Source organism: Callospermophilus lateralis, chromosome X (genome assembly GCF_048772815.1).
Source record: "Callospermophilus lateralis isolate mCalLat2 chromosome X, mCalLat2.hap1, whole genome shotgun sequence".
In the NCBI taxonomy this organism is placed as follows: Eukaryota; Metazoa; Chordata; class Mammalia; order Rodentia; family Sciuridae; genus Callospermophilus; species Callospermophilus lateralis.
In genome coordinates, this window is record NC_135325.1 from 18,292,125 (window position 1) to 18,436,303 (window position 144,179).

Consider the following 144,179-nt stretch of genomic DNA (forward strand, 5'->3'; position numbering starts at 1 on the left):
ATCAATAGTGTTCACAATGCTATGACTTATTAACTGCAGAACCATATTGAGTATTAATGTGTTGTTTCCTGGAGTTTCTAAGATGGAACACTTCCGCTCCATAGACTTCTGTCCACAGGATGCAATCTGAATTGATTGCTTTTGCACAGCTGTCACCCAGAGGTGGCTTTTCACTGCTCACCTAAGATGCACCATCTGTTTCCTAGTGACCATTTCTCTTCCTCCTCCTCTTCCTCCTTTTTGCCTTCCTTTTGCCAGAGCCTATCCCCCAGAAATTTCTCCAAAAGGGTGTAGAAATGGGAATCTGCTGAATCTTTGCTTTGGGTGTTGCTTTGTCTAAGCATGTCTTTATTCTGAACTCATACTTGACTGAAATGTCCTTAAGTATATAATTTCAGTTTGAAAATCACTTTTCCTTAAAAATTAGGATGAAAATTCAATGTTAATGTTGAAAATTTAGATACCAGGCCAATTGTCCTTCCTTTTTAGATGATGAGTTTTATTCTTTCTGGATGCTCTGAGTCTTTTATGAAAATTCCATGGGAGGTGTGTGGGTCTTTTGTTATTTATCTTGAATGCCACTTAGTAAGATATTATGTGTTTCTTAAACTTTTAGGAATTTTGTTTTCTCCTTTTTGATAAGTTTCTCCCACTGTTTTCTATTTAGATCTGTCAGTATTTGGAGATTAAATATCCAAGGTTGAAATTTATATATTTGGTTTTCCCCTATTTTTCCTGTCCTTGTGTTGCTATACATTTGGGAAATTCAATTTCCACCAAGGAAGTAGATATTTAGTATTTTAGTAATTGTATTGTTCTGTTTTTTCTGTACTCCAGTTATTAGTGTTATGTTTTAGTTTAATGAATGTGATTTCTCCCCATTCTTTTCTCTTGTAGAAATAGATTTCATAGACATATCTAGTCCCCGAACTTTTTTTTTTTTTTCTGAAGTTATTTCTGTTTCACTTGGTCAATTAATTTTAAGTTGCAAGCTTTACTTAAATTCCTGGTGATCCTTGATTATCAGTTGGATTAAAAAGCTGATAAACAGGGCTTACCTCTTAGCAGAATGTATTGGCAAAATCGGCCAATATTCCCAGTTTTTACCTTTTCTTTAGAGGAAATTGCCTGTTTTGTTGCTCTGTTTTGCCGGATGAGTAAACACTCTGTTTTGAGCTTGAGTCAGAAGCAGTATAAGGATTTTATGGTTTTTCCAATTCTACTTCTCTCTTTTGTCCTCCACAGAACCTACAGATTCTGAACCTAAGAACTCATCAGGACTTTCTATTAATGCTGGCTGCCACTCAGTTGTGAGATCTTCCATGCATGCCTAAACTCTGAGTTCCTCCATCTACTTTCATCATACCACTATTACTCCCACCAGAAATCTGTTCTGATCTTTTGTCTCTCAATGTTCCCCATTATCCTCTATGCAAAGTTGTGGGTTTGTATCTTTTAAAATCCTTTATTATTTTAATAAGCTCTTCATAGGGAGAAGAAAAATATGTGCTTATTTCAAGACTTGGAACACAAATTCTGGAGGATTTGGGGGGGATAACTTCTATATGGATAAAACTTCAAACTTTCAAGATGATTTCATCAAAGACTGTAGATCTGATTCACAGATGATTCACATTACTTTTGGCACCTTTAGCATCTACTGCTCCTTCTAAAACTGGATATGGCATGTAACAGGAAAAGAACCAGATAGACAAGGGACAGGAAGAGAACGATCAATTTGCATTCTATGCTTTTGTATAACATTCGGATGATGAGCATTTTGGTCACATTACCGTTACAACTATCAATTGGAAAAGAGTTTTCCTAATCATTCTGAAAAGTAGTTAATTTTTTCTTTACCAGTTAAATTGGACAAGAAATTCATAATTCATAATTATCATAACTTTATCAATATTTTTTCTAAGTACAACTATTTAAGTTTTTGTCTTTAATTTTTTTCATTGAGCTCTTTCAGACAAGTGTAGATTTACATGCAGTTGTAAGAAATAATAGAGATCCCGAGAAACCTTTATCCAATTTCTTCCAAATGATACCATTTTGAAAAACTATAGTATAATATACAATTATATTTCAGTTATCAAGAATACAAGCAACAATAAGTGTTGGTGAGGCTGTGGGGGAAAAGACACACTGTTTATATTGCTGGTGGAACTGAAAATTGGTGTAACCGATCTGGAAAGTATTATGGAGATTCCTTAGAAAACTTGGAATGGAACCAACATTTGACCCAGCTATCCTTGGTCTATATCCAAAGGTCTTAAAAACATTGATGCAGCCACATCAATGTTTATAGAAGCACAATTCACAATAGACAAACTGTGGAACCAATTGAGATGCCCTCCTATAGATTAATGGATAAAGAAACTGGTATGTATACATGATGGAATATTACTCAGTATTAAAAGATTTTTTAAAAATATATTTTTTAGTTGTAGATGGACACAATACCTTTATTTTTATGAGGATTGAACCCAGTGCCTCACACATGCTAGGTAAGCACTCTACCACTGAGCCACAACCACAGCCCAAAAGAAAAGAAAACTATGGCATTTGCAGGTAAACGTATGGAGTTGAAGAATATCATGCTAAGTGAAGTAAGCCAATCCCCCCAAACCAAAGGCTGAATGTTTTTCTCTGATAAATGGATGCTAATCTATAATGGGGGGCAAGAAACAAGTGAAGGAACTTGAGACTGGGCACAGGGTGGGTGGAGAGGGGGAATGGGGGTAGGAAAGAAGGTAGAATGATATGGACATCATTACCCTAGGTATATATATGATTGCACGAATGGTGTGACCCTACTTTGGATACAACCAGAGAAGTGAAAAATTGTGCTCCATTTGTGTACAATGAATCAAAGAGCATTCTGCTGTTATACATAACTGATTAAAACAAATAAAAATAAATTTAAAAACATACATACAATTATATAAAACATATATATACAATTATCACATTGATACAGTCAAGACACAGAGTACTTCTATCACCACAGGATCCTCCAAGTTGCCCTTTTATAACCTTACCTGCTTTACTCCCATCTTCACTTCTCCTTAATGTTTGGGAGCATGACTATTTAAGATGTGTTGAGCATGTTGCAGTGGTGTGTGGTTGTAAACCCAGAGGCTGGGGAGGCTGAGGCTCACAAATTCAAAGCCAATCTCGGCAACTTAGTGAGACCCTGTCTCAAAAAATAAAAGGTAGGGGGTGACTGGGGACATAGCTCAGTGGTTAAGTGCCCCCTGGGTTCAATCCTTGGTACAAAAAAATTTGTGTTGATTGTGTATATATTTAATAAAGTTATTTTTAGATATGAACTCCTATGATATAAAAAGGAGCATAAGGTATTGTCTTCTTTTCCTCTGCCTTTATTAGTAAAGTAGCTTAGAAAGACGAATTCTGCCTACTAAGGTTATGTAAATGGAAAATATTCATGATCTTTTCTATCAAAGGCTAGTGGAACTTACTGCTTTATTTTGGGGAACCAGGGATTAAACTAGGGCACTCAATCACTGAGCCACATCCCCAGCCCTATTTTGTATTTAGAGACAGGGTCTCACTGACTTTCTTAGCACTTCGCTTTTGCTGAGGCTGGCTTTGAACTCGTGATCCTCCTGCCTCAGCCTCCTGAGTGGCTGGTTTTACAGGCGTACACCACTGCGCCCAGCTACTACTTATTTTTTTAATAAACATTATTCTAGAATAACTTTAGACTTATAGAATAGTTGTAAAGATAGTACCATCTATGAATGATTTATCAAAGTGCGTAAATGCGGTCTACTGTCATGTATAACTAATTAAAACAAATAAAAATATTAAAAAGTACAGAGTTCCTATGTACCCTTTACCCAACTTCTTTTATCAGGTCACTTTATTCAGCACTGTAATTGAACCTAGGGCAGGAGGTATGCTAATACTTGCTTTATATAAGAATTTGTCCATGCTGGGGAGTGATATTGGCCAAATTATGTTACATATTTGTTACATATACACAACATAACAAATCCCATCAAGATGTACAACTATAATGCACCAATAAGAGTAAGGGGAAATTTTGTCTAGTACTTCTTAAAGAACAAAAAATTGAACAATTCTATTTTTCATCTAAAATAGTTGTATGTTAAGATGTTACCCATAATATTGGTTTAATATTATGTTAGTTTGGTCACAGTGAGAGAAACTGACTACCTGACAAGAGCAACTTAGGGGAAAAAAGGTTTTTTTTGGCTTGGTTTCAAAGGTTTATTCCATGGTGAGCTGACTCCATAGCCTTAGTACCAAGGTGAGGTATGATCACAGTGGAAGGATGTGATACAAGAAAACTTCTCAGTTCATGGTGACCAGGAAGTGAGTGGGGTGGTGGTATAGCAGAGGGAAGATGCACCCTTCAATGGCATACCCCAGGGACCCAACTCCTTTAGCCATGATCCCTCCCACACTGTTACCACCCAGTCCATTCAAACAAGGATGGGGAGAAAAAAAAAGGATGGAGTAACTAGGTTATAGCTCTCACAATCTGATCATCTGAACATTCCTGCATTAACACAGGAGCTTTTGGTGGACACCTCATATCCAAACCATAATAAACATTTTTCCTGGAATATCTGCCCTAGTACCAAGAGGGAGAAAAAAGTGAACCAATAAACTGATGGGTTATTAGGTACTTCCAAACTGCTTAGGGGATTGTGCTCATTGTTCTAGGATTATTTGCTTGAGAGACAATTGGAACTAGGATTTTTTTTTAAGAAAAGTTGAAGGTTCACAAAACAACTGCTATTATCGTTCAGCTTGTTTTTGCTTTCTGGGTATTAGAAATATGATAAATATTAAATTTAAAGATTTTAAAAATATTTCTGATTCAACATTTTTTCAGCAGATATTTGTTGAATACCTACAACATACCAAGCACTGTTTTAAACCAGTGGATCATCAATGCTGAGTTGATAGTCTGATTGTAGGGGAGGACATTCATTCAACCAAGTCTTTATTAGCACCTATTTGCCAGGCAACCTGTACAGCTATGTGAGTGAATAGCAAACTTCACTGGGCATATGAGAATGAGCTTTAATTTGTTCTAAATTGTTCCTCAGCAGTGTACATAGCAATGACTAGAATAGGTGATAGAAAAAATGTTGCTTAAATCTGCAAGAAGATTCAAGTTCTAGCCACAAGTTGGCAAAAATGCTCAGCAGCTACTTTTTCTTTTTTCTTTTTCTTCCCCCTCTCTGCCCTCAGAACTGGGAATTGAACTCATGGGTGTGCTACCACTGGGGTGTATCCCCAACCCTTCTTATTTTGAGACAGGGTCTTCCTAAGTTGTTGAGACTGGCCCAGAACTTGTGATCCTCTTTCCGTAGTCTCCTGAGTTGCTGGAATTACCAACATATGCCATTGTGCATGGCTCTGCTACTTTTTCTGAGAATGTTCCAAGTGGACAGCCTGTCCATTACCTAAAGTAAAGTGTTTATACCAGTCCCAATAACTAGTTATAAAACAAGCCAGAATTTTAAAGTTCAAGTAAATCTGTGTATGCGTGTGTGTTGTGTGCATGTGTAGAGATCTTTTCACATTTCTTATGCCAGAAACATAAAAGCATCCACACAAAATTTGTCATAATTGAAAGAGAATTAATGATGTAAGGGTACTTCAAGCCAAATATATTTTGAAGATCATGTGACTCAACCAAATCTATGGCTCACTTTCAATGCAGATACACTTAAAAATCTGAGGGGGAACAGCCCCACTCCTATGGAATTGGCAAAGTCAAGTTGTTAAGACGGTTGCTTTATCCCTACAGTATCTCAGGTGTTTCAGTGAAATAAGTGGTGTGTCTACATGTTAAAGTAAAACAGCTACTGTAGTCCAATGGTTCTAATCCCTGGCTGGAGATTAGAATTATCTAGGGAGCATTTTAAAATATAGTGATTCCTGGGTCTCAGTCTATAAATTGATTCAGGTGGACCAGAGTAAGGACAGAGCAAGGTCTAGTCCTATAGATCTCTCTGTGCCTTATAAGATTGGAGAACAAATATCTGCCATGCACATTGGTTTTAAGAGACAATGAAGGAAATAAAAGAGCTGGGCACTGTGGCACATACCTGCAATCTCAGTGATTCTGGAAACTGAAGCAGGAAGATGTGAAGTTCAAGGCCAGTCTCAGCAACTTAGCTAGATTTTCTTTAAAAGGGATGGGGATGTATCCCAGTGGTAGAGTGCCCCTAGATTCAATCCCCAATAAGGGAGGGGTGGCCTTAAAAGGAAATTAAAAAAAATTCATCTGTCAACTGAAACTCCATAACTCCAGCAATCTCAGGGGACCCAATCATCAAGTATCATGCTGCAGATAAATATCCTTAAAGGCCAAGTATTTTACTCAATTTTTTTTTAACCACTGTGACCAAAAGACTTAAGAACAATTTTGCAGGAGGAAAAGTTTATTTAGGGCTCATGGTTTCAGAGGTTTCAGTCCATACGCAATTGACTACATTGCCTTGAGACTGCGGTGAGGCAGAATATCATGGCAGAAAGGTGTGGAGGAAGAAGGCAGCTCAGGATATGAAACCAGGAAGCAGAGCGAGACTGCTCCCCTCATCATGGACAAAATATAAATAAATCCCAATGATCCAGCTCCTCCAGCCACAGCCTACCTGCCTACAGTTAGTTACCACTCAGTTAATCCCTAACAGTAGATTAATACATTGATTAGGTTAATGTCTCATAACCCAATCATTTCACTTCTGTACTTTCTTGCACTGTCTCACACATGAGCTTTAGGGGGACATCTAATACCATAATAACAAGCTAAGGATAAAAGCCATTGGCTCAAAGCTGTGGTAGAAAACTTAATCTCAAGTTGCTGCAGCAGAGATAGCCAAGTTCCATTCCATTGCAAAAGATGAGACATGAGGTAACTTCAGAGGATACTTTGAAACCAGAAATCAAATCAGCAGGTTCTTCAGCAGGTTCTTTTGTTAAAATATTCTTTGTAAGACTAACATTGACCTTGGGAGCATTAAAGAGTGGTCCTTAGGAGTTCTGTTTTCATATAGTTGTGATATTCATCTGCTGCCAAAGCCTAGCCAACCATCCTTTTTGTAAATAATCATTTTAGCTTGGTTTTTAAATCGTGGACTTTACCCCTTGTTTAGAATTGTAAGCCGTTTTTTGTTATTGTTTTTTTTTTAAGAGAATTTTTATTTATTTTTTAGTTTTTCGGCAGACACAACATCTTTGTATGTGGTGCTGAGGATCGAACCCGGGCCGCACGCATGCCAGGCGAGCGCGCTACCGCTTGAGCCACATCCCCAGCCCATTGTTGTTTTTTTTTTTTTTTAATTAATTTTTATTGTAGGTTGTTCAAAACATTACATAGTTCTTGATATATCATATTTCACACTTTGATTCAAGTGGGATATGAACTCCCATTTTTACCCCATATACAGATTGCAGAATCACATTGTTGTTTGTTTTTGAAACAATTCTAAGATCCTAAAATTTGAAGACATTTTAGTTAATGATATCATTTGGTATGTTTTATTTCTATAATACACATTGCTTCATTTATTTCATTTTAGCTACCTGTGATAGGGTATGTGGGATAATTAATCTCCAATTGGGGAAGTGAAGCATGGTCTATAAGAAGTTTTATATGGGCACACATAATAATTCTGAGGAATGGAGTTAATCTCTGTTATGTTCTCTATTTTTCTATGAGTGGGCAAAGATTCACAGCCCCACAGCACAAACGTATGCAAATTTTATACCATGATTTTAAAAAATGCTTATGACTCTGAAGGAAGTAATGAAATAGTTATTTTGGTAGAAATTAGATTACGACTCCATTGTATTAACAATGAGGTTCACTTAGGTCTAATTAGATAATTGAAAGTCAGCATTATTGAGTACTCTTATAAAATGATGGTTTGTAGCAACATTGTGAAAATTTCAAGGCCTAGACTGGATTCAACATTCAACAAACCACTTCTGAGAACAGAGATGATTTATGTTTAAGATAATTTGATGTTTTTACAAACCTTTGGTGTCATTTTTGAAATTTTTATTTTGAAATAATAATCACACAGGAAGTAACAAAAACAATACATAGAATTTGATGAACCCTTCACCCAGCTTCCCCTAATGGTGAAATCTTATGTAAATGTAGAATATTGTCAAGATAGCATTTGTTGTTAATGTCTTAAGTTCCTTCAATGTTTGCAGCAGAGGAAGCAAAATAATTGGCTAAATTTCACCTCAGATGTAACCACTGAGAATATTGCATAGAAAAGAATGGTGGGTTTGCCCTTCTAGGAAAAATAACTCTTAAGAGGTGTTCATTTGTATATACAAGATAAATATTCTTTAGTTAGAACCTGGTCTAAGATTCATCTGCTTTAAATTTAACATAGTGTGTAATGGTTATCTGATTAACCTCACTTCTCTACAAATTCATGTAACTCTGAAATTTTAGTTAAAAGTCTTCTATATTCACTTGCCTATAATTAATGTGACAATTCTTAAGTCACATCATAACATTCAATTCTTTAGAATTAATTAGGCTTTGGTAAAAGATGATATGGCAGTTTAAAATCTGATACTCCCACACATTAATATTCCAATGTAAATAATCATTATAATCACTATTTGATATCTGCTTAACTGAAGTATATATAAATATTTTGGCAAAGCAACTCATCCATGTGAATGGATGAAGAGAGCTAAGATTTCCAGTATCTTTATTTTTTAAATCATTTTATTGAAGTGCATTAACATATAAAAACTATATATATTTAATCTTGGTAAGTTTGGGGATAAGTAGATACTTGTGAAACCATCATTACCATTAAGATCATCCACATATATGTCACCTCTAAAAGTTTCCTTTATTTTTTTCCTTTTGCGTGTGTATAGTCAGAGTTCTTAAAATTTGCTGAGAAGGGCAAATCTTATGTTAAGTGTGCGATAAAGCATTGTTAGCTACAGGTACTATGCTGTACAGCAGATCTCCAGAACTTACCTTTCAAAGCTAAAATTTTGTACTCTTGAATGATCACTTCCCTATTTTCTCATTCCCCCAGCCATGGCAACCATTCTACTTTCCATTTCCATGAATTTGACTATTGTTTGTTTTTTGCAGTGCTGGGAATGAAACCCTGGTAAGTGCTCTACCACTAAACTATGTCCCTGTCCTCTGATATTGACTACTTTAGATTTCACATATAGGAGACATCATATATTTGATTTTCTTTGTTTGACCTATTTTACTTGACATACTGCCCTCCAGATCTGTGTATGTTGTAGCAAAGGCAGGATTTCCTTCCATACTAATATTGAATAATGTGGGCTGGGGTTGTGGCTCAGTGGTAGATTGCTCGCCTGGCATGCATGAGGAACTGAGTTTGATCCTCAGCATCACATAAAAATGAATAAATAAAATAAAGATATTGTGTCCATCTTCAACTAAAACAATTTTAAATTGGTAAAATCATAAAAAAATTGAATGTTTCTGTGTGTGTGGACGTGCACATACATGTACAAACACGTGTCTTACAACTTTATCCATCTATAAATGAACATTAAGTTCCCATATCTTTTAGTGGGAATAATGTGTCAATGAACATACATGTAACTAATAGATATACAGTCAAGATTACAATTTCAATTCATTAGAATAATAAACTTAGAACTGGAATTGTCAAATCATAGGGTAATTCAATTTTTAATGTTTTGAGGGAGCTCCATACTGTATTCCATGATGGCTGCAGTAATTTGTATTCCCAACAATGTACAACGATTCCCTTTCCTTTACATTCTTGATGACATTTGTTTAAATAATAGGCATCCTAGGCATACTAGCAGATGTGAAATATCATCTCATTGTGGTTTTGATTTGCATTTCCCTGACAATTCGTGTTGAGTATTTTTTTTTCATGTACATGTTAGCCATTTGTAAATATTCCTTAGAGAAATGTCTATTTAGGTCTGCTGCCCATTTTCAGTCACATTGTTGCTATTAAGTTGCTCGAGTTCCTTATGTAGTCTGGGTATTAACTCTCTATCAGATGAATACTTGGTTAAATGTTTTTGCACATTCTATAGGTTGTCTCTTCACTCTATTAATTGCTTCCTTTTCTGTGCATTAGTTTTCTAGTTTGAAGCAATCCCATTTGTCTATTTTTACTTTTGTCTCCTGTGTTTTGTGGTCTTGCTCAAAAACATTCTTATCCATTCTAATGTCCCAAAATATTTCCTCCATGTTTCCTTTGAGAAGTTTCATGGCTTTAGGTCTTATCAATAAGCCTTTAAAGGATTTTGAATTGATTTTTATATTTGGGGAGAGAAGGGGTCTATAGTTTCATTTTTCTGCAGGTAGATACCCATTTCCAATCATTTTTAAAACTTAAAGGTCCATTGACAACTAAATTTTTTTTATTTTATTCATTTATTTATATGTGGTGCTAAGAATTGAACCCAATGCCTCACACATGCTAGGCAAGTGCTCTACCACTGAGCCACTATTCCAGCCCCCCTAGCATCATTTTTTGAAAAGACTATGGTGTGTGCTCTATCATCTTGTCAAAGATCCACCAGCTATAGATCTGTGGATTTACTTTTAGGCTCTATTTCTATTCCAATGGTCTATTTGTCTGTTTTTATGCCAATATCATGCTGTATTGATTACTACAGTTTAGTGGTACATTTTAAAGTCATGTAGTGCAATGCTTCCTGCTTTGTTCTTTTTGCTCAAGATGGCTTTGGGTATTTGGGGATTTTTGTGGTTCCACATAAATTTTAGGATTTTTTAAGCTCTGTGAACAATGCCATCGGTGTCTTGATAAGGATTGTATTGAAACTATAAATTGTTTTGGGTAGGATGAACATTTTAACAATATTGATTCTTCCAACCCATGAACTCAGTATGTCTTTCTATTTATGTCCTCTTCAATTTCCTTCATTAGTATTTTCATTAAGATCTTTCACGTCTTGGATTTATTTCTGGGCTCTTCATTTGATTTTTTTTTGTAGCTATTATACATGAGATTGCTTTCTTGATTTCCTTTTCAGATAATTCACTATTGGCATATAATAGTGCTACTGATTTTAGCATATTTATTTCATATCCTGCAAATCTGCTGAATTCTTTTATTCTAATAGTTTTTTGGAATCTTTGGGTTTACACACACATGCGCGCACACTCAGGAAATCACATCATGTGCAAACAGTGACAATTTGACTTATTCTTTGCCAATTGGATGACTTTTCTTTCTCTTGCCTGGTTATTCTGCCTAGGACTTCTGGTACTATGATGAGTTAAAAGGGTGAAAGTGAGCATCCTTATTTCAAATCTTAGAGAAAGCCTTTAGCTTTTCTTTAATAAGTGTGATATTACCTGTTGGCTTGTCTTATATATAGCCTTTATTATGTTGAGATATATTCTTTCTATAACTAATTCAGTATTTTTATCATGAAGGGGTGCTGAATGCATTTTCTGAATCTTTTGAGGATTTTTATGCTTCATTCTGTTGATGTGGTGTATCATGTTTATTGATTTGCATCTATTGAACCATGTTTGCATCCCCGGGATGAATCCCACTTGATCATAGCAAATCATTTTTTAATGTGCACTTGGAGTCAGTTTGCTAGTATTTTGTTAAATATTTTTGTGTCTGTTCATTTGACTTGTAGTTTTCTTTCTTTTCCTTTTTTTATCATTTCTTTTTTTCACTTTTTTTTCATTTTTTCATTCACACGTATATATGTGTATCCTTGTCTAGGTTGAAAGAATTCCCTCCTCTTCAGTTTTTTCTTTCTTTTAGAATTGGTATGAGTTCTCCTTTAAATATTTGGTAGAACTTGGCATTCAGAAGCCATCTGATTTGAGGGACATTTGTTGATGGGAGACTTACTAATTTGTTTCCATCACTTGTTGATCTGTTCAGATTTTCTATTCAAGATTCAGCCTTGGTAAAGTGTATGTGTATAGGAATTTGTCTGTTTCTTCTAGTTTATCAAATTTGTTGGTGTATAATTATTCATAATAATCTCTAATGATCCCTTGTATTCATGTGGGGTCAGTTGTAATGTTTCCTTTTTCATATCTGATTATATTTGTGGCTTCTCTTTTTCCTAGCCTAGCTAAGGGTTTGCCATTTTTTCTTTTTCATAATAACCAGCTCTGTTTTGATGCCATTTCACATTTTTTATTTATTTCATTTACTTCTGCTCTGATATTTACTATTTTTTCTTCTACTAATCTGGGTTTGGTTTATTCTTGTTTTTCTGGTTCCCTGATCTATAGCAATAGGTTGTTTGAAATCTTTTTTTTTTTTTAAAGTAGGTGTCAATTCCTGTAAACTTCCCATCTAGCTGTGCTATTGTTGTATCCCATAGGTTTTGGAATGTTCCATGTTTATGTGTTTCAAGAAACTTAAATTTTATTGATTCATTCCTTGAACCATTGGTTGTTCAAAAATAAGTTGTTTAATTTCCATTCATTTGTATAGTTTCCAAAGTTTTTCTTATTGATCTCCAGTTTTACTGCATTGTGGTTGGAAAAGATACTTGATATGACTTCCATTTTTAAAAAATTGAGACTTGTATTGTGGACTACCAGGTCTATCCTGGAGAATGGCTTATGTGTTGTTGACAGAATGTGTACCCTGAAGCTTCTGGGTGGAATGTTCTGTAGATGTCTGTTAGGTGTTAGGTCCGTTTGGTCTAGGGTGCAATTTTACCTTTTTTTTGGTTTGGATGATTTGTCCATTGACAAGTAGGTGTTAAAGTTCCCTACTATTATTGTATTGAAGTCTCTCTCCTTATAGGTCTATTCATATTTGTTTTATATATTTGGGTGTTCCAATATTGGGTGCATATAATATTTATAGTTGTTATTGAATTGACCCCTTTATCATTATGTAATGACCTTTTATGTCTCTGTATTGCTTTTCATACAGAATTTATTTTATCTGATATAAGTATGGCTATTCTTGCTTTTTTATTTTTTTAGATTCTATTTACCTTTGTAATCTGGCCATCTTTGTGCCCATCCCAGAAATTCTAAAGAGTTGGCTTCTCTAAGCCTAAGGATGCTTCTGCTCTTTCAGCACTAGATGACACCCTAAATCCAGATTTGCCTCGAGTAGGCTCTTAGTGTATTGTTGCTGTTTTGGCACTAGAGGGCGCTCTAAGTCCAAGTTGTCCTAAATCTGCAGTTGGTGTATCATTCAGAATGAACTGGAGGAATACCTAAAACATATAGTCCATCTCTGTTGTCCTCCATTTGAGGTCAGGATAGACCCAGATGCTTTGTCCACAATCACTGGCCTCTATTCGGGTACCACAGGATTCTTCCTGGCTCTGGGCCTCGGCTTGACAAGACCAACCCCAGGTTTCTATACTGTGACTTGGCACCTACCTCCCTGTGCCCCCACCCCCAGTGGATAATTTCTCTCTCCATATTGTGCTACCTGGGGTTGGGAAAGTTGGAAAATCCCATGGCCACTAACACTGCAATGGTAGGTCACACCTGGAGTTCATGGCTTGCCAAGACCACTGCAGTGCTAGTATAGGATCAAGGCCCACACTGCTATGGACTGCTGTCTGTTAAGGTAGACTCATGGACCAAGATCACTGCGGCCGGATACAGGTAATACTGGTTGGATTAGAAGTCCAATTGACTAGGGCCACAGGTCTCTTCCTAGCATGAGGGCTGAGTCGGAGGCTCTATCTGCAGACACTGGCCCTGGAAATTAGGACTCTGAAGATCAGCCCACAATTAGGTTTCACTAGCCCTGCACTGAGTCTTGGAACTCACTTTTTGCCCTACATCCAGTGGGAGGAGCCTTGTTCGTCACTGTTCTGCCTGAGGGTGGTAGAAGCAGTCTCTAAGCTGATGCTAAGCTGAGTCACAGCTGAATCTCACAGCTGCAGAGACCTGCACAGTCTCAGGCAATGACGTGTCATGACTGGCAGTGATGCAGGCTGAAACATGAGTGCATTCCACTGAGACTCAAGTTTCTGCATGATGTAGAGGCAAGTCTAGAGTTTTAGTCCATGAGGACTGGCCTGGGGATGGGGGCCATGGGGCTCTTTCTGGTGCTGGGTCCCAATGCAGCAAGTCTTGTATAGAACTCCAAAGCAAAGTCTATTCTCACTTTCCTGCCTTACTTACAAGTAAGTAGTTGTGCTCCCCACTCTGTTGCCAGAGGTTGAGGGAGGGGTTGGTGGTGGCAGTCCCTTGGCCACCTTGGCTAAGGAAGATCCAGAGATCTTTGGGCATTGGCCTGGGGACAGGGGTCCTGGGTCTCTTCCTGGCACTGTTTCCCTGTGGTAGGCCCGGTATTGGGGTTCAAGTCTAAAGTCTGTATTTAATTGTTCTCCCTCTCCCAAGTGGGAGGGGTGTCTTTCCATGCTGCACGGCTTGAAGTTGGGGGGAGGAGTGAAACAGGCAACTCTATCCTTTCTGCCCTCCTCAATGCATCTTTTCTTAGGCTAAAACTAGGCCTGGTAGCCTCTCACCTGGTTTTCTTAGCTTTTGTGGTGGTAGTTTGATATGTGAGTAGCTGTTCAAATTGGTTTCTCTGTGGGGAGACAGTTGCTTGAACATTTTGGCCATTTTGCTCCCAATCCAAGGTAGTGTCCAAATATGGATACCTTTTAGTTCTGTAAGTGCTTTTATTTGAATTCTTTTTTGTAGTTGTCGATGGACATCATGCCTTTATTTTTAAAATTTGTTCATCTTTATGTGGTGCTAAGGACTGAACCCAGTGCCTCACATATGATAGGCAAACACTTTGTCACTGAGCTACCAGCCCCAGTCCTCTGTAAGTGCCTTTGCTGGAACTTCCAATACAATGTTGAATAGCAGTGGTGAAGGTAACCATCCTTACCAAGTATGATGTTAACTATATCACTGAGCTACATCCCCAGCCCAGCTTGATTTTTTTTTTTTTAATATATTTGCAGCTGTAAATTTTTCTCCAAGCACTGTCTCTGCTGTAAGTTTTGGTATGCTTTGTTTTCCTTTTCATTCATATCTATACATTTTTGCATATCCCTTGTGATTTCTTTTATCCATCAGTTGTTTAAGAGTATGTTGTTTAATTTCCACATATTTGTAAATTTTCTGCATTTCCTTTTAAAATATCATTCCATTGTAGTCAGAGATACTATATGATTTTACTTTTTTTAATATATCTATTGGGACTCTTATATGACCTAAGATTTTGTCTATCCTGGAAAATGTTCTATATGAACTGGAGAAGAATGTGCATTCTGCTATGGTTGAATGGTGTGTTCTATATGCATCTGTTAGATATAGTTAAGATTTATAGTTTTATTTCAATCCCCTATTTATTGATAGTCTACCTAGATGTATTATCTATTTAAAGTCTTGTATTGAAGCCTTCAAATATTCTCACTGAAGGATATGGAAAATCACTACCCCCAGAGACAAAAGGAAAAGAATGGGCTCTGGACTTTCACAATTTCCCATATCTTTACAACTGTTCCCCTGACTGCCCAACTGACACATCCCTGCTATGACTCAGCCCCAGTGAACTTTATAAAACTCAGATCCCAATTGTAACCAGTTGACATTTTCCTCTTGAAAAGTGCCCCTCTGTTGCTTTATTAAGCATCACTGATCTGTTGAGGTCTGTTCTTTTTCTTTCTTTTTTCATTTGCTTTCACTCACTATCTTGATTCTGTTTGCTTCTTATATTTGTAATAATAGTTTTAAATAGTAATCATAGCATGTGATAATAGCTAACATCGTTTCAACACTTAGCATATGCTAGGCATTTTTCTATGTGCTTTGAATACAATAACTCAGTTAATGTTCACAACCACTCAATGAAGTTGAGTTTTATTAACTGATACCACAGAAATACAAAGGATCATAAAACTTCTATGAACAATTATATATCAACAAATTGTATAACCCAGAAAAACAGGTTATTATGTGTCTAGGAATTTATCTATTAAGACTGATCATGAAGAGGAGATCAAAACAGACCAATAATGACTAAGGAGCTCAGATCAGTAATAAAAAATCTTCCATCAAAGAAAAACCAGAACCTGATGCTGAGTTTTACCAAGCATTTAAACAAGTATAACTAAAAAGAACAAATTAAAAATAAAAAAAGAACTAACCCCAAACCTTTCCAAAGTTTCCCAAAATTGAAGAAGAGGAAACACTTCCAAATTATTGTATGAAGCCAGTCTTACCCTAGTATCAATGCCAGTTAAGGACACAAGAAAAGAAAATTATAGGCCAATATCCTTGATGAAGATAGATGCCAAATCCTCAACAAAATACTAGCAAACTGAACTCAACAGCACATTTAAAAAAGCATATAACATAATCAAGTGGCATTTATTCCTGGGATGCAAGAATGTTTTCAACATAAACAAATCTATAAATGTGGCATTTAACAGAATCAAAGACAAAAAACGTGATTAACTCGTTGATGCAAAAAATGCATTTGAAAAAAGTCAATGTCCTTCTGTGATTAAAAACTCTCAAACATTAGGTGCAGAAGGAACTTTGCCTCAACATAATAAGTGACATATGACAAACCCACAGCTAACATACTCATCAGTGAAAGTTTTTTCTCTAAGATCAGGAACAAGACAAGTATACACACTGTTACTTCTATTTAACACAAAACTGAAGATCCTAGTCAGAGCAACTAGGCAAAAGAAAGAAATGAAAAGCATTCAAATTGGAAAGGAAGAAGTTAAATTTTCTCCAGAAGACATATATATATATATATATATATATATATATATATCAAGAACCATACAGACTCTAAACCAATCAACCAACCAACCACTGTTTAAAACTAATAAATGTATTCAGTAAAGTTGCAGGGTACAAAATCAACATCCAAAAATCAGTAGTGTTCCAATACACTAACAACAAACTATTGAAAAAAACAAATCAAAATCCCAATTCTTGGGAATAAATTTAATCGAGGAGGTGAAAGATTTGTACACAGAAAACCATAAAATGTTGATTAAAGAAATTAGACATAAATGGATTGGTATCATGTGTTCACAAACTGGAAAAATTAATATCTTTAAATACCACTCAAATTGATCTACAGATTCAATATACTTCCTATCAAAATTCTAATGATATTTTCACAGAAATAGGAACCCTAAATTTCACATAGAACTACAAAAAACCCCTCAAATATCCAAAACAAACTGAAACAAAAACAACTCTGGAGGCACTAAACCACCGAACTTCAAAATATACTACCAAATGATAGTAAAACAGCATGGCATTGGTATAAAAACACAGACCAATGGAATGGAATAGAGAGACCAGAAACAAATCCACAAATTTTGTTATTTTTATTTTTAACAAAAGTGCCAAATACCCAAAATGTGAAAAGGATAGTCTCTCCAATAAATGGTATTGGCAAAACTAGAAATTCACATACAAGAGAATGAAATTAGGCCTTTGTCACATCATATACATAAATCAACTCAAAATGGATTAAAGATTTACACATAAGATCTGAATTTGTAAAAATTACCAGAAGAAAACACAGGGGGAATCTCCATGACATTGGTCTTGGCGATGTTATTTTTAATATGGTCCCCAAAGCACAGGCAACATAACTAAAAGTAGGCCAATAGGATTATATCAAACTAAAAAGCTCTGCACAGCCAGGGAAACAACTGACAGAGTGAAGAGGCAGCCTACAGAATGGGAGAAAAATATTTGTAGATCCTGTATCTAATTAAAGATTAACATCTAAAACATATTAAAGGGGCTAGGGATGTAGCTTACTGGTAGAATGCTTACCTAGCATGTATAAGGCCCTGGGTTCCATCCCCAGCACTTACGTACACAAAAATTTTATTTATATATAACAGCAGAATTCATTGGCAAGAAAACAACTCAATTTCAATTAAAAAAATGAGCAAAAGCCTTCTTTGGTTAAACTGTCTCAAAAGACGGCCAACAGGTATATGAAAAATTAATCAATACCACTAATCAACAGGGGAATGGAATCTAAACCTGAAGGACATATTGCCTCACACCTGTTAGGATGACTACTTTCAAAAAGACTAAAGCTAACAAGTACTAGTGAGGATATGGAGAAAAGGGAATACTTGCACACTGTTGGAGGGAATGTAAAAAATACAACAATTATAGTAAATACTATGAAATTTCCTCAAAAAATTATAAATAGGCCTACTATATGATCCAGCAATCCCACTACTGGGAATAATTCCAAAGGAAATGATGTTAATATGTCAAAGACATATCTGCATTCCATGTTCATTACAGCATTATTTAGGATAGCCAAGAATGGAATCAACCAGAAAAAGAAAATGTGGTACATATGCACAATGAAATACCATTTAGCCATAAAGAATGAAGTTCTGTCACTTGGGACAACATGGATGGAACTGGAGATCACTTGCTAACTGAAATAATCCAGGTATAGAAAGACATACTGCATGCTCTCATATGTATAATCTAAAACAGCAAACTTGTAAAAACAGAGTACAATGGTAGTTAACCAAGGGCTGGTGCATGGGGTAAATATCTTTCCACCCAAGTGGCAGATGTAGTTTGACTCCTTTGTGAGTAGTTATGTGCCTTCTTAAAGCTGCTCACTTCTAAAAACACTTTCCCACATGTTATACCTCATCTTGGCCTTGGAATGATTTTGATTCAGCCCTTTCTTTTTTTAAAAATTTATATATAACAGCAGAATGCATTACAATTCTTAGTACATATATAGAGCACAATTTTTCATCTCTGGTTGTATACAAAGTATATTCACACCAATTCGTGTCTTCATACATGTACCTTGGATAATAGTGATCATCACATTCAACCATCATTAATTACCCCATGCCCTCTCCCTTCCCCTCCCACCACTCTGCCCTATTAACCCTTCCTCAGAGCTTTTTGGCTGGTAAAGATTCTTGACATGGCCATCTTAAGAGTGTTCTCTTAGCATACAGTTGTGATTTTCCCCCCCATTTTCCCATTTCACTGTTAAGAGTTGCCACAGAGACATCTTGAGCTGGAAATATTTCCCCAAGACACATCACTTTGAATTCTGAATTGTCATTTCATGTGACTTGTTCTGTTATAGGTGTGGATGACTTATTTCCATCTAGAAATAATTCAAAATTTGTAGCCTCTGAAATGTCACTAGGATATAGTATTCTTATTCCATTCTGTTGTTTGGGGAGTTGAAAGTCTTTTTAGTTTGAGATAATGTCTTTGCTAGAACGTCTTTTTGAGAATTTGCCTGAACTAATCTGTTTTATTCCACTTTTGAATCAAGAGTTTAGAAGAGCTTTTTAAGTTTTCAGATGGCTTGATTTATTTTAGTAACTTCTAGATTTAATACCTTATGGTCAAAAAAATATGGCCTGTATAATTGTTTTAGAAATTGGGATTTTCTTGATTTCTGTGTGTAAATGTTTGATGGATATTAGGAAAAAATAGTTTTTACAAAATATAAAGTTTAAATATATAGAGAATTAACCAAGTTAATCATAATACCATTTAGTCTATTTTGCACGTCAAAATAAGAGAATTGTGTCTTCTATACAAAGATTTAGGAAAATTCTGACATCACCTGGATTGTTTACCCTTGTAGGTAATATTTTCTCAACCCTCCTGCCCCCATGTCTCTATATAGTTATGTGTCTCCTAACAGGAGTATGATCTGAGAAATGTGTTGTTAAGTGCTTTTGTTATTGTGCAAAGATCATAGAATATACTTCCACAAACTTAGATGTCTTCTTAATGTAATTAAGATGTAGTGAATGAGTTGTATGGGGTTGCTGCTAACATATCATGGCACAATTTTCTTCTATATCCACTGTCTGTTCCATCTGGTATTCCTTATCACATTTCCTGGATATACATTAATTTTATTGGTTCTTTTTAGTTATACATGACAGTAGAGTCCATTTTTATATAATTATACAAACATGGAGTATACCCTATTCTAACTAGGAGTCCATTCTTGTGGATGTACATGATGGTGGGATTCACTGTGGTGTTTATATGTGCATAGGAAAATTATGTCAGATTCATTCCACTGTCTCTACTTTTCCTATACCCATGCCTTCTCTTCATTCCCCTTTGTTTAACCTACTGAATTTCTATTCTCCCCTTCTTCCCGCTTTTTGTGGGTTAAGTTCCACATATCAGCAAAACATTCAACCTTTATTTTGGGGGGACTGGCATGATATTCTCCAGCTCCAAGTGCCATTATTTCTTTGTGGCTGAGTAATATTCCAAAACATATACCATATTTTCTTTATCCATTCATCCATTGAGGAACCCTAGGTTATTTCTGTGACTTGACTATTGTGAATTGAGCTGTTATAAACATTGATGTGGCTGTATCATTATATATGCTGTTTTTAAGTTCTTTGGGTATGCACCAAGCAGAGGAATAAATGGGTCAAACGGTGGTTCTATTCCAAGTTTTCTAAGGAATCTCCATACTGCAGATTGGTTGCACCAATTCCCACCAACAATGTATGAGAGTACCTTTCTCCCACCTCCTTGCCAACATTTGTTACTTGTATTATTTATAATTGCTATTCTGACTGTAGTGAGATGGAATTTCAGTGTAGTTTTTTAAGAAAATATTTTTTAGTTGTAGATGGATACAATACCTTTATTTTTTTGTGGTGCTGAGGATCGAACCCTGTGCCTCTCACATGCCAGCCAGGCAGGTACTCTACCACTGAGCCACAACCCCAGGACTTCAGTGTAGTTTTAATTTGCATTTCTCTAATTGCTAGGGATGTTGAACATTTTTTCATGTATTTTTGACCATTCATATTTCTTCTTCTGTGAAGTGTTTGTTCAATTCCTTTGCCCATTTATTGACTGGGTTATTTTTCTGATGTTAGGTTTTTTGAGTTCTTTGTATATCCTGAAAATTAATGCCTTATCTGAGGTACTGGTGGTGAAAGTTTTCTCCCATTCTGTAGGCTCTCTGTTCACATTCTTGATTGTTTCCTTCACTGTGAAGCTTTTCAGTTTGATACCATCATATTAATATCCAACAAAACTGAAAACAAGTTTTCTACTTTTCTTTGGTAGTTTTATATAAAATCACTTGGTTGGAAATTACTTGATTACAAAATATTGGGAAGACTGGGAAGTTCAGTGCCTTTTAAGCATTTGTTTTTGGCCACTCAACAGTAGACAGCAGTGAGTACTGTTTTCAGTATTTACTGTGGGGTTGAAAACCTCTTCCTGGAATCCTCAGGGGACCAAACAAGATTTTCATCTGTGTTCATCGTGGCAGCCTGAAGTTACTTGTTGCCTTATGCCCCTTAACTAGTGGCCAAGTAACTCTCAGTAACTGTTTTCCTTATTTTAGTGAACTGTGGTGCCAAGTGAGTCAGGAAGCAAATGCAATCTACATGCTTTCTGTCTAGATTCTATTTGCTCACTGTTCAGAGCTTGGGGATCTTCATGGGTCCTATTGGGGACTCCCAAAGGCATGCTTTGCAGGTTGACCTTCACTCATGGCTAGAGTTGTGGCCTGGTTGACAGCAGTTGCTATTGCCCTCTATACATCCATCAACTTCCTGTCATTTCTGACCCCTTGAGAGTACCCTTCCCTGTTTTCCAATCCTTAAAAATATATTTTTTTAATGTTTCAGTGGAATTTGGGAAGAGAAACTAAAATTGCAATCTTGAAATCAGAGTCCCCTGCCACATGTGGCAATTTGAAAAATATATTCACCAATGTTCAAAAGGCAGGAAAAGTGAGATGATTTGATTGGTCATAATTTTGCAAAATAAAATCTCAACCACAGGTTGGAGATATAGCTCAGTGGTTGAGCATCTACTTAGCATGCTTGCCCCACTGGGTTCAACCCTCAGCAATAACCCTCCACATATTGTATATACTATCTTAAAAATTTCCATCATAAAACATTACCTGTTCTATGTTCTAGAAAAAGGCCAATAGGACAAAGTCAGGAAGTCCTTAGAGGAATACAGGTGGGATACAAACACTGGGCATCTCCCACACAACAGTCCCCCAAGTCTTCTGTATGAAAACTGAGCTGGTCAATTTCTAAATAAATCATTATATGGATACAGGAATTAAAGGTAAATAATGTAGTCCTCACAGATATCTCTACAAAACAGACACCACAGCAAACCACATCTGTGCTAACAGAACATTTGAAGTAACTAAAAATAATTCAACTGCTTAAGGCAACCTAGGATGTGGGAATTGATTTGGAGTTAAAAACACTTTACTACTTTTAAAGTTATCTTTGACATTTATTCTATGCATTAACTGTAAGATGTGGTAGAGTATAACTAAAGAGGTGATGAAGAAAAGTTTCCTTGAAGATATTCCAATTAATAAATGACTAGTTTCCTGGCAGGGAGAAAAGAAAACTCTGAGGATGTGCATGCATACACACATTGTGAGACATGACAAATTTCATGTACTCCATCTATATTATAATTTGAGAAACCTTATTTTTAAAAATGTGTGAGACTTGGGAAATTTAAAATACTGGATATTCAATATTTAAACAGCAGTAATTCTATAAGGTGTGATGAGTCCAATGTGCTTATGTTAAAATGTATTTCCAAATGAACTGATGTCTGGGATTTATTTCAAAATAATCCAGGGAAAAGTGAGAGGTGATAAGAATATAGATGAAATAAGGATGTCTACTTAATTTTGGAAGCTGGGTAATGAATAAATGGGGTATCATTATACAATTCTATACTTCTGTATGTATATAAAATGTAGAAATGATTTTAAAAAATTTTAGTTGTAGATGGACACACCATATCATTTTTTTATGTGGTGATGAGGATTGAACAAAGTGCCTCCTCACACATGCGAGGCAAGTGCTTTACCACTGAGCTACAGCCCCAGCCCTAGAAATAATTTTTTTAAAAGGACCTGGGATGTAGTTTCTTTTTTTTTTTAATATTTATTTTTTAGTTTTCGGTGGACACAACATCTTTGTTTTGTATGTGGTGCTGAGGATCGAACCCGGGCCACACGTATGCCAGACAAACGTGCAACCGCTTGAGCCACATCCCCAGCCCAGCCACATCCCCAGCCCTAGAAATGATTTTTAAATGTATTTAATCACAAAAGAGTTGTCTAATGGAATTCATCTGTGGTGACTTCTGTGCAAAAAGTTGGGAAGGTTTACTTCAGACCCTAGGCAAGGTAAGTGACAGAACCTCTGTTTGCCTTTGGAAAACTAATTACAAATGATATCAATAGCTAGATGCAGTGGCGGGGCCCTGTAACACCAGCTATTGGGGATTCTAAGATAGGAAATTGCCAAGTTTCAGGACAGCCTGAGCAACTTGGCAAGATGTAGACTCAAAATAAAAATAAAAAGGGCTGGGGGTGTGGCTCGGTGGTAGAGTGCCCCTAGATTCAATCCCCAGTACTACAAAAAAGAAAAACAAATATAAAGAAGAAAAATAGTTTGTTGGTAAATAACATTAAGAGGAATGAAAAAATGTTAAGTTTCTAACATGTTCCAACTTATAAAAACCTGCACACACACACACACACACACACACACTCACCCACAAATTTTCAAGTCAGAACAATGTGCACTTAATACTTACCCATGTCTAACATTACTAATGTTCTAAGAAGATGAAATGTGATGGTTAAGTTAGTGCATCCAGAAATGTTTAGAACTAGAACTAGCTTGATATTATGAATTATTTCTAACTATACAGAAAAGATGCAGAATGTAGTGTTTGCTTTTAGTTTATTAATTTATTTTTCAGGAAACTTTCGACTTTCTGAATATGTACTGTTTGGAAGTACGATGCATGCATAGCCTTTTTAAATGCCTTTGTACAATTTCATCTCAAAATAATTTCATTCACAGCATACACAGAAATCTAAGAGACATGGTATTTACAAGATTTAATAAGTTCTTGCTGCTTTAATGAAGAAACTGATCAATTCCTTTACAGTAGGGAAAGAAACATGGACATTGCGTGTTCTTATAAATAAGAATTCAGAATTGCTCAGTCTCAAAGCAACTTTTCATGGCTTTAGAAATTAAAATTGACTCATCATTCTATTAATCTCTGAATGCCCAAGCCATGCAAAATCTACTTGTATTAAATATTTGGGGATGCAAATAATACAGAAATAAATTTCTGGTGAATGTGAAAATGTCATCAGAATTAACTTTCACAATAGGAAAATACTGTTAATTCTTTCAAAAAGATACAGTAGTGGTGCAACACAGACAGTGCCCAATTTTGATTTCCAAGTAGCATTTCACTTGTCATTTTCCTTTCTCTACAGATATACATACACACACTGTAACATAGACTCATTCAAGGTCTAACAATGGTACAATATTAAAATAATTTTTAACTATAAAGGGACATCTTCACATTCCAGGATACATCATTGATAATTTTTAAAGGACAATTCTTCTATGTTTTATATTCTTGCTTTTTGTTTATACTGTCAGCAAGACATTACAATTACCTTTTAAAAGACTATATAAAATTGAGTTGCCACAGAAAGTTGGATATGAACCCTAGATAAATGTGACAAAGCAATGACAAAATTTAAGGAAACATCAATTTATAATTGAAAAGTACTAAAATTGAGACCAGCTCCTTAAAAATTAAACTGCTTATCACACTTCCCATTTCTTCCAGGGAAATAAACAAATTAGCAACACTTTCCCCACCATCATTAATCTGCTCTAAAACTACATTTTTACAATGCATTTCTTTTGTTTCTTTAAAATCTCCTGCCTCTACTCTCTCCCAAACTAGCTCAATATCAACATTTTACAATGCTTAGAAAGTTTCTGGCTCCTCTATTACCACTTTAAACTTTTAAGAACTCCAAAATTTAAGGGGCAATGTACTGTAGCAGAATGGCAAACGTGCTTTCTAAAAACCCAGTTACGAAACAGTGAAATAATGTAAAATGTATAGTCAGGTCTATATGTTACCAGATACATCAAACCAGTTATATTTTAAGAAAGAAAATCTCCTACAAGAAACAAGGAGTGCACCAACTCGACCAAAGGGCGTAGGTGCCTCAGTGGCTAGGCATCACCCAACTTAATTCCTACCAATTGTTTATGCATACCAATCTGACTAGGAGATCCTTTGGAAAAGATACCTTGAAAGCTGGGTGGATTCTTACTCAATCTGGTCATAGGCAAGAAGTAGTCTATGGGATACAGTTAAACATAGCAAATTTGTCAGTGTCAAACAATATGCTTATTTTAAAAAACTGAATACGGCCTAAGTTGGCAGATGAAACTTGTGCACAATCACAAATTGACATGTACAAAACTTCCTTAAAATCAATCTCTGATATCTCATACCCCACCTTCCACACCTAGCAAATGGACTGTTTTCTCATTTTTCCTGGCAGGAAAGCAATGATTGACTAGATATGTCATCAAAGGACTGAAACCATGCATCTACTGTATGATAACAGCTTATTAACCTGGATGTATTTTCATGCAATAGTTTTAAAGTCATCTACATGGTTTTAATAAAGCATCTGACTATTTTCAAACATGCTACTTTCATTTCAACTGACAACTGCCAAGTTAATTGCTACCACTTCAGCGTATCACTATGAATACTGGTAAACCTTTTAGCTAGAACACCAAGCAGTATATATAGGTTTGTCCCCCTAAATTGTTTATTAACACCAAGTGGGGTTGACCACCACTAACATGATACAAAACCACACAGAGGCAAAGGAATCTTACAGGATAGTAGGACTGCTGGACTGTTGTTGGAGACTGACAGATACCAGTGTTACAAAAGCCTGTTTAAAAAAAAAACTGTTTTCAAGTCCATGCTTTAAAGCCTGTCTGCTTTCTCACCATCTTTTTCACAGTTTTGCCACAATTGTTGTATGAGAAATGTTTTATCAGTGTAATTACATAACCATAGTTAACTTTGGGAGATGAGTGGACATATTTTGGGGAGTTTTCCACATATGAAAAAATGTTTTCAAAGCTGTAGGCAGAGTATGAAATTATGATTTGATGGAAAACTATGATGAGTTATGCCTTTGGTTTCATTATGCTATTAAGTGCAGCTTGTTTTTCCAGGCCTGCCAGAGATTACTGCTAAATTAGAATACAATGAGAACACAAAGGGTGTGTGTGTGTGTGTGTGTGTAGGGGGGCACCTGCTGGTATTCCTAAGGTTATAACCTCAGCCAAAATGCTTCAGAATGGGAAAATCTACCAACTTTATTGCTGTTTATACTCACCAAAATGAGGGGTTTGGATTTTAAAATTCAATTCTGAGCCAAGAAGGAAACTGAACAGTGGCAGAGACCTTATTCAGATGTGCTATTAAATTTCCAGTGATGCACCCTAAAGTCACATGATTTTATCTCTTCAGTTATCCAAACCTTTAAGTTCTGTTTCAAAGATTGCTGTGATGCCTGGACAAATTCAATATGATCTCTGAAAACACTTTTATTTAAAAAGTTGTTCATTTTAAACTCTTGTATTCATTTTTTTTCTTTTCGTGGTACTGGGGGTCAAACCTAGGGCCTTGTGCATGTTAAGCATATGCTCTACCACTGAGCTACACCCCCATCCAATATTTCCTAACCAGTTTTTTCTTGCTCCCCAAACAATGCAGTGTGCAACTTTGATATTGGCCAACTGTAATTTCCCTCACATTGGTTTATAACGTGTGTGTAAATAAATCTTTATTGAACAGCTAATATTGATTTTTTTTTTCTTCAGCTAAATTAGGATTATGGCACAAAGTATTATCTGTGCTGTAAACATCATGAATTCATCACAAAATTGGAAGGAGGCAAAAAAAAGCCCTATGAACTGCAAACATTTCTTAAGAACCACAGCTGAGCTCAAGATTTCCAAATAGATTTTGGAATGGACTTGCATTTGGCATACATTCACTGTGCTATTGGCAAAGCGCAGTTTTACAAGAATGTCATTTATAAAATCATACTTTGTAAGGATTTGTTATATTTTTAAAATGTCCTAATAAAAGCATACAGTAACTTAAAAATATATCTCTTATATGGCATAATTAGGTCTTAGTTACCAGTGTTGATATAGCTTGATGAAACCTTGTACAAGCCAAAGGGATCTTACCACCTCTGATTGTACTTTCCAATGATGGGCATAATATGCCTAATTCCTGACTGCTACAAATCACATTTTAAAACATATTGTTTGTGTTTGAAATTACCCCTGAAAAAAGCAGCAATTAAAAATATCTCTATTATTTTGCAAAAAAAAATCATATTCTGGGTGCTTTTTCCTGTCCTCTTCATAGGAAGCATGGGAAGAAGCACAGGGAGCCTTGGTTTTCCAGAGAGCTGTGGCCAGGTAAGCCTACTCTGGAATTCACAGTTTGTCTGCATAAACTGTTAACTTTTCATAATATCATTCAAGGTTTGACTTCAAAAAAAACATAAGGGCCACTCAGCAGTAACTTTAACAATTGGGATTCCACAGAAGAGCTCTTGACTTAGCTCTGTGTACATTCTTTCAGGAGTGAATCCTTCCCCAGTTTCAAGTATTCCTTTCTACCTCTAACTCTGCAATGAGTTAAGAAAGGAAAAAAGAAAGACCTCACCATATTCCTTTTGTGAGCACAGTGACCACAGTGCCATTCCTCCTCCTACCCCCCCTGCAATTGAAAATGAAAAGGCTGGGCAGATGAATAGACTCCTGAGGTTTCCTTTTCTCATGGTGCTCAAAAAGTTTCACTCTTAACCTGGTGCCAACTCTTCTGAATTCAAGTGTACCGTGGCATCTCACACTGCTCACAGCGATTTAGTGCTGGGTGGTTAAGAAAGGTGCAGCTGTCACAATTCCACGGAGCCCCTTCATAGTCTTCATCTCGGGGTTGTATCCGAGGACTGTGTGTGGAGCCAGTTAGATTCTCTGAGGGAAGTGAAGATTAAAGAGAGGGGGGTAAAGATAAAGGTTTTTTTCCCCAAGTATAATCCAAAAAGCAAGGAACGTAACTTTCTGCCTTATGTGTAAGGCACTTAGTAAGCACATCTACTAGAAAAGCATAACTGAGCAGAATGCAAAATATAGTTTGTTCTAAACAGTTCACTTTTTTTTTTTTTTTTTTTTGCTATAAGACATAAGCTGAGTGTGGTGTTGCTCACCTATATTCCGGCTGCTTGAGAGGCTGAGACAGGAGGATGACAATTTCATGACCAGCCTGGGCAATTTAGCAAGACCCTGCCTCAAAATTAAAAAGGGGGCTGGGGATGTAGCTAATATCTAGCATGCACAAGGCCCTAGGTTCAATCCCCAGCACTGCCAAAATGAAAAAAGATGATGGACAGAAGTCCAGAACAGATTATCTTCCTAAAAGATTACTCATAGATAGTGGATATTTATGCTTTATTCCAGCCAAATGAAAAAGAAATGGACATGGAAGAAAACATGTCTTCCCTGACAATCTCGGCCTACCTTGACTTTTTTTTCCTGTTACTATATACATAATATAGCAAAATCTGATATATGTGCCTTTTCCCATGAGATATTTAAACTCCGATACACATGTGCTTTCTACTAATGGTTCATAAATGGCAGGGGACAGTTCGTAAGAAAAATTTCCCCAGAATAGTGAAAAGATAAAGACTTCAGTTTTTCTGAAAGCCAAATTACATTCAATATAAAAGGCTATTATTCCCAGATTCGTTCTTACTTTTTGGCATTCAAATGTCCTTCATATGTTTTGAAAAAATGTCTATAATTGGCAAAATCAAATGCTGGCAAATTTAAGTTGGCCTCCAAGGTTTTATAAAAATTCGAAACTTGTATTCGTGTTAAATCTTCAATCTCCCTAATCATCACACTTAAAAAGGCTCTGCTTCTAGGGTCCATTTGTAAATCCTGCCTTTTAGGAACAGTCCCTATTAAGAGCAGGGTGAGTGAAGAGAAGGTTAAGGGTCTCCTGATGAAATCTTCCCTGGAATCTGGGGTAAGATCAAGAGGCTGGGAATGTCCACCTATAGGACACTGGAAACCCTCACTATGTTCTGGAAATACGATTAAGATCTAAGGTAAGCAATCTTTCCAAATAGTTAACAAAATAAACTGAGATATGGAAAAGCTCTGTCAGTTATGGTTCTGGGTTAGCAATTTGTCTTTCATGGCAAATGACTAGTGTGACCATTCCCTGAGAACTGAGGTTCAGATTCTGAACCTTACCCTATGATAAGGCTCAAGCCCTATTGGGAAGGTTGATCTTAGTTATACAATGACTAAAAATTGCTGGGTTCTTTACCCTATTCCTATGACTACATAAGAAAGATGGGCTCATTTCTCTTGTTTCAATTGCTGCATTAAGGAGAATTTAAGAACTAGCAAGTAGTACACTTGCACAAACACAAACATATACAATACTTTTAGAAATCTCATTTCAACTGAATGCCAGGATAAACCACTAGAAAATTTCAGTGAGAAGTTCATAATAATCCAGAACTTTCAAGTCATTTTGAAATTGTTTATTTGGCCTTGCTCTCTATATATGCTATTTCCTTGGAGCTTGATCCACCTAATATGGTGGCCACTGAGTGTTTCAAAGGTGATGAGTCTGATTTGAGATGTACTGTAAGTGGATAAAAATCACTAACTTTACCCTGATTTCATATTGAAATATTTTATATATATTGGATTAAATAAAATATATTAAAATCTTTTTTTACTATTTACAGTGATTACTAGAACATTTTGAATTATATACATGGCTTGCAATATATTTCAATTGGACAGCATAGCCTTAAAATTGAACTCTGTATAGAGGAAAAAAAAAAAATTTTCAGGGTAGAGGGGTGGTTTCTGGGAATTGAGCCCTGGGGCACTTTTGTCACTCAGCTATATCTCTAGGATCTTGCTAAGTTGTTAAGACTCAAACTTGGAATCTTCCTGTCTCAGCCTCCCAAGTAGTTGGAATTATAGGTGTGTGCCCCCTATTCCTGGCTTAGGGAATAATTTTTGAAAGCAAAAATTAAAGGTTTGGTTTTACTTTTATGGTAACTCTACATAAGTTAACATGTGTCTGTGGACATTCTGGACACACAAGTACAAACCATCTGCAGCTGCTGCCTGGGTGTCATGAACATCCGCCTGTACTTTGGAGGTCACACTAATTCTTCGAGCTTTTCTCTCAATTGTGCAGGGGTCTGAGGAGTCTGTTTATTTAAAAAAAAAAAGGGAAGAAAGAAAAAGGAAAAAAAGGAAGAAAAAAAGAAAAAAAAGGAAAAAAGCAAAGCCAGTAAGAAGAGATCAAGTGATTCTTTAGCAAGAGTAAAAAGGCTCACAAGGTTTACTCCTGCAACCCACACAGCTGAGTACATTTCCTATCACTTCATGCTACCTTTAGTTGTCCTATGAGGGCAAATACTACATTTAATTCTGCACTGGCTCTTACAACTTTTTCCATTCTCTGATTTCCCAGAACCAATGGCCTATTTTATCAGATTCCTACTTGTTAGTGGGTTAGGGGTACAAACAGTGACAGCAATGAAATGTCAATGTGGAAGTAAAATTAGGAAGATTACATTACAGTAATTCTCCAATTAAGCAATAATTAATAGGAAATTATAGGGTGAAAACAGACTATCCATACAAGGCTAACTATTACAATAATGATGATGAAATACAGATTTTATAGTTAAAGAGCAAGAATAATAGTACTTAAAGGAAAAATCGACTCAAAATAATACTATGTCCTGATAAACCTGCGCTCCCAAATTGTTTCATGAATTCTAATTACCCACATCTGCAGCAGACATTTTGCAACATAGGCAATAATTGTATGTATCCTGACTTTTTGCTAGAATGTTTCTATGAATTAATAGGTTATTAGTAAATAATCTTTGTATTAAGTAAAAATGAAAAATGGCAGACTTCATATTATTTTTGCATTTAAGAATCAAAGAAAAATATTGCATTTTCTAATTGGTTTGGAGCCCCTGTGCAATCCCCTAATGCAACTCACCTTTGGAGATCACTGTTCTAGAATTCTAAGCATGATGCTTAAACACTTCAACACTCCATTATCAGAATTAAACAAGAGCAGAGTCAATGTTTCCATAGACCCCAACAAACAAGGGTAAAGTTCTATTTCTTAGGTTTTGTAAAGCACTTTTACAGCATCACATGCCTACATGTCACTAACTCTTACAAAAACCTTGTAAAATATCCTGGTAAATATTTGAACAGATCAACTGTGGTGCAGATTAGAGCTGAACAAGGCCAAGTGGCTAAGATGACCAGAATCAGTACTTAGCATCTGGGAAGCCAAGGTCAGTGCTCTTGCCACTGTATGAGTTTCCAATGGGAAAGTGAAGAGAGTTGCTGAGTCACCTGAGGGGTAATACACACTGTATTGCTTAACTGCCAAGTCCAATTCAAAAAAGTTTGTCTTCCTATCTCTCTTCTCTACCTGTTTTTCTCTCTTTATCACATTTATGCACATAAACTTCTATATCCCATATGGATTTCTTGCATATAACTCCAAGACATTTATTCAAACCAATATGCCAGTTCTACCAGTTGTGAGCATTTTATTCATTTGGTTTGTTACTGAGTACTATTGCAATCATTCCGTGCTAAACTAGATGTACTTTTACGAAGGCCATCTTAGTTTAAAAAACAAAGTGGAAAATATGCAAGTGCCTAAAAGAAAACAAATTTGAATTCATAAAGAAAAATGAGTAGCTTTTGAGAAACCTGTTATGAAAAGGCTTCCAATGAAATTGGAGAATTTAATCAAGTTTTATTATAATTTTTAACAGAAAAAATGTGAAAGTTAGAAATTATGGTAAATAGTACATTTTTTAATTGACATTTATAATAGCTTATGCTAGTATATAATTAAAACAAATTTCTAAAATAAAATATTGTGAAATGTTTTAGGTATCTTTCTAGTCTTTTATATTAAAACTGTACATATAGAGTAGAAACTGCTTAGGGTAGGAGTCTTAGAATCAAGCATCTGTATAATTAATCTACATATGAGCATCTGATACATTTTTAAGAAATGGGTTGTAACTGGACCCATTACAGCTAACTTCATGGGGACTATCCAATATCGGCTTTAGCAAATTTTATTTGAATTAAACAAGCCACAAAAATAACCTTTTTAGTGTACAAGTACTTGTAGAGAGCTAGATGAAGGTTGATATTTATGAGACTACATCATGGAATATTAATGCAAGCCTTGCACAATTTCTAGCCAAGGAGGATACCAAACAGGAACCTCCTACCTCAATTACATGGTGTTGGTCCCAGAGACAGAATACAAAATGATATATTGACACTATCACTACCACTGCTAGAAAATCACCACTCAGACTCAACAGGCTCTTGGCAACAGATCTATCATGTCGCCTCAAGAAATTTCTTTGTATATGGTCTTTCATGTGTATTCCTTTGTGAAGGTCTGATTAAATGTTTTTGCTTTTTAAAGTCGGGTGTTTTTTGTCTCTTTACTATTGTCTTGTAGAAGTTCTTTAGGCTATGGATACCAATCTTTTATCAGACATACTTCACAAATATTTTCTCCTAGTCTGTGGCTTGCCTTTTCATTTTCTTAAGAGTCTCTCCAGCAGAAGTGTTGAATTTTAATGAAGGTTTGTTGATCAATTGTGTTTATTGCTTCTTGTGTCCTGTTTAAACTTTAAGTACACCCAAGTAGCAAAGATACTATGTTTGTTCTGGAAGCTTTATAAAGTTCAGTGTTTAAAAACACTTAGGTGTATGAACAACAAATTAAAATTTTTGTATTATGATGATGATGTGAGGCAGAGATCAAAATTTGTGTTTTCCCCACAAGGATATTCAGTTCTTCCAGTCCTGCTTGTTGAAGATTTTCCTTTCTCTGTTGGTTGCTTTGTTGCTTCTATCAAAATATCAACTGACAATTGAGTGGGGAATCTATATCCAGGTTTTCTGTTCTGTTCTAGTGTTCAATTTTTTTATTCTTATGCCAGCATCACACTGTAATTACCTTAGCTTTATAGTTAAGTCCTAAAGTTGGTTAGCTTAAGGTTTCTGGCTTTTGCTTTTTTTTCAAGATTGCTTTGCATTTCCATTTGAATTTTAGAATCAATTTTGTTAAATAAAAAGTTTAGTGGGTATAGTGGAACACAGCTGTTATCCCAGCTATTCAGGAGGCTGAGGCAAGAGGGTTGAAAGTTCATTGCCAGCCTCAGCAACTTTGGGAGACCCTGTCCCAAAATTTAAAAAAAAAAAAAGTGCTGGGTGGGGGTATAGCCTAGTGATTCAGTGCCCCAGGGTTCAATCACCAGTACTGCCCCCCCAAAAAAGTGGGGGTAAAAAGTCTTAGTGGGGTTAATTTGGTATTGTATCTGCATATCAGGCTTGAAAAATGGGTATCTAAACATTACTCAGTCGTGAAATTATTAATCAAAATTTCTTAGCACAGTTTATATGATTTAGATGGAATTTATATATGGCTTAATTAAAACAAATCTAAGATTTTAAAATGTTATCAAGTAATTTTTAAAAATATTCACTCTTCAGAATGTCTTTAATCAATAGTTTGAACTGCTTAAAACAAAAAGGACTAAAATATGAAATGTATACTTCAATTCAGTCTAGAACTATAATTATGAAGCAACTTGGGCTGTTTGTTATTAAATGTAGGTAACATTTCTATCCCATTATTAACGCAAATTAATTTGATTAAACTTAAGATACTATAATGCCGAGTAAACATTGATACATAAAAATAGAATTTTTTAAAAAAATTATTCTACTTAGTTGTACATGACAGCAGAATGCATTTCAAATAAAACAGATTTTGATGATATTAAACCATTTCTACATAAAAAAATCTGAAAATGTTTGTTATATAGAATTTATTTTGTCCTTGATAAGAAAACACCCCTCCCCTCCCTTAATTGTTATGCTCAACTTCTGAGTACACAAGGACTCCTGTTGTCTACAAAATAATCTCAGATCTATTACAAATCTAACTTTGTAGTTTAACATTAGACCTTTGAAATTCCTATTGTTTTGTATCATTAATTATATAATACAGTTTCAATAAAATTATATATTCCATTCAATTCTGTGCTTTTAAAAAATTAACATTTGGGGATGTATCATTATTGCCTTGCTATGGTGACATCAAGATGGTAACTTTGTTTATGCTGAACAAGCTAAAGAAGATCTCAAACGGAAATTTCTTCAGTTTCAAACAATTTTGTCATTTGTTTCTACAATGATTGTGGCATGTCCCTACTTACCTTTCTTGGATGGTTTTGGTGGTACAACTGGACCAGGTTCTATGTTGTCATAAAAATTATTCATGGCTTTTGGATCAAAGTTTCCTATAAATAAAATAAAATCAACCAGGCATTTAGGACTAGGCATTTAGGACTTTTTCTTCTGCTATTTGATTTTTTTTTTTAAAAAAAGAAAATATATAAAGACATAAAAAGGGAGAATGTTTTCCAGGGTTTCAAATCTCATTATACTAATCTGTCCTCCCACTGAAATTGTGTTTTCTTTAACACTGTGAAAAAAGAACTGAGAAAACCACATCAGTGTTTGTCTCCAATGTGTTACCTGAAGGAATATTTCTCTAAATGTAAAGCTAGTCTCCTCAGGCAGGATTAAGCATGTTGGGCATTTGAAGAGGTAAACGAAGAAATGAAAGGATGGCTGACCTGTATTCTGTTTTAATTTAATGAACAAACCATAAGAGAAGACAAATAGTGAAGGCTCACTTTCATGTCTTTCATAATTTACCTTAAAAATTTATCCATTATAAATTCACCTATGGAAGAGGCCAAAAAATTATATTTTGAGATAGCTAAGTGACCTGGATAACTGTGAAATAAATAGCAGCTCATGGATTCCTATTTTCAAAATTGGATAATCTTAACTTCAATATTAAATCATAAATGTAGCCCATATGATTTATCAATGATAAAAGACGATGTGGTGCCAATTTCAGTATAGAAAATTCCTTGAGAAATCTGTCTTGCCACAAAATTTTTCACTTCTCCTAAGATATTCATGCCCTGATACAGACACTGGTCTGCATTTCAACCATTTCTCCTAGTGTGAGTCCTACAAGGTTCATTTTGATATAGTGCCAGTTTTGAGTCCTAACTTCTCTCTGTACTCTGGCTGTTCTACACAATTCCAGCAAAAGTTTAACTGTTATGTTTATTTACAGAGGATGGAGTAGGATACCGACAATTTAATTATACTAAATAGTTAATTTTTGAGAAAAAAAAGTCTAGAAATCAGGACTTATTACCAAAACCAACAATGAAGTTACTTTTCATCAATGTATGCACTGATTTGTATCTAGTCTAAATGCCACCCACTATACCTCAAAAAGAAAGTTCAGACTGGAAACTTGGTCAACCTGGTATAAAAAGTTTTCTAGAGTGTATAAATGTAGAATTCAGTATAAATTAGCTAGGTTTGGACCCCTTACGTAAAGAGACTTGGAAATGCTTCAGTACCAAAAAGAGCTTATTGCAAGGTCATTGCCCAACAAAGCCCCAAAACACAGCTCTTTACTTACAAAACCTTAATAGTGGTTCCCCCTTTGCAGGTCCTATTACAAGTAGTTTATCCACTTGGATATGTTGTTTTATTTTGGGAGAATTTCCTGTAAACAATTCCTATGGTAGTTCATAAATACCATGATGCTATTTGATGTAGTAACTGGATTGTTTATGATAAAATGCTACATATGTATTTCTTTAATTCCTTAAGTCACAGCTAATATTCTAATTTCTAGATCCCATAAGGTTTACTATAAATACCCTAACCAAATTTTTGAGTTAAATGTTTCTTGTTTTGCTTCAAAGACCACTCAAGTAAAAAAAAAATAGATGTAAATTTCTATGATATAGTAGCAAGAGTCTTTATAACCTACATGTTATGCATAGTAAATCTTTCACTGCTTAAAGCTATCAGGCTACACAGTGACTAAGCTTCTGAAAATAACTTCAAGGATACCTGACTAGATTGCTCAACTTTCACAGTCCAATTTTTCTGTTTATTGTTCAGACAGTTACATTTTGTTTGTGTTCTCCTGCCTCTACTGTTCGGTCTTGCCTAGAAGTGGCAATGAGATATTATATTATATACTCTTAAAAGATCATAGAAGCTCTCTTAGCTGCCATAATTAAGAGAAATTGTGGGGGCTCAGGGAAAAGGCTGGTTAAAACATATTAAGGAAAAATCTGCATCAACTTTAATGTAAAAAAATGGATATAGCAGTAGTTTAATGTTTAGACAAAGACCTTTTCTTTATGGCTGAAGTTCCATATTATCTTATGTAAACCAAACCCTGGGTGACCAAAAGCAAAGGTCAGCACAGTTTTTCTGTCAAGGGTCTGATAATAGTTTAGACTTTGTGGACCTGTAATACAGTCTCTGTTGCATTTGTGCCACTGATGCACAAAGGCAACCATAGATAACATACAAACAAATGGGGATAGCTATCATTTCACTAAAATTTTATTTATAAATAAATAAAACAGCAGACCATAGTTTGCTAAACCCTGGATCTGTAAATTTTCTGTTTTGATTTCTTTAGAATGGAGCAAGAAAGATTCTAAGGACACTTCTATAAATCACTGAGAATCCTTTTAGATTTTTATGATTTTAGTTCCTATCATAGCCCTTATCTTTTCAGTGTTTTGTCTTTGAGGCTTAAAAAAAACATTTGCCTTTGGTTTTTAGACACAGGCTTTCTCTGGATTCATCTCAGTTTATGAAACATTAAATTACAGAAGTATGGTAACTGGCAGAAACAGTGTTGGGGATTGACTCATGGTAAGCAGACAATTTGACCAATGAAAGCAATGGTACATGGGCATATCACTCACATCACTTTATTTCCCAGAGGAAATGAATGAAGGCTGTCTCTAATCTAGTGAACTGGGTAAATGAAAGTTAAGAGAGCTTCTTCAGTAGTATACTAATGTAAGAAATCAAAACACTAAAACTCTTCATGTAATAAACAAAAAAATGGCATACAGTATTTAAAGCTGAAACATACGATAAACTGATTTGGGATTCCCCATTTTTTTCAGATATTTTAGATGACTGACTAAACTGTACTATAAAACCCATTGATTTATAAAACATTCACAGTAAGACTAAGAGGAATAAATGCAAAGATATGACATAAAACACTCTAGGTAAGAATAATGATGAAATCGCAAAAGTAAAACTGTTTTTTGATCCCCCAAATCTGATCCATGAGCAAGGGGAAGGGTGATCTCTTTTATAAGGATTATAATCTTATAATGGACAAAAACTGTCTCTTAAATCTACAAAATCAAAATTATTGCTATTTACGCAGCTTAAAAATACCACACTATTATGGTTTATCAAATAATCAAGTCTATACCTCTAGATTGAAGGAGGTCAACTTCTTTCAGTGTACAGTCAACATTTATCTGGAGTTGTCTGTTCATGCTTCTCAATCTTGTCATTTCCTCAGGCTAGTAAGAAAGGACCCAAAATAGCAATTGTGGGAAAGTCATTATCAAGCCCAACATTTAAGAACTGCGTTTCATGTTAATTGTTCTGATTGGGTATTACCAAGAATTCTGCCTTAGTCCATAAGAGGGCATGTTTAAGAAGTCCTAAATGTATATTTTTAAAGGAATAATCAGGTAAAATGGGGACACTGAAAAGGCCACATATAAACAAAAGCTGCAATGTAGTGGTAGGCTACAATATTGGACTGTTCTATCATACAATATACTACCGTTTTAATCACAGAATAGTATGCTTCTATATTTTCATGGCAAGGGAAACTAAGATAAACAACCTTCTAAACAAACAATGTCCATGATTTTGGTCTTGTCCAACCTGCTAAAAATTATAACAGTACTAATTTTACTAAGTGCTTAGTGTCAGGCATTGTGTTTACCAGGATTCTCTCATTTCTTCCTCTGAACAATTCCCTATTTACTGAATAGGAGATGGAGGCATAGGTCAATTTTCCTTTCTTCAACTGTTTCTTCTGCCTCAATCTTTCTAGCCCACCCAGTTCCTAGGCCTTTCAGGAGCACATATAAGGAGAGAGTTCTAATCTTCAGGTAAGACTTTTTGGAAGTCTTTATTTCTCTTGCCATTGTCAATTTCTTTACTATTTATATATGCATATATGCATGTGTGTGTGTGTGTGTGTGTGAGAACAGTAAAAAATAAGGTCAGTGTTTGGATTCTAGAGGCACAGGTACTGAAACTTTCAGCATAGTCCAGGTATTAACTCAATTACTAGGGTGGGTTCAACTATAAAAAGCAAAACAACAACAACAACAAAAAAAAAAAAACTATGTATCTGCTACTGTGGGAAAACAGAAAAAAATTCTGTTAATGTCTTTAACTTTTACCAAAATACATGTATTCAACAGTGAAGAAAAATGAGAATATCTTAATTCACAAAATTGTATGCTATTGGGAGGTATTATTAGAATAACTGGGAATGTCCATTAAATGAGAAAGGATCAAAAGTTTAAGAGATTTAAAAGGCTTAATAGAAGCTACTATCCCTAGAATGCTAGAAAAACAAAAAAAAATTCACTCAAAAATATTAGGTATTGTTTCTCTTTCCTCACTTCTATGGGAAACTATATAGCATTAACATGTCAAATGCTTATACCTTGCCTACCAGGCAACATAACAGTTTAAAAGGTATAATTGAGCATTTACATTAAAGATAAAGCAATTAATTAAGGTATCCAAAGAGTGATGCTATCTTCCTAGGACCATGGAATATAGTCTCTTGAAGGCACTGATCCTTCCTATGTATTTTTGCTGGTGCAAAGAGATTTTTCAGCTGTGTCCCTGCATGATAAAAGTTACTACACGTTTGCTTATAACAAAAACAAACAAAAAAAATCACTCTGGTCATTAGGCTCATTTTCAAACACACCAGAGCCACTGGAATCCACTAAACTCAGGGTTTATCTGTAAATATTCCTATGTCCCTTTCCTAACTTCTGACTGAGAGGGGAAAGCTGTTTCTGAATAGTTACTGCCCCTTGCCAAAAGTATGCTGGGTTTTCATGGAGGACAGGTTTTAGTTAGCATTATTTGTATCTAAAATTCTAAGTTTTTTTTTTTTTTTTTTTTAAAAAGGGTGGCAGAAATACCTAAGTCAACTGTTGTGGCACTTTAACTCTGTGGCAACCATTGTGCCACAGAGACCAACATCGAAGACCACTGTTGATGTTTGGTGACTTATCCACAGATATGCATCTGGAACTCAAAGCTGTGGGGTAGTCCAAAAATCAACCAGAATAAGATGAATAGTGAGAAATAGCTTGGTAGAAGGAAAACTGGCAGTTCTTTGCCTAAAATTTCCCTTCCTCCATGAAACTGACTCATCTTTGGATCCAATTAGCAAAAGGCTGTTTCTATCTCTGAACTCTGAAAGTACTTATGTCATTACCAATTAGCAGGCCAACACTTTTGATTTACTACCCTACATAACTTTTCTCTTTCTCACACACACAAATATAGATTTATAGTTAGATGCACATATCTAAACCATCTTCTGCATCATTTAATACCGTACTTTGTAAACAGCAGACTGAGGGAAAAATGACATGCCACATCTCAAAACTTCTATTCTCCTTAGGAAAAGATTATTTCACTTCTACACTAAGTTTCTGAAACACACATATGGCTGGTCACAAATGTGCCTTGCAACCTCATTAGGCAAGCCCTTCTTAACCAACTTTTTGTACACTGTTTGACTAGAAATTAATTTGTCTAAACTTGAAGGTAGCAATATGTGCAAAAACGTCAACACTCTATTGGCTATTCCTACAACAAAGTGGGACAATGATAGCCATTTGCTGAGCACCTACTTCATACCAGGCATATTACATACATGTCTCTTTCATGTTTACAACAGTATTGTATTTGTTATAATTTCCCTTTTATAGACAGGGCAAATCAAATAAGAACAGTTGGCTATAGCCAGTGAGTGCCAGAGCTATTCTGACTCCTAAGCCTAGACAGTTACCTTTTCCATTATCTTATGGTTCCTCAAATGAGCCTCAATGAGAATTTTGACTAAATGATTTATTTCTTGGTTAATTTCTTACACTAGGAACATACACAACATAATTCCTTAAGTTAAAGCAAAAGCAAAGTTTTGTAAATTGCTTCAGATTTGTATATTAACAGGTGTGTGTGTGTATCATATATAGTAAGCAAAATTCTAGTATTTTGCAACCAATGTTTTATAAGAACACTTACTGCTTATTGTATCTTATATAATTCTAAAGAAAATCCCATGGGAGGGGAACTCTTCCATACACATTTTATAGAGAAGAAAATAAGCATAGAGAATGTAATTTATCCAAAGATATGAGTGACACAAGTAGGGGAAATAGAATTCAAATTTATACCTGACTCAAAAGCACACTCACTGTCTTAACCACCACGTACAACAAACTGTTCCTCAGCCATGCACTCCTAAGTGTCTTCCATTTTACTATAGGTCTGACAGCAGAATTACAAGGCAATCAAAAACCTCTCATCTCTTGATTATCACCCATCTAACTATCAATTTCTGAAGCTTGAAGATGGTTCTACACAGGTTTCACTATACTCACTTTACCTCTGAAATCCTCTTTTTAAAAAGTTAAAAATATAGTCAGGGAAGTTTTATCAACTTAACTTTTTTGGTTTTTGAAACTGACTCATCAATAAAAGCTCCAATCTAAAATCTGGGTGCTTTTTTTGAAGAACGAACCCAGGTTACATTAGACAGTTTCAGAGGTTATCATGTAGCAAGTAGTTGATAAGCAAGGTTTATAAGATTAAAGAAAATGCTTAATTTGTTTATGCTGTACAGGTACCTAGAGAATTACAAAGTACACAACCATCATTAAGTAGATTCCCATATGGGTTTTATACTTCAATAGCTTTTATAACCAGAAGACTCAATTAAGATTTTCAAATAAAGAAAATGAGGCAGAAACTGAATTTACAGTAACATCACCTTTAGTTAAAAGATAGCATTGTAATTTTCCAAGTGCTTAATGAAAACTCTTCCTTCTAATGTTGACTAAACTGAGAAGAGTCAATATTAGAAAAAAATCTGATTAAATTATTGAATATGCCTAATTCTCAAAAACCTCTTCTTCACATACTTCTACTGGTTCCCTGTTACCAGCAGAATAAAATTCAAATGCCTTGATGCAGCTTTCAAGGTCTAAACCACATTATACCTCTATGCACATTCATCTTTGGAAACTCATCCGAAATCAGCTTAAGCCAGGGAACTCTATTTACTGCCTTGAGAAAATTAGTCCCTGTCTTGACTTCAAGCCGTCATTATCTTGTGTTCTTTACCTTTTAAAATGCCTTCTCCCTTTCCTCCCTGACTATAGCAATACTAGCAATTGTTTAGGGCAGTGGTTTCACACTCTTTTTTTCCTTTAATAATTTTATGAAAATCAGATGAAAGCTATTTTTCCACCTCCCATATGCACTTAATTTCAGGGATTTCACAGATCCCCTTTGAAGCCGGGAACCTCAAGTAAAATTTTCTCTATGAGAAAGGAGCTATAGCTATGCTGATGACAAGAGGCCTGATACATATATGCTTGTTTCTTTGAACCTATAAGCTGAGAGATAACCCTAAACTTAGTGAGGGAAGGGAAAGGAAAAGTGAGGAAAGGCTCCACAGAAAAAGTAGAGTTATGTGAGCCTTGAACTACAGGATTTATACATGCAGAATTTTAGAAGGGTCATTCCAGGAGAATAATGTGAGAGGAGAGAAGTGCATAGAATATACTGACAAACCAGATAATTTAGGTGTTCTCTTATTAACCCGGCACCATATATGGCACTTACCCCAATGTATTAATACAATTATCTATTTTTCCCATTGGCAGGTATGCACTAAGCACCTAGCATAGCACCACACTCCTAAGCTGTATGCAAAAACTGGAATCCATGAATGTTGAAAGGTGAAATGATAGGTTGCATCAAGAAAGCTTGTGGAGTCCCAAGATTTTAGGAGACGTGCTTTAGAATTTTGGGAGTTATTTGAGATCATTAGAACTCCTATACATTAACCAACATGTTAAAAATACCCAAATCTTTTCATCAGAGAAGTTCCCTGAAGGACCACTATCAATCAATACTGTCATCTCAGTTTCTACAATGACTTACATTTGGTGAAATTGCTTTGCCTTAAAATATCCTATAGTCAATACTGTCCCAAAATTCATATTTAACTATTTGAACAAATATATATCCTCTGCTTAGAAGAATAAATGAATACATGGAGAATAATTTATAAAACTTTTGATCAGGGTGCATATTTCTATTTTGACAGCAATTTGCAATAAATGAGATGCTATACCTTGATTATAACTGTCTTTGAAAATACTGATGAGCCTATGGAATTTGCACATGTGAAAAAAAAGATCAAATAATTCTGACAAGTCCTGCATCCATTGTTTAAAAAAAAAAAACCTGTCAGGAACAGAACTTAAAAGAAAAACAAATGGCCACTTTCCTATAAAGATCACTTACCGTGGGGATCGCAGTGGTGCAGCTGACTCTTCTGAGGCGTCTCTGCATCAGGTCATGCTCCATACCATTAACTTCAGCCTTCAACCGCTCTAGCTCCTCTTTCTCAACTTTCAATTGCTTTGCTAACCTCTCCATCCTTGCTCGCTGATGTAACAGCAAGGCTATAGCATTATAGATAAAGTCATTGCAGAGAATAACATTGAATAAGTGACTGGAAAATTTCTATACGCACTGCTAATGTATAAAGCACTCATCCAACTTGGGGGTTGGCATTTACTCTAATGCTTTATTTAGCTCTTAACTACCAAAATACATCACCTGCACATCCGTCTTGTTCATTCATCTTTTATTTCCCTAAGGATATCCCTCAGTTTCCACAAGATTCTCTTTAACTGGACTTGTGTTTTAAAAGACTTAATATCAGGCAAACTAACTTAGAATTATAATCACTCCCCATCCACTGCAAGATTACTAAAAAATACTAAATTCTCCTCTCTTAAAACTATCTGAACATGGGTCTGGGATTGTGGCTCAGTGGTAGAGTGCTCGCCTAGCACGTGGGAGGCCCTGGGTTCAATCCTCAGCACCATATAAAAATAAATAAATAAATAAAATAAAGATATTGTGTCCAGTTACAACCAAAAAATAAGTATTAAAAGTTAAGATTTTTAAAAAATCTCTATTTTTCTATAGGTCTAATATTAGCTACTCCAATAATATTCTTCATTACTAATTTCACTTCTTTTATATTACTTATCAGTACTGTTATGCTCTTCAGACTATCTTCAGAAAAGATTCACATTCTTTGAACTACAGTCCACCCTCCACCCTGTCTGAATCTCTTTTTCCTATTCTATAGTTGTGCCTATCCATGTCACTTATTATTTCACTGGTTGGTATTTTTTCCCAATGAATGTTCTCCCCCACAAAATGTTAATAAGTCACAATTTTCACGCCTATACATTCATATTTTAAAACAGTGTATAGATGACTCTGAAGCATTAATGTCACTGCCCAACATTTAATAAATACTAAACATTTAATTAAAACTAACCAGCTAATAGTGTTATTCAAATAGGAGACTGCCACTTTACCACAAAGATTAACTTTTATAAAAAGGGCTAAAATTTACCTTGTGTATAGGCATAGTCATCTGATCCAGAACTAGAACTCCTCTGATATTTATGGCTTCCCTTTTCTCCCCCAGAGCCTGGTATCACTGAAATGGGCTGAATAGGTTCTGGTGCTGCAGAGCGCTCTTCTTGGTCCACTAAATTTAAAAGATTTTCAGTTGTTGCTCGGCCTACAGTAATTTTAAAAACTGTAGTTGGGTTTGGTATCACCCGAGGAGATGGCGATGGAGCACATGAAGGTCCAGTTGGCTGTGTATATGTAATATACACAGGATTAACATTAAATGGAGGTTTTGGTTGACTAGACATCCCTCTTGAAGGAGAACTTGAAGGTGGCGTGGTGGCTGTGTACAGTGAATGCTGATTCCGAGGAGAGGGTTGATTACTGATGGGTGAAGGACTCCTAGTAATTGTTGTCCCAGGTCTTTGAGGAGGTTCAACTGTAATTTCTATCTTCTTCATGGAACCTTTGGGTAAGCTAGATGCTGTGTATGGGAGATAGGCTACTGAGTGGCTTCCCTGTTTCTGATAGCTAGGAGGTCCTTGTTGATATAGATGGGGTGGAGTAGTTGAAGGACTAGGTGGCATGAACACATGGGAGCTTGGGTGGCCCAACTGGGAAGGTTGTACTTGATGCTGTGGAGAGCTGAAGGGTGAAGGACACTGAGAAGGAGGAGGTGAATGGTAAGCAGACTGGGGAATCTGCTGCTGTTTGGGAGAATACTGAGAAGGTTGATAGTTCTGTTGGTGTGGATAAACAGGTAAAGGACGTTGGCTATAATGAGGCACTGGGCCCTGTGGTGAGGACTGCCATGGCGTACTCTGAGGAGTTTGTCTTCCTGATGAACTCTGAGATGTCTGTCTAATATAAATAGAACCAGGAGACCCATAGAGATTGCTTGGAATTTGTGGAAGAATCTGTAAAGCTCTTGGTACAGTCTGTCCAGAAGGGAGGTTTTGGGACACTGTAACAGTAATTGGATTTGTACTATACCGAGGTATGTGCATGTATGAAGGAGGTGGTGGCGGCGAAGGCCCTTGCATAGCAGATGGATTCATTCCTGTTTGCAGGGAAGATGGCTGTTGAGGTGGCTGTGAAGGAGGAGTAGCTGCACTTCTGTTCTGTTCATTCATAAAAAACGGATTGTAGTTGGGAGTAGCAGCCACAACAGCTGGAGCTGAGTGTGGTTCCTGAACTAAGCAAATCAACTGTTTACCTGCTGTATGCTGTGGATCAATGTGTCCATCACTTGAGCTATGTACCAGTGTTCGACCACCATTAAGTTGAGCTCCATCTCCTGGGTGGTAGCTACCAGGAGAATGTATACCCAGGTTAATATGCAAAAGGCGATTTCTATTCATTCTATTGTCATCTGGACTATGGTATTCCATATATAAGTATTTGCTACTCTCCTGGGAAAGGGCTCGGCAACAGGCTTCAAGATTGTTGTTATTCTAGGGAAGAAAAATGGTAAAAATAACATTGGCAAAATTAGCAAATCTTAATAGTGGAAATCAGGCTTTATACTACTGTCATAGAGTTAAGTAGAGAGCAATATTTTAACCACAAAAAACTTGATGGTCATCTACCCTGAAAAGAAGATGCCAAATCAATCATATTAGTTTATAAACATTTAGTTCACATTACTAGTACTACCACTACTACTACTGCTACAGAAATGTAAAGTACCTACTAATGAACATTGTGACTCAACCCCAAGTTTTCTGACTCCAAATCCAGGACTCATTTTACACTTGTTGCATCTCAACAAATTAAAATGTTGGGCTAATCTTGGATTCACCACAATTGCTGCAATATACAAGTATAAGCAATATCCATCATTAATAATTAAATTGATAAAATGAAAACCATTCTTTAGTTTTTAACAGGTACTAAACACTGAAGAATAAAACATAATAAAACTGCTGAAATGTTAAAACAACAAAAATTCTAAAGCAGCCTTCTGCTTTTCTTTTACCCAAATTTATCCCTATATAATTTAAACCTCTATCACTGTAAAGATTTAGGCAAAGCAAAACAATCAGTTAAAAAAACAATTCCATAATTTGAACCATGACTCTGACTTTACCAGAGTTGATGGTAATTTAACAAAACTGGTCTCAACTGCCTTAAATTCATTCACACTCCCGCTCTCTCAAGTTTCTATCTGCTAAAGGTGACTTGATAAACTTTCAAAATCAAAGATTTGAATTTTCTTAGTTATACACATAGATAGTACTAATAAACTCACATTTTAGTAGTTCTAATCAACAGAAATCAAAGTAATAAAGCCTCCCTTTTTAAAACTTTTAGATATTATAAAGCAGTTTTCCATTAAAATACAGAATTTTTAACTATTAGAGTAAAACATTATATATGATAAATCTATATTATCTATCATAATCCAATTATGACTTTCTATGTAGCTCATAAACATACACACAAACATAAACATACATACATGTATGTATACACATACATATTCCTTTATTTAATGAGAAGTACATTTTATATAAAAAATGAAACGCTTCTGATGAAGCAAATAAGGTTAAACCTAAAACAGAACCAACAATACTGTAATCTTAGAATTGGGAGAACTCACGAGTTCATCTACTCAAATTCATACTTACAAATGAGGAAAGAGATGGCTGGGGGAAGTTACCATGGCTTAACAACAGGCACTGAACTAGTTAACTGGAGACCTAGTCTAGATTCCTGGTCTCCTGAGCCTCAGTGCTCTTTCCACACAGTAATTCCAAGGGAGAGGTTGTTTGGCCAAAAGGATATTACTAAACTGGAGCTTTAGAAGTGAAACGACACATTCAGTCAAACAAACTTTTGCAAAATAAATTCTCAGGAATTTAAAGAATTGGCTTCATTGAAACTTCATATCTAATTTTGATCTTTTCCTTATAGAAAGTGTTTGATATTAAACTTCAAATGCTTTAAAAAATACTAGAGAAAGAAGTGTTAGTTGACAGTTAAGAAAACAAGAACACAAAGATTTAACTTTTTCTTATCCTCCTTGAAATCTTGTTGAGCAAGAGAAAGGGGTTAGATATCAAAAATAATTTTGGAGCTAAAGGATTCAGACTGCCAACTAGAATGTGTCACTGACAGAGTTAAAGGAAAAAAATTGAAAAATGAAAACAGTTATCTCCAAGCTTTTTATAAACTTATGGATTATGGGGAAACACATTTTACTATTTGATATTTTTATTAATACTCTTGAAATTGCATGCTTTCCACATAATGAATTATGCCCTCTAAATAGTCTCCTTACAAAAAGGATCCAAATTCAAAGTGATAAAAATGGATTTATCAACTTATTCAATTACATGCCTACAGTGACAGTAAATTTTCCTCTTTATTAAAACCACCAGACAGATCCAAATGCCATATTTGACTTGCTAAATGTCATAAAACAAGAAAAATGTGTGAAAGTGTCAAAGAGTTAATAAATGGTTAAATCAAAATTGTCTAGCTGGATAAAGAGATCAGAATGATTGCCCTGAGACAGGTTTTAAGGCCTGTGTTTTAAATGCAAACTTCTAAATTTCATAGTTTTAGAGTGAAGAAACTTTCTAGAGCCAGCAGGTAGTAAATCTGATACACTGTACAAATCCCAAAGGAAGAAAAAAAGTGACTTAGAAGAATGTAAATATCAACAAATGTTCACCACACAGAATTTCAAAGTTTTATTCCTTCAGTACAGTTAAGTGACCATAAAAAATGCATGTAATCAAAGGCCAAACAAAATAAGGTCAGAACTCAGTGGGGTCCTAGAATGGGTGAAGAAAGTGATTCCTGGATGTGTTTTCAAGTAGAAGACTCTCTCCTGCTTGGTTTTAGTCCAGTGAGAAGTACTTTTGTTCTACCAGAGACCCAAATGGTGCTAAAGATCTGAGATTCAGACTGGGAATGTGTGTTACAAAAAACAAAGGCAAGCAGGGCATGGTGGTACACCTGCAATCCCAAGCGACATGAAGTAGGAGGCTGAGGCAGGAGGATTCTAATTTCAAGGCCAGCCTCAGCAACTTAGTAAGACCCACCCTCAAAATAAAAAGGGGATGAGGCGAAGTGGTAAAGTGCCTCTGGGTTCAATCCCTGGTACCAAAACAAACCAAACCAAAAAGGCAAGCTGTAACACAGAAACCATAAGCCCAAGGGCTAGACCTAGTAAAGGGTCTGCAAAGGAAGCACCTGTTACCACCATTATTCTGTACATCTCTATTTGTAACTAAACTTCCCTGTATGTAGCTAGGTTATATCCTCAGCTACTTATACTGCAGTAAGGTAGTATGAACATGAGTACTGACTACCATGTGAAGAAGACCAATGGGTAGAGTGGTAAAACAGCTCCCCAAAGTAAATGAATTCGGGAAGTGCCATAACCCCAAACACACCAAGATCCTGTGAAAAATGATATAAAACAGAGGAAGCAGCAGGCCTGTTTTCTGTTATCTCTTGAGTGGGAAGACTTGTCCCTGTAGTACAAGACAAGGGAAATGCTTATGAACTAAAAGTGGATTTATACTTCAAATCAGATATTAGTTTAAGGATTTACCAAATGGAAAAATGGTAAGAAAGACTCAGAAGTGTATCGTCTACTTCTAAAGAAGTTAACATGATAAATTTGAGATTCAAAATTCAATTTTAGGGGTTAAGCTGTAGTTCGGGGGTGGAGTACTTGCCTAGCATGCATGAAAGTCTGGGTTCCATCCCCAAAATTCAAAAGTTAAATGTAAAGAGAATATTTTTTTCTCTTTGGTACATGCCTTCACTCTTTTCTCAACATCAGCGGTTCTCCACGGGAGAGATTTTTGCCTCTCACGGGACATTTAGCAATGCTTGGAGATATTTTTGGTTGGTACAACTATGGAGAAGCTACTGATACCTAGTGAGTAGAGGCCAGGGAGGCCGCGAAACATCCTACTGGGCACAAAGCTGACGTCCATAACAAAGAATTATTCAGCCCCAAATATCAACAGTGCCAAGACTGAGAAATCCCACTCAAATTGTCCCAGCCACCCCCCCACACACACACCTGAAAATTTAAGTTTGTTACCATAATACAAAGCCAACTCTAATTAGGAAAAACTAACTTAAAATCAGTATCACTGGCAGGAAATTTACCTGTAACATGCACTGAGAAACCACACCCTCTGGAATTTCAGGAAAACGTTGCCGAAGATCATGGAGAACCTGAATATCAAGCTGTGGACTGCTTTGCGCCATGCCAGAACAAATGATGGTCAAATTTCTCTTAGGAATTGATGCTAATCGGCTTTCCAAAAGTAATGATCTTCTAACACCACAGTCATTTTCTATTAAAAGAAATTAAAATACAGTTAAGCCTAACTACATATTTTACTTTATTCAGTTATCAATATTTTAAAAATCAAAAATTCTAAGATAAGTATATCTAATTTTAAGGTTAGAAAACTGAGGGATTCAACTTAGCCAGAGTCTGCTGATGTAATATAACCAGTCAGTGGCTTAAAAAAAAATCAGCTTCATTTTAATGTGAAAAAAATAATCAGTAGCTAGATTTAAAGTACGTAGTGTTATTATTTGGCAACCATATTATTTTAGCCTTGAGAGAATGTACTTAGGCATAATCACTCATGTTTTTCCAAAGGCTATTTCACTCCTTTAAAGCACAGTAATTATTTTGATGTCTGAAAAGTCACAGATGACACAACGGGACATCTGCCAGAAATGTTTTCTATCTTTCCTCCCAACCACCCTATTTCTCCAAGTCCTGCTGGTCCTGTACTTGTCAACTGTGGTATAACCTCCTCTAAGGAGGCTCCCATTGACATCCTGCCATCCAGTCCTGCTGCCATGCCTACATTAGCTAGAGAGCCTTCTGTGCTACCACTGCAGGATGTGCTTACCCTCATACTAGCCTAAAACTGAATACCTAAGAATCTCTCATATAAAACTTCAGCATCTTCTGGACCGTGCTATTATGCCAGAGAGTAGGGAAGTAATCAAAAAATGATGAGAGCATGTGATAAGGAATGTAAGACAGCCTGAAGAGGCTCCCAACAGTCAAACCTGTAAGAATTTGGACAACAAAATAAAGAACAGTAATGAATTGTATGTCTGTGGAAAAGAGGACTCCACAAGTTCATACCAAAGATAGTTAAATAGGTGTGTGTGTGTGTGTGTGTGTAATATATATATATATATATATATATATATATATATATATATATATATATATATATATATATGGAAGAGAAGGGAGGATTCCTACTGACGGTAGAATCCAAGTGGTAAATGTGCAGAATGCTGCAGCAGAAAAAATCATTTTGCAGCCATCACAGTATAGACTGCTTCAAGTAAGTATTATCCATCAGTGGATGCTAAACCTCGGGGAAATCTGGATGAAGAATAGAATATATTATGCATGATCTCACAAGTGTTTTTCCAAAGCTTGTTAATTAGAAGGGAGTGAATGTAATTATCTAGTGGATAAACTGAACAACACCAGGCCTGTGTGATCAAAATGAAAGATCACCAATGAGGGCCAGATAGACAGTATATACCTCCAGATGTGACATCCTCAAAAAGATACATCACTTTATAGTATTCCAGTCAGGAATGTATAACCTAAAACTACTCATGAAGAAACTGACAAATCCAAAGAAAAATGTTCTATTTTTAAAAGGGGGGAGGAGCAAGGTGTGGTGGCACACACCTGTAATCCTACCTCCTTGGGAGGTTAAGGCAGGAGGATCAAAAGTTTGAGGCCAGTCTTAGCAATTTAGCAAGACCCTATCTCAAAATAAAAGAGGGCTGGAGAAAAAAATGCAGTGGTAGAGCACCACTGGGTTCAATCCCCAGTGCTGGATGTGTGTGTTATTGAGGGCGGCAGAGGGGGGTGGTGGTGTTAGGTAATGTTGTCTTCAAAAATGCCAATGTCATATATGACAAAGGCCAGAAAAATGTCCCAAGTTAAAATAACAAAACCGTGACAACTAAAACTAACCTGATCCTAAATTGAATCTTAAGGTTCAGGAAAAATGTCATACAAAAAACGTATCAACAGACAAAAATGAAATATGGATGGTATATTACAAGTATTCTATTCATATTGAATGTACTAAGTGTACTGAATTGATAAGTGTTGTAGCTGCATATAGGAATATTCCTAATTTTAGGAATTAGACAATGAAGCTTTTAGAGATAAAGGGTATACAATTTATTCTCAAATAGGTTACGAAAAATATATATCTTATATATGTGTGCAGACTCAAACGTGCACATATACATATATACACATGGAGAAGAAACGAACTATAAAGCAAACAGGGAAACATTTTGACATGTGCATCTAGGTAAAGGCTACACAGTATTGTTTGTACTTTTATTTTTGCAATTTCTGTGAGTTTCAAAATGCTTACAAATAAAGAGTAAAAACAAAAAGATGAAAAAACCCAAATACCAAAAAAAGCCTGTAGTCTTTTCAAGATCCATGCTTCATTCATTATTGCATTTCCACAACCCAACCCCAATATCTGCTCAAATACATTAAAAGATGAATTGACTGTACTAAACCATCCTGACAGATTTGGGTAAAACATTATTTGTATTTAAAGAAATATATATATATATATAACCATTTTTTTCTTGGGGGGGGGGACCAGGAATTGAACCCAGGAGCTTTAACTACTGAGCCACACCCCCAGCCCTTTTTATATTTTATTTAGAGACAAGTTCTTGCTAAGTTGCTGAGGCAACCGATCCTCCTGTCTCAGTCTCCCAAGCTGCTGGGATTATAGGCATGCACCACCATGCCTGGTCTCCCTAACTTGTCCCCCACCCAACCCTTCACAAATACTGGGGGAGCAGAGATCACTTATGTACAGCAAACTGTAAATACTTAGGAAAAAGAAAAATAAGTTTTGGCCACTATATCAATGGGTACATTTTCCCAGTTTGCCCCTTTCAAAAGTATTCCAAATCTGAAATTCTGGGATTCTACTAGATTATTCATCTAGGCTTTAATTTAAAATGCAAATTATTTCAAAGCCCTAAGTGATTATTTAACTTTTTTTTTTCCTGAAACAGGGTTTTAATAATCCTCTTTTTTTGGAGGGGAGGAGGTACTAGGAATTGAACCCAGGGGTGCTTTAGCACTGAGCTACATCCCCTGTATTTTTTATTTTTATTTATTTTTTAAATAACTTTTTATTGTATTTATCTATTTTTATGTGGTGCTGAGGATTGAACCAAGTGCCTCACGTGTGCTAGGCAAGTGCTCTACCACTGAGCCACAACCCCAGCCCTGTACTTTTTATTTTTTGAGAGTGGGTCTTGCTAAAATTGCTGAGGGTCTCTCTCAGCTGCCGAGGCTGACCTTGAACTTGCAATCCTCCTGCCTCAGCCTCCCAAGTTACTGTGTTTACAGATGAATACCACCTAATAATTGATCTTTTTGATCAAAACAAAAACTGCCTGCCACTTTCACAATAAAGCAATCTATAATTTGCACTAACCAAAGGAATCCCAGCTAGATAAGTACACTTGCCAAGTCACTGAAGCTCTAAGGCAGCACTGTCCAATAAAAATATAAAGCAATTTTAAATGCTCTAGTGGCTACATTAAAACATAAAAAAATAGGTAAAATTAATTTAAAGCTAGTATATAAAAATAATGTCTTAACATGTAATCAATATAACAATTATTGATATTTTACATTATTTTTGTAAAACTAAGTCCTTGAAATCCAGTGTATATTTTATGCTAATAGCACACCTCAGTTCAGACTGTTCACATTTTTCAATGCTCAGTATCCATCTATGGTTAGTAACTAATGTATCAGAGAGTATGGCTATAAAATTTTAGGATCTTCATTTAAATGACAGACTAAGACAACTCTTGGATTCCTTAACTCAATATAGGTGGAGCATTCCTAATCCAAAAGTCCAAAATCTAAAATGTTCCAAAATCTGAAACTTTTTGAGCACCAACACAATGTTCAAAATATTTTTAGGTTTTGGAACATTTCAGATTTTCATATTAGGGATATTCCACCAAAAACGCCTATGCAAATATTCTCAAATCTAAAAAAATATGACCTCTGGAATACTTCTGGTTCCAAGCACTTTGAATAAGGGATACTTAACTTGTATCTCCTTTGAGGGTATACAAACGACGAGGCACAGGACCTAGCACAGACTAGGTATTCAATATATATTCATTAGGTGAAATGAAAAAAAATCAGTAACAAGAATGACTAATCAAATCTACTTGTTTTTACAGAAATAACTTCCCTACCAGGAAATGATCTCTAACATTTGAGGTTCTGACCATATTCAGAATACCTCATGGCAACTTAATCAAAGCTTCAGTAAAGAGCTTCTCATGTACCCAAAGTGTTGAGATTTCCTAGTGGCACCAAAAAATTTCCCAACCCTAAAAGTCTTTAATACAAGGACAATATAATTGTCTTTTTATCAGAAAGAAGGAAAGAGTCAACAAGGTCAGAGAAGTTTCAGATGTCAAAAGCATAGGCTTCGTATATCTCAGAGCTACTGGGAGCTACTGGTTCTTAGATAGTTTTGTCAGCCTCCAGAGATCTCAGGCACTACACCAAGGCCAAAGTTACTGTTAATTTTATCACTATTATTAGCTACCATTTAGTAAACCACTATGTCATTAGTAGCATATGATTATGTCCAATTTACAAATAAGAAAATGAACTCAAAGAATGAGCAGATGGCAGACTCTTGACTCAAATCCAAGCCTGTCTTTTCCAAAGTCTGCGGTCTTCCCTACATCACTCACTGGTAGATAGATACCAAAGACATCCTCAAGACACATTCCTAATAATGAGTGCCTTTCTTTCACTGGCAGGGTAAAAAACACAGCAAACCCTCATCGGTTTATCATCCAAATAAAGAGTTATAGGTATGTGAGGAGGTGGAGGGTTGAGAGGGGGAAGGAATTCTTTAACAAATAAATTTAGCTTTTTCAGGACACACAAAAAACAGTTATAAAGGGAACAAGTTACCTTATATGTACATTTGAAAAATCATATTAAAGAATCCTTCAAATCAAAGCCAACAACTTGGACACCCATAAGATGATTACTATCTGAAAAGATGATTAATAGCAGGCAGACTTTTCACAACAAATAGGATCTAAACTGATAAAGAGCCATGGGTGGTGGCACATGCCTATAATCCGAGCAACTTGGGGGGCTGGGACAGGAGGGTTGTGAGTTTAAGGCCAGCTTCAGCAACTCAGAGAGACCCTAAGCGACTTAGTAAGACACTCAAATCCAAGTCTCAAAATATAAAATAAAAAGGGCAAAGGATGTTGTCCAGTGGTAAAGCCCTTGGGCTCAATACCCTCCCTACAAAAATTGATATTTCCCTTAAGGAATTATGTATGTAATCTTAACAGTGGTTGGCACTTTGCCCTCTACATTCACTCACATAAGCACTGACTGACGTGGATAATCATTTAGTATTTCATAGTACAATATAACACACTCAAATAAACTTAATTTCTTAAACATTATATAACAATAAAATGTTTTAAAAAGTGATTTCCCTTTTGTGCACAAAGAGGTTAAGTCAACAGTTTACAAACAGAAAATATCCCAGCCAACAAGTTAAGTCAGCTTCCTTTAAAAACACTTGACATTTTACAGTAAAATACTATATTTTTGTGTTTAGTCCCATAGAAAACAACTAAAATGAAAATACTGTTGTCTATCATATAGTGTTATACAGATCTGGCCACAATGCAGATCAAAGCACACACTCTATTCTTATCCATAAATATCAATTTATGCACCAGTTACTATGAAAAATACACACTGACTTTAACATTAAAGTGGGCTATTTTTAACCCAATATTAAAACTATTGAACGATGGTTTGACACTTTAAAACTAGGCAGAGGACTCAAACAGTATCTACGCCAATGTGACCAAATTCCTGGGACACCCTTGAAACACCCCCACTAAAGAAGCCCAGATGGAATGTGGAGCTATGTGGGCAGTAACCCTAGATCAAGAAAGAAGAAATACTGAAGGGTTAAGCCCTACGATCACTGTATAGTTCAGGGCCAAGTGAACCAAGAGATTCTGCAGGGTTGAGCCATCATTGCTTGTCAGCTTTGTGGGGACTCTAATTTTTGAAGGCAAGGCAATGTCTGAAGGGACCAGATACTAGGCTCAGCAGTGGCATAACGGAGGCTTCCTTCAGTTGTGCAGCCACCTCCTAATTCAGGAGTACTAGCATCACAAGGCAGAGAGGGCTCTGCTTCTGAAAATGCGGCTGCTAGGATTTCTCCCCAAAGAATTTCTCCACCCACAGAGGAAGTTCCCCTACAGGTCTGCTCTGATACCACAATTCCCCACACTTGAGAGAAAATGACGTGGACACTTAAGTGCTTTGTTTCTACAGCCTTTTCTGAGCTCAGCAAATACATAGGATGGTGCCATTACGGCTCAGAGTGTTGTACCTCTGCCAGAATTTTAGCTCACTTCCTAAAATAATTATATCAGAAGTTGCAAACCAATGGTCTGTGGGCCAAATCCAGCCCACAACCTACAGATCTGCCTGGTTTGGACTTGGTGGTGTTTTAAAAAAAAGTTGAGCTACATTTTAAAATAAGAAAACTTCACATAAAAATTTAGATATCTACTTTTTTCTGAAAATTCAGACCATCTAGCAACTACTGGCAACAACTTGTTGAAGCTAAGGTACCACTCCCCTTTTAGAAAGGCCAAATCAGCTCCAGTTTGCCTAGTTCTTACACTCCCTAGGGATCCTAGATACTAAGGCCTGGCCTTGCTTCATTCACTTACACAGCTGCTGGGTCTGTCACACCAGAAATGTGTTCTAAAAGAGGTTTAAAGATATTATGGTAAGTATCAGTTTAGTCTAATGTGTCCAAAGACATACTATTGAGGCAATAATTTGGGGCATAATTATGAAAGATTGTCTCAGGACAAGGAAAGGAATTTGCTGCCCGGACCCCTTCCATAAAATCCCAGAAGCCCCATGCAGCCCGTAATGGCAATAATAGTTCATAATCACTGCTATCATGTTAACATTGGTGAGATGCCATCTCACAGGTTTGAAGTGTGTCTTGTTTTGAAGAACTTTTAAGAATAAATAAATGAAAGAACCATTCATTTTTCTGATTAGGCTAGCCCAGTAATAACTGTTGAACTAAAACAAGTATGTATACCAGTATAAAGCTTTGAATTTTATCCATTGTTTTCCTGTTTCGGAGGATTTGATTTTAGATACTATTAACTAAACAATATTTACATACCAATAATGGTGCTAAGTGCTTTATCTCATTTTATCCCCAAAATAATCCCATGAGAGAGCTAATAATATCATTCACATTATATAAGTGAGGAAATTTGAGACTCAGACACAGTAAAAAATTTGCCTACTGTCACAATGTTAACAAGTAGCAAAGTTAGAACACAAACTTGAAGTCTAAACTTTTAACCATTATTCTCTTGTACTGCTGGCTACCTGGTAAGAATCTGATGATGTCATAACTATTAAAGACAGGATAAAGCAAGCCTTGCTTTTAAACAGAAGAATATTTGTACTAGACTATGATTTTTTCCAGTTAAATAGCAACAAGCTGTGGCTGATACTGGAGCATAAGCTTTCACTGACAGAGGGTTAGAGTTCCAATTTCAAGATTACTTTTTGTTCATATATTACGAGTGCTACCAAATAACAACAGGTTAGGAAATAATAATTGCTATTTTCCCTAAATGAGTCTTCTGAATAATATTTTTTTGGGTATTAGGGATTGAATCCAGGGGCAATAAACCACTGAGCCCCACCCAAGCTTTTTAAAATTTTTTATTTTGAGACAGGGTCTTGCCAAGTTGCTTAGGGCCTCCCCAAGTTGCTGAGGCTGGCCTTGAACTTTTGATCCTCCTGCCTCAGCCACCTGAGCCAGTGGGATTACAGACGTGTGCCACCATGCCCAGTAACCTTCCAAATAATTTCAAAAACAATCATCTTATAGGATATTCATTACAGTGGAAACCATTTTGAAATCATCACAATATTCACTACATCTATCTCATATTGTTACATTCTAAAAAGAGAAATGAGACCCAAATAACGTTTATATTAAAATAGAACTGAAACATTTTCAAATTAAATATAACCCCCAAGAAACAGAAGCATAATCAGATATCATCTAACTGTAACACCACCCCAAATGAATATTTATTTGTCAATTGCAACCTATACACAGAAATATTTACAGATATGTATAAATATGTAGGTAGCAAACGCACAGAATTCCAGCCAAGAAAGGCAAGAAGGAACAATACCCCAGTTTTCTAACAGCATTCTCTAATAAAAGGAACCAGGGCCCTATAGAGAAATGGCTGATTCTAGAACTGGGTCAGGAAATATACAAGATAAGCCTGAAGCATCTTGTAGTACCAGAGAGTATGGAAGTCCTCAAACAAAACTACACATTATTTTAAACACAAGAATGGGATCATAATTAGAATAAGTTTACTTCATGCATGTATAATATGTCAAAATGCATTCTACTGTCATGTATTTCTAAAAAGAATTTAAAAAAATCCACGATCATGGGGACATGACAAAACAACACAGGAGCTAACTGAAGGATCTCCTAATGGCCAAAGCTGGAAAAACTGTAACATCAAAACAAATAAAATAGTATTAGATTATAATTCAAGCTGTAAAATAAATATCCACAAACCCATACTGATATAAAAAAATGGTTAAATAAATGGGCAGGTGGAAGATGAATCTCTCTCTTGATACTGAAGTATTCCAAATAATTTATGTGGATCATTTACACAAGGAAGAGGAGCATACCTTCCCACTTCTTAAATGTGCACTGTTGTTAGTATGTACTTTGGATATGATGGGATAAGAATGTCAAAAGGCACTTAATCTTGTGGTCTTCTCAAAAATCCATAACTCTATTCTAACCATGAGAAAAACATCTAAGTAATCCCATCTGAGGCATATTCTTAAAAATGCCTGATCAGTACTCATCAAAACTGTCCAGGTCATTAAAAACAAGGAAAGTTAAGAAAGTGTCACAGCCAAGAGAAGCCTAAGGAGACATAATAACCAAATGTGATGTGGTTTCCTACATGGAATCTTGAAACACACCAAAATATATCAGATTAAAAACTAAGGAAATCCAAATAATATGGATTTTAGTTAATTAATATAGTTTAGTATTGGTTCATTAATTGTAACAAATGCATCAAGCTAACATAGGGTATTAATAATACTGGAAACTATGTATAGGATCTATGGGGACTCTCCATACCAGTTTCTCTATTTTGCTGTAAAAATAAAACTGTTACTTAAAAAAGTGTTTAAAATTAGGAAGAAAAAAATACCTCAATATGGTCTGTGAACCCTGGCCCAGGAGTTTTTAAGTTCACATCTCTGGCTCTGAAAATGCCTTCTTTTCAGTAGTCTACAAATCTGCAAAAATGAAAAGATAATTATCTTTTTGTTAACTTCCCAACTCAAAATGGAAAATGACAAAAACTAGTAAAGTTCTGGTGCCTTAAAGTAACAGCAGACAGAATGCTAGACCACACTTTTATGGCTGGTGGCTCTTTCCCAAGTATCATCATAAGTGAAATCTTCTACTTTTCTTTTAGATCATTTTAGATCAAAAATATCTTCTATAGTGAGGTTGGGGACATAGCTCAGTGGTAGAGTGCTTGCCTTGCATGCACAAGGCCCTGGGTTCAATTCATAGCCCCCTCCCCGCAAAAAAATCTTCCATAGTAATTAAATTCTATATACTCCATAGAAGAAAGTCACAGATCAAAAAGGCAAAAACACAGTCTACTGCTTATTTTCTCAAGATTTTTGTGGCATTTGGTTGTAACTTACATGCTGAGCCTCCTATTCTATTTACAAATGATTATGCCTGAGCCTATGATGCAAGCACATAGTTTGTAATTGCATAGGTGAAATAGTAAAGACTGAATACTATACAAATTGTTTTTGTCCCCTGAAAAGCAATTTATATAGAATAGTAAAATTATTCACTTATTTTGACAGATGGGCATTCTCCCTCCACCATTTGGAGGTTATCTGCAATCTCAGTAAACCTAGTAATTCAATATTAATGTTATCATTTTAGGGTAAATATTGGCTTATATCAGAGCTATCATGCATACAAGTTTCTAACTAATCTACTGGGTAAACTTCATGTTACAACTACCATAGAGCTAAAATTACATATGCTGTTTATAACCTATATTTTCAGCATTTTATATACTTTTTTACTATTTGTTAACTTCTCACTTTATCCTATTATACAAAAAATAAACTTCAAGTATGAGACAAAAGTACTGCACACCTATCTGAATACTGTTTCTACCATGCATAATATCTTTTTCCACTTTCTGATATGACAATGCAAAATCTATCACACAATCATGTTATTTTTCTATCATGAACCTCAATTAGCACAGTTTTCTCTTAGCACCTATAAAGATCACTTTGTATTTATTACCTTTTTTAGGACTTGAAACAATATATTTACTAACTTAATTTTCCTCTAGGTTTTATCAACATAAATCTTGAGAACAAGAACCAAATATACTCTTTTGACGACAGTACCTTGTACTTACTAAATACTCGGAATAAATGACAAAACTAGGACTTTAATTGGAAATGTAATTTGTTCTGGTTAAGGTGTTACAATGTCTTTGTTGGGTCAATTCTTAAGTGACATTATTTAAAAAGAAAGGACAACCTATTAGTGACATAAACCAGAGGTAGATCATCTCTACATTTTACTACTTAATAATGTTTTTCAAATGCTGGGTTGTGACCTTTTACTAAATTATATAATAAATTTACTGATGATGACCACTCTTTAAGAAAAAAAAGGAAAGAAACAAAAGAGCATCAAAATGTTACATACATAGTAACGATAAATACTAATTTAAAAATCTTGTTTCAGGTATATGCATATGCACTAGACCATGGTTAAAATGTATTACTACTGTGGGTTGCTTTGAGAAATATTTAGAATATGGTGAGGAATAATGTAAGGTGAGAGGTATGTAAAAAAAAAAACAAACACAAAAAATATTTACTACCTTTCCTGTTTACTTATTTCTGAGTAGATGGAAGCTAATTGATTAATAAAGTAGAATTATTTTAGAGCCCTCTAGATATAAAAACTGAAACAGCTCAACTCTGTTATGAATTTTTGTGTGACTTTCTTTCTCTCAGTCTAGATGTGTTTGTGTAGATCTCTCACATACATATAGGAAGCTCCTGTCAGCTAATCTATCTAAAAAAATCAAAAAAGTGGGTAAATGGTTTCATTAACCCAGAAATTCAAATTCGGTGGGAATTTCCTAGTGGAAGTGTTTGAAAGATTAACAAAAATGCTATAACCATTTATTTAACAATTTCTAATCTGATGATATTCCTGAATTCACTATTTGTTCATATAATAAAATCTGAGCTGAGAAATACAGGAGATCCATGCCCTAAAATGAGAGAAACACACTAGTAGTTATAGAAGAGTGGTGTTAAATTCTATAAGTACTCAAAAAAGAATTAAGGTAGGACAAAGAGGAAGCAATCTGAGGAAAACTTCATGGAAGAGATGACATCTAAGCTGGATTGCAAAGAGAAGGTTTTGTTTTTTGTTTTAATAAAAACAACAGAATTATGAAGCAGCAAGGAATTCTAATACATCATTTAACCCAGTGGTTCTCAATCCAGGATGATTTTGCCCTATAAAGGACATTTGGCAATATCTAGAGCCATTTTTGGTTGTCATACTGGAGAGTGGTTCTATTGACATCTGGTGGGAAGAGGCCAAGGATGCTCCTAAAGTCCGTAGTCCCTGTTGACAAAGAATTACCGGGCCCAAGATGTCAATAGTGCTAAAGCTGAGAAAACCCTGAGCCCAATCCCAATGTAAACCTCTGTTTTATACAATAAGATAACTGAAGGCTAGTAAGGTTTGTAAACTTGCTAAAAAGATGAACTGAACAGGCCACATAACATCTTGTCCAGTGCTTAATTTACAACACACACCAATGTGTGTTAATATACTAGGACACAGACATTTAAAAGAGCAGGAACATTTTCATAAGGTGGAAAACACACTATCTAGAAATCAAAGTCTATATTCTCAGTCTTTCTTGATACAGATCTGTCAATGGCCCAAAGCAAGAACTATCATTACAATGCCCTTATTTGTTCATAATAACAGTAGATTAACCATCTGTTCAATTTAGTTATTGAACATAAATTTGAGAATTAAAAAATTACAAAAAGTACTAGGAAGCTGGGTGAGGCACCGTGGCACATATCTGTAATCCCTGCTACTTGGGAAGGTGAGGCAGGAGGATCACAAGTTTGAGGTTAGCCTGGGCAACTTAATGAGACACTGTTTCAAAATAAGAAGGGCTGAGAATGTAACTCAATGGTAGAGCACTTGCCTAGAATGCATAAGGTCCTAGATTCAATCTCCAGCATCACAAACAAAACAAAACAAAACAAAACAAACAAACAAACTAGGAAGCTGGAAAATCTGCATATACACACATGTGCAGTTATTTTTGGTGGGGGGATAGCTATTTATTGGGGGATATCTTTCAAGATCCACTGATTCAACCAATAAGGGATCTGGTCTCTGGGCAGGATTAGCCTCTTTTATTCAAAACCAACTGCTAAATTACCTTCCATTCTCTGGTGAGGTTTCTAATAGTAAATGAACTATCAAAAGAACTTGTACCTCCTACTGCTAAAGAGTGAGTAGCAGCTGCTTAGCATCCTGATTTACGGCCTATTATCTATACAAATGAAATTGCATGGACATCATCTTTTTTCTCTTGCTCTTGAGTAAATGGAGGGGAGAAGACTGGACAGTGGAGGGGTGTAAACATGAAACTTAATAACAGCAACACATATTCATTTTCAAAAAAGACATATATACATTTCTTACCTCTAATTTTACAACTGATGAAACTTCAACTAAAACACCTTGTGTAGTCTGATGTGCTACAATTCACAATGAAGTGAAGAAAACCTGAAGACACGGTCGGTCCTAAAAAATGAAAACTAAAGATTTTAGATTCCAACTATGAACAGTTTAAAAATGAAAGCATGAGCAAGTGATACACTGTACAAATAAAAGATCATTAAAATGCAAGCAGTCATTTTCCTACATGAAATTTCAGTGAATGAAGTTTATATTTAATCAATACTAAGATAAAATTATCCTGGCTGCCTGAGCCACTCTGCTTCCCTCTCAGTCACCTCTAATGCCTAAGGCAGAGCTCCAAATGGCAGAGGGCACAATAAAGGTTTGCTGAAATTCTGTCTTTAGAGAAAGCTAGTAAGAGGAGCTTTAGTTATATCCCTGGCAAATCATCAGGGGTCCCTGCAGCTTCCCAAGATATACTAGTCATTAAAATTTAATGAGTTCGATTACAAAACTGTGCTGGAGCCCTTTTTAGGGCCCTAGGTCTTTAAAATTTAAATGACTCCACAATAAGACTGACTTGTCTGGTTAAGCACAGGACTTTTTAAATTCCCATACTTCAAGCAAGTACCACATCCTCACTGCAAGTCAGTAGCATTAAAGAAGTTATACCATCTTTTCTTACTGTTATTTTCTCTGCTATCCTATGCCTCAAGAGAATGACAATTGCTCACTCAGAACTGGGAGACTCTCCCATAATCTGGCCCACTAAATCACTAATCTACCACTCAGGAATGACTTTAACTCCCTGAAAAAGGAAAAAAGTTAATTTGTTATAATCATAAATAAACTAATACCATTTCAGTTTAAAAAGAGGAAGGCAGAGTCTTCAGTTTCCCAATTAGAGACTTTAATAGCTCAAGAACTGACTAGATATTTCATGTTAACCAAATAGCCCTAGTGAAAAAGGAAAAAAAAATTCTACCATCTAGAAAAATTTCAGCTAATAATGCCAGAAGTGAGCAAATTAGAATAATCACAACTTTGCAAACTTTAATTAGGTAACTAATTCACTTACTCATAATCAATAAATAATAAGAGCACTAAGTGAAAAGTTGGGCTTCATGAAAAGATCAAGCTGTCCACCTGAACCCTCTGATAAATCATGGCAATACTTAAAAAGTGAAATGATCAGACATTACATGCCTCTGGATGAGACATAATATGAAATGACAGCAAGTACTCTTACTTATTCCCCTAAGAAAGTATAATCTGAAAGTAATTAAGCATATAGTTCTAATTGTCAGTCCACATAAAATACAAAGGATAAAGGAACAAGTTAACACACCCCAAGAATGGACATGTGAGCATGAATAAAAGCAGAGATGGTTGGTATAGTTTACAAGAGAATAAAGAGAGATTTAACTGAGGGAACTTGAATACGGACTGAAGTGTTGTCTATGTTATTAAGGAATTATTATTAGATGTGCTGTATATGATAAGAACACTGCAGTTATGTAAAAATGTTTTGTTTTAGAGGCATATTAATTTAGAAGTGAAATTATATCTTAGATATGCTTTAAATTCTCAGCAAAAGTAAAGGAGTAAGGAGATGATGAAACAAGTAGTGAACTGTTGATAACTACAACATCAGAAGTTCAGTGAACTTTTTATTTGTGTATATTTGGAATGCTCACAAAGTTGAAAGTAATGAACTAGAAGACACTATAGTCCTTTAAGGAGAAAAAAGTAGTATATTCAAAATATTTGCTAGAGATATAAAGCTACTAAGAGGGTTCTTCAGCCAGTCCAGAGGTAAAAACCTTTAAAATACCAACACCATTTAATTTAAATATTTATTGAAAACTACAATAAGTGATAAAGCAAGAAGTATGAAGGCCATGCCCGGTCTTGAACCATCTCTTGAGCTGGTGAAGAAGTGCACTCTCTGGAATCCTGATGAGAAAGTTCACAAAGGTAGTGACAGATTCAGTAAAACAAGCTTATTGAACAAAAATAAAAGAAAAGATGAGAGATTAAACAATAAAAAGAGTGAAGATACAAATGTCCTACATGAGGAAATTCAGTTCTATCAACATTTCAAGGCAGGACAGATTTGTGAGTAGGACAGGGGAAAAATCTGATGAATGAACTTTCAAAACAAAAGAATCCTTAGGGATAAAGGAAATAGTTCTCAAGAAAAGAATGGAGTGATACTAAATTTTAGGAGGAGGCATTCTTATACCCCAAAACATGTAGTAACTGGATATGCTCCAAATTAAATAAGGGCATTTGACGTCACAGGTCTAATGTAAGATAACTAACTCTTTGAGGCTATCATTCAAAGGAGTAGCAAGAATGTTGAAAACAAGAATGTACAGGAGCACGGACTCTATTGCTAGGAAAGGGGTCTGAGGTGGGTCAGCTTTTGGCCCTAAGACCAAGAAGGACAGAGCTAACAAGATTTTGGCTAGGATTTCATCAAGAGTGATTGAAGAAGCAAAAAAGAAAGACTTACAGAAGGTATCCAGGAATGAAGTTAGTAAAGAAGTATGACATTAATCATAAAAGACAGAAAATGCATTAGATAAAAAAGAGGCAATTTTGTTGGAACCGGAAAATGGTGGCATATCTGAAGAGAGGAAAGGGAACTATACATGTAGGGATGAAAGAAGACTTATGACAAAGCATGCTTTCGAACAGGGCAGAGGTTGACAAATTCAGAGCCAGTGGGACTATGTTCTAGAAATGAGGTGTGGTGGGGGACAGTGAGAATGGGATATGAAGAAATATTCTCCCAATTGTCTCTATCTTTAGGACATGAGTCATGGGGTCATGATACATGGTTTACAGAAAGAAGAAAGCATAGAACGATAAAACTTGGAGTCAGTGAGCGTCTGTAGGCCATTATAGCTGAAATAAAATGTGTAATAATAATAGACAAAGAACATACACAATTTGACAGGTGTGGGACAACAGGCAAGTTACTTAAGCTCTCAGGCCCTGTTTCCTAATCCTTTGCTTAAAACCACACCTAATTATCCCATACTTACTTCAGAGGCTCCTATGGGAATTAATATACATAAAAGGAAAAAGTTTATAACTGATAATGTACCATATTTATTCATTAGGTTGAGAGCTCTCATACGGCAGCAAATTTAAGAATCTCATCAGAACTGCCACTTTCTTCTATTTCACAAGGGCAGATATATATTATACCCATATACAAGTATATTAAGAAGTCATAAGGGTAAACAGATAACTAAAAATATTCTTCTCAATTAGAGAGGGGAAACTTAGTTGATATTATGCATACTAATTTAAATAGCAATTAAGAGATATTTCATATTATGAGAATCATTTTAGACCACTGTAACTGACATTTCAGTAAATTTATCCATTGGTTAAGGTCTAAAAATTATCCAAGGTTATAGAGGCTCAAAATGTTGCTGACTAATCACAAAATAATTTACTTACATTTATATAAATATACAGAATATGTAGCTTTTAAATAAAAATGTACATAATTACACGAGTAAATAAACTCTTTAAAACAAAGCTCATATGGAACAAGGGAACAAGTCTCAGGTCTTAAAAAAGAGTGATAAAGTCACTGCCATTGTAAATAAATTCTGCCCATAAGGAGCCAACAAGAAGCCTCCCTACCTTGGTTATAGAATATGAGGTAATTTGAATCAACCCTCCCATTGAGATAAGTAACAGAGTTGGACAAAATATAAGTAACGACTTTCTTCAAAGGGTCAAAGAATTAACAGGACAGTGCTTTCAGATTCATTAAAGGACTGAAATTCAAAAAGGTAAGCTCAGCAATCTAAAAGAGGAAGTCAGAGGTTCAAATGTATCTGACAGTTGGGCTCTTGAATGTCCCTCAAAAGTTCGTATGTTGAGGACTTACTTGGTCCCCAGTGCAACAATGTCCAGAGGTGGGTAATATGGGCAGTGAGTGGATCATGAGAGCTCTGAACACATGTGTGGATTAATACACTGACAGCTGAATGGACAACTAGGAAATGGTGGAAACTATAGGCAGATGGGGTGTGGTTGGAGGAAGTAGGTCACTAAGAGTGTGTCACTGGGGATAAAACTTATTCCTTGCCCCCACCCCCAGACTGCCATAGCTGACAGCTTTCCTCTGCCATCCTGTTCCACAGTAATGTTCTGTCTCACCTCAAGCCCAGAGCAATGGAACAGACTGGCAGACTGACAAAGACTGAAACTTCTCAAACTCTGAGTCAAAGTAAATCTTTCCTCCTTTAAGTTGTTCTTGTCAGGTATTTTAGTTACGGCAATGAAAAGCTGCCAACACAGCCAGTCTGACAGACCAGAGGGACAAAGGGGAAAAAGCCCCTTCTCCCATCTTCAGGTTGGAATCCTTGAAGAGCTTAGAAATAAGGGTAAACTAAAAATGAATCAGTCCATACACTGAATGTAATATGATCTTGAGTCATGTGGCTGACCCAGGAAAGGTGTGATTTGATTAAGTAATCCTGGGTTCTCTCAAGCAAATGAAAATACACACACACACACACACACACACATACACACCTTTATGAAATGTATCATTTCAAATGATTTCTCAAATAAAATTCCATATACAATGCCCAGCATACAATTAGAACACGGGGAGACAAGAGAAGATGACCAAAAGCCAAAGAAACAATAACAAAAACAGAACCACAGGGACTACAAGTATTGGCCTTATCAGGCATTGATTTTAAATTACTTACTATGTTGAAGATAATATCAAAACAGAAAAACCCTTGGCAACAAACTAGAAACCATAAAAAGTGACAAAATACAGTTGTGTCACTTAATGGCATATGTTTTGAGACATGCACCGTTGTGCAAATATTACATAGAGTACCAAGTAAGATGGCTACAACATCACGAGGCAATATATTCTTAAGGGACCTCCATCTTATGTGTGGTCAATCATTGGTGGAAATGTTATACAGCATATGATTATGGATCTTAAAAGGAACAGAGTAATTGTTACTAAAAAATGTAAAAAATTAAAATTAATTCAAGGAACAGATTTAACAGCTGACACAGTTGAGACAATGAACCAAAAGACAGATTGAAGAAGGGCTCAGAATGACGAGAGAGGGATGTAAGAAACATTAGGATTCAGTGAGATGGTCCCATATCCAATAGTTAATTGGAATCCCAGAAGGAAAAGAGAGAATGGAGCAGAAGCAATATTTGCATATATGAAAATCTTCCAAAAATGATGAAAGGCGCCAAACCACAGACTTAACAATCTTAATGAATTCCTAGCTGAAGAATCAAAAAAGGAAAAATTAAATGCATCCTTAGAAGGTAAAAACTACTTTCAAAGACATAACAGGTAGACTGACAGCTTAATTTTCAACAATAAAAATGAAAACTATAAGAGGAGCAAAAAGAAAATAATTGTTGGGGCTGGGGTTATAGCTCAGTGGTAGAGTGCTTGCCTAGCACGTGCAAGGTCCTGGGTTCGATCCTCAGCACCACGTAAAAATAAATAAAATAAAGATTAAAAAAAAAGAAAGAAAAGAATTGTCAATCTAGTATTCTACTGCAGAGAAAATATTCTTCAAGATTGAAACTGAAATACATCTCAAATAAAAACGGAGTTAACATTCAGTGGATACCAAGAAATCAGCACAAAGGAAAACTGACCCAAGATGGGAGTGTCATAAATGCAGAAAGGAATGAAGAACTACAAAGGTATAAATGAGCATGTAAAAAAATCTATGGGACACTGATTTTACAAAAATGTCTTGTGGTGTTTAAATATATATACAGAAATAAATTCCAGGTTAAAAAAAAATAGCACGTATGTCAAAAGATAGGTAAATGGAATGGAGGTGTTTTAATGTACTTATTTCAACCAGGAGGAAGGTAAAAGTACCTCAACCAGACTTTAATAAGTGAGGGATATATGCTCGACTAGTTATTCCAGGGTGATAACTATTAAAAAAGAATAATTATGAAGAAGCAAGAGATGACAATGATGACAATGATGAAGAAGACTGTAATTCTATGGTAATCATATACACAAATGGAATAGAAACAAATATGTGATATCTGAGCCTTAAATAAAGGGAAAAAGCTAATATAAAAATAAATCAATGGAAGAAAAAAGGAAACAGCAGAGTTAGAGGAATAAAAATGTAATGTTCCACTTAGTTCCCAAATATCAGTAATTACATTAAATTTAATTTAAATAGATTGAATGTTACAAAAAGAGAATGATTATCACACTGGATTAACAAAAAGAAATCTACAAATGTATATGCTATTTTCAAGAAACCCATCTGAAACATAAGAACACAGAAAGGTTAAAAGTAATAGAAAAGTATGTATCATGCAAACAGCCAAAATAAAGATGGCATAACTATACTAGTTTCAGATAAAATAGATATTTAAAAAAAGCATCATTAAAAAGAATCACTCTAGGGGCTGGGGTTGTGGCTCAGTGGTAGAGTGCTTGCTTAGTATGTGTGAGGCACTGGGTTTGAATCTCAGAACCATATATAAATAAATAAAATAAAAGTCCATCAACAACTAAAAAAAATATATGTATGTGTGTGTGTGTATATATATATATAGATAGATAGAGATATAGATAGATAAAATACATTCTTTAAAAAGCCACTCCATAATGATAAAAGGTTTAAATTCACCAGAACAAAATTTGCATGCACTTGATAAATGGCCTCCAATTACATATAAAGCAAAAGTTAAAAAATTACTAGGAGAAATACACATGCATCAGTGTCATGCTGGCAGATTTTAAGACATCACTCTCAGTGAAAGATAGTTGAAAGAATAAACAGACTAAAAAAATTAGTAGAGACCGAGCTACAACACAATTAGCATGCTTCATCATTGGGCATACATTGAAGGCTGTATCTAAAAACTGCAGAATATATGCTTTTCAAATGCTTACATATTTAAAAAAAACTGATTACTTGCTGAGCCAAAAGTAAGCCTCAAGAAATTTTAAAAGATTAAAATCACTCAAGGGAGTTCTTTAAAGTGTGATAAAGCCACAAACCAATTACAAAAAATACATAGAAAATTCTCTTATTATTAGAAATTAAGAGACACTTTTGAATAACCCATAGATTAAAAAATAGGGTGGAAATTAGAAATATGAAATAAATAATGAAATGATTACATATCAAAAATCACAAGATGCTGGTAAAGCTACACTTGAAAGTGAAATGTGGTTTTAAATGTGTCAGGAAGGAAATAAGGATGCAAACTAATACCTAACTACCCATCTCCATTAGTTAGGGAGAAGGAAAAAAGCAAAAATAAAAATCCCTTAAGAACTAAAAGGAAAATGAATATAAAAACAGATCTTAACAAGATAGAAAAACATGCATATAGAACAATCAACAATGTTGAAAGTTCTTGGGGAAAACCATTATAACTGCTAAACCTCTAGTGAAATTATTCATTAAAAAGAGAAGGATCTGGGCACAGTGGTGCATGCCTGTAATTCCAGTGGCTCAGGGGACCGAGGCAGGAGGATTCCAAGTTCAAAGCCAGTCCCAGCAACTTAGCAAGACCCTGAGAATGTTAGCAAGACCCCGTTTCAAAATTTAAAAAAAGGAGAGAGGGAAAAAAGATTCATATATCCAGTATTAAGAATTAAAAAGTACCAAGAGAATGAAAACAAAGAGCTAGACAAAAATCTGTACACAAATGTTCACTGCAGTGTTATAAATAATATCCAAAAGGGAAACAACCCAAATGTCCATCACTGATGAATAAATACAATGTGGTATATGCATACAATGGATACTATTTGGCAGTAAAACAAATGAAGTATTGATACATACTACAACATAGGTGAACCTAGAAAACATTATGCTAAGTCTGGTTGTTTGCATGATACCATTTATATGAAAATTTCAGAATAGGCCAGTCTACAGAAATGAAGAGACTTGTGATTACCTAACGATGATGGGAAGGGGAAAAGATAAGAAAGACTACTAACAGGTGCAGAGATTCTTTGGGGGATGATGAAAATATTATAAAATTGACTGTGGTGATAGATGTACAATTTTGAAAAATAATAAAAACTAATAACTGTACACTTTATTTATTTATTTTATTTTTGGTACTGGATATTGAACCCAAAGGCACTCAAACACTGAGCCACATCTCCAGCCTTTTAAAAATATGTTTATTTAGAGACAGGGTCTTGCTGAGTCGCTTAGTGCCCCATAAAGTTTCTGAGCCTAGCTTTGAACTTGTAATCTTCTTGCCTCAGCATCCCAAATGGCTGGTATACAAGCATACACCACTGCACCTGGCTATAAAATAAATCTTAACATAATCTCTTCCAGAGAATGAAAAAAACAAGTATATTCTTTAATTCATTTTATAAGGCTACCCAAACCTGACAAGGACAGTATAAGAAAACAATACTAAAGGTCAATCTCATTCATGGGCAAAGATCTAAAACTCCAAAATAAAATTAAACAAAAATGTGATATTGACCAAAGTGGGTTTATTTCTGGAATTCAAAGCTGATTTAGTAATAGGAAATCAATCAATGTAATTTAATTTGAGAAACAAAATCATACAGTTATTTTAACATTAGCAAAGCATCTGTTAAAATTCCAATATCCATTCATGATGTAAGCTACTAGCAAAATAAAAACAGAATGAAACTTCCTTAATTTTATAATGTCTGGGGAAAAAATTAAAGCAAACATCATACTAAGTGGAAAAATGCTGGAAATTTTCCTTTGAGAAAGGGAACAAGACAATGGTGCCCACTCATACCACTTCTATTTAATATTACATCGAAGTACTAACCAGCACTATAAGAATAACAATTAGAAGGAATAAAATTTTCTTAACTTGCAGATCAAAAGATTGAATACATAGCAAAAGATTTTAAAGAAGAATATCATAAGTAGTAAAAGTTTAGGACAACTCCTATGTACAAAGTCAACATAAAAATATAAACATTTATAACATCAAAAAATCTATAACATCACATATCTAGGAATAAAACTCTCCAAAGTTGTGAACAACTTCCTGGAGAAAATTGTAAACATTATTGAGAAAAATTAAGAAGGACCTAAACAAATGGAGCAGTGTATCATGTTTAACAAGTATTGAAAACAGCCAGGCATGGTGGCACGTGCCTGTAATCCCTGCAGCTTAGGAGGCTGAGGCAGAAGGATAACGAGATCAAAGCCAGCCTCAGCAAAAGCGAGGCGCTGAGCAACTCAGTGAGATCCTGTCTCTAAATAAAATACAAAATAGGGCTGGGGATGTGACTCAGTGGTTGAGTGCTCCTGAGTTCAATCCCCAGTATCTCCCCACACATACACACAAACAAAAAAAATAAGTAGAAAACAATATTATAAAGATGTTAATTCTCCCTAAATTGCTCTATGGATTCCATGCAATTCCAATCAAAACCATGGACTGTGGGGTGCAGGGGCAGGGATTGATGACAAGATGATACTAAAATTCATATAAACGTACAAATGGTCAAGAGTAGCCAAAATGTTGTTAAAAAGGACAAAGTTGAAGAACTTGTTATACTGACTATTAAGACTTATTATAGGGGCTGGGGTTGTGGCTCAGAGGTAGAGCACTCACCTAGCACGTGTGAGGCACTGGGTTCGATCCTCAGCACCACATAAAATAAAATAAAGATAAAAAGACTTATTATAAAACTTTTATAAGTAAGAAAATGTTGTATGAGAACAAGGACAGACAGACCACTGGAACAAAACAGCACAAAAATAAAATCAAATACATGTAGATATTTGATTACTCACAACAGTATGGAAAAGACGGTGCACTGGGACAATTAGCTATCCCTATGGGGGGAAAACCCCAGTATTGTCCCCTAACAGGATACATAAAAATCAGTTTCAGGTGCAAAAGCCCAAACCCTAAAACTTTTGGAAGGTGAGAGAATATATCCCTCACCCTGAGACAGGAAAAGATACTTTAAACTGAACCTGATACCTGATTTAAACATAAAGGAAATGATTAATTACATTGAAAATGAGAACTTCAGATTAAGAAGACACATTAAAAATGAAAAAGCATGCCACACAGTGGGAGAATATATTTGCTACCAGCAAGGGCTCATTTCCAGCTTATAATAAAGAACTCCTGTAAATCAACAAAAAAAGGCAAGGAAGAACATGGCACATTTTCTTAAGAAATTATACCCACAATAGTTATTAAGGCATAAACCTCTGTCTGGAAGACTTAGCTACAAATACTGACACACTCTCTGAGATTTACTGAGTAAAAACTTTTAACTATATATTCCCATTTAAAAAATTTTTTCAAATGCTCTTATTTCAGTAGACAAGTTCTCCTGTTCCTTCTCCAATCTGAACACTAAGAGGAATAATTATCATTGAAAAGTCTTGTTTAAGAAATCTTTATCTACTCTAAGACATTTTCTTAAAAACAGCATCCAAACAACATATACAGTGGATATATTCACACAGTGGAATAGTATACAGCAAAAAGAATGAATACAACTACAAGTAATAAAGATTTCACATTCACAATTCTGCACAAAAGAAGTTAGACACAAAAGAGTACAAGTAGCAACTTGATCTTGTAGGTTTTTGTTGAACAGGCCAGTTTTTAAATCTTACAAATTAACTAATAAATGTAAAATATAAAAGTAGGCAAAATTAATCTAAAAGTGGTCAAGAAAATGGCTGGGGTGGGAAGGGTGGTAAGCAGGATTTCTAAGTTGCTGATGATGTTTACTTTCTTGATCTAGGTGCTGATACAAAAATGTGCTTAGTTGGTGAAAATCCTCTGAGTTGTTCACTACTGATAATGTGTACTTTCTTTATATTGAAGTTCAGTAAAAAGTTTTCTTGTTCTTTTTAAGTATGAAGGAGTACATTTTTTCAAATTTATTTAGGGAATAGAACAGCAAAAAAGGTTTCAAAGTCCATTGCTTCAAGTTATAACACAAAAACCAAATGACATTTTAAAAGCAATATGCTAATTATCAGAAAGCATTTATAGAGGTGTCAAACCAACTAGTAACTCTAATATTTGTAGTATTGTTGATATGGAACTACTTGAATAGGAAAAATTGACTTACAGCTAGATTTAGTGAAGAGTGTTGAATAAAGATCTAAGACAAGCAACCTGATCTTGTAGGTTTTTTGTTAAATAGGCCAGTTTTTAAATCTTATAAATTAACTATAAGATTTAAATTTAAATTTAGATTGACACATCCAGCCAAACCCCCTCATTTTACAAATAAAGAAACCAAGATCCTTTGAAGTTGGATGCTTTGTCCCAGGTCATAAAAAGCTCTGAATAAGTATAAACAATTGAAGTTATTTAATTAAGTTCACCCCCTCCCAATTTTCTAAGTTCTGGGGAATTTCCACCCACCAAGAAAGTTTATTTACTGGCAGTGTCACTCAATACAAGCCATATTCAATTGAAACATTTTCATCCAAACAACTCAAAATGAATTTCTTTGCCACCCATGACTAATAGCCAAAAGTTATTTCTGTGGCAAAAAAAGATAAGACTTTCTAAAAGTGAAGTTCATGATGTGCAGCCTAACAGATAACTTTCTGTTACACAAGTGACGACTCTGACATCAAATTTAAGGCATGAGTGATAATTTAGAATAACAAGGGCACCTACTGCATATGGTAGTCCAGGAAAAGACCCTAAATAATCAACCATGGGGGCTGGGATTGTGGTTCAGTGGTAGAGCACTTGCCTAGCATGTGTGGGCACTGGGTTCGATTCTCAGCTTCACATATAAATAAAGAAAATAAAGATCCATTGACAACTAAAAAATGTTAAAAGGAAAAAAGACTTAAAAAAATCAATTATGACCACAAACTGAAATCAAGAATTTTCTAAAAGCTCACATAAACACACAAATGTGCTAAGTCACTGACATTACCTCAATACCAATTTCTTAAATCAATCACAATTATGAGTCCTAAAAAATTAAAAGTCTCCAATTCATCTCAATTCACTTGCATATATAAAAATAAGAAGTATGCTTAACATTTTAAAAATAATGTGTCATTTTGAAACTAAATACATCAAAAGTGAATAGTACGTAAAATAACTCATTTAGTGTTGTGAAAACATAGTTTAAAGTTATAAAAATGCTTTAGCCTCAACCCAAACCCTATAGGGTTCTTTCCACTATCATAGCACTCCTTTTATTTCAAACCATAAAGTTCAGTACCAATATTAATGACTGTCCTTGTAATCCCTAAAGGAAACACCTGGCCTTTGAGGACCTGAGGAAAACTAAAAAATAAATCAGAAAATCATTCTCTAGTCACAGAAATTTATTCACCAAAGAACTGGAGATTTCAGCCAGGCATGTTGTCTCACACCTATAATCCCAGCTACTGGTGAGGCTGAATCAGGAAGATTGCAAGTTTATTGCCAGAGTAGATGGCAGATTTGGACTATGTTTGCAAATTTACTGTAAGTCAAAAATTATTCCAAAGTAATAAAATGTATTTAAAAAGAAGTGAATAAGCCAGGCATGGTAGCACATGCTCATAAATCTTAGCTACTTGGGAGGCTGAGGCAGAAAGATCACAAGCATGAGGCCAGCCTGGGCAACTTAGCAAGACCTTGTCAGAAATTAAACACACACACACACACACACACACACACACACACACAGGGGGACACTAATGTAGCTCACTGGTAGAGTGCTTGTCTAACATCCACAAGGTCCCGAGTTTATCTACAGTAAGCAAAAAGGAAAAAGAAAAGAAAGAAAGAAATGACTTAGCAAAAAACTACCTTAGGTTGAGAAATTTATACCTAATTCGGACCCAATCAAATGTCCATAGTCATTATGTATCTTCAATTTATCTAAGGCCTAAATGGGGGCTAAAGTGAATTCACAGAAAGAACTACAAATGCTATCTATTTCTCCACCATTATAAAACCCCCCAAAAGCATAAAAAAAAACCCCCACCATTTACCAATAATGAAAAGGAAAAGTCTGATATCATTCCTCCATGGAAAATGAAGAAAAAAATTCCTATTCAAGAACAGATGTAGGCAGTGGACAGCCAAGTAGAGAAGGGTATTCTAGAGGTTCTAAAAACCATAAAGCTTAATAAAAATACATTTCTTATGTACTCATTTACTGGTCAGGGGCTGCTTCACTTGCTTCACATATATTAACACATTTAATCCTCCCAAGAACCCTACTGGGAGGACCCTACTTTTTAATCTCCATTTTACAGATGAGAAGTTCTGTAAGTAATGGAACAGAGACTTGAAAGCAAGCGTTCTGGGCAGACAGTCCACGCTCTTAACCACTGTATGCAGTTTAGCCTTTTAAGAAGCCTATCCAGGAAAAGCCCTTGCCTTCTAAAAACCAGCCCCCATTATTCACCCTATTCTCAGCCTTCCCTAGATAAAACTCTCTTCCCAAGTTGGGGGGGGACCTTAGTAGGACTATGGAGGAAGACGAACCAACTGCCCCCATCTACAAGACTGTGTTCATAATCTTTTAGTATAGGATGAGACACTGTTATACATAGAAGTTAATTTTTATAGTACTATCTATATTCAAATTCAGATATGTTGGGTTGGCCTGAGAATCTGAACACCATATGTGACTTTTTTTTTTCTGTGGGAAAATAAATGGTGCTGATTTCAAAATAAAATGAAAAAAGAAAGTCTTTATAGACCATTTAGAAATTGAAGCTCCTCTACACAGCCTTATAGATGCCAAGATCATTAAATTTTAATAAAGGCACTGACTGCAGTTACTCAATCAGTTTTGCTCATACATCAAAGAAGCATAGCTCTTTATACTTAACATGATGGGAATGGAGCTACGGAAAAAAATAGCTTACTATTCTATGGATTTCCTGCACTACGGCCAATTGTGGATGTATCTAGCAGTTAATATATTGGTCTTCCTGGTCCCCTCAATAAACTGCTTTAAAAAATTACTATTGAGTAAACATACATTTTTCACAGCTACCTGCTGTCCAAGAATAGAAGGGTATCATCTCAGAAGGTAGCTAAAGTAGTAACAGTAGTCATGATGACGACAAAGTAATAACAACAAGAATTAACTCTTTTTGAGCAGATACCATTGCTAGGCATGTTTTAAATACAATGCATCCTTTGGCTCATTTAATCCTTACAAGAGGTAGATACCACATTATCCCCATTTCAAAAAATGAGGAAACAGGTCAGAGATTAAGCAATTTGCCCAAGAACACAGAGCTAGCTAGTGTCAGAAGATGGCAATATTTGAACATTTACTCCCTAGAGATCATGTTTTTAACCATCATATTCTGTATAACTATAAGAATTTTGTAAACTCTTAAAATGAACAGAGGGTCTTACTCAAATTCATTTTTTCAAACTAAAGAGTGGTTTGGAGAACAAAAACTAAAAAAGATCCATCTTGCCTTTTATTAGGAATATTTCCTTCAACCAACCTAAGATTAAACACATTTATGGAGAACAAATGTAAAATGCATTTGGCTTTGCTTTTATCACTTTGAAATCTTTCACTTAATTGTTTGAACACCACAAATAATGGTAACATTATGTAACTCCAACAGACTAATAAAACTTTATTTTAAAATCTTCAGGTAAAACAAACATACTGTCCATATTTACCACTAAGTTAACTAGGGTACAATAGCTACATGAGGTCCAATACCTTTGAAAAGTTTCAAAACATCAGCAAGAAAGGAACAAGATATTCCTTTCATGACAAACTAAACTCTGTACTGTCAACAATACTGTAAGATCTTCTTAACAACAAACTGAAATGGACTGAATTTAAATTTTATTTCAAAACATGTACCTAAATTCAGAAATTATTTTTTGACAATCTAATAAGCCTACCAGATTATTTCCCAGAAGAGCCAGTACATTAGAAAAACAAACCTAATTTTGAATAGCTAAAGGTATGATACCTACCACCTCACTAGGTAATTCACAAAATGCTGACAATCTCCAGTGACTTCTGGGACTCAAGTTGATTTTTTGTATTTATTTATTTATTAGAGCATAATAATTATACATAGTAGTTGGGTTCATTTTGATATATGGAATTTTATTTACTCCATTTCAGTCTCAATTCCCCCACTTTCACTCTTCTCATCCCTTTCTCTATTCCTCCTCTACTGATCTTCCTTTCATTCATTTATTTTTGATTGGTGACAAGCTGATTTTTTAAATCATCTATTTGAACCTCAGATCTCAGCTTTCTGGAAACAATGGTCAATGTGCTAGGTTTCCAAGCCACCCCACAAAAGCCTGACCAAGGTTACAGGTGAATAACAAAATACTTAACCTGTGCAAGCAATGTTTCTATGGGAAAACCCATTTAACATTCCAACTTCAGATAAAAGCAACCACCCCTGCCCCATTCAGTCCTGAAAGTAGAAAAAGGAAATCTTCCCAGCCCAAACTGGGAATCTGAGCTTCTCTAGGACCACAGCCTCAGCCTCCCTGATCAAGGGAGAGCAGGAAGTAAGGCATGAATGAGGACAAAAAGCAGAGCTAGAGTAGAAGACTCAGAACTGGGAAGGCAAGACACTTAGAAGAGAAGTATCAAGGGTGGAATGACAGCTGAAAAGAGAGAGGAAAAAGTATGACAGTGGGGTGGCTGGTGAAGAGGATGAGGGAACAGTGCCTGCTCCTGCAACACAAGGGCTTTTATTTTACAAACTTTCCTCCTTAATGTTTAAGGAAAGGGAAGAAAATCCGTAGTAGGTGTCTTGACACTACCTCCCTGGCCTGGGTTATTCTCATTCACTTCAGAGAACTAAGGGGAAGGACCCTGGTAGTGGAAGGAAGGGAGGGAGGGATGGAGGAATGGAGGGAGGGAGGGAGGGAGGGAGGGGGAGAGAGAGAAAAAAATGAAAGAGAGAAAGAAAGGAGGGATGAGGGAGTCAGAAAGGCAGGGGAAGACAGGAAGGAAAATAAGATGAGAAATTTTAGGTAGGGAGGGAAGTGGGAAGTTGGAGAATTGGAAAAATAAAATAATAGACCTGTGAATGAATTATACTGTAATAAATGTTCTTAAATATTCAGGATTCAGTTTGACAGTTACAAATATTTCATCAGGTCCACTTCACTATTAGACAAATATCTGTATCCCTGGTAATAATTTGAGGTTTTATTATGCAGAAAGTATTAAAATAAACTTCTAAATACATGAGGTAATTTTCTGGTATCTTTCTTTATATAGTGACAATATAAATCATTTCAGGAAGGTTTTCTTACTTGGTAAGCTCTCAGTTACATTATCACTTGTCAATTTTTTCACCCTCGTAGCCCAAATAACATGAGTCATTACCGTCACAAGTAAAGAAGTACTCTTTTTTTTTTTTTTTTTTTTTTGGTACTGGAGATTGAACCTTGGGTGCTCTACCACTGAGCTACATGCCCTACTTTTTTATTTTGAGGTAGGGTCTTACTTCATTGGCCAGTGGCCTTGAACTTGCAATTCTCCTGCCTCAGCCTCCCCAGTTGCTGGGATTACAGGCATGTACCACCACACTGAACTACATTTAACTTCATTCTTGGAAGTACAACTATAATTAAAAACTTGCTCATTCAGACTGCCTGTCAAGACTCCAAGGTATTATTTAAAAATCCACTCCAACACTCTGTGTAACACACATGTATGCTGCTATGTACTGAAAAACACAAAACTTCTTTTTCCATTTCTAAAAGACATGACTATCTCATTAAAGGCAACCAAACAATTTACTTCTTAAAAGATGAAGTAGCAAATCCCAAATTGCATAACTTTTCTGGAAATTCCAGCCAGAGATAATCACACAGGTAAAACTGACCAAATGACCTTTTAGAGATGAGGGCCACTTAATACCTTTATTTTCCTACAGTTGTTGTTCCAGTTGAACTCTACCCAGATACCCAGATGTAGGGCCTCTCTCTTGCAGAGATAAGGGCCAGGACGACAGGGCTCAACAGCACATCAGAGATGCAACAGCAGAGACCAGTGGGAGACAAAAGTGACACCCCCCACAATGTTTCTGCTCTTTCACCAACGTCTCAGATACTGCTGGGAACCTCTAAAGTTTTTCATTACCATACCCATAAGAGATCATGCTGTTTCCCATAATAGCTGCTGTGTTTTCTACAAACCATGACCTGAGTCCAAAACCTTTGTACTAAATTAAAGGGAAGAAAAACAGGGTCAGCTACCAAGTACTCTAATTGCTAGAGATGGAAAGGGTGTATGCATATACCTCCAATGTGCCAGAAAACAAATCCAAAACCCTATGAATAGTTACTATTTTAATAATGTAAAGGATCAGAACAAATAAAATATCTTTTGTGTGGGTGTGGGTACTGGGGATTGAACACAGGGGTGATCTGCCACTGAGCTACATCTCCAACACTTTTTATTTTTTGAGATAGGGTCTTGCTAAGTTGGCCTGGCTGGTCTCAAACTTGCAATCCTCTTACCTCGGCCTCCCAAGTAGAAAATATCTGATCTTTGCAGTATTTTGGCATGCTGAAATAGGAGGAAAAGTTACTGAAAACATTGAATTCCAGATAGGTCACTATGAGTTATTAGGAATCTTTTACAGATCAACAAAATTCTGAAATTTTGCCCAAATATTACCTCTGGGTAGAAAACAAACACATTTGAAAAGGAAAAAAAAAAGAACCTTAAGATTATAATGAGTCAAGGACACTGAAAGTTTTCAAGATTACCAACAGAACTGAAAGGTTTCTTTGTAATAAAAATTCCCATTTTCATAAAATTTGTATTAGTCAGCACATAAACTTATGCAGAATATGATAGAGCATATGTTCTAGAATTAGTTTGAATTCTAGTTCTGCAATTTACCAGCTATATGATCTCCTTAACTACCCACGTAAGTTACAGAATGCTGGAGGTTATTGTCTATATCTGTGCAACATGTATAAGATTATCTTTACATAGGGTAGCTTCAAGGATTAATGCAAATGCACATTACACACCAAGCCCAGTGCCTGAACATACTCTGTGTTAGCTCCAGCACAAACTATAGAATGGTCTATAATTAAGGAGAAGAATGTATCAAATAAACATAAGGAAGAAAATTCAGGGTGAGTGAACACAGGTAATGTTCTGTTAGCTGTCAAGATGAAAATCATATTTAATATTTACCTTCACTGAAGTTTAATTTTCCCTTGACTGAGCCAAGTATGCTAATGGGGTGGGGGGAATCTAAAGTTGTAAAAAATTTCTATCATACGTGGGCTTAAAATTATGAGTATATGTTTGCATTCTTCCAGTGTTCATAAAAAGACAAAGTGACAAAATGTACCATGGTTGGTGATGCCTTTTAATAATTTAACATTGCAAAATTAAACTCTCATCTCAAAAGCCCTTTCTTCATCAAAAAATGTTTTTTTTTTCTTACACATGTTCTTGTTTACTATTGCAAATCAGTACAAAAGCAAAGAGTTTACTTTCTGTAAACTCTCCTATCTTTCCAAAATAAAAGTGGGTATAGGGAGCTCAGTTGTCAAAATGTTCTTTTATCCCACTCAATCCTATCCTTTTACAAACCATAAGTAAATATATAATACACCAAAATTACTGTTCTGATAGACAAACGTCAATAAAGAACACACCAAATTGAAAAGCCCTGTCTCGACCAAAGGTAGCTAATTTTCTTAAAGAATTTAACGTTTCGTAAAGACAGAAAATGCTTTATATTTTAACACATCAACAATACCAACTTTTGATTTTCATGCAGTTTATTCCTCACCTTGTCCCCATCTCATCCGCACCCCCCGCCATCCTGCTTTTATGCACTTTATGAGCAGGCACACGGTACTAAACTAAAGAAGTCCAACTGGGAATAATTCTAGTCTGTTGCTGGACCTCAGAGTACTGCTTATGTGATCTTTAAATGAACGCAGACAATGTTTTCTCTTTACTCGACACTTGCTAACAATTATTACTATTACTACTAACCTTTTCCACATGTCTCAACACACTCAACAGACCTAACCTTACGTGCTGCTAGTCCTCATCACCAAATACCTTGCCAGGGTATCAAACCGGTGCAGAGGTAGGAACCCGCGAAGGAGGACATCATCCCCTCACTCCGGGGACTAACGCCAATCAAGCCCCCCCCACACCGGCCACTCCCTCTACCCTCCGCCTCTCGCCTCTCGGGGTGTCCCGGGCGGGCACGGGCGCGCCAGGCCCTGCGCAGACCTCCGGCAGCCCTGCAGTTCCCAGTGGCAGCCTCAGCTCCAGGCCAAGCCGAGCTCGCAGGATACCCGCAGTCGCGCACACGCCCACCGTCCTAGGCGCGAGATCACCAGGACGACCCCGAGGCACCATCGACGCCCTGGCACGGGCAGGTGCCGGGCCTCCTCGCGGACACTCACCCAGAGACCGCAGCTCCTCGTTTGCAGCCGCCACCTCGCCCTCACGCCCGTCGTCTGCTCCCGCGGGGGGGTCCGGGCCGGAGCCGTTTCCCCGCCCGACCCCCCTCGGGTGCGCGCCGCGCGGAGCCCGGATCCGGTGTGAGCCGCCGCCGCCGCCGCCCCCTTCCCTCCCTCCTCCCTCAGTGCGTCCCTCCCACCGAGGCCCGCCTAGTATTTCCTGGATCCGGTCTCCGCGATAGCTTGGCAGGCGAGCCGCTGGCTTCAGGGCTTCCGTCGGGAGCCGTCGCTCGCCAGGCACAAAGATGGCGCCGCCGGGGACTGCCGTAGGCAATCTCGCGAGGCTTACCCCACAGGAACCGTAGGGCGGGGGACCACAGGAAAGGTGATAAATTAGCCAGAGCAAACGCTCCCCCATATCGGAAATGGGCAGCACCGGTTACAAGGGGGAAGTTAGTGCGCCTGCGCAGGAGCGTGGGATAGCGCATGCCCAGAATGACCGTAGGGCGGGACCCAGTTCTCCGGGTTTTACCTGTTTTCTCTAGGGGCGGGCGGCGGAGGGACTGGGAGTGAAACCTGGTGAAGGGCTTGGCAGGACCAGGTGACACAGTGAGAGGCATCTCTTAGGGCTTGGTCATCCTTCAGAAGCTCAAATGGCCAACACACTTCTGCGTCCCCGGGAATACTCCAGCCCTTTGCTCTTCCCTATTCTCGTTGTGAGAATTTTCTTTGAAATCTCAGGAGCCTCTTCATCTTGTTCTTGGTTCACGTTATTTAACAAGAGCTTCCTGTGAACTTAAAGCTGGGTTCATAGCTGGCAGCAACGGGCCTCCTGTTTCTCACATCATCTAACTTTCTCTTTCATTTTGGTGCTACATAACTCCTTTTCCTGCTTTATTTTTGCTAGCTCATTCATTTATTCAAGCATGTGTTCAGAGTTTTCTGTGTTAGGAACTGAAGAAATTAATATACTCTGAACTTGGAGAGCTGTTGGCTTGGAATGGCGATGAAAGACAACAGTGATGACAGTTTACCACAGTAAATTCTGATAGAAATGAATACAGAGAGGAGTGACAGATATAGAGGGAGGACATCATGACAATACCTCAATGCAAAAAAAATTTTTGAGGGGCATCTCACAGGCACAGGATTTTAGTCCAATGAATTGGTCAAAGTAATGTCAAGAAACAAACCACCCTAATTATTTTAACATAATTAATATAAATATTTGATTATTCAGCAACTGAAAATGCCACAGAATTCAATGTATCACGTGATGGCAACTGCAGGAAGCAGCCATGATGTCTAAAGTGAAAGGGACAAAAGGGTTGGGAATATTACAATTTAGATGTTTAGAGAAGGGCTTTGTGGAAGAAAAACTCAGACCACGAGGAGAAAGCCGCATCCACTTGTAATGATGTCTCAAACAGGAGTTGAAAGTGGGGAAACTGCAAACCAGATCCAACTTCACTATGGGAAGACGTGTACCCCTCCCTCTAAGACTTCAAATCTCTCTTCAGCCTGGGGATGAGAATCAGACACATGGGCTAGAGCTGAACTTGGTCTGCATCTTGAAGCAGAGAAGCTCCATCATCAAGAGAGTCACTCCCTGGGGAAGCTGAATGTGGTCAGAAAGGGGGCCATTCACTCCTGTCACACCCCACATAGTGAAGACCATTGTGCTAAAATATTTGTTGAAAACTTTTAAGATCAGAGTCATGCCAATCAGGGCAGCCCCAGCCAATTTACCAATCCATGAATGAGAAATAAACACTTGTTATTGGATAGCCCTGGGACTTTTGCTTATTACATAGCAAATGTGTACTAATATAGAAGCTCTGTTCCACACAGTAAGCTGAGGTTAGTCTCTTTCTGTCTTCTTGATTCACCATCCCTAGAGTATTGTCCTAGTCTACATGGTCCAGAATGGCTCAGTACCTTATCACATTCCAGTCATCAGGAAGGATGTACCCATTTCCTTCAAGGGCATGATCCAGAAGTTAACATCACATGTTAGCAATCCCTTCATCCAAACTTAATCACATTATTGCATTCACCCACAGGAGAGACTTTGAAAATGTGGTCTCATTCTAAGCTACCTCATACCTAGCCAAAAAAAAAAAAATCCCATGACCTTGGAAAAAAGATCATGGGGGTGGGGACAAGCAGCAACCCCATAATTAGAACTTGATTTAAAGTTGTATCTTGTCTTCTCTTCCAGTTGGAACCCACTAGTGAGAAGCTTGAAATCAAGGAAGCATGGGGAACCTTTCCCTTTCTCTTCTTTAGTCTTCTACTTCACCTCCCCTATCTTGATAACCATAGCTTCTTCTCCAGGGGTGAAGAGGGTAGAAATTGAGCTGGCCAAAGTATTGCTTTACTGATATGTCAAAAAACAGCTTTGTTCCCTGTGGACATGGCAGATGTTTAAAATTAGCTCTTTCTCTCTTAATTTATTTTTTTGGTTTCTACTCATGCTCCCATTGGGAAGATTCATCAGAATGTCCCAGGAGAGAAGTCCTCTGTCTGGCCTCTCTCTCCTTAGCACCTGGTCTCTTTGGTTGTCAGTAGCTTGTATGTGACTGGCATCCAAATGCTTACTCATAAGTATGATTGTTCAGGAATCTCTTCGCTGCACAGTTATTAGACATGACTGAATCTTTTCTAACTTATTCTCAGACCCCAAATCTTGTAGAATACCCATAGCTTCTTACCCCCAGGTTTCCCTCACACAATGACAGAGCCTCAGGCAGGAAGCAAGCACAGGACTTAAGCTTTTTTCCCCTTCTGTAACACTCATTGGATCCATGGGAAACCTATGTGGTCTTCCCATGGTGAACAGACATGTCACTGCTGCTTCAGCAAGCTTCCTTCCTTCCGAATTCCAAGAGGTATGCAGCAGTGTCTATGTTGACACAGGCCTCCAAACTCCAAAGATACATGGCAAGTTTTTCCTAAAATTCTCCAATTCTACTTACAGATCACTACAGTTCAGTAATCAAGCAACTAGAGAGAAATACATCTTAAAGACACCTCTGAGCCCCCCTTGCTTGGCTTCCCCTTCCCCACTGGGAAAGATAGTCTCCAACACTCTCTCAGAGGTAACTAATAAACATCTCCCTTGTAGTCTTTTCTTACTTAGGCTAGAGGACATGTTTAAGTGATAAGTCATAGAACTGGTTTTACCACTTCTTGGTAAGTTCTGTGGAAGACAGCCTGGAAGATTTCTGTATAATGTGACAGAATTTAGTGTGTATTCTCTTTATCTATGTCAGACACATCTTATGTACCATTTCAGATGTTTTTGATCTTGCCTGTTGTATCAATAATCTATTGTCATATAACAAACCATTTCAAAACATGATAGTCTAAAATAATAATCACTTTATTTGTTCATTATATAATGAGGCAGCAATTTGGGGTGGGTTCAGCTTGGCAATTCTCCTGGTCCTACCTGGGGTCTTTCATGGTGACCAGAATGGAGGCTATTCATGGGACCAACAATATCTATTGTCACCCTCAACTCCCCAAGTTATGGTCTAAAAGCTAAAAAGTTACCTGCTGCTTTGGCTGCCTGCTTCTGAGTGATGAGGGATACAATGAGAGCAGTGGTTCTCATAGTCATGTGCAACTCCATTGTAGTAAAATGGGTTCCCTGGCTTTAGGCAATACTGTTTGGGATACCATCTCAATAGATAACCACTTTATAAACTTTTGAATGGTGGTGCTGGTGGGGGAAGTGTAGATAGGGAAGGGAGACTTCCTGAGTGTTTGAAGCAGTTCTGGAAAGAATGAATTACTGCCTCACAGTAACACATCCCCTGTGAAAGAGACCAAAGTAATCAATCTAAGAGTGGCTGGCTGGTCTCCTTGAGAAATGGTTTCATACTGTGGGCTCAGTGTTGGTCTGTGCTGCTGGTATTAGCTAATTGAGCATTGGTGAGAAGGAGCCCTTGTTGGGCCTGAAAGGTGCCTTTGGGTTCCATTGAGAAGATCCCTTGGTCCCTTGCTCTCCCTTCTTTTGGTGAGCCTAAAAAGAACCTTGTCAGTGATGGACTACTCAGGCTGCTTGAAGCCAGGCAGTCTGAATTTTGGGTGCCATCTGTTTATAGGCCTTGTATGGGACTTTGGATTTAATGGGATATTACAGTTCTCCTGTGAGGGAAGTAATTCCCATGGGAAGTTAAGCTTGGGTGCAACCCATCTCTCTGGGAGAAGGGCAAAGCCCCAGTTCCAGTTAACTTTTTGCCTGAAACCCTGGATGAGTTCTAAGGAGCACATTCAGACAGATTTGCTCTTTGTGCTAAAATATCCTATTTAAATTGTATTAATTTTCTACTTTGTAAATGCCTTGATTGATGTTTACCCTGTGATTTGGTGATTTTCAATAGAAAATAAGTTCCTTGTAATGTAATTTTTTTTCCCACAAATTCTACAAACTACTCTGCTTCCACCTAACCTTCACTTAGTACTTACCCTTGTATTAGTCAGGTTTTTATCACAATGGCCCAAATACCTGACATAAACAACTTAAAGGAGGAAGGTTTTATTTTGGCTCATGTTTCAGAGGTTTCAGTCTATGGTCGACTGGCTCCAAGTCACAAACATCATGGTAGAAGGGTGTGGCAAAGGAAAGCTGCTTAGCAACCAGGAAACAGAGAAAAGATGGACTAGTGACAAGAAATATCCATCCATGGAGACCCCCCAGTGGCCTACCTCTTCCAACTATGCACCACTGCCTACATTTTCCACTACCTCCCAGTCATCTATTCAGTGATCAATGGATTAATCTACTGATGAGGTCAGAGCCCTCATGATACAATCACTTTCCCCAAACCCCACCTATGAACATTGCTGCATTGGAGACCATGCTTGTAATATATGAGACTTTGGGAAACATTCCAGATCCCAACATTTATACCCCTGTAATGGCCAGTACCCTATAAGAAGTCCGGAGGCTGCCTGAGCTGGCTAGAAGAATTAAGAGCAACCTATTCTAATTTTTCCTGCATAACTAAAGGAACAAATTAATTGAGCCTTCTTATACCAGGCACTAAAAGAGGATATAAAATTATTAATTTGGTGCAAATAATAAAAAAAGAGGCATCAATTTCCTATCACCTCTACCCTTTTACCCCTGGACCCACGCAGGACACATTCATTGTTTTATCTCATCATTCTCTGGCTTGTGAGTTATGTGCAGATAATGGATTAATATGGAATATGTTTGGAATATGAATCATCTATACTCATCAGGGCTCTTTTGAAACAAGCTGAAAGATTAGAGTTGGGTCTTAGGTCATCATCTAAACTGGGCAGATAGAAGACACTAAGCAATTCCAGCTAAGGAACATGATCAACCATTTCACATCCCTCCTTTCCCTTCTAGGACTTGTTCTCCTAACCACCTATGTCCCCATCTAGTGGATGAAGGTCAGTTCCCTACTGGCTCATTCCTACTAAGGCTGTCATCTCAGGATGACCTATCTCTGAGAAGTAAGAGCTTAATTAAATTGGTTCACTTCTTTTTCTTGTTGGAAGTCAAAGTTTAATTAATAGGAACAAAACATTTGGTGGGGGGCAATTCTCTTCACAAATATAAAGTGGATTCTAATTGTTTTTTCTAAAAACACATTTCCAGTAGAAAACAAATTCAGTATCTCCTAAATTCATCATGACTCTCAATTAGTTTTTCCTTAATGCTCAATAAGCTCAACAGTGCTCTAGAAGACTCCTATACATAGATGGACAGTTGCCCACCTCCCTCAACTCCCAAGTTGGGGGAATCACAAATATATTTCTCAAGAAAACAGTTTCCTCTAATGGGCCAGCAAGACAGACTTGCTACATATCCAGTGGGTAAGTAATGTTGGTAGGGGAAGACAGGACAGGAAAACTGAGTTTTTGGCTAGTCAAGAAGAAGCAAATAAAAGGGTGGGTGAATTAGAAAGAACACATATGGAATGACCTCACTATCAATGGTAGAGAACATGTGCAGTGGATACTGTGGTGCTCTGCTTCAGAAAATATGCTTATCCATAACTATTGGTTTCTGACACTTTACATCTATGTCCCTAATTAAGAATGGCTTTTGTCTATGAGAGAAAACATTCAATCCTTGACTTTCTGAGGCAGGCATATTTCATTTAGTATAATGTTCTCCAGTTCCATCTATTTACCACTGCGGAATAAAATTGACAAAATTATGTTGTGTACACATATGAATATACCACCTTTATGCATATCTATAAAGCATCAATTTTTAAAAGAGCAATAAATAAATAAATAAATAAATAAAAGGAAGATCAGCAGAGTAGAGGAAGGGGAATAGGGGGAGAGAGGAGGGAAAATAAAGAGGAAAACCTGGCAACTGAAATGGAGCAAATTATGTACTATGCATGTATGATTATGTCAAAATGAGCCTCATTATTATTAATAATAATCACTTTAAGAAGTGATTAGGCCATGAGACTTCTCTTCCCATGAATAGATTAATGTCTTTATTGAAAGAGTGTGTTTATTATAAATACACTAGTTTCCCTCCTTTCCCTTCCTCTCTTTATCTTCTCTTTTCCCCCTCTTTCCCTTTCACCTTCTGCCACTGGATGAGGAAACAAGAAGCCCTTTCTACATGCTGGCCCCTCAATCTTAGACTTCTTATGATTTAGAGCTCTAATAAATTTCTTTATAAATTATCTAGTCTCAGGTAAGTTTTTTTTTGTGGGGGGCACCAGGGATTGAACTCAGGGGCACTCAGTCACTAAGTTGCATCCCCAGCAGGATCTTGCTGAGTTGCTTAGTGCCTAGCTTTTGCTGAGGCTGGCTTTGAACTTGTGATTCTCCTGTTTCAGCCTCCTGAGCCACTGGGATTACAGGCGTGCACCACCACACCTGGCTCATTAACAGAATACCCAGTCTCAGATATTCTATTATAGTAGCACAAAAACGAACCAATATAGTGGAAGTGTGTATAGTGGACTAAGTATTTTACTATCAAGTATCTACTAACACTTCTGCTAGCGATTGTTCCAGATTCCTTTTGGTGAGGATTGGAGGAGACTACACTTCTCTTAAATATATGTGCATCTGGTAAAGTAGACTCCAACTCCAGTTCCAATGGTGATCGTATGACTCAGTCCTAGCTAATCAGAGACTCACATTCCTCAGGCCACAGCAACTGGCTCAGGAGTGAACACATGACTTTGGGAGAGACAAAGAGATGCAATGAGACTTTGGGCGAGACATCCAGGGAGTCACTCTCACTTTTTTCCGTGAAGACATAAGATCTGGAGTTGGGACAACCAGTCAGGACTACAGTGGGAACTCTCTCTAAAGAACAGTACCAACCCAAAGGAAGTGAACTCAAAGACTAGAGAGAGAGAAAGAGGAAGTAGGTTTGGGGAACATCATTTGAACCAAGCCTTATCCCTACACTATACAGTTGTATAAACTCACATATTTTCCTTTTGCATAGCCTGGGATAAATTTTCTATCACTTGCAAACCAAAGAATCTAAACTGATACACTATGAATGAATGTATGTACAACAATAATGCGCCAATAAAAATGTGAAAAAAGATAAAATTTTTTTAAAGTACATTTTTAAAGTAAAAAAATGAGTTTGAGTATTGAAGACCTTACGTGAGTACAGGGAAGGTAAAGTGACAAAAACATTTACATTCTGTATTAATAAAATGCATCCATTTTGTGCCTAATGCTTAGTTTTCAACATATAATAAGTACTCAAGATATAGGTGCTCAATAAGCCTATGTTAAATAAATTATAATTCTTTAAAAGCAAACAACCCTGGAGAACCAAAGGTAACACAGTGAATTTGAACAGAGGCAAGATTTAAAACTCTATCCTCAAAACTCAACTAAAGCGGGCTGGGGATGTGGCTCAAGTGGTAGTGCGCTCACCTGGCATGCGCGCGGTGCTGGGTTCGATCCTCAGCACCGCATACAAATAAAATAAAGATGTTGTATCCACCGAAAACTAAAAAAAAAAAAAAAAAAAAAATTAAAGAAATTCTCTCTCTCTCTCTTTCTCTCTCTCTCTTAAAAAAATCAACTAAATCACTTAGGTGGCCTTACTGGCTACAAAACATTATAGTTATCCTGGCATGGTGGCACCTGCCTGTAATCCCAGCGGCTCTGGAGCCTAGACAGGAGGATTGCAATTTCAAAGCCAGCCTTAGCAAAATTGAGCTGGGGTTATGGCTCAGTGGTTGAATGCCCCTGATTTCAATCCCCAGTACCAAAAACAAAAAACAAAAAATATATATATTATAGCTGGGAGTGTTCTTTGTTCTTCGGAAGACTATAGCTAACCTCCTTAATACACATTTTAAAATAGCTTGTTTTCACTGCTCTCTTTTCCAAATGGTCTTGAGGTCTTTCTGAAGCACAGTTTCTTTTTCATGGTAAACATATAGTAATACTATAGAAAGACATTTGACAGATGAAAATTGAATTTAAGAGGATTGCCCAAGGTAATAGGTTCCAGCCAAGAAGGGAACTTGGTTCTTCCTGTCTCCAATGCAATGTGCTCTCTGCCAGGAACATCAGAAACAGCAAGTGTCATTTACTCATAGCCTTAGGGATTCATTCATTGTTCAACATACATTTATAAAGCTAGGTTCTAAGGATACAGAGATGAATAGAACAAAGTCCCTGACTTCAAGGTATTTCCAGTCTATTGGAGAAAAATGTCACATAAACAAATAAGTATAATGGAATATAGCAAATGAAGCTGTAGCTCTTGGCTTTGGTGTTCTAGAATCTGAGTCCGGAGGAAGTGTTTGGGAGAGTGGGGGCTGGGAAAAGTAATGGGAAGGAGAGAGTTGTCTGGGGTGGTATCCCAAAGGAAGTCACATGTAAACTCATAATAAAAATGAGTAAATATAGATCCAGCTGAAATGAAATAACAAACATTTGAAATTAAGGTTTATTATTATTTCAATTTAACCAAGGAGAAAACTCAAAGCAGAATTTTTTAATGTCCCCTTTTGTTACTTAAAAAATAATTTATTTATTCTCAAATCTTATGCTTCCAATCAGAAAGTGGTAACATCACAAGAACTGTTTCTATACTTCTCATTCTACAATCTTTTTTTTTTGAACTGGGGAATAAATTCAAGGGTACTACTAAGCTATATCCCCAGCTCTTTTTGGTGTTTTGTTTTTTAATATTTTTTAAGATGTTGATGGACCTTTATTGTATTCATTTATTTATATGCAGTGCTGAGAATCGAACCTAGTGCCTCATATATGCTAGACAAGTGCTCTACCACTGAGCCACAACCCTAGCTGCCCCCCCCCCCCTTTTTGAGACAGGGTCTAAGTTGCTGAGGCTGGCCTGAAACCTGAAAACCCTCCTGCCTCAGCATCTCAAGTCACTGGAATTACAGGTGTGTACCACTGTGCCTGGATCTGCCTCATTATTTTGTACTCAGGGATATGAGAGGGAATAATTGGCAAACCATGTGCATGACAGTTATCTTTTTTTATATAGATGGTCCTTGATCTTATGATGATTTGATTTGTAATTTTTTGATTTCATGAGAAATTTCAATTTTATGGTGCAAAAATAATATGTATTCAGTAGAAACCATGCTTTAATTTTTGAAATTTGATTTTGCTCCCCAGGTTAGCAATGTGTGGTAGGATACTCTCTAGCAATTCTAGGCAGTGACAATGAGCACAACTCCTAGTTAGTTACAAATCACAAGGATCACTAGTGGAAACAATAGATACTCTGCAGAGTATTGTGTTGTAAGCTATGATGGTCTGTAGGTTAGGTATAGTAAATGCATTTTTGACTTATAATATTTTTAAACTTAGAATGGATTTATTGGGATGTAACCCCAACATGATGAAGTAGCTGATAAACTACATGCATAGTTCTTTTGAACTAGGATGGGTAAAACACTAGTATCACAATAGATTAGGAATTAGAAACCTAAGCCTACTCCCAATTCCATGTCTAGCCCCATAAACTATAAAGATTCTCAGCTAGATTTCCTGTGAAATGAGTCTATATCTTGACACTCCTCCCTTAGGTGACTTCAGTGAGTCTCACAGGCTAAAATACTCCAAGGTATTATTTAAAATTAACTCCAACACTGTGAAGTTCTATGGCACACAACTATGTGATCCTTGGGATGTTTTGTTTTATTTTTACCCAGCACAATTTTAATTTAATTTTCTTTCATTCTTTTCAGAGAATTTCACAAAACACTACCATTGTCTTTTCTTTATTTCTTTCTGTTTCTTTTTTTGTTGAATCCAGGGGCATCAAACTGCTGAACCACATCCCTAGCCATTTTTATTTTTGTATTTGGAGACAGGGTCTCACTAAGTTGCTGAGGCTGGCCTTGAACTTATGCTACTTTTGCCTCAGCCTCCTGAACCACTAGGATTATAGGCATATGCTCCCATGCCCGGCTAACTACCATTTTCTAAATATATCAAAATTTCAATCAAAAACAAAAATGAAGGCCCATGGATTGAGATGCTGGGGAGCTCATAAATGTTTTGATACTGTGACACATCTTCTCACCTCCATTTAATATAATCATTGGAATGTTAGAAGAAAAAAGCCACCAATATAGTTTACAAAGAATCTCCTTTTCCTTGTTCCACCCGGTATATTTCTCAATAAATAAATACAATTTTAAAAAACTGTTTCAAACTCATAATATAGTTCATATGAGTAATTTCCAAAGATAGTTGAGGAAAAATAGTTGAGCAAGCTTAACTTAGCCTATTAAGTTAGAAAATTATAAATGATGCATATTTAATTTATAGTCAAAAGTATGTTGATGGGGCTGGGGATGTGGCTCAAGTGGTAGCGCGCTCGCCTTGCATGCGTGCGGCCTGGGTTTGATCCTCAGCACCACATACAAAGAAAGATGTTGTGTCCGCCAAAAACTAAAAAAAAAAAAAATTAATATTCTCTCTCTCGCTCTCTTTAAAACAAAAGTATGTTGATAATTATTTAAAATATTATACTAAATTATCTGTAATTCCAACATTACAACATAAGTACTTTCCTTTTTTACTTTTTCATTCATTCACAAAAATATGTAAGGCACATCCTCAGTGATGCTAGGCTTTATGCCGGAAGCTAGGGTCACAGGAAGGAAGTTGTATGCACAATACTCTCTGATATATCATTGACCAGAATTTAGTCCCATGACCACATCTAATTACAAGGGAGAATGGGAAATGAAGTTTAATTTTAGGTAACCATATATGCAGCTCAAAATTCTATTACTACAGAAGTGGCAAACAGATACTGGGGGAGAACTTGGCCTTTGCCTTTCTGCTATTTTGACCACACAAGCAGCTATACATGCCCTTCTTCTCACACATAGTGATGTCATCTCCTATATAAGGTATAGGTATGTCTCCTTGTGATCCTACAAATTATTAAAAAGTAAGAAAAGTTATGTGCCCCATCCACAATATAATGGTGGAGGAGTAGTGTAGCAAGAATAGAAACACTGATACTGAAAAGGGAGAAATAGAACCAATTAGTAGTCGTCAGTTTATAGTAATTACTAAGACCTGCAGGCTTGGAAATGCAAAAGTACTTTGCCCTAGCATTGGATTACATTACTTAGTTAGCTCATCTGACAGCCCTTAGTTCTGCTTTTTTTTTTTTTTTTTTTTTTTTTTTTTTTGGTACTGGGGATTGAACCCAGTAGTGCTCAGTCACTGAGTCACATCCCCAGCCATTTTTAATTTTTATTTGAGACAGGGTCTGCTGAAGCTGGTTTTGAACTCGAAATTCTCCTGCCCTCAGCCTCCCGAGCCGTTGGGATTACAGGTGCACACCACCACATCTGGCTAGTTGTTTTCTTAAAGGAACTCTATTGTCCTATATGGCCCTTGTCTTTGCCTTCAAGAAGGTTCATTTCCATTTATTATCATGACCACATCTGCAATGAGCCTTTCTTGGAAATTGCTCAGCTTTTAAGGCCTGTTTTCTGCTAAACAATTTGGGGCTCTGAACACTAGTTAGGGACTCTTTAATCATCATAGGCATTTGGGGTTTTTTGTTTGTTTTGTTTTGTTTTGGGTACTGGGGATTGAACCCAGGGAGCTACATCCCCATTTGCTCTTTTGAGGCAGGGTCTTCCTAAATTACTGAAGCTGGCCTCAAGCTTGTGATCTTCCTGCCTCAGCCTCTCCAGTTGCTGGGATTACAGGTGTGTGCCATGGTGCCCAGCCATCATAATAATTCTTAAAAAATATTTTTTAGTTGTTGATGGATCTTTATTTTATTTGCTTATTTATATGTGTTGCTGGGAATTGAACCCAGTGCCTCACATGTACAAGGCAAGTGCTCTACTGCCAAGCTACAACTCCAGCTCCCCATCATAGGCATTTGTAGCCAAGCTTTGAGTTTCTTTGCCTTTCAGATTCCCTCTAACACATAATAGGTGTTTTAGTCAGCTTTTTTTGCATCTGTGACCAAAATACCTGACAAGAACAATTTTAGATGAGGAAAAGTTTATTTGGGGCTCACAGTTTCAGAGGTCATGGTGCATAGACTGCCTGTTCCATTGCTCTGGGCCTGAGGTGTGGCAATACATAATGATGGAAGAGAATGGCAGAGGAAAGCATCTCAGGACATTGTACCAGGAAGCAGGGAGAAAAAGCTCCACTCTCCAGGGACAAAATATATACCCCAAAAGCATTCCTCCAGTGACCCACCTACTCCAGTCACACTCTATCTGCCTACAGTTAGCACACAGTTAATCCCTTTCAGGGGATTAATACACTGATTAGGTTAAGGATCTGGTAACCCAATCATTTCACCTCTAAATTTTCTTGCATATTCTCACACATGAGCTTTTGGGGGACACCTAATATCTAAACCATAAGAATATGCTTCTGATATATTTGCTACTTGCCATTTACAAATAGAAGTGACCACAGCTTCAGATCTCTTGCAGGCAAATTCTCTGTGTTGACTCATATTCCTCTCATTTAACTTAATAGCTGCCTCCTTGAGGTCTTCTTAATAGGTTTGGGTGGGAAGTTGACATAGTTAATATGATCTTTACCATTGCTTGGGCTCTTTTACTGGTCCATAATGAAAGTGGCATGAGGAGCCACCAGATTATCTCTTGCCAAGTTCTCATTTTTTGACATCTCTTTAAACTGCTTCACTATGGAGCTGTAGAAAGCAGTTGGTTCTTAGTTATTTGGGGTTCTAAAATTGCAGGCCACAGACAAAGAATGCTCTTTTGACAAAGTTTTGTTCCCTTCCATATTTGTTAGCTGTCTGGGTAGGTCTGATCAGGGTCCATCCCTATGTAGGATGTTGCTAAAAGTAGCAAGAAGTGGCATACATTTACCCAACATTTCAAATCTTTCTTATCAGTTATCCTAATATTATTGCTTCTGATACCTGTGAGCTTTCTTTCAAGATATTGCTGACTTTTGTTGATGTTGTACATAACTAAAATTTCTACTTTCTTGAAAGAAAGAAAAAAAATGGATACTGGGGAAGAACTAGCACCCTCTGTCACAAGTGCCTATTGATTTGAACTGGTTCCTAATTCTACTCTATAAAGTGAGTCAGCAACTCGTTCAAGGCATGGGCCAGTGAAATAGAAAACTGGCACCCTCAGATTACCACATTGTACATTATGAAAGGACTCACTGTAAAAAGGAAACCCAGACAGCCTCCCCCCACATAAAAAAAAATGTAGCTAAACTTTTGCTAGTTTCGATATGATTGGTACAGATGCCTAAAGATTATCTCATAACTAGCTATGAAATTGACTTTCTGGGTCCTGTCAAAACTAACTGAAGAAGAACTTTATTTTTAAAGTCACGCAAAATAGCTGCATGCTGATTTAAAAACCTATAAATATGGGAAAAACCTATGTATTATCATAAGTTGTCAATATGGTTGTCAGACTACTGAAGTTACTTCTAAAATTCTTTTATTCTCCTTTAGATAGCTTTAGTGTAAATTTGGAGCTTGTAACATATTCCAGTGTTTCATGATGTTTCCTCCCTTCTTGCATTATAAAATAAATCTTTGAAGAAAATAAAATATTAATGGTTGTCACAAAGAGATTTTTCTTACCCTTCCCAGCATGTTCATATGTCATTTTCTTGATGTTCACTTTGTCTGATAAATGTACTCCAGAGTAATTTATCTCTAGCACTAAAGATACCTTCATTAGTCTGCACTGTCAAAATACAAATTAAATATCAATTTTATTTGAGAATGGAAACAATGATCATTTTAAGCAGAAGTTCTGGAACATAGCCAACACACTTTGAGAAGTTTATGCCATTATAGTTATTTATATCAGTATAGAGTACACAGGATTTTTGTCTATTTTGTTCACTGCTATATATCTGGTGCCTAGAATAGCACTTGGTGGGCACTCAATAAGTATTAATGAATTAGTGAGTTTTCTTTTTAGCAATCCTAAAATACACTGGAAAATATTTAACCAAAGTAGTTAGAACACAGTTGTTTATTTCCCCCCAGGTATAACAAGAATAAGGCATAATCAGATTATATAATTTAAAGTATTAGTGTTCTCTCTCTCTCTCTCTCTCTCTCTCTCTATATATATATATATATAGATAGATAGATAGATAGATATACACACAATACCTTTATTATATTCATTTATTTATATGTGGTGCTGAGGATTGAACCCAGTGCCTCACACATACTAGGCAAGTGCTTTACCACTGAGCTACAAACTCAGCCCAAGTATTACGTTCTTGAAAGCCTTCAGACCAGGTGAAAAAGGCATTTAACCTCAGTTTAACATCTCTGAATACTCATGCTTGGAGATAGGAGGGTCACAAATTGTGAGAACACAGTTATGTGATAGAGTGTGTAAGTTGTGTTTCTGTTAGGAGATGATGGCTGAGGAGACATTGATTCATATACTTGGCAACCTTAGTGTTGAAATAAACATTTTCAAGTGGTCTTCTGTATGACAGTGAGATAGTCTCCTGGCCTCCCAATACTTTTGATAAGTACTTTGTACTACTATTCTCATTTTATAATTGTGGAAATTGAGCTTCAGAAGGCTGAGGAACTTGTCCAAACTCACAGAGCTATTGATTGATAGAGTCAAGACCTGAAGGTCTTTGACAGTAATGATCAAGATGAATAAAGAAGCCGTATTTTGCCAGACATAGTGGTGCACACCTGTAATCCTGGCCATTCAGGAGGCTGAGACAGAAGATCACAAGTTTGAAGTCAGCCTGGATAACTTAGTAAGATCCTATCTTCAAATAAAAAGTGCTGGGGATGTAGCTTGGTGGTAGAGTGCCCCTGGGTTCAATCCCCAGTTTTTGGTTTGTTTGTTTTGTTACTAGGAATGGAACCCAGGGGCACTTTACCACTGAGCCATATCCCCAGCCCTTTTTCTTTTTTTATTTTTATATAAGGTTTCACTAAGTTGTTTAGGGCCTCACTAAATTGCTGAGACTGGCCTTGAACTTGTAATCCTCCTGCCTCAAGCCTCTCAAGTTTCTGACATTAAAGGCATGCAACACAATGCCTAGCTCAATTCCAGTATGGCAAAAATTTTTTAAAAAGTCATGTTTTGAGCCCTTCCACTGCTCCCATCATGAAGGCCTCACTCTAATTACCCTAACTTATCTTAATTACCTCCCAAAGACTGCATCTCCAAATACCATCACATTGGGGATTATGGATTCAACATATGAATTTTGGTGGTACACATTCAGTCCATAACTGGAAAAGGGGAAGGAGGAGGAGGAGGGGGAAGGAAAGGCACCAAGGAAAGGCCATGTGAGGACAGAGCAAGAGTTTGGACATCTGTAATCCAAAGAGAGAGCTCTCATCAGGAACCAAACCAGCTGGCATCTTCATCTTGGACTTCCCAGCCTCCTAAACTATGAAAAAATTAATTTCTGTCGTTTAAGCCACCTATTTTATGGTATCTTATTATGGCAGCCCAAGCTGATTAAGGTACTTTAAAATGTTCTGGCCCCCCACAAATCTTAAGTGGATGTCTCAGCCCGGGGGAAGCAGACTGGATCACTCGTGGGCAGCAAGCACTGTTTTTTATTTTTTAATATTTTTTAAAGATGTACACAATATATTTATATATTTATTTTTTTTATGTGGGCCTGAGGATAGAATACAATACCTCACAAGTGCGAGGCAAGCACTCTACTCCAGCTTTATTTTGATTTCTGTTAGTATGGTATATATTCTCCATGTTTTTACTTTTAACCTATTTGCCTCTTTAAATTAAAAATGATTTTCTTGGAACTGAGGATATAGCTCAGTGGTAGAGTGCTTGCCAGCATGTTCAGTAGTCTGGGTTCAGTCTCTAGAACGTCAAAAACAAAACCAAAACAAAACAAAACAAAAAATGGGTTTCTTCAAGGCAGCATACTTGAGCCTTGATTTTTCTCCATTTGATGATTTAAAAAATTATTTCAAGTTCTATTTATATTTAGTTTCAAATATTCTATTCATAACTTAGTTTGTGTATTGTATAGTATGTATGTTTGTACATGCACAGGTATGTGTTTTCTAATTGAAGGTATGTGTATAGATATTGGAGAATGTGATAAAAAATCTTTATACTGATGGGGCAAATAATAAGAAAAAGCATGGAAACAAGGCATAATGACACATGCCTATAATTCTAGCTACTCAGTAGTTTGAGGCAGCAGGATCACAAGTTCAGGGTCAGCCTTTGCAACTTAGTGAGGACTGTCTTAAAATAAAAAGGGCTGGGGAGGTAGCTCAATAATAGGGGGTACAATCCTCAGTCCAGATGTGGGGGTATGAGTAGAGCATGGAAACACAGTTTTAGGGAAAATATGAACAAGTCCTATGAACAGAAATAAGAACATGAGAGTAAGACAGGATGTGGACATTACACAACTCTAATTAAGTAGCACCCCCTGGATCATGTATGTGAATGGTACTCCCTAGAATTATGTTAAGCTATGGCTTTTGCTAAAGGATCCATTTAAAGGAAAGAATAATACAACCATGTGTAAAAGAAGTTGTGAGGGTTCTGTTCCAATTAGATATAAGACAAGTGATCTCTCCCAACATACATCATCATCCTTGAGTCCAGAAAGATTTTCCAGTGAAGAGAGATGTATATACTGGGCAAAGGACTTGTGGAGAGAAGACAAGACAGAAATGATCCAGGATATCCAGGCATGGTGGAACATACCTGTAATTCTAGCTACTCAGGAGGCTGAGGCAAGAGGTTCCCAAGTTTGAGGTCAGCCTCTGCAGCTTAGGGAGACCCTGTCTCAAAATAGAAAATAAAAAGGGCTGGAGATGTAGCTTAGTGGTAGGGCACCACTGGGTTCGGTCCCATATACCAAAAAGAAAAGATCCAGGAACCTGCTTAGGGATCTTTTTCAGTCTGTGACTGAAATTAAGTTGCACATTCTCAGAGTATAAAATACATTGTATGTCTAAAAGTTGTGAAGATAAGAGATTCAAGTACTACTTCTGAAAAGGTAATGTTTTTATTAAAGCTAACATGCTATTCAGATAGTCTTCTTGGGTAACAAGTATATTCTACTGAAGAATATTAGTAATGATAGTTGTAAAGTCTAAGTGTGTATGTGAACTATCTAAAGAATACCTCACTCAACATCGAGCTTCTTGAATTAATTTTGCAAGCTTCCAAAAGCAATCTAAAGCCTGTTATTTTCCAAGTTGTGGATTGAAGGTGTGAATTTCCCTCAGCCCTTATTGGGAAACACTTTTGAATTCATTTTCCTGACATGAGATTGCTTTCCCGAAAGCAATTCTGGAGGGAACATTAAGTGCTATAGAACTGGAATTGGAGAAATGGGCCCCACAAAATGTTTTTAATCAGAGCTATGTGGGAGCACATTTAATCACTTCCTAATAGAAGACTTTAAAGGAACAACACTTTGTTTAAGAGACTTATTGACTAAAGTTAATTTAAACTGGATTCTCTTTCTCCCTTGCTTCTTTGACTTTCCATTTTGGAAATGTTTGGCAAAGACTTAGCTCAATATTACTGTTTGGTAGCTATTCTGCAGCCCATTGCTACTCACCCCCAGCAGCATCATCCTTTGAACTATAAATGGAAATTCACATGTTTTGGATTTTGTCCTTGCAACTTATAGTTGTCTCTGACAATTCCCTTTTCATTTGAGAAAAGCCAGAGCGTTGCTGTGTATTTTCAGTCATATTCTCTCTGGTATCAAATGTCACAGCTGGGCCGCATGGAGGTTTATTTGTATTATAATAGCATTTCCTTTAGATCTCAAGGGGCTTCTATCTCTGAAATCGCTTGTCTACAGGAACTTCAGGGAGAATAACTTGACCTTTTTGAAAGTAAACTTTCCATCTGAATATCTCCCCGTGGATCTAGGTTCAGATGATGATGATGATGATGATAATGTGTGTGTGTGTGTGTGTGTGTGTGTGTGCATGTGCGCACGCATACATGCATGCGTGGGATTGGGCTTTTAGGTTAATGTCGATTCTGACTTTTCTTTTTATTTTTTAGTTTTAGACAGACATAATAATTTTATTTTTTTTTATTTAATTTTTTTACGTGGTACTGAGAATCGAACCCAGTGACTCATACATGCTAGGCAAGCACTCTACCACTGAGCTACAACCCCAGCAGGAGGTTCCCAAGTTTGAGGTCAGCCTCTGCAGCTTAGGGAGACCCTGTCTCAAAATAGAAAATAAAAAGGGCTGGAGATGTAGCTTAGTGGTACTCTAAGATGTAGCTTAGAGTTGTGTAATGTCCACATCCTGTCTTACTCTCATGTTCTTATTTCTGTTCATAGGACTTGTTCATATTTTCCCTAAAACTGTGGTTTCCATGGTCTACTCATACCCCCACATCTGGACTGAGGATTGGACCCCCTATTATTGAGCTACCTCCCCAGCCCTTTTTATTTTAAGACAGTACTCACTAAGTTGCAAAGGCTGACCCTGAACTTGTGATCCTGCTGCCTCAAACTACTGAGTAGCTAGAATTATAGGCATGTGTCATTATGCCTTGTTTCCATGCTTTTTCTTATTATTTGCCCCATCAGTATAAAGATTTTTTATCACATTCTCCAATATCTATCTGATTTCCAGAGAGAGTTTTTGTTGACTGTGGCAGGATAATGTATTGAGATCATAATGTGGGTTCTTTCTTTTCTTTCTTTCCCCATTCCAGAAAGTTAGTCAATTCTTTTTGTGCATCTTCCCAGGGGAAGGTTTTTATTTTATTTGCAGGCAGAAATAGAGTGACCAACTGTCTTAGTTCATTCTTTGCTGCTATAACAGAATAATACACAGTGAGTAATTTATAAAGAAAACTTACTTATCACAGTTGTAAAGGTTCAGTGGAGCAATAGAAAGGTGCAGGCATCTAATGCAGGCCTTCCTGCTGTGTTGTAACATGGAAGAGTGTGTCGCATAGTGAGAGAGGGAGTATGTCAGCTCAGGTCTCTCCCCTTCTTATAAAGTCACTAATCTCATCATGGAGCCCCTATGCTCATGACCTCATCTAACCCTAATTACCTCCCAAAGGCTCCACCTTCAAATACCAACAACATATGAAACTAGGGATTAAGTTTCCAACACATGAACTTTAAGGGACACATTCAAACCGTAGCACCAATTATGCCAGTTTGCCCAGGACTTGGTGGGTGGAGGAATAGTTTCTGGCATATGAGGCTTTCAGTAATAAAACCAGGACAGTCCCTGGCAAGCCAGGACAAGTTGGTCAACATAGGCAGATGTCTTACAAGCTACCTCCTATCCTGAAGGTTTTCCTAAACCCTGAATTCAGTGAACAGAGGTGTCCCTAAGGGAAAGAGGAGAGGGGGATACTATGTTTATATAAATTTTTAATTAGAATGTTACATGTAAAAATTGCACAAAGTGTGAAGCTATTAATTTTTACCAACTCAATACACATGTAAGTATTAAGATCAAGAAAGAATTTTTTCAGTTGGGTACAAAGGCACACCTTATGCATATTTGTGATTCTAATGACTTGAAAGTCTGAGGCTGGAGGATCATGAGTTGAAGGCCAGTCTGAGAACTTAGCAAGATCTTGTCTCAAAATAGAAAAATAAAAAAAGCAGGGATGTAGCTCAGTGGTAAAGCTCCCTTGGACTCTATTCCCAATATCAAAATACACAAATGGGAATGTTTTCAGAATTTCTGAAGCCCCCTTTTACATCCTTCTAATCACTATCCCCTTGATAAACTATTGTCCTTACTTAAAACACTTTGGATTAGTTTTGCCTGTTATGGAACTTTACAGTTTATAGTCTCATTTGTAGTTTCTTTCATTTATGTGTATGAGATTCATCCATGTTGTGAGTCATTTATTTTGTTCATTCTGTGTTGTAAAATATCTCATGGTTAGACTACACCACTATTTATTTATCTATTCTACTTTTGACAGATATTTGGATTGTTCTACATCAGAACTATCATGAATAGTGCTACCATGAATGCTTTTGATAGAAAGGGGGTGGGTTACCAGAATCTCAGGAAGACAGCAACAATCAACAATCAAAAGGGTCAGGATAAAGTTGACATAGGAAGATTAGACCTTAACTCTGGAGGTTTTCACCTCTGTAAATTCTGTGTTCTATGCAGGGCACCAAAGCAAGATATTATGGTACCTCAAGAAAAACTGAATCTTTGACAACAGACCAATCAGCTGCAAGAACTGAAGGTTAGGTGTTACACGGAGTTAGCCAACCTGTGAGGATAAGGGACCTGACCTTAAGACTGCCAAATCTGCCCAAGACTCTGACACCAACCACAAGTTCAAGGGTTTCCCAAACCACCTTTGGTTCAATAATGTGCCAAAAAAAGACTCACGGAACTCACAGAAACTTATGACATAGCTACATTTGTTACAAGAAAAGGATATGTTATAATCAATCAAAGATGCATAAGGTAGAGTATGGGAGGGTTGTAAATCCTTCCAAACATGAAGCTCCTATTGTCCTCAGGACACATAACTCTTCTGACATGGACTTGTAACAATAAGCACAGAACATTGCTAACAGTATCTGTGCCAATCATCCATGAGAAAGTTCACCCAAGCATTGGTGTTGAGATTATTTTACTAGGGCTTTATTATGCAGCCATGATTAATTTGGTTCAATTTGATCTCCACCCCACCTTCCATCACATTTTTGTTTTTTCTGTTGTGTTTAGCCACCCCACTTCCTGCCAAGAAAATCTGTCTAGTGTGCCTTGCCCCACTCTGAGTCATCTCCTTAATATAAACTCTCAAGTGCAGCCCAAGTGGCCCACCATGAATGACAAAAACACTGTCATCACTCTGGAAATTATGAGGATTTAGAGTTTACCTCTAGGAGTCAGGACAAAGGCCAGGCCACTGTCTTGTTGGGCAAAGCCAAATTTCTTCCTACACAGGATCCTTTCTCTTTTTCTCTATAAAACTCCTGGATTCTCATGTAACAACAAGAGGGGAGCTCTTTTAATAATGATTGAGATCATCTGCCCAGTAGGAATGGAGATTCAAAACAGAATTTCAAGTGATTTATAGAGAACAAAGTGATGCCATATTTCCTGTATAAGTGATGTAACAATGGTATTTTGCAATGTAAATCAATGTGTTTTTTTTATTATTGGTAATTCTTTTTACCCCCATAGCCTTTCCCTCATTAAAACGAGCAAAAAAAAAAAAAAAAAAGAGAGAGAGAGAGAGAGAATTATTTACTTTTGCCAGGCATGGTGGCACATACCTGTAATACCAGTGACTTGAGAGGCTAAGGCAAGAGGATCACAAGTTTGAGTCCAGGCTCAGTAATTTACTGAGGCCCTAAATAACTTAGAGAGACCCTGTCTCAAAATAAAAAATAATAAAGGGCTGGGGATGTAGCTCATTAGTTAAACGCTCCTGGGTTCGGTACCCAGTACAAAAATAATTACTTTTGTGCTACAAAATAGGATTTTAAAGATTTTTGCAGAGCTATTATTTATGAGTGAAAAGGGATTATGGTTGCAAGAGCCTGAGTGGTTTGGGTATCAAAAGGAAAGGCCCTAAAGCCTTCAGAGTGGACACAGAAAGATCTAGAACAAGACCAGATCAATCAGAGCTGCCTAAAGCTATTTAAAGCCTTCCCTGGACTAGCAAAGAGGAGAGTCAGAGAAGAAAAAGAAACTTACTAATGTGATCCTGAGGTGGAATTCTATTCTCTGCATGTGCTCGTTCCACCCCTGCCTAGGCAAAGAGAATGAAAGTGCAGAGACATAGTCAAAGGTTGTTTGTAGCACTTTCAATGCCTCATCCATGGCCCTTCATCATTTTAGTGTGCTCTCTGTGACTTCCACTGGCTATTACATACATCCCTGCATCTGAATATCTTCCCTCTGACCCCCAAACTATTCTTCTTGATGCAGCAGGCCAGGAAATCAACTCTCTGAGAGCAACTCTAAACCAAAAACCCGTAGTGCAATTCTTATCCCTCATTATAAATTATATCTCATTATTAACACCCTACATCCCCTTGGGTGGGATAATTCTTAGGTGAGTGTTTTGTACTTTTCTTCCAGTTAAACTTTTGGGATTAAGCTCCAAGTACTCATCATAAGAGCTGACTTTATAATGAAACCTCACCTTCCTTACCTTTCCTGTATCATCCCCACACCCATCTACGGGTGATTTCTATACATCTTAAATGAACCACTTGTACTTGAATTCTTGTCTCAGAATCTGCCTCTTGAGGTGCCCAAACTAAGGCAATACTCTTCCTAATGCTTTTAAAGAGGTAAAGGTTCCTTTTTATTTTTCTATTTTAAAAAATAGTATATTATAGTATTGGGGATTGAATCCAAGGGCACTCAACCACTGAGCAACAGCCCCAGCTCTTTTTATTATTAATTTTGAGGCAGGGCCTAGCTGAGTTGCTGAGGCTGGCCTTGAACTTGCAATCATCCTGTCTCAGCCTCTCTAGTCACTGATTATCGGCATGTACCACTATGCCTGGCCAAAAAGAATAAGGCTCAAGAAGAATAAAGGAGAATATGGTTCTCCATATATACCTGTTTGATTTCACTGTGGTCCCTTGCAATGAATTCTCTGATTAATAACATTGGCTAACACTCAGGACAGTGTCCTCATGTGCTTTGTAATTATTTTTTTGCTATGAGCTCATCTTCAGTGAGCATTATCTTTCATGAGAATCTTCTGTATACCCTAGATCAAGTAGTTATCACAATCAGATGGCTTAACATTTGCCTCTGCTCTAGGCTTCCAAATTTCATACATTCAAGATCAGTTTTAAATGTTTTTCAGCAAAGGATATTCACATTCCACAGGATCTAAAAACTTGTTTCCAGTCTCTAGAAGAAATCAAACTAGGGCTTTTAGTTCTTATAGGTAGCTCTATTTCCATCAATGGCCCAAGGTGAACAACCTAATTGTGTGCATTCTACTTTTACTCTTAAACAAAGGACAGGGAAACCCCTTTGCAGTGCCCACCTTTGTTTAAAGAACTTGGGTCCAGTTTCTTGATTGGATTTTTTAAACCCTGGGTTCCAGGACTGTTCTTGTATCAATATCTTAGCACCTGAGGTATATATTCAGGCCCAATATTCCATAGGCTGTATGGCTTAAATCCTTCCCACTTGACACATAGGAATTTGCTTTTGAATTCAACTATGTTTTAAAATTATTTTTTAATATCTTACCTAACATTTCTTTGTATTAAGGATAAAAGAAGGGACTCCAGCATCTTTCCAGGCAAGAATAATTACCATGAATGGAAGAAGCATAAACTGTAGGCATTATCCCCTTGCCCATAATGAAGACAAATTTTCACATTATCCAGAGTGGATTAGCTCTTCATAGTCCATTGTGGAAGAGGATCTTGGCTTTACTTTTATGCATCCCATAGCCTTCTGAAAGCAAAAGAGCCCTCAAAGAGGAATTAAAGCCTCTGTTTTAAGCACTTAGGCTTTGTGCCAAGATTTCAAAAATTCAAGGAACAGTTTTCTAGGCAGATCTCAAGGTCAATATTCTTTTGCTGTTTCTTTCACCAGAAATCTCTGCAAAATGAAAACTCTTTCCCAAAATATGGCCCAAGATGGAGGCATAGCCTTGACATCAGGAACAATGCAGCATAAGATTTCTTTCCCAATTCCAGAGAAAATCAACTTGGTGTAGGGAAATCACAGCTCCCTTACTGTTCCACATATTGACATTCCCATCTTCAAAGGTAATCTGGAATAGGAAAATACCAAGAACTTTGACATCAAATATTATAATGCCAAAGGATAATTTTCAAAAGTTAAGAACATGACTCTCATGCAAATATAGAATGGACACATATCAAAGATGTTATTTGATTCATTAATGAGAAAAATCAATAAGATGGTAAGGCTGGATCAAAGAACATTTTGAGCACTGCCATATTTAGAGTCCACCAGGAAAGGCAGTTTGAAATGAGTTTACAGAGTTAGAGACAAAACTGGTTACTGTACAAAGGGCAGTGAAGTTATAATTTGGGGGTTATATTTTTAATGAACAGCAAAATTAACATATAAATGCAGAGTGTGAGCCCTTAGTTCACAGTTGCACAAAGATACATCCCCCTAGGTAAATAAATAATGCTTGAGTGATCCTGTCGACATCTCAGGGTAGTATTGAAAAATATGCAACACTCTCTTCCCCCTTATTTTCCAAGTTTTAAGTAATGTGTTTTAAAAATAGCTAGGACACCTTGCCATGCAACATACTAGCTTTTGAGCAATTATTTAAATTCAATGGGAATCAATTTCTTCATCTGTAAAATTGGGGTAATTATATCTACCTCACCTGATTATTTTTTCTTGCTCCTCAACTAATGGAGACCAAATAGAGATAACCCCTACACAGGTAGAAAATGGAGTTGGGTACATTTTACACTTATAACTTGGTATAGAGACCTGAGGGTACTAGGATGTAGGTCAGGAAATGGACCAGAGCCTGCGTCACCATATTTAGGGGATGGGAAGCCTAAAAAACTAAAACAAGTGAACAGCCATAGCAAATCTAAGGAGAAGTCAAAAGACAAAGAAACCCAGATATAAGAGTGGGAGATGTAGTTTGATAGCAAAGCACTTGGCTAGCATGCACAGGGCCCTGGGTTTGACCCCAGCACTTCAGAAAAAAGCCAGAAATGTGTGTTAATTAAAGGCACACACAAGTTTGGAGTTCAAAAAAATAAAGTAGTGGGGGGAAATGGGGTGACAGTGAATCTGAATCTGAGTCATGGAAGGTGGCAGTTTTTGTACTATTCAGTGTTGCCAAAAGTGTGGGATGGCATATCCTTGGAGATTAAAGGTACTTTTGGATAATGAATAGTATAAAGGTTAAAGATAATTTACATCAGGCACCTTGTTTAGTATCTAAAAATAGCAGGTGCTTAAGAAATGGTAGTGATTACACTTTTTATCTAGTTTCCTCTCAGCATGGGTTGTAGATGAGGCTGTTTTCTCTGAAAAAGAACTACAAGAATAAAAATCTCTATGACTTACCTGTTCACTATAGAAGATGTTCATATTATTGATGAGAGTGAGGTGGACATCTGTTGTTTTTGTCTACTGTGGCAAACAAAGAGATATGCCACTTGTATCTTCCTTTGAAAAAAGAACTTGTTTATCAGCTGCAAAGAGAACAGTTATCAGACAGGCTTGGACTGCAGTGTCTTCAGGATCTGCCTCAGCACATAATTGTGAAGCTCTCCTCTTTCAGAGGAAGCATAATGTAACTACAATGATGGGGCTATTTCTGCCCAACATAGGTCTTCATTAACTGGCAATCTTTGTTCAGAGCTCCCCACTGAGATGGCTGAGACTTTGTCAGATCTGCATTGCAGTCTGAAGTTCTCTCCACCAGATTTTACTTTCTCCTTCACTTAAAAAAAAAAAATAGGTGTCAGATGTGCATCACCATTCAGAGGCTTGCTTTCTTTTTTTGATGGACTTTTATTTTATTCATTTATTTTTATGTGGTGCTGAGAATCAAAGCCAGTGCCTCACACATGCTAGGCAAGTGCTCTACCTCTGAGCCACAACCCCAGCCCCGATTCAGAGGCTTTCTATGTTGATTCTTGCACCCTCTTTATTTTCCCAAGTGTTGAACCCCTCCATTAAACTTTCTGCACTCCTCCCTCCATCTCACTATTTGCTTACTGGGGGACCTAACTGACATAGTGGAACCTCAAATGGTTTGGAAAAGAAAAAAAAAAAAACAGGAGAAAAGATGGGCAATGGTGACAGATCACTCACCATCAGTCTGGCAATGAGAACATCCATCCTTTGTAGTAGAATGGCCCTGATCTAATATTGCACTGTCTTGGCTAAAACTTCCTCTGGTGGTGATTGGAAGAATGTTCTGCTGGAGAGGAATGATTTGGCTGGTGCAAGGATTTGAAAGGTCCTTGGTGGGGTGGGGTGTAATCACAATGCACATAAGAACAAAGGAATTGTTTGGTTGCTTTCAGTTTCAATGATACTCTACAGAGACATAATGGAAACTGAACAATTGAAAAATAGGTGTGAAGGCCAGAAGGCCTCTTTGGGAGTTTACAAAGAGGCCCTAATAGCCTGCAGTGGGAGAGCAGAAAAAGCTGAGGACAAAACTCATATTTATATTCATTGGCCTTCAAAGATGTTTGAACACTCAGCTAAGGCATCCTAGTATTCCATGGACAGAGAGTCCTGTTTGGGGCAACCTTGGACTCTGAAACATGGGATAGAAACTCAGTATCCCTGAAGCTTTTGTCTCCCCAGATTCCTTTGCACACTGAGAATCTTCAGGGGGTTTCCCATTCTTCTCTTTTAAGAGCTTATGCTTAGCATTATTTGGCTGATGGAGTTCTGGGTCTGATAAGGGGCAAAGGGACCACACCCCAAAGGAGATGCAAGACCTGTTAAACATGCACTGACAAGAGCTAGAAGAGTAACAATGGACTGGATTTTGAGGGTGACTGATCAATGAGACTGAAAACTATGACTGGATAAAGGAGAGCTTATTGACTTCGAGTCACTCTCTTGGGACATCCTGGCAAGGACTTGAGGATATGGGACAAACTCAGTGCTATGTGGCTCCTAGATATCCAGAGAAAGTGCAAGCCCAGGCTGAGCTAAATTGAAATGCCTAAATAGCCAGAACAAATGATGGAGCAAGGAATAAAGAGTCTGAGAGAAGTGCAAAGACAGCAATGCATATATTACATGAGGTCAGAGATCCGCCAGTGGATTATGCCCCACGGAAAAGCCCAGAGGACACATCATTCACCAAGACCATGGGAAAAGCACTGTTGAGATGATCATCAGCATTTAGTGGTGGCTGCCTCTGCATGATGGCCTGGGCTAAAACAGAGAGGCTGTCACAAAGTTTGGCTTATTGATAGTGATTAGAATGATGGAACTCGAAAGCAGGTCAGGTGGTGGTGCTTAATCACCAGAAGCCATGGGGATGCAATTATCATTATGACCAGAAAGATAGGAGTGGCTGCCAAGGGGCCTTAACTAGCAAAGAATTGTGGAGATGGTTAAAAGCTATGGCTCCCTAGTGACAAAACTGATGGGCATACAACCAGGGTGCAGGAAGCCAGTGTCATATAGAAGACTTCATGTGTCACTCCAATAAAAAATTCTGACTCATTGCTCATTTCTTAGATCTGATTCTGTTTTTAGAACCAGAATCCATTGACTGAAGAGATGTCCAGGGAGCCAGGGCTCTGAGTCTCCAGAGAAAGGACCTTGTAATACTATGGTGAGTGTAGAGCACAACAATTTCCCCAATTCTTTCCCAAAGGAACTGACTGTCAAGTCAGGTGACTCTTCCATTGGGGATAGGGAATTTATGTAGTATTGGAAAAAGAGTCTGAGTTGACATTGAGCTTAAGAGACCACAAACATCATCACAGCCACCCATTAGAATAGAGGCATGTAGGGGCCAAAGTCTAGCTTACAGTGTTTCTACTGGTTTTATGGAGCCACCTGCTGATCATTTTCCTATTCCCTGAATGTATGTATAATTGCAACTGATACACATGGCAATTGATTCGACCTCTACATTGGGTGCTTGGCCTGTGTAGGGCCAAGAGCTATTATAGTGGGAAAAACAAAGCCGATGAAACACACCTCTCTCTCCCAGCCCCCAAGGGAGTAACCCCCAAATAATATTGTACCCCAAAAAGATGGAAGGGATGAATGTTACCCTTAATAATTTAAAAGGGATCTCATGAATCCCTGAACTTGCTAATCTGGCCCCTGTAGAAATTGGATGGATTCTGAGGAATTACCATGGATTACCGCAAGTGATGAGGCCATTCACAGCCACCATTCTAGACATGGTATCTATGTTCCAAGAGACTAACATGGTCTCAAGACATGATATACAGCTATCAACTTGACAAATGTGTTCTTTTCTAATCCAGTCAGGAAAGAGAATCTGAAACAGTTCCCAACTACGTAGGACAAAAATATACAGTCACTGTTTGGACACAGGCTAACTAATCTGCCTGTTTTATGTCATAACATAGTTTAAAGAGATCTGGGAAGTTCCACTGAATAATACATTAATCCATTACATTGATGACATTATGCTAATTGGAAACAATGAGGGAGAGGTGATCAGAAGGAATCTTATTCTTCAATTAATTTTTTTCTTCTTTTTTGAAGTACTGAGTGTTGATTCCAGAGTCTCACACATGCTATGTAAGTACTCTTCTAGTGAGTTACATCCATAGCCCTGTTTTTACTTTGAGACATGGTCTTGCTAAATTGCCTGGGCTGGCCTTGAACTTGTGATTACCCTGCCTCAGCTTCCCAAGTAGTTAGAATTACAGGCGTGTGCTACTATGCCTGCCAACTTCAGTAAATTTTTAAGGGACCAGTGGTTAGGACATGCTAAGACATCCTCTGTAAAGTAAAAACTAGTTGTTGAATCTTATATCCTCCTACAAATAAGGGAAACCTTATTACTTGGTGATCTCTTTAGGTCTTAGAGGGAATACCTTCTGAATTTAAGAATACCATTCTGGGCATATGTACTAAGTGTCACAAAAAGCTGCCAACTTAATGGGCCTAGGGTAGGAAAGGGCTCCATGGCATGAGTCCACGCTAAAATAAGACTTGCTGATGCAGCAGACGTGATGGGGGTGTCAGTGGTAGAAAAAGATGTAGTGTGAGATTTTATGTCAAATCCCAGTGGGAGAATTACAACGAGTCTGTCTTTCTGGAGTAGGCTCCTAGACATTGGTAGAGAAGCAACAGTTGATCAGGGGACAGTAAGTAACCATTTTTGTGTCAAGAATTGCTTATAGGAGCTAGGCTGGGTCATCTCAGACATACAACGTCATAATATTGGGTGGGCCAAGCAGCAATCCATCGTAAGATGAAAACCACACATCCAGAATCCTAAGCAGGCCCAAAGGTATGAGTAAGCCACATGGTAAGTCATACCTCCTGTCAGCCACCATAATTATACTAGCATCCCTTCCTCAGCTCACACCAGTAGCCCTATGTGGATCTTGTACAACTGACCACCTAAAGGAGGAGAAAAATGTCTGAGTGTGCTTTATATATGGTCCAGCTCAATATATAGATGCAAACTGACAATGGACAATGGTTCCTCTATGGCCATGCTTGGGGAAGCATTTAAAGATAGTGATGAAAGAAAATCTGCACAAATGGCAGACTCCAAATAGAACTGCCCTGCATTTTGTGTAAAGGAAAAGAGCCACAATCTGGAAATATTTATGGAGTCCTGGGCAGTGGGGTATAGCCTGACCATCTAGATAGGATGCTAGGAAGAAAAAAAGAAATATTTGAGGGCAATAAAATCTGTGGTAGAGGCACAGGACACAGGGATGGACCTATGGAAATGTGCACAAAAAAATGAAGATATTTGTATCACAGGTTGATGCCACCAGAGAAAACATACCATGGAAGAGGCACTGAACAGCCAAGTAGATAAATGGATGAGCACATAAACTAGCCATTCTTGGGGATTTTTTTTTTTTGTACTGGGAATTGAACCCAGGGGCACTCAACCACATCCCCATCTGCCCTTTTTTTGAGGGGGGGTTACTGGTGATTGAACTCAGGGACACTCAACCATTGAGCCACACCCCCAGCCCTATTTTATATTTTATTTAGAGACAGGGCCTCACTGAGTTGCTTAGGGCCTTGCCATTGCTGAGGCTGGCTTTGAACTTGCAATCCTCCTGCCTTAGCCTCTCAAGCAGCTGGGATTACAGCATTCACCACCATACCCGTCCAGCCCTTTTTATTTTTATTTTGAGACAGGGTCTCACTAAGTTACATAGGGCCTCACCAAATTGCTGAGGCTGGGCTTGAACTTTTGATCCTCCTGCCTCAGCCTCATGAGTAGATGGGATTACAGGTGTACACCTTTATGCCCAGTTTGGGCTTCTTAACCATTTGAGCCAATAGAAAAAAGCTTTTATTGATGGAACTAGTTTGAATTGCAACTCTATTACTTATAATCAAGAATACTAATTAGCACACACTGGGACCCTGAGTTGGTAATTTCCCTTAAAATAGAGCAGCAGTGAACGGGTGTGGTGGTACATGCCTGTAATCCCAGTGGCTTGGGAGGCTGAAACAGAAGGATCATGAGTTCAAAGCCAGCCTCAGTAACAGCAAGGCACTAAGCTCAGTGAGTCCCTGTCTTTGAAAGAAAGAAAGAAAGAAAGAAAGAAAGAAAGAAAGAAAGAAAGAAAGAAAGAAAGAAAGAAAGAAAAAAGAGATGAAAGAAGTGAATATGAATATGAAAGTACCATGATTCATGCACTATGTACAGGACTTTTCCACATTTCTGATTTAAAATAGGTGTGTATGGAGCCAGGCATGGTGGCACATATGTATAATCCCATGACTCAAGAGGATCTCAAGTTAGAGGCCAGCCTTGGCAATTTAGTGAGCCCTGTCTCAAAATTAAATAAAAAGGGCTGGGGGATGTACCACAGTGATAAAGCATTCCTGGGTTCAATCCTCAGTACCAGAAAAAATTAGGTTTTTGTGATTAATCACTAAGCTACTGGAGTCAATATTGGAATTAACTCTAACCTGTTTAATAACCCATCATGGCATGGAAATGAGCCAAGATGTTCCTTAGAAAATATTCTGGGTCCTTAAATGAATACATAGGCTATTCCACAAAGCACCCCTCAGTGATTTCTTATCTCCAATGATTTCAAAGCAGAGTTCATTAGTGACTGATCATAAGGCAGAGATATAATTATAATAAGGCATCTGTGAAATAGTTTAAGTAATACAGCTTTCTGGTGAACTCACAGGGTGGGTTGTCTGAAAAATTAAATATTTAGAATTATTGGATATCCACATTTTAATTTTCAGATGTATAGTACTTTTGGATATGCATATGTAAATTTTGATGAATGATTTAGAGTTTCTGGCTGAGATTTACTGACAGTGCTGCCATAATATTTGTTCTATAATTCTTCCACTATTTTCATCTGGGTGCATAGCTTCTCAGATAAATGTACTTTTCCCAGCCTCCTTTGTAACTAAATGGGGTAAGGTGACTAACAATCACCATATTAACTTTGGACTTCCACTTCAATTTATGTAGCCATGGAGTTTAAAAGATATAAAAGCAAATGACTTGTTTTGTTTTGTTTGTGCTAGGGATTGTGTGAAGGGCCTTGTACTTGCTAGGCAAGCTCTGTACCACTGAGCTACATCCCCAGCACCTGTTCTTTTATTTTCAGTGCCTAGGCCATTAAGAGACATTTCCAGCCAGGTATGGTGGGTTTCTTTCATTTACAGCTAACTTTAATTATGATATAGGATCATTTGCTCCAAATAATAGTGGTGTTTTAGTGTCATTGATTTTAAGTATTTCTGATGATAATTTGATAATAGAACTGTCTATCAATATTGTTGCCAGTTCAACTCAATAAAGAAATACACTGATCTTTCTATTCCACAACAGGAGTTGAAATGAGAGGATATGATTCTAGGTTATCTAAAAGAGTTTATAAATAGGCAAGTACAAGGCAAGGGGAATGGTATAAAACATAGCCCTGTATGACACCACTTAAAATCACTAACCTACTATCAGGAGCCATTAGGACAGACCCTAATTCTCATAAAAATGCTGAAGCGGGGGATTAATCAAGTATGACTAATCAAGGGTCTACATTGAGATCACAGAGTTGCAATCATAGTTAAGGGACAATTAGATTAAACCTGACATTTGATTTACAGTCCTTAACAGATTATCACTAAAAGTTATAAAATATTGTCTGAGCAACCTCATAAATCAAATTTGTCCAGTAGAAACAAATGCTGAATTTAAATTGATGATAAGCAGACCAGTGGTCTGACTGGATTAGAGGATTATCCATAGAAACAATTTGATAGTATGTGAAGAAGACTTATCAGGAATGCAATTTAAGAGGGCTGAATAAAATTATAGGCAGTTGACCTTGGATTATAAAAGCTGAGTAAAGAAAGCTTGCTGGGTGTCAATTTAAATCTGAGTACATGACCAGCCTGAGTACACTTCTTTAATGTGATTCTCAAGATTCAAAATATGGATGTACAACATCTTAAACTATGTGATTAGTGCTTATAGAGGCCTAACCTAGGGTGAGCATATAATACAAAAAAATCATATTACTTATGCATTATTTTGACTTAATTTTTTTATAGCATTATTATTTTAAGCATTTTTTTAGGCAATAAGAAGTTTGTAATCAGGGTTAACTTTACTAATTTCCTCTGAGGTGGTTTCTTCTATATTTCTTTTCACATAGCACCATATCAGCCTGGCTAAGGTTGTGTTTTGTTTTGTTGCACCCCAACAGTAGTTGTCAAACCAGAATCTGAAAGGGTGAGGCCCGAGTTTACCAAAACCTGGAACATGATTTTAATTGTCAATAGTCTGTTGTTAGAAACGAAAGAGGAAGCTCCTCTCTCTAGGTACTCAGGGCAACTTGAAGAAATAGCAGGAAACTGTTGATGAAATTTTTAAAATTTGTTTTTAGTTATACATGGACACAATATCTTTGTTTATTTATTTTTATGTAGTGCTGAGGATCGAACCCAGTGCCTTACATGTGCAAGGCAAGTGCTCTGCCACTGAGCCACAATCCCAGACCTCTATGGAATTTTTTAAAAAATTGCTTCTTCTAGATTACTTTATCCATCTTTTACAATTCTCGTCTAATTAGACTAATTAGACTCCAGGACAAGTTGAGTTACCAGTTAAAATGAAGATCAATGTTACACTTTCTACAGATTACAAAATACCTAAAGCACATAACACTGGCCTTCAGGTTATAGACAATATTTTCTCAAGATCTGTCACATTTCCTGTTAGCAATATGCAATATACAATCATAAGTAGTTTGTTGAGAAATTTTACATTTAAGTAAATATAGCTCTCTTAAAACAATTGCTTATGGAGAACCAGTCCTGACTGCCTCTATCAATTGTGATGCTTACATTTTCAGAGACCCGTAAATCAAATTTATTAAAGCTGGTAAAATAGATAAGAGAATATATAGATCTTGAGAATATATAGAGTAGAAATACCAGCTCTGCCACCCCGCTTTTGTAACATTGCATAGTCAAAGGCCATATATAAGAAAAAGAAAACTTCTTCAAAAACTTCTCTGAGGGGTTGGGCCTGTGGTTCATGTAGAGCGCTTGGCTAGCATGTGTGAGGCATTGGGTTTGAACCTCAGCACCACATAAATAAATAAAATAAAGTTATTGTGTACATCTACAACTAAAAAATGTAAAAAGAGAGACTTCTCTGAGGTTGCATGAAACAATGTAATTACTGAATGTTAGCTTTTCCATCCTCACTAAGTTCCCTCCAGTACACATTTAATGGTTACAAGAAGAAAGTACCTCATTTTATATATTTTTCTATGGACTTTAATCCCAAATCTGTTTCCTCTGAGAAGAGGACTTAATAATATGAATCAAAGAAGAAATATATATGCTTCATGTTTTACCTCAGGGTATCTTAAAAACAAAATGATTTTTGAGACAATATTCCCTCATGCTTTTAAGGGATATACATAGTTTTCCATTCTAGATGTCTTTTGCATGGTTTTGATATTCATATAAATACTAACATAATTCACATACAATGCACTTTGGGAAAGTTATGGGTAAAAATTCAAGAGAAAACAGTTTAGAGATAATGCACATATAAATTCATTTTCAGAGAATGTATCTTCCTTTTTCACTTGGACCATAGATTTACCTAAACTAGGAAATTCTCATTTATGTTTTCCAAATATTTCCTATTCTATGGCATGTAACATATGTAAAAGTTACAAAATAAAGATGAAAACATTGAATACTACCAGCTTCTTAAAAAAGACTAAAATTAAAAAGTACATAATCTTGAATACACTTAAAATATAAAATAGAATATCTTTTTTCTGAAGGGCAACTTGGCAGTATGTAGCAAAACTTTAAATACATTTCTGGGGTTGGGGATTTAGCTCAGTGGTAGAGCACTTGCCTCCCTTGTGCAAGGCCCTGGGTTCAATCCTCAGTCCTGAAAAAGAAAAGAATAAAAGTGCATTTCTTCTATCCAAGCATCTTTATTTTAAGGATTTTTTTGTGAAGATTATAATCATATAATTAATTGAAAAAGACATTGGTAAAATATTTTGTAGTTTTAATGATGAAAATGAAAAAATTATATTTATTGGTTAAAAAGTATGGCACAAATGCTTACTGAAATTATAATGCATTGATATATTTTATGTTTAAAATTTTATTGGTGCATTATGATTATATATAATAGTGGGAATGATTGTGACATTTTCATATATACATATATTTTGATCAATTTCATTCCCAAGTTTCTCCCCTTTCTCTCTCCTCTTTCCAGCTTCTCCATCCCCTTCCTTGTCTGAGGTCCCTTTTAAAAATATTTTTCTTTCCAGTTAGTTATTAAAATATTTTAAATATATGTTCATTAATATAAAATATAGCTACAATGCTATTGAGTAAAAATAACATGTAACACAATACTGTGAATCTTATGAGCTCCATAACATTTAAAACATGAATTTATATATGAGCATATACATATACACACATAAAAAATACATGTAAATTTATAGTAGAAAAATATTAAATGATTATTGTTAGGTGCCAGAAATAACTTATTACAAAATACTGCAAATACACAAAGTTATGGAAAACAGATATTTATATACCTAATACTTGGTTTATTAAATATTAATATTTTGCTATATTTGCTTCAGATGTTTTAAGTAATGAAACATTTAATACAAATGAAGCCCTCTGTGTTATCCCCTCTCCAACCTATTTCACTCTCTCCCCACTTAAGTTCACCACTCTATTGAACTTGCCAAAGTATTAGATTTTCTAGAATTATATATTTAATATACAATATTACTCCATGTATTACTTACATAAATAATACATGTATTATACATGTACAACATATTAGTATTTGCATTTTTAAAACTTTATTTATTTAAAGTACATGTCCTGCAACTTCCTTTTTTCTATTAATATTGGTTTTTAAAAATATTTTTTAGTTGTAGATGGACACAATATCTTTATTTTATTTTTTCTTAATGTGGTGCTAAGGATCAAACCCAGTGCCTCACGCATACGAGGCAAACACTTAACAGCTGAGCTACAACCCCAGCCCCTATTAACATTGTTTTTAAGGTGTAAAAATATTGATATCTATAGATGACTCTATGACCAATGTGATTCTGCAATCTGTACAATCAGAAAAATGAGAAATTATACCCCAATGATTCAAATGTATGAATTGCCAAGATCATTGTAATGTCATGTGTAGCTAATAAAAAATAAATAAAAATATTGATATCTGTCTCATGTACTCATATATGTCTCTATATAGCTCTCTCTCCCCATATATATTTCTATGTGTATATATACACACACACACACACACACACACACACACACACACAGAGGTTCTGTGTGTGTGTGTGTGTGTGTGTATGTATGGGGAGAGACAGAGAGAGAGAGCATGCTTTGATGTACTATAAATTATTTATTCCCACATGATTTGAGTGGGGGTGATGTGTCACTTTTGATATGAGACAGTTGAGAGCTGGTATGTATCTTATCTCCATAGTCTCTTCTCATCCCCTGGTTGCATACAGTGGTGCTAATGGAGACCACAAGTATCACAAGCACTGAGAAAAGAGAAAGCCTGGATCTTTGGAAGGCCATGTGGAAGGTTTTCAGAAACACCCTAACCGTTCTGTAACATGAACAAGATATAAGCTTTGGGGAGCTGGGGTTGTGGCTTACTGGTAGAGCACTTGCCTAGCATGTGTGAGGCACTGGGTTCAAACTTCAGCACCACATAAAAATAAATAAATAAATAAAATGAAGGTATTGAAAAATAAATAAATAAAAGAAATACATTTTCTACTCTGCCAAGCCACAGATTTGAGAGTTGTCTGTTATGGCATCTGGCTTTACTTACCCAGAGTAGGATAGTTGGTAACTTTTTAAAAATTCTGGATATTTTGCAATTTCACCACAGTATATCTGGCTGTGGATTTAACTTTTTTCACTTTGGTGTTCAGGGCATACTTAATTTTTTAACAATGAGGACTCAATATTTTAATATAGGGAAATTGTTAAATATTATTTCTTCATATTGCTCTTTTTTTTTCTTCTGTCACCCTATCAGAAGTATTATGTAATTTCTCAATGTATTTTCAATGTCTCTTCTGGTATTTTTTTTTTATTGTGGTAAAACATACCCTTCTAACTAGGTTTTGTTGTTGTTGTTGTTGATGATGTTGTTAGCAGGGATTGAACCCAGGGTACTTAACAACTGAACCGCATTCCTAGTCCTTCTTATTTTTTATTTTTTTGAGACAGGGTCTTACTAAATTGCTGAGGCTGGTCTCAAATTTGCAATCTTCCTGCCTGAGACTCCCAAGTTGCTGGGATTATAAGTGTGTGCCACCACACCTGCCCTTCTAACTACTTCTAAATGTACAATTCAGTAGCATTGAGTACATTTACAATGTTTTGCAACCATTACCATTATATATTTTCAGAACTTTTTCATTATCCTAAACAGAAACTCTGTACCCATTAAACAATAGCTTCCCATTCTCCCTTCTCCACCATTCCTCTTAACCTCTATTCTACTTTTTGCCTATCTTAGACACCTCATAGTAGTGGAATCATACAAGATTAGCCCTTTTGTGTCTGGCTTATTTTACTTACCATAGCATGTTCACTTAGCATGTTTTCAAGGTTTATCCATACTGTAGCATGTATCATTCATTTTTTAAAATTTTTTAAATTAATTAATTTATTTTAATTAGGTATATATGGCAGCAGAATGCATTTTGATTCATTCACAATTGCAGCACAACTTTTCATTTCTCTGGTTGTACACGATGTAGCATTGCACCATATGTGCAGTCATACATGTACCTAGAGTAATGATGTCCATCTCATTCCTTTTTTTTAAGGCCTTATGATATTCCTTTGTATGTATAGACAACATTTTGTTTATCCATTATCTGTTGATCACACTCTTTTTTTTTCACCTTTTGACTACTGTAAATAATGCTACTATGAAATCTGACATACAAGTATATGTTTGAGTCCCTGTTTTTATTTTTTATTTTTGGTGGTGCCAGGGATTGAAGTCAGGGTCACTCAACCACTGATCTACATCCCTAGCCCTATTTTATATTTTTATTTAGAGACAGGGTCTCACTGAGTTGTTTAGTGCCTTGCCATTGCTGAGGCTGGCTTTGAACTTGTGATCCTTCTTTCTCAGCCTCTAAGCTGCTAGGATTAGAGGTGTGCACTACCACACCCTGCCTGTTTTCAATTCTTTAGAATATATACCAATAAATGGAAATGTTGGATCATATGGCAATTCTGTGTTCAATTTTTGAGGAACCACCAAACATTTTCTATACAGGTTTACACCAATTACCAGTAATGCATAGGGTTACAGTTTTTCCACACTCTCAACAATGCTTATTTTTAGGGTTTCTTTCTTTCTTTTTTTTTAGATAGCCATCCTAATTGCTATGAAGTGGTATTTCACTGCAGTTTTGATTTGCATTTTTATAATGACTAATGATGGTGATCATATTTTCATGTACTTATTGCCAATTTGTACATCATATTTGGAGAAATATCTATTCGAGTCCTTTGCTCATTTTTAATTAGGTTATTTTGTTGTTGGATTGTAGAAGTTTTTATATATTCTCTGATACATTTTCTCTCTGCTGCACTCATTATGAATCCTTTGGTGCTATCTTTCAATTAATTAGTCCTTTTGTTAAATGGACCCGAGCCTATTTTGTCACACCTATTGAGTTTTGCTTTGTTTTCTTTCAATAGCTAATATATTACATTTCAGACCCTAAACTTTCTTTTTCTAGAAGTTTTCCTAATGTGTGATCCTCTGACCTCTTTTTCCATACAAAGTATTTTAATAGCTGAAAATATCCATTAATAATATATTTCAAATACACACACACAAACATATAGTTAACCATAATATAGAATAAATCAACACATTACACCTGTGAACTAATATCCTTCAGACATATATTCTCCTGAGTGCTACCAATATGAGTAGGTAAATGATTGGATACTCTGACCTCTTAATTGAAGACCTGGATGTTCAACGTGCAATTTCTCCTCTGGTTGGTCAGAATGCAAACATGTCACAGTCCTGTCTGATCTTTGGGAATTGCTAACATTACAGCTCCAATTTTTCTTTTGTCTAACATCAAGTATTTTCACCCTTTGCATGCGTGCAGCTCAATATTCAGGAACACACTCAAGGGGACATCTAGGTTTACTTCTGGAATTATTTCTGTATAAATCTCCCTACTCCCCTGTGCTCTATCATGCAAATTCCAGCTATCTAAGTCTTCCTGAACATTGATATTCATCTCTTCCTTTTAGCAACATACCCTTGCTCTGTTGGAATTCTGTATCACAGTCTGGAAATTGCCTCTAGGAAAAAGACTGGGATGATTGTATGACTCACCTCATTTGTTTTCCAATGTCCTTATGGTCCTATAATGCCTATCGTCCAATATCTAAAAATTGTCATCTATATATTTTCACAAGTTTTGTAGTTATTTATGAGAGGAGGGCATGTTAATCCCACCACTTACACCACCATGACTGGAAGTAAAAATCTCAAAAGTCACATTTCCTCCAGAAGAAATTGGACGGAAAGAAAAACACTTTTCCACTAATTCAGGTATGCTGTCTACCTGGAGAAAATTATAGAAGTGGAGCTTAACTGTGGCTCTCATGAGTTACTGAGAAATATAAATTTAGGAAAATTCACTTTAGAAGTGATAAGAACTTTGCTTGCCCTGGAACAGTTCCAAGCAACATTACTAGAAAGATGGTATCTAATAGAATAGATGTCATTGGTATTCTGCTGCATGTTTTCATGGCTTGCCTGAGTCACTTGAAGCTATATGTACATTCCCAGCAAGATATCAGGTTCCAATTGCAAAGTATCTGTGTATTTCTACTTTTGTGCCAAGGTCATTTTCTGGCACTGCAAAAGCTTGCTCAGCATCATGTAGACACAACATGTGCAGGGTAATTGATAGCCCTGGGGACAGCTCTCAATCAAGGGAGGTGAGGAATTGATGGATAAATTTCTTGATGTCTTCAACATTCAATATGTGACAATTTTGAGAGGTGTTCTATACTTTATTTCAGATGATCCTCATCCGAATTGAGTCTTAATTGCCTTCAATGATAACCTATATTTGAACACAACCTTTGTATACTTTCCCCCTTACTTTCCTCACCTTCCCCAATTCCTTGCATTTAATTCCTGGAACCACTGTTCAAATAAACTACCAGCATCAACATCCATGTTTTAGAGTCTGTTTTAGGAAACTGCAAGCTAAGATATTTAGTTTGCCTCCTCCCTCTCACCATGAACCCCCTCCAAAAACCATATTTCTTTCTGACAATTACAAAAGCAAATGCTAAAAGGAAATGTATGGGTGTAAAGACATGTGTTTTTCCTTACCCATTCAATGGACCTCTTCTATCTAGATCCTAAGTGAGTTATCCATCCCTATGGTTGGTGGAATTGGACCTATATTCGGGTAGGAAAGCAGGAAGGAGAAGGCAGGGTTTATGTGTGTTTGCAAATTTTAGAAACCTACTCATGGTAGCTTAATCAAAATGGAGAATTTATTGGCTCACATAATTCCTCTTGGATCTTAGGAATATTTGGAGCTAGGGATATAATATCCAGTATTTTCTTTCCTCCTTAAATCTTATCTTTGTTTTTTTCTGTACATCGACTGGATATATTCTCAATGCAGATCAACTATCTTCACTTCCTCTTTCTCATCATAGTGACTAATATTTATTAAGCTTCTATAGTATTCTAATATTTCATTTTATAGCCAAGTAACATAGGTACTTTCATCATTCCAATATTTAATCTGTGTGAATGATCATGGATAAGTCACTTAAAATATTTGGGCCTCAGTTTTTCTCATTTATAAAATGGAGATAATGAGCATACCTACCTCATGGAGTTGTTTTTGAGAGAGAGAGAGAGAGAGAGAGAATTTCAATATTTATTTTTCAGTTTTTGGCGGATACAGCATCTTTGTTTGTATGTGGTGCTGAGGATCGAACCCGGGCCGCACGCATGCCAGGCGAGCGCACTACCGCTTGAGCCACATCCCCAGCCCCCTCATGGAGTTGTTTTGATGATTACATGAGATAACATAAGCACCAGATACAGTATAGTGCCTTGTTAATAGTAAGTGTTCAATATTAGTTATTATTTTTATTATAGGGTGCCATCATCACAGTAAAACAAGCAGATGCAACCAGCATTTCCCTCTTCTATATACTTTATGGTTACATTTTTATCATTAAGACAGTATCTAGACCAGATTAAGTGAAATAAACACTATCTGAGCTTGAAGAAAAGTCTTTTGAAATACTCCATTCAGACAATTTTTTTAAAAAAATAAAGAGACTTTGTTATTTTTTAGAGCTGAGTAATATTCTATTGTGTATAAATGCCACATTTTTTTTATCCATTCATCTATTGAAGGGCATCAGGGTTGCTTCCACAGTCTAGCTATTGTGAATTGTGCTGCTATGAATACTGATGTAGCTGTGTCCCTGTTGTATGCACTTTTTAGGTATTTTGGGTATAGTCCGAGAAGGGGGATAGCTGGGTCAAATGGTGGTTCCATTCCCAGCTTTCCAAGGAATCTCCATACTGCTTTCCAAATTGGCTGCACCAATTTGCAGTCCCACCAGCAATGTACAAGTGTACCCTTTTCCCCACATCCTTGCCAGCACTTGTTGTTGTTTGACTTCATAATGGCTGCCAATCTCACTGGAGTGAGATGGTATCTTAGGGTGGTTTTAATTTGCATTTCTCTGATTGCTAGAGATGGTGAGCATTTTTTTGTGTATTTGTTGATTGATTGTATATCCTCCTCTGAGAAGTGTCTGTTCAGATCCTTGGCCCATTTGTTGATTGGGTTATTTGTTTTCTTGTTGTTTAATTTTTTGAGTTCTTTGTATACTCTGGAGATAAGAGCTTTATCTGAAGTGTGAGGGGTAAATATTTGTTCCCAGGATTTAGGCTCCCTATTTACCTCTCTTATTATTTCTCTTGCTGGGAAAAAAACTTTTTAGTTTGAATACATCCCATTTGTTGATTCTTGATTTTAAGTCTTGTGCTATAGGTGTCCTATTAAGGAATATGGAGCCCGACCCCACAAGATAGAGATTAGGGCCAACTTTTTCTTCTATTAGATGCAGAGTTTCTGGTTTGATTCCTAGCTCCTTGATCCATTTTGAGTTAACTTTTGTGCATGGTGAGAGAAAGGGATTCAGTTTCATTTTGTTGCATATGGATTTCCAGTTCTCCCAGCACCATTTGTTGAAGATGCTATCCTTTCTCCATTGCATGCTTTTGGCATCTTTGTCTAATATAAGGTAGTTGTAATTTTGTGGATTGGTCTCTGTGTCCTCTATTCTGTACCACTGGTCTACCTGTCTGTTTTGGTACCAGTACCATGCTGTTTTTGTTACTATTGCTCTGTAGTATAGTTTAAAATCTGGTATCGCTATACTGCCAGTTTCACTCCTCCTGTTCAGAATTGCTTTTGCTATTCTGGGTCTTTTATTTTTCCATATGAATTTCATGATTGCTTTTTCTATTTCTGCGAGGAATGCCATTGGGATTTTGATTGGCATTGCATTAAACCTATAGAGTACTTTTGGTAATATGGCCATTTTAATGATATTAGTTCTGCCTATCCATGAACAAGGTATATCTTTCCACCTTCTAAGGTCTTCTTCTATTTCTCTCTTTAGGGTTCTGTAGTTTTTGTTGTATAGTTCTTTCACCTCTTTTGTTAGGTTGATTCCCAAGTATTTTTTTTTTTTGAGGATATTGTGAATGGGGTGGTTGTTCTCATTACCAGTTCAGAGGATTTGTCACTGATATACAGGAATGCCTTTGATTTATGCGAGTTGATTTTATATCCTGCCACTTTGCTGAATTCATTTACTAGCTCTAGAAGTTTCTTGGTAAAACCTTTTGGGTCTGCTAGGTATAGGATTATGTCACCACAAATAGTGATAATTTAAGTTCTTCTTTTCCTATCTTTATGCCTTTAATTTCTTTTGTCTGTCTAATCGCTCTGGCCAGTGTTTCAAGAACTATGTTGAACAGAAGTGGTGAGAGAGGGCATCCCTGTCTTGTTCCAGATTTTAGAGGGAATGCCTTCAATTTTTCTCCATTCAGAATGATGCTTGCCTGAGGCTTATCATAGATAGCTTTTACAATGTTGAGGTAAGTTCCTATTATCCCTAGTTTTTCTAGTGTTTCGAACATAAAGGGATGCTGTACTTTGTCGAATGCTTTTTCTGCATCTATTGAGATGATCATATGGTTCTTATCTTTAAGTGTATTGATGTGGTGAATAACATTTATTGTTTTCCGTATACTGAACCAGCCTTGCATCCCAGGGATAAATCCTACCTGATCATGATGCACGATCTTTTTGATATGTTTCTGTATCTGATTTGCCAGAATTTTATTGAGGATTTTTGTATCTATGTTCATTAGAGATATTGGTCTGTAGTTTTCTTTCTTTGAAGTGTCTTTGTCACTAAAAAATAACAAAATCATGGCATTTACAGGGAAATGGATGGCATTAGAGCAGATTATGCTAAGTGAAGCTAGCCAATCCCTAAAAAACAAATGAAGAATGTCTTCTTTGATATAAGGGGGGTGACTCAAAATAGAGTAGGGAGGAAGAGCATGAGAAGATTACCATTAAATAGGGACAAGAGGTGCGTGGGAATGGGAGAGAGAAGGGGAATTGGTAGGAGACCCTCATTGTTATGCAAAATTACATATAAGATGGTGTGAGGGGGAAGAAAAAAGAGAGAGAGAAACGTGTCACAGTAGATTGGGTTGAAAGAGGTGATGGGAGGGGAAGGGAGGGGAGGGGGAATAGGAAGGGCAGCACAATACAATAGACACTAGTATGGCCTTATGTATAAACCTGGCTGTATAACCAATGTGATCCTGCAATCTATACACGTGGAAAAATAAGATTACATACCCCATTTGAATCAATTGTATGATATGTGAAGATCATTGTAATGTTTTGAGCAACTAATAAAAAATTTTTAAAAAATGAAGAGAGTATTCCAGATCTCTTTAATATCATTAAACGAATAAACATCTGCATCTTTGTAATACTTGAAGGTGAGGAGATAAAGATTAAAGGCATAGAAACCTTATTTTATAAAATAATAACATATAATAATTTCCCCCTAAACTGGAGAAAGATAGAGAAATCCATGTATGGAAGGCTTATAGAACCCCAAATAGCATGACCAGAAAAGATCTCCACCATGGCATATTTTAGCCGAACTGTCAAAAGTATAAATAAAGGAAAGAATCTTAAAACACATGACAGAAAGGTGCCAATTCATACTTAAGGGCATCCCCATTAGAGGCATAGCAGATTTCTAAGCACAAAACTTAAAGGCCAGGAAGGAATGGAATGATGTATTCAAATTCCTAAAACAAAACAACTGCTAATGAAGAATATGATATACTTCAGAAATGAAGGAAAAATAAAGACCTTCTAAGGTAATCAAATATTGAGGGAATTCATGACCACCAGACTAGTCTTACAAAGGATATTTAAGGGAGTCATACATCCAATGGAAAAAAAGATAACTAATATCATGAAAGCACATGAAAGCATAAATCTCACTAGAAGAGAAGTTACACAAAGGAGATACAGAAAATACTCAAACATTATCAATACAGTAAACCATCAAAACACAAACATGAACAAGAGAGGAAGAAAGAACAAATAATATTCAAAACAACTGAAGAAAATCAACAATATGACAGAAACAAGTCCTTATCTATAAATAATAACTTAGAATATAAGTAGGCTAAATTCTCTAATTGAAAGATACAGACTGGTTTAATAGAAAACAAACAATAACAATACTCTGACATACTGCCTATAAGAAACTCACTTTACCAGTAAAACCTATACATTGACTGAAAGTGAAAAAACGGAAAATTATAAGCCAAGCAACAAAAACCTAAAGCAAGCAGGATAGCTATACTCATGGATGACAAAATAGACTTTAGACCAAAAAAGACATAAGAAGAGACAAAGAAGTCCACTGTAGAATGATGAAGGGTCCAATACATCAGAAAGAAATAATGATTGGAAAGCTATGTAGGTTCCTAATATTGGAGGACTCAATTGTATAAAAACAAATACCGTCAGACCCAAATGGAAAGATAGGCTCCAATACAATAATGAGGGGGACATCAACACTCCACTTTCATCAATGGAAAGATCATCCAAATAAACAAGAAAAGAGTTTATATTTCAGATCATATTATAGAATATTTATAGAACATTCATCCAACAGCTGCAGAATACATATTTTTTTCAATCAGCCAATGGAACTTTCTACAGAATATTCCGTCTGTTAGGCCACAAACAATTCTTAAATTCAAAAAAAATTAAAATCATATCCTATATCTTTTCTGATCATGATAAAATAAAACTAGAAGTCAACAAAAGAAATCTTACAAATTATATAAATGGAACTGGGGTTGTAGCTCAGTGGTAGAGCGCTTGCTTAGCATGTGTGAGACACTGGGTTGGATCCTCAGCACCACATATAAAAATAAATAAATAAATAAACAAATAAAGCGAAGATATATAAAAAGTTATACAAATTCATGGAAACTAAACAACACACTTTTTAAAATATTACAGCATTATAGTTAATATACAGTAGTTGAGTTCATCCTGACAAAAATCATATATAGGTGGAATTTTATTTCAGTTCATGTTCCCTGCCTTTTCCCATCCCTCTGCCCTTTCCCCATTCTCCTTCCTCTACTTTATTTATTTATTTATTTTTGATTGGTTCTTTTTACTTATACATGAAGATGAAATTCCCTTTGGCATATATCTGCACATAGCATGATTTTAAAAAATCCATTCTGCATTTCCTCCCCTTTCCCATCCCTCTTTCTCCCTCTTGATTCTCAATCTCCTTTTTCTACTTTAGTGATCATCCCTATATCTTTATGATCTTCCCCTCCTTCATTTTTTTTTTACTTTGCTGTATCTTTCACATATGAGATAAAATATTTGACCCTTGATTTTCTGAGATCTGCTTATTTCATTTAGCATGATGTTTTCCAGTTCCGTCTGTTTACCCACAAATGGTCATATTTTCATTCTTCTTTTTGGTATACATATACATTGTGCATGTATACCAAAATTTCTTTCTTTTCCTTTTTCTTTTTCTTTTTTTTTTTTTTTTTTGAGAAATAGGGAGAAAAAGCTTTATTGCTTTGATAGCAAAGGAGAAACACAAGGGACTCCTGTCCCAGAAGCAATGATTCTCCCCATCAGGGGGAAAAGAGGATTTTTAAAGAGGTGATCCAAAGGCTACACTCTAGGTGTTCTCTGTCCAAAGTTGTAATTCTCTTATTAATTCCCCCCCCCCCCGTATTTCTTATATCTCTTGGTGCCATCCCTGAAATCTGAATTACTTCTTTCCTGTGGTGAGTATGTGCTCAAGGATAGATAATTGTCTAGGATGGGGAAGAAAGGTAATCTTGTTTCCCTAAGATTATGGAGGGGAAAATTAGGGAAGGAGAGAGATTAGGGAAGGAAGGGAAAGATTAGAAGAGAAAGAAACATGCCTGTTTAAAAAAAAAGTTGCAGTAGCAGAGCAGCAAGGGCTCAAATATAAAGTGGACCACTGTTACTATACCACAATTTCTTAATCTATTGACAGGTATCTGGGTTGATTCCACAATTTGACTTTTGTGAATTGTGCTGTTATAAATATTAAGTTGGCTGTATTGCTTCATGCTGAATTTAGTTCTTTTGGATAAATACTAAGGAGTTGGGATAGCTAGATCATATGGAGGTTCTATCCCTAGTTTTTTGAGGAATCTCCATACTGCTCTCCAGAGTGGTTGTACCAGTCTGCAGTCCCACCAACAATGTATGAGTATCCTTTTCCCCCATATTCTTGTCAGCATTTATTATTATTTGTGTTCTTAATAATTGCCATTCTGACTGGAGTAAGATGAAGGCTTAGTGTAGTTTTTTTTGTTGTTGTTTGTATGCTTTGTTTTTCTGGTACTGGGGACTGAACCCAATGGTGCTTAACCACTGGGCCACACCTCCAGCTCTTCTTTATATTTTATTTAGAGATAGGGTCTCACTGAATTGCTTAAGGCCTTGCTAAGTTGCTGAGTCTGATGTTGAACTCATAATAATCTCCTCTCTTAGTCTCCCAAGCTGCTGAGATTACAGTCATGTGCTACCATATCTAGCCTTAGAGTAGTTTTGATTTATATTTCTCTGATTGCTAGAGATATTGAACATTTTTCATATATTAGTTGGCCATTTGTGTTTAGTCTTTGGAGAAATGTCTGTATAGTTCTTTTGCCCATTATTGACTGGGTTTCTGGGTCGTCTGTCTGTTTGTTTGTTTTTTGTGTTATGTTTTTTGAGTACTTTATATATTCTCAATATTAATCCCCTGTCAGAGGAGCAGCTGGCAAAGATTTTCTCCCATTCTGTAGATTCTCGCTTTACACTCTTAATCATTTACTTTGCCTAAACAACACACTTTTAAATGAACAGTGGATCATTGAGAAAGTCAGGAGGGAAATTTAAAACTTTCTAAATAAAAATGGTGATAAACATACCAAAAGTTTATAGCAACAAGTCTTTACACACAAAAGAGAAGACTTCAAATAAACAACCTAACAATGTATCTTAAGGACTTATAAAAGTCAGAACAAACTAAATTCAAAATCAGTATAAGTAAAGAATTAGCAGATTAGAGTAGAAATAAATGAACCTGAGATGCAAAAGGAAACATTACAACTGATATCACAGAAATACAAAGTATTATCAGGGATTGTTCTGAAAAATAATATACTTACAAATTGGAAAACCTGGGGGGGGGGCGGGGAGGGAAATGAACAAATTTCTGGACACATATAACCTACCAAAATTGAACCAAGAAAGCATAAAAAAATCTCAATAGACTAATAATGAGTATTGAGAATCAATCAGTAATAAAATGTCTCCAAGAAAAAGGCCAGCACCATATGGCTTCATATCAAATTTTACCAAACTTTTAAAGAAGAACTAATGTTAGTGTTGTGGTGTGGATATAAGATATTCCCCAAAACTCATGTGTGAGACAATGTAGGAATAGAGGCAAAATTATTAGATTACAAAAGCTGTAACTAATCAGTATATTAATCCATTTGATGGATTAATGATTTGAAAGGACTACTGTACTAAGTGGTAGGTAGGCAGGTAGGGTGTGGTTGGAGGAAGTAGGTCACTGAGCGTGGGCCTTTGGAGTTTATATTTTGTTCCTGATTTGTGTTCTCTATCTTCTTCCAAGTTGCCATGAGCTAAGCAGTTTTCCTTTTTCATGATTTTCTGACATGATGTTCTGCCTCATCTTGAGCCCAGAAAAATGGAATCAGTCAACCACAGACTAAAGCCTCTGAAACCGCGAACCTAAAATAAGCTTTTCCTCCTTTAAATTGTTCTTGTCAGGTGTTTTGGTCACAGCCATGAAAAACTAACACAGCCAGTTATTCTCAAACTATTACAAAGAATTGAAAGGGAGGGAACCCTTCCAAACTCATTCTATGAGGCCAGCATTCCCCTATTACCAAAACCAGACAAGGACACGAAAAGAAAAAGAAGAGGGAAAAACACATACTATAGGGCCGGGTGCAGTAGCACACCCCTGTAATCCCAGCGGCTCAGGAAGCTGAGGCAGGAAGATAGCAAGTTCAAAGCCAGCCTCAGCAACTTAGCAAGGCCCTAAGTAACTCAGTAATACTCTGTATCTAAATAAAATATTTTAAAAAGGGCTGGGGATGTGGGGATGTAGCTCAATGGTTAAGTCTCCTTGAGTTCAGTCCTTGATGTTAAAAAAATACTATAGGCTAACAGGTCAATATCTCTGATGAACATACATGCAAAACTTCTCAATAAAATACTTGCAAATTGAATCCAGCATCACATGAGAAAGCTCATTCACAGGCTGGGGCTGTAACTCAGTGGCAGAGCACTTGCCTAGCATGTGTGAGGCACTGAGTTTGATTCTTAGCACCACATAAAAATAAACAAATAAAATAAAGGCATTCTGTTCATCTACAGATGAAATTAAAAAAAAAAAAGCTCATTCACCATGATTAAGTTGGTTTCATCCTACTGATGTAAGGATAGTTCAACATATGCAAATCAATAGACACTACATCATATAAACAAAATGAAGGTTGAACAACACATGATCAAGGCTCAGGCAGAAGGATCACAAAGTTCAAGGTCAGTCAGTCTCAGCAACTTAGTGAGACCCTGTCTCACAATAAAAATAAAACATATAAATTAGGTATGGAAGGATCATAACTCAACATAATATAGGCTAAATATGATAAACCCATAGTCAACATCATACTGAATGGGGAAAAGCATTTCCTCTAAGATCAAGAACAAAACAAGAGTGATCTCTCTCACTGCTCTTATTCAGTATAGTATAGAAGTTTCCATTAGATAAATTAGACAAGAGGAAAACATAAAAGACAAAGGAATAGAAAGAGAGAAAGTCAAACTATCCGTTTGTGCAGATGATATGATGCTAGAAAAACCTTAAGAGTTCCCCCAAAGGCTATTAGAACTGATAAATGAATTCAGAAAAGTAGCAGTATACAAAATCAGTACATAAAAATCAGTAGCTTTTCTATATACCAATAAAGAATTTTCTGAGAAAAAAATCAGGAAAGTAACCCCATTCATAATAGCAACAACAACCACAACAAAGATACCCAGAAGAAATAAGCTTAACCAAGGAAGTGAAAGACAATGAAAATTATAAAACGCTAATGAAAGAATCAAATAAGACACTAAGTGGTGGAGAGACTCCCGTATTTGTGTATAGAAAAAATTAATATTGTTAAAATGGGCATACCACTGAAAGAAATCTACAGAGTCAATAAAATCCCCATCAAAATACCAATGACATTCTTCAGAGAACTAGAGAAACAAATCATAAAAATTATGTAGAAGGACAAAAGTTCCAGAATAGCCAAAACAATCTTGAGCAGAAAGATCAAACTGGAAGCATCACAACCTGGTTTCAAGATACTTCTGAACCATTATAAACAAAAAAAAGCATAGTATTGGCATAAACACATACAAATAGACCAAGTGTACACAGTAGAAATCCCAGAAATTAATCGTGCATCTATAGCCAATTGATTCCAGAAAGAGTTGACAAAAACACACACTAGAGCCAGGCATGGTGGTGCACACCTCAGCTCAGAAAGCTGAGGCAGGAGAATCACCAGTTCAAAGCCAGCTTCAGAAACTTACTAAAGCCTTAAGCAACTCAACAAGACCCTGTCACTAAATAAAATACAAAAAAAGCGGGGTGGGGGGCTCTAGGGATGTGGCTCAGTGTTTAAGGCCTCTGGATTCAATCCCCTGTACCAAAAACAAAACAAAACACACACATACTGGAGAAAGAACATCTTCTTCAATAAATTGTGCTGGGAAAACTGGGTGTTCATGTGCTGAAGACTGAAACTTGACCCCTCTTACCCTGCACAAATATCAACCCAAGATGGATCAAAGACCTAAATGTGAGATTTGAAACTCTGAAAATACTGAAAGAAAGCATAAGGGAAATATTTCAAGACATTGGCACAGCCAATGACTTTCTGGATGGGATCCCCAAAGGAGAGGAAACAAAAGCAAAAATTGACAAGTTGGATTAGATCAAATGAAGAAGCTTCTACACAGCAAAAGAAGTGATCAACAGCTGGGCACAGAGGCGCACTCCTGTAATCCCAGCAGCTCGGGAGCCTGAGACAGGAGAATCTTGAGTTCAAAGCCAGTCTCAGCAACTCAGTGAGACCCTGTCTCTAAATAGAATACAAAATAGGGCTGGGCATGTGGCTCAGTGGTTGAGTACCCTGAGTTCAATCCCTGGTTCCAAAAAAAAAAAAAAAAAAGAAAAGTGAACAACAAAATGAAAAATAGTAAAAATATTTGCCAACTATTCATCCATCAGAGGGTTAATAACTAGAAGATATAAAGAACTCAAAAAAATATGGGGGAATGAGTTAGACATCATTACCCTACTAAGTACATGTATGAAATCATGTATGATGTGAAAATACTTTGTACACAAACAGTGACTTGAAAAATTGTGCTCTACATGTGTAATATGAAATGAATTGCATTCTGTTGTCATATATAACAAATTATAATAAATAAATAATTTAATAATAACAAACAAAAAAAGAACTCAAAAAAACTAACAAAAATGCTCACAAGTAATCCAATGAAAAAAACGAAAAATGATCTGAACAGACACTTTTCAAAAGATGAAATACAAATGATCAACAAATACAAGAAAAATGTTTGATATCATTAGCCATCAGGGAAATACAAATCAAAATCACAATGAGATATCATCTTACCCCATTTGGGATATCTATTTAAAAAATACATAAAATAAATGCTGGTGAGGATGTGGAGAAAAAGGAACTCACATATTATTGATGGCAATGTAAATTATTACTCCCATTATCTACAAAAGTATGAAAGTTCCTCAAAAAACTAAAAATATATCTAACATATTATCTAGCTATTCCACTTAGATGTAGCTAACCAAGGGAAATGAAATCAGTCATATAAAAGAGATACCTGCATGCCCATGTTTATTGTGCCACTATTCACAATAGATAAGACATGGAATCAGCCTAGGTGCCCTTCAGCAGATGAAAGGATAAAGAACATGTCGTGTGTGTGTGTGTGTGTGTGTGTGTGTGTGTATACACAATGAAGTATTATTCAGCCATAAAGATGAATGAAATCCTGTCATTCACAACAAAACAGATGCAAGTGGAGAACATAGTAAGGCAAATATTTCATGTTCTCTCTCATAGGTGGAAGTTTTAAAATGTTGACCTTAAAGTTGAATAGTACTTACTAGATGGAAAGGGTGTGGAAAGGGGCATGGAAAGAGTGATTGGATTTGTTCAAGGTGATATACACATTTTTGCAATATTACACTGAACCCCATTAATATATACAATTAATAGGTGTTAATAAAATTTTAAAAGACTGCATATAATTTTTAAAAATCAGATTACATTAGAGCACAATTGTTTAAAGCAGAAAGAGGAAGTATAAAAATATCAACGGGTACAACCAACCTAGAAATGACCTGATACACTATCAAGAGGGAGAAAGGATTATGAAAAGTTCCCCTGACATGTAGAATTCCTCTGATAATTCCTGGGTAACTTCTTTCTGATTTCTGATTTCAAGTTGAATATCACACATTTTCCTCTTCATTTTAATTTCTTCTCTCTCTCTCTCTCTCTCTCTCTCTCTCTCTCTCTCTCTCTCTTTCTTTCTTTTTGGCACCAGGCATTGAATCCAGGGGCACTTTACCACTGAACCACATACCCAGCCCCTCTTTTTTAAAAAATATTTTATTTGGAGACAGGGTCTCACTGAGTTGCCTAGGGCCTTGCTAAATTGCTGAGGCTGGCTTTGAACTTGGAATCCTCCTGTCTCAACCTGCTGAGCCACTGGGATCACAAGCTTACACCACCACATCCAGCTCTTCATTTTAATTCCAACCATTGACTATTTGGGCTGATTGTGACCTGAATATGTTAACAGTGTAGTCAATGTTTTTTCAAGGAATCATTGTATAATTAATGACATGTGACACAAGAAGTAAGAAAAATGAAGGCTGGAACTAGTTTTGATGCTGAGAAGAAAAATTAACCACTACTATAGCTAATGCAAATTGCTGTGAAAGGAAATCATGCCCTAGGGAAATAAGGTATTTTGTTAAAGAATATCATGTATAAAAAACTTTATAAATTCATGTTTTAGGACCATCAATTGTAGCCTACTTTGTTTCCCCTTTTTTCTTCCAAAAAGTTTGAAGAAACACAAAGCTCAAACTTAGAAGGCATTATCCATTCTGGAAACATAAGTTGAAATGCAGCCTTATATTTTAAAGGAGCTTACAAATTTTCAAAAAGATTTTTTTCCATTTCACTCCCTTTACAATCTCTTAAGTGAAATAGAAAATAAAGTTTAATCCATTAAACAATCAAGTGGGTAAGAATACTTGATGATATAAAAGTAATTCCTGTCCTAGACCTGGAGATGACTCCATTGGGGTGAGGAAAGGTTTAAATTTAGAGAGGAAAATGAGAGATTTAGAAGTCCATGAGTATCTCTAAGAGTACTGGAGCTTGGCCTCCACTTTATGGGATGCATCTGGAGTGGGAAGGGGTAATGAAAGCCTTGAATAGGTTTTGGGAGATCTGAGCATGGAAAGAATTGTGCCACACGCCTCAAGTGACCAGGAGACTGCAAGCTTCTAAAAGAAGTCTCACATTTAGCAAGGCACCAGAACAGAGAACACTGAGGCCGAGAGAGGTCCCCAAGCAGATATACTTTGTGTTCACAGAGGTTCATGCACACTAACTTGGTAGCTAAGGGTCCCTAAACCTCTGAAAGTGCCTGAAAGAGTGCCAGTGGACCTGAAGGTCTGGTTGGAGAAAATTCAGAGTTGTGTCCTTATAACTATAGGCCATGATGGGATTATGGACCTTAGCCATGAATGCCAGAACTAGTGACAAAGACCAGATAAGCAAGTTAAATTCCAGTAAGTCTTGACAAAAGACAGGTCATCTGTATCTAGAAACTCCCTGAATCCTGGTTTGTAGGAAACCACCCAGAAAGAAATTCATTTATTTCTGGCGAGAAGAAGGTATGGGGAATACTCAAGAGAGACTGAGTTCCAAGTTAGATATGGCTGAGTTACCTAAGTTCTATACTGCCAATTGCTTTGGAAGCTCAATATCTAAGTATAAGGAGAAAGGAAGAAGGCTATAGCTTTTCAGGTTATTTGAAAATTATATTATGTAAAGTAAAATATATTTAAAAACACATTTAAAGGAGTTCTATAGTAATTACACAATGGAAATCTTCATAATTCGTGAGTTTTCTAATTTCTAATAAAATATTTGAACCTCAGATTTGAAAGTGATTTTTTAAAAATATTTTTAATGTTGCAGATGGATACAATATCTTTATTTTTATTTTATTTATTTTATGTGGTGCTGAGGATAGAACCCAGTGCCTCACATGTGCGAGACAAGTGCTTTACCACTGAGCCACAACCCCAGCCCTGAAAGTGATATTTTTTACACACTTAAAGTTTTGGGATTGTGAATTTAATACCTGCTACCTTTGTGCAGATAATTTGCACTTTTCCTTAACTCATGGACAAAAGTATTTTGCTGTTGGAGGGGTTGCAGGCTAGAGGTAAACTATGAGATAATATTTGTGTGTAGGCAGGTCCCGACAGAAACTCTAAGTTAGCTCCACCCCTGGTACTATAAATATCTGGGCCAATATATTTTCTTTTCTTTTCTTTTACTTTGGTTCATGTGTTCTGGTTCCTGTCACTTTGCAACTGAGATTGACTAATAAAAGAATCTAACAAAAACATGCAAGTCTTATATGGATAAAACCACAGCACTTTACATTATGGTCTAGGAGACAACCTGAATAAATGAAGGGGTATAAAATTGAATAGATGGGAGAAAAAGATTCTCCTGACTCCCCCCTCCCTTTTTTTGACTACTGGACTGGGGATGTAACTCAGTGGTAGAGTGCCTCTGGGTCCAATCCCTGGGATTGCCAAAAAATAAACAAACAAAAATGCACAAATTTATCTTACATTTCTGCCCATTAGGAGTTCATCTAAAAATAAAAATAAAAAAATAAAATCAAGGTTATCACAAGGATGGTATTCCTTTCTGGAGAGTCTCAAGGAGAATAAATTTCCTTGCTTTATCTAGCTTTCACTTCATTTGTTGGCTCATGGTCTACTTTCTCCATCTTCAAAACCAGCAACATTTTATTTCTCTGATCCTTCTTCCATAGTTATGTCTCCTTCTGACTCTATTATGCCTCTCTCTTCCACTTTACAAAAACCCTTATGGTTATATTGAGCCCTCCCAGATAATCCAAAATAATCTACTTTAGTCCTCCCAGACAATCCAGAATAATCTATTTTAAAGTCAGTTGATTAACAACCTTAATTACTCTTTGCCATATAATATAGCATATTTACAGTTCTAGGTATTAGGATATGGTCTTTGCAGGGATAGGGGACATTAATCTGATTGTCACAGAAAATTACCCCCCCAGTTAATTTACAAATTTATTGCAATGTCCATTAGAATCTTGATATGCTGCTTCCAAACAATGTAAAAGAGATAATATAAAAAATAACAAATACGTTTTTGAAAAATAGCAATATTAATAGAGACTTGCTCTATCAGCCATAAACCATATTATAAAGCTAAAGTAATAAAAATACTTGGGCACTGGTAGGTGGTAAAAGATAGTGTTATAAATACTGGCAATTCATTGCATTAAAAGTAGAGCTCTTCTGCTCAACCCTCCAACATATTGGCACAGGCACCAACTTCCTTAACAAGACTCCTAAAGTGCAAGAAATAAAACCAAAAATCAAAAAGTGGCATGGCATCAAATTACAAAGCTTCTGCACAAGAAAAGAAACAATTAAGAATATGAAGTGAGAGCCCATAGAATGAGAGATCTTTGCTACCTGCTCCTCAGACAGGGAATTTATATCCAGAATATATAAAGAACTCAAAAAATACAACCCAATTAGTAAATGGGTGAAAGAACTAAACAGACACTTCTCAAAAGATGAAATAGAAATGGCCAACAAATATATAAAATAATATAGTCAACATCTCTAGCAATCAGGGAAGTGCAAAAATCAAAAGTACATTGAGATTTCATCTCACTCCAGTCAGAATGGCAATTATCAAGGTCACAAATAATAATAAATAATGGTGAAGATGTGGAAGAAAGACATTCATACATTGTTAGTGGGACTTCAAGTGAGTGCAACCACTTAAAAAGCAGTATGGAGATTCCTCAAAAAACTAGGAAAGGAACCACCATATGACCCAGCTATCCCACTCCTTGGTATATATCCAAAAGATCTGAAATTAACATGCTATAATGATACAACCACATTAATGTTTATAGCAGCTCAATTCACAATGCCCAGCTATGGAAGAAATCTAGGTACCTGTCAACAGACAAATGGATTAAAAAAATGTAGTATATTTACACAATGGAGTTTTACTCAGCCATAAAGAAGAATGAAATTATGTCATTTGCTGGTATATGGATGGAACTGGAGAACATCAGGCTAAGTGAAATAAACCAAACCCAGAAAGTCAAAGGTTCAATGTTTTCTCTCATATGTGGGAGCTAGACCAAAATAAGGGGAATAAATAGGGGACTCCATGAAAACAGAGGAGTAATCAGTGGAGTCAAGGAAAGAGATTGAGGGATTCAAAGGAGGGATGGGAAAAAAGAGGAACACCAGAATGAAACTGACCAAACTATTTTATGCATATATGAATATACCATAGTGAATTTTACTGTAATGTATATATATATATATATATATATATATATATATATATATATATATATATATGATGCACTATTTTTTAAAAAAAATTATAAATAGAAAAAAAACAGTAGAGAAAAGGAAAAAAGGGAGGGAGGAGGGGAGGGAAAGTGGAAATACTGGCCTCTGAACTGAAGCAAATTATATTCCATGTTTGTGTAATTATGTCAAAATAAACCCCAATATTATGTATAACTATAATGCAACTGATAAAAGAGAAAGAAAAGTAGAGCCCTTCTATAAATTAAAAACAAAGATAAATTCCAGATGAATTAAATATCTAATATCTAAATGATTAAAAAATTTACTAAGGCTGTGCATGGTGATACACACCTGTGATCCCAGTTACTCAGGAGATTGAAGCAAGAGAACTGCAAGTTCAAGGCCAGTCTGGGCAATTTAGGGAGACCCTATATCCAAATAAAAGTAAAAAAAAAAAAGACGGGGTAGTGGTGGTGATATAGCTAAGTGTTAGAGGGCTTACTTAGCATACTTAAGGCTCTGGTTTCAATCCCAAGTACCACAAAAAACCAAAACTTTATTAAGTACTAGAAGTACACACATACACAAACCCACTCTATAAGAGTGAGCAAAATTATTTTTTAAAACTTGGAAGCCGGGTTGGGGATGTGGCTCAAGTGGTAGTGCGCTCCCCTGGCATGGGTGGGGCGCTGGGTTCAATCCTCAGCACCACATAAAAATAAAATAAAGATGTTGTGTCCACTGAAAACTGAAAAATAAATATTAAAAAATTCTCTCTCTCTCTTAAAAAAAAAACTTGGAAGCCATAATGGAAAATATTGAAATATCTGAATACATGCAAATTTAACATTTCTGTATGTTAAAATTTATTGTAAACCAAAATAAAAAATGTGTCAGGCTGGAGAATATATGTATGCATACACACATACATACAAAAAAAATAGTGTAAATATTCACGTTATATATATGTTTATCTGTTCATTACACATATGTACATTTAATGTCTGGTATCAAAAGCAAATGAAAAACAATCGAGCACAGGAAATAAGTTAATAATTTACTGAATAAGAAAATCAAATTTCAAATATATTATGAATTAATGCCTGCTTGAAATCTGGAGACTGTAAATTAAGCAATTATAATATCTTTCTATAATCAGATTAGGAAAAGATTTTTAAATGAGTAATATTCATTTGTTAGTTTGGAAGAAATAGGCACTTACACTCTGTTTGGAATAGCTTTTTCTGGACAGTGAATTTGACATTATTTTTGCAAATTAAAATTATGTCTAGGGTGGCTCAGGAGGCTGAGACTGGAGGATGGCGAGTTCAAAGCCAGCCTCAGCAAAAGTGAGGTGCTAAAAATCTCATTGAGACTCTGTCTCTAAAGAAAATACAAAATAGGGCTGAGGATGTGGCTCAGTGGCCAAGTGCTCCTGAGTTCAATCCCTGGTACCTACCCCCCAAAAAAAAAAAAACTATGTTTAGGGCTGGGGGTGTGAGTTGGTTGTAGAGCACGTGCCTAGTATGCACAAGGTGATGGATTCAAGCCCCAGTATTATAAAAACAAAAACAAACAAAAAAGAGAAACCCTATGTCTACATCTATAAATAGAATCATGTTTACAACATATATGTAATTGCATTTGTTGCAGCAATTTATTTTTTAAATTGGGGATTGAACTCAGGGACACTTGACCACTGAGCCATATCCCCAGCCCTATTTTGTATTTTATTTAGAGAGAGAATCCCACTGAGTTCCTTACCACCTTGCTTTTGCTGAGGCTGGCTTTGAACTCATGATCCTTGGGCCTCAGCCTCCAGAGCCACTGGGATTACAGGTGTGTACCCCCATGCCTGGCTGTTGCAGCAACTTTTAAAAATGTATGTGTACAATTATATTTTTACAGCAACTGGAAATGACCAAAGTGTACATAGATACAGAAAGGGTTAAATATGGTAAAAAATGTGGAAGATCTATATGCCCTGATATGAAAAGCACTCTAAAACATTTTGCTAAGTGAAAGAATATATTTATTTTTTTATTTTTTTAATTAAATTTTATTGTTGGTTGTTCAAAACATTACATAGTTCTTCATATATCATATTTCACACTTTGATTCAAGTGGGATATGAACTCCCATTTTTACCCCGTATACAGATTGCAGAATCACATCAGTTGCACAACCATTGATTTACATATTGCCATTCTGGTGTCTGTTGTATTCTGCTGCCTTTCCTATCCTCTACTATCCCCCCTCCCCCCTCCCGTCCCCTCTTCTCTCTCTACCCCCTCTACTGTAATTCATTTCTCCCCCTTATATTTTTCCCCCTTTCCCCTCACTTCCTCTTGTATGTAATTTTGTATACCCCTGAGGGTCTCCTTCCATTTCCATGCAATTTTCCTTCTCTCTCCCTTTCCCTCCCACCTCTCATCCCTGTTTAATGTTAATCTTCTTCTCATGCTCTTCGTCCCTACTCTGTTCTTAGTTACTCTCCTTATATCAAAGAAGACATTTGGCATTTGTTTTTAAGGGATTGGCTAGCTTCACTTAGCATAATCTGCTCTAATGCCATCGATTTTCCTGCAAATTCTATGATTTTGACATTTTTTTAATGCAGAGTAATACTCCATTGTGTATAAATGCCACATTTTTTTTATCCATTCGTCTATTGAAGGGCATCTAGGTTGGTTCCACAGTCTTGCTATTGTGAATTGTGCTGCTATGAACATGGATGTAGCAGTGTCCCTATAGTGTGCTTTTTTTAGGTCTTTAGGGAATAGACCGAGTAGGGGAATAGCTGGGTCAAATGGTGGTTCCATTCCGAGCTTTCCAAGAAATCTCCATACTGCTTTCCAAATTGGCCGCACCAATTTGCAGTCCCACCAGCAATGTACAAGTGAACCCTTTTCCCCACATCCTCGCCAGCACTTGTTGTTGTTTGACTTCCTAATGGCTGCCAATCTTACTGGAGTGAGATGGTATCTTGGGGTGGTTTTGATTTGCATTTCTCTGACTGCTAGAGATGGTGAGCATTTTTTCATGTACTTGTTGATTGATTGTATGTCCTCCTCTGAGAAATGTCTGTTCAGGTCCTTGGCCCATTTGTTGATTGGGTTATTTGTTATCTTATTGTCTAATTTTTTTAGTTCTTTGTATATTCTGGATATTAGGGCTCTGTCTGAAGTGTGAGGAGTAAAGATTTGTTCCCAGGACGTAGGCTCCCTATTTACCTCTCTTATTGTTTCTTTTGCTGAGAAAAAACTTTTTAGTTTGAGTAAGTCCCATTTGTTGATTCTAGTTATTAACTCTTGTGCTATGGGTGTCCTATTGAGGAATTTGGAGCCCGACCCCACAGTATGTAGATCATAGCCAACTTTTTCTTCTATCAGACGCCATGTCTCTGATTTGATATCCAGTTCCTTGATCCACTTTGAGTTAACTTTTGTGCATGGTGAGAGAAAGGGATTCAGTTTCATTTTGTTGCATATGGATTTCCAGTTTTCCCAGCACCATTTGTTGAAGATGCTATCCTTCCTCCATTGCATGCTTTTAGCCCCTTTATCAAATATAAGATAGTTGTAATTTTGTGGATTGGTTTCTGTGTCCTCTATTCTGTACCATTGGTCCACCCGCTTGTTTTGGTACCAGTACCATGCTATTTTTGTCACTATTGCTCTGTAGTATAGTTTGAAGTCTGGTATAGCTATACTGCCTGATTCACACTTCCTGCTTAGCATTGTTTTTGCTATGAAAGAATATATTTAAAATTATCTTATTTATGCAAAGCAAAGATATATGTCTGCATATAAGACATAATTTAGTATGACACAATGCAATCTTTTATGTGTATTTGGAAAGGCATATACCAAATTGATATTTTTTTAATCTTATAAGCTTTTTGATTCTTTAACTTTTTGTAATAAATGTGTTCATATATTATGGGCATGATTTTTAAAATAATAATTAAAGTGTCATTTGCTTTATTATGAAAATCCAATATAGCCAGGCATGGTGATACATGCCTGTAATCCCCGTGGCTTGGAAGATCTTGAGGCAAAAGATCACAAATTCAAAGTCAGGCTCAGCAATTTAGTGAGGCCCTAAGTTGCTTAGGGCCTGTCTCAAAATTAAAGAAAAAAAATAATAATAAAGGACTGGCGATGTGGCTTGGTGGTTAAGTGCCCCTCGGTCCAATCCCTGGTACCAAAAAAGAAAAGAAAACCCAGTTTAGAGAAAACATGGGGACAAACATATCTCAATATTTATTAGTCATTGTTTTGAGATGATAGGATCTTGGTTGTATGGATAATGCTTTTATGTTAACTTTTCCCATTGGCATGTATTTCTGTCATAAGATAAAAATTAAAAAAGCAACTAAAATGTTTATTGATAGCTGATTTAAGCTTGATTTTACTATGTGGTATGTTTTTATTACCTTTTAATATTGATAGGAAAGAAATACTTTAGGCTTTGAAGTTCAAAGTTCCGTGCTCATACTTTAGTTATTGTATCTTATTCTTTTTGCACTCAGGCAAATTACCATCACCAAATTTAATTTCCTCAATCATAAGATGGACCAATAGTAATGACTACTTACAAGATGAAGTATAAATAAGCTAATATATGCAAATAACTAGGAAGACTACAAATGTTCAAAAATCATTAGTTTCTTTTTTTTTTTTTTTACCATTTCTTAGGCTACGTGGAAGATGGAGCACTCCTCCATAGACTTGCCCTGCATTCATTTATTTTCCTTAGACTCACTTGTGCTCTCAATTTGTATGTAAGTATAATTACAGCTTAATTTTGTATAATGCTTTAATGTTTACAAGCATTTTTGCATACTATATATACTCTACACCTTGAATCCTTGTATATAATTGTGTGAATTCCATTTTCAGCTTCCTATGACATGTGTGCTCAGGAGTAAACAGGGTGGTAAATGCATTACTAAGAATGTTTTTACAATGAGAAAATTGTAGTGCTACTTAAATCCCCACCCTTATTTTACAGAGCCCAGAGAGTTTGCTTAAGTGCTTCTATATCAGTTAGCTTTTGGTAGGTAACAGACACTCTAAAACAGAGTGGCTGAAAATTGCAGCCATTTATTTAGCTCGTAATTCTGATGGCAGTCCTTATGGTCTGAATCAGGCTCAACTTATCTAAACTGTTCTCACTTCTGTGTCTGGAGCCTTGATTGGGATGGCTTGAATGGGCAAAGTATCACTCCACAGGGTCTCTTACTTCCAGCAGACTAGCTCAGATCTATATGCTCATAGTGGCGGCATCAGTTCCAACAGCAATGAGAGTGGCAACTGCAATGTCTCTTGAGGCCTAGAGTTGGAACTCACACATCACTTTTGCTGCCTTCTAGTGGCCAAAGCAAATCAGAAGAACAGCTATGATTCCAAAGGTGGACAAAAGATTCCATCTTTTGATGGGAGAAGTATAACAGGGAAAGATGAAAAACAGAGGACATTTTGGCCATCTATCCCAGATGCATAACTAATTATCAGGGACACTGTGATGGGAAGGCTGCCCTAATGATTGATGAGTCCAGAACAACTGCAATATATTTTTGCAATAAAACAAAATATACTGAAATCTAAACACACTACTAATTTGCTCTTATTCTCCTAATGTCTATAGAAAAAATGCATGATATTCAGTCAAAAAACTAAACTGCAATTTTTTTTATAAAACCTATTCATCATGGAGTTAGCTATCTTAGAAAAGTAGAATGACTTCTTAGTGACATTCTTAAAGAGTGTCAGTAAAACCTGTCTTCTATAGGCTGAATCTAGGACAACATTGTTGAAAAAGATGAGGGGGTGATGACAGTATACATAGGGACTTTAATGTCCTGGAATCAGTCACGAATGGAAAGTTAAAATAAATACCCACAACACTTTAAAAAGTCTGCCTCAGGCAATCTAAAAACGTTTGACATTTCATTTATTGGGAAAATGTAGCTTTTTGTAATTAAAAAAGTTTTGACAACTGAAAGTGACTTTAAGACCTGTTAAAATCAGGTCAGTGAAGCTGCTGATCATCTCAAAGTTTTTTATCTTACCAGTGAGAGAGTGGAGGCTGTGGATTTTTAGCTACACATGTAATAGGTACTGCAGAGAGAAAATGCATACCGATGAAGCATTTTTAGATTGCAATGATGCATAGGCTTGCAGAAGCTTAGGGAATCCAAAATAAGTTTTATTCATGTCCTACTTTCATAAGATAGAGCTATAAAAGAAAGGAGCCCTATTGTGGTAGCATTCTATTGGAAGTGATCCTAATTTGATTTGTCAATTCTATCAACAATAACTTGGTGGCAATAGTCAATTGTGTCCACTGGATTGAGATACCCACCTATAGCAGTGCATGAAGACAATAAAATGATTAATTATGCCACTGCAGTCCATACTTCCTGCATTGCCTAGGTTCAGTGCATCCTTTACTGTATGTGTTTACCCCAGTGGATGCTAGCATGGTTTAATCATTGCTCATCATTTGTTCTAGATATATAGTCTGTTCAACAGTAATTGCCAAGGAAAAATTGTCTGTGTCCCAAACTGTTCCTGATTATTGGACTGTAGCTTCATTTTATCTGAATGGCTCTGCATACTTCAGTCTCCTTTGCTAATGAGCTCTGTCTATACTCTAGTCAGCTTCCTGTGTTCTGCTGCTTCTAGGTCCATGAGAGGAAATGTTTTTGGCTCTTTGCATGTGGTAGGAAATTCAGAGTGTCCAGTCTGGGGTTTCTTGAATGCTCAATT

General features: G+C 36.5%; 1 protein-coding gene across 4 annotated transcripts; it reads right to left on the minus strand.

Annotated features, from left to right (window-relative positions):
* Positions 1–23,953: 23,953 nt before the first annotated feature.
* Positions 23,954–81,293, minus strand: Tab3 (TGF-beta activated kinase 1 (MAP3K7) binding protein 3). Of its 4 annotated transcripts, XM_077106921.1 has the most exons (10): positions 81,174–81,293; positions 61,761–61,862; positions 58,165–58,252; positions 48,895–49,085; positions 43,757–45,212; positions 42,625–42,785; positions 37,463–37,556; positions 34,326–34,409; positions 30,138–30,239; positions 23,954–27,969 (listed from the first exon to the last, which is right to left on the minus strand). In XM_077106921.1, exons 4-10 carry the CDS (start codon positions 48,994–48,996, stop codon positions 27,821–27,823), a joined length of 2,148 nt encoding a protein of 715 aa, XP_076963036.1. In that variant the 5' UTR covers positions 48,997–49,085; positions 58,165–58,252; positions 61,761–61,862; positions 81,174–81,293; the 3' UTR covers positions 23,954–27,820. The 4 variants fall into 4 exon arrangements, 2 of the variants coding, with proteins under 2 accessions (XP_076963036.1, XP_076963037.1); XM_077106922.1 differs by lacking the exon at positions 30,138–30,239; XR_013154646.1 differs by lacking the exons at positions 30,138–30,239; positions 37,463–37,556 and having other exon boundaries at positions 27,883–27,969.
* Positions 81,294–144,179: the final 62,886 nt, after the last annotated feature.

Coding starts and splice junctions, on each gene's coding strand:
- Tab3 (XM_077106921.1), bottom strand. CDS start 48,996: ATGGCGCAAAGCAGTCCACAGCTTGATATTCAGGTTCTCCATGATCTT. Junction 45,213..48,894: donor TTTCTCAGTGCATGTTACAG/GTAAATTTCCTG, acceptor TTTCTTCCCTAG/AATAACAACAATCTTGAAGC. Junction 27,970..30,137: donor CCAGGCAGCAGCTGCAGATG/GTTTGTACTTGT, acceptor CACTTCCCTCAG/AGAATCTAACTGGCTCCACA.